This window comes from Amphiprion ocellaris, chromosome 3 (assembly GCF_022539595.1).
Source record: "Amphiprion ocellaris isolate individual 3 ecotype Okinawa chromosome 3, ASM2253959v1, whole genome shotgun sequence".
Classification (NCBI taxonomy): domain Eukaryota; kingdom Metazoa; phylum Chordata; class Actinopteri; family Pomacentridae; genus Amphiprion; species Amphiprion ocellaris.
The window spans coordinates 10,448,079-10,573,849 of record NC_072768.1 but is presented as its reverse complement, the minus strand read 5'-3'; the positions used below and the strand labels follow the sequence as shown (position 1 = coordinate 10,573,849).

At 37.8% G+C, this 125,771-nt stretch overlaps 1 long non-coding RNA gene across 1 annotated transcript; it reads left to right on the top strand.

Annotated features, from left to right (window-relative positions):
* Positions 1–24,579: 24,579 nt before the first annotated feature.
* On the top strand, positions 24,580–83,255 carry LOC111564867 (uncharacterized). The gene is made up of 3 exons (XR_004846903.2): positions 24,580–24,797; positions 25,921–25,973; positions 82,819–83,255. It is a non-coding gene; the product is annotated as an uncharacterized LOC111564867 (long non-coding RNA).
* Positions 83,256–125,771: the final 42,516 nt, after the last annotated feature.

Sequence of the window (125,771 nt, the reverse complement as noted above, 5' to 3'; positions counted from 1 at the left end):
TCAAAGAAAACCTTACCATAGTGTTTTTCACAGCCTCCTTTACATTATTTCATCATATGGCACGTTTTTACATGTTGAAAAATGACACTTTTCGACATACTATAGTATGGCATTTTTTTGGGGCCAAAATTCAGGATGATTTTTTTTTTCAAAGAGAATCTTACCATAGTGTCTTTCACGGCCTCTTTACATTATTTCATCATATGGCACGTTTTGATAACATGTTGAAAAATCACATTTTTTTTCGACATAGTATACTACGGCGTTTTTTTGCGCCAAAATTCATAATGATTTTTTTTTCCACAGAAAACCTTTCTGGAGTGTCTTTCACGGCCTACTTTACATTATTTCATCATATGGCACGTTTTTACAACATGTTGAAAAATCACATTTTTTTGTCGACATAGTATACTATGGCGTTTTTTTGCGCCAAAATTATTAATGATTTTTTTTTCTAAGAAAACCTTACCATAGTGTTTTTCACGGCCTCCTTTACATCATTTCATCATATGGCACATTTTTACAACATGTTGAAAAATCTCATTTTTTTTGACATTGTATACTACGGCGTGTTTTTGCGCCAAAATTCATGATGATTTTTTTCCAAAGAAACCTTTCTGGAGTGTTTTTCATGGCCTCCTTTACGGCCTTTTACGAGGAATAATAAAAGCTAGAACTATTGGAACGCTGTAATAATAAAGGGCACAGATGGTAAACTGGGAGTTGTTGATAAACTGGATAAATCATCACTCTACATGCCCGAGCCTCGAGGAAACCGTGTAGCCCATCAGCGGTCCGCCCGGTATTTGGTCTTCCAAGGTAAAAAAAAAATAGAAAATCAACAAACGAGAGTCAGTTTGTTGAAGGTAATAATTCCAGTTTGAAGTTTTTGGTAAAGGAATGGAAACAAAAAGAGGGAAAGCTGCTGTTACCTGATTGTGCTTTTCACAGAGGATCAGCGATTTAAATACTCTGAATCTCAACAGGCTTAATGAAGGGATGAGGAAACAGGATCAGAGGGGAGTTTATGTGGCTGGAGGAGTATTGCACGTCATGTCAGCGTCTTTGCTTCGGTTGTTTGAGGAGGAGGTGGAGGATGCTATACTATGACGTTTTTAGAGCGACATGCTACACTATGACGTTTTTAGGCCAAAGGCTATACTATGACGTTTTTAGACCAAAGGCTATACGCTGATGTTTTTTGGACGACATGCTATACTATGACGTTTTTAGATTGACATGCTATAGTATGATGTTTTTAGAGCAACATGCTATGACGTTTTTAGAGCGACATGCTATACTGTGACGTTTGTTGGGCGACACGCTATACAATGACATTTTTTGGGCAACATGCTATATTATGAAGTTTTTAGAGCGACATGCTATACTATGACAGTTGTAGAGCAACATGCTATACTATGACGTTTTTAGAGCGACATGCTATACCATGACGTTTTTTGGACCAAAGGATATACTATGTTTTTAGAGCGACATGCTATACTATGACGTTTTTTGGGTGACATGCTATACTATGACGTTTTTTGGTCCAAAAGCTATTCTATGACGTTTTTAGAGCGACATGCTATACTATGACATTTGTTGGGTGACACTCTATACTATAGGCTTTTTAAATTGACGTATTACTATGACGTAGTTTTTTTTGTTTTTTAGCAACATATTATAGGAATTTGAACAGTTTTAAAAATTACTATACTTTTACTTGTGCAATGAAATATTATTCTATGGCATTTTTTAGACGACATATACTCTGATGTTTTCTTGAATAACATACTATTTTTACAATATACTGCACTATGACATTTTTTGAACCACGTATCGTACATGACAATTTTAGGCAACATCCTATCATTTTGCACTTTTTGAACCACATAATAATCAGTTGGGTTTTTTTGCCGACATGCTATACTATGAACTACAGGCCATACTATGTTATTCTTGAAAAGTATACTATACTTTGACATTTTCTGAACTACATCCTATACTATGGCGTTATACACAGAGTGCTTTGGTTACATGCTGATTTATAATCTAGATTTTTTTTCTGTTTTGTTTTTTGAGGGGATTACCACAGACCTGACCGTGAACACCGTTGACACCCACCCGAGGGAGACGCTGCCTAAGATCTCAAGGCTGCTTGGTCGTGGTCTTTCTGGTCCTGCTCCAGAACGCCTTCATCAACTACGTCTTCTTTTGAAGAGGCCCTCAGATGCTGCAATCTCTGACCTTAAGGAGGAACTGCTACTTTCACTCTGTAAAGAGACAGCGGTTATTTTAAAGACCCAGCTCCTGTCGGCTTTGAAAGAAAGTTTAATACCCATCAAAACAGAACTACAGACAGTTAAATCTGAGCTGTCGGTCAGTATTTCAAACATCAAGTCCGACCCGGTTGTCCTAAAGCACGCTGTGGGTGAAACGGAAACTTCACTCTCCACATCACCGACGACATCGTCACACTCCAAAGCAGAGCACCTGTCTGCTGAACTTTTAAAAGTGGACTATAAATGTGAAGAATGTGAGCAGCAGCAGCCTGTAAGCAGCGGAACAGATGTGATCAGAAAGAAGTCATCTTCTTTTTTCTTTTCTTTCTGGTTGACTTGATGCTGTCAGATGCAGATGTTGGAGCTGATTCTAATCTTTCAGGATAAAAAGCTGCTTTTCCTTCACAGACTTTTCAGGAAATTATTCTCTCAGGTTTTCTCTGCTATTTATATTTTTATTATCTGTGATTATTTCATTATTTCTTTATTGTAAAAATAAAGTTTGAGGTATAAAGACTCATTTAGTTATTTTAATCCTGAAATCTTTGATGTAACAGAACTAAACTTCCATTTTCCTTCTTGTACTTCTGATAATAGAACTAAACGTATCTTCAACACGGATCATCTGCTTTTAATGAATCAGCAGCAACATCACAACAACAAATGAGACAATTTTCAACAAATTAATGAAACTGATGTCATTTAAAACTATCAGTCTGTTTTAGTGTCAAATTAAAGCTGATTACTGACAACTAGAATATTAACGTTACTGTTTTAATCACATTTAAGTTTCCTGAACGTTACATTAATGTCAACCAGCCACAGTTTTATGAACTTAATGAACCACATTACAGGAACCCAACACACTTCCGCTGTTTACATGAAACTCAACACATTAGCTTGATGCTACGTTAACTGAGCAGCTAGCTCGGTTAGCATCGCTAACATTAAAGCTAATATTTACTATGCTAACTTTCTTCTCTGGTCAACACACACTGAAACAAACTCCACCAACATCTGGAGTGCATGGCACACATTATATCTGACACTAAAGCTGCATATAAAGTGCATTAAAGCGGCACCGATACGAAAATAAACATTTACTTACGGAACTATCAGAGTCCTTTCAGTGTCTGATGGTAGAATCAGCCGAAGGTAGAAAACTGGTTAAAACAAGCCAACGGGCAGGAAAACTGTCTGTGGAAAATGTTCTGCTGCTGCACTGATAAATAAACCAACAGTTATTATATCAGAATTAATCCAAACAAGGAGAACAGAGTCTCTGCTTCCTCCTCCATAGGACCTGTCAATCATTCCAGACCGGACTGTCAATCAAGTAGTCCCGCCCCCTTGCTTCGCAAAACTTTAATGCTCTATAAAAAAATCAATATCGATTTATTTTAAGATCGGCCACCTGATCTCTCATTTTTACCATGAAAACTTACGAAAAAAAATGTATGTACAGTCTATGTACCGTACTCTGTTTGGCTCCACACTTGCTGATGACCACTTCCGGTCTCAGAAAATGAAAAAACGCACCTTTTTTCGTTTCTGTCTCTTACTGATTTTACTTGTTATTCTAAATATAAAACGAAAATCAAAGCATTTTTTTAAAAAATCGTATATCCCTTTATGATCATGAAAACGAAAAACGCCTTGTATTTCAATTTTAATTTTTGTATTTTAAAAGGAAAATCAAATAACCGTTCTGAAACGGGTATTGAAAAAAAAACGAGTGGTTCTCCTGTTTAATTTGATCTTCTAAAGTCTAACTGGTGTCTTTTCAAATGTTATGTCTTTAATTTGATTCTTCTTAAATGTTTAGTTTTGCTCTTTTCTCACCTTTTATTCTTTTCTAATGTCTTATTTGATTTCCAAATGTTTTGTCTTTTTAATGTTTAATTGTTTTTTCAAATGTTTTATCGGCTTGTTTGAGTTTTTTTTCTTTCCCAATACTTAATTTTTCGATTAAATCGTTAAGGTTTTTCTTTTTAAATATTTTACCACCTTTTAATGTTTAATTTTCTTTTTAAATGCTTCATTGTATTTTCTGTTTAATTCCTATTTGAAGTTTTATTGTCTTTAAGATGTAATTTTCTAATTAAACATTTAATTTTGTAATTAAATGTTTTGTCTTTTTAAAGGTTTAATAATCTAATTAAATGTTTTGTATTTTTTTAAATGTTTAATATTCTTCTTGTTTAATTGTATTTTTTAAAAATGGGTAATTCTGGAAAATATTTTATCTGTAATTTTGAATATTTGTATTTTAAAAATTTTGTTTAATTTCATAATTGCATGTATTGTATCTTGTTGAATTATCTCATTCGATATTTCATCTGATTAATAAAGTTAAAATTAAATTACATTAAATGATATGGACCGGCTCGTCCTCGTAGGGCTCCTCCTGTAGCCTTGAGGGAACCACAGGAACATTCAGTAGCTGTTGGAGTTCTTCCTGTCAGGCTCGTGGTAGAACGGCTCTGAAGAATCTTGTACTTGTCTTATCTGGAACAATCTAACAGCCTAAACTGTTAACAGCGGTGTAAAGAAGCAAACACACAGGCATAGATTAGGACTCAAACTAGATTTATTTTAGAAAACAAATCAGCTTAGAGGCATTTGTTCACACGTGGCTGAATAGGAGGCCATCCAATCAGATTCGAGGTCTTCACTCTGTAGGTTGGTTGTTTGGTGAGACTCTTGGACCTCCATCAGCTGACGTGGATGTTTGATGGTCTTCTTCTCTAGTGCCAGATGATTCATCCATGAATTCAGCAGCTACAGACTGAAATGAAGCTCATGCTGCAGTTATTGAATTCCTGTTCCAGATCAAATGTTCAGAGCTCACCTTAAATGCAGCCGTCTGCTGTCTGATAGTTTTTCTCATTGTAGTCTTCAATAAAGTCTTTTTCCTCATGTCAGGATGTGGTGAGACTCTTTCTCAGTCGCTGCAGACGTCCCTCATTGTGCAGCTTCAGAGAAGAAACAGAAAAACTGGTCACTGCTTCAGCATCACAAACGCTCTCCAGCACTGAGAGTGTTTTAGGAATTCATTCATTGTGTTGTGAACTTTGAAGGAGCAGAAACTTTACAGCTGCCAAAGATATGAGCTCCAATTCTGGATGTTTTAGGAAATGAAGTTCATCAAATGAACACTTGATTATTGCTGATAACTTATTAAATTACTGAAGAAATCCAACATAAAAACCTGTAAACTCTCAGGCAGCTTTTGTTAAAGTTTGTCTATAATTCTATCATCATGTTCTGGAACCAGGACTCTGCAGAAGTTCCTTCAAACAGATACTTGTGTGTTTCTATTTAAGGCCTCAGGTTTGAACGTACAGCAGAGGATTAGAAAGGAGTGATTTTAATATTTAAATCAGTTCAGTAAATGTTTGGCATGAAAATTATTAAAATTTTGATTTAGATAGATTTGTGTCAAATAATACTGTAGAGTCTCACTTAAATATATCCAAATGAGTTCAGCGTATTTACATTTTATAGAATATTTGATTTCTTAATCTCAATACTGTAGGGTCTGACCCTAAATATTATAATAATGATGTCAATTTAAATAATATTTTAGTGCAGAGTCATAAACTTTAATCAGCTAAACTTAGATAATAAATATCACTGCACAATCTTAACCTGAACATTCACATTATTGAGGTAAATTTACAGAAATCATGATATTCTAGGGTCTTAACTGGAATATTTCTAACATTAATATTTTTGTATTGTGCTGATAAACAACAATAACCCGACTTTCAGATAATATTTGTTGTCTGTGATTGAGACTAAATTCCTCCACATTTGAGAACATTCCCTGCAGCAGCTGTAGGAATAAATAAAAATAAAATCTGTTAATTTCCACATTATGCATACTAATTTATTCTTAATATCTCAGACTGAATGGTAGCTGGCAGTAAAAACAAACTCATCTGCTGGACTGAATTTCCCAAAATGGAAACATGGACAGAATTTAACACTCATGTATCCATGGCAACGCTAACATTTCTGCTTCTTACCAAAGTTCACAACACAAGTAAAGATTTTAATGTAAAACTTCAGGGATGACTGCTAACCATAAGTATTCTGATCAATATTTCATGATCAATATCAGGACAGATGTTACAACTCCAGCTGTTGCATTAGACTGCAGTTATTCACAGAGAAATTAAAACATCACATTCCTCATAAAAACTAGATGGGACTTTTATTAAATAAAGTGTTGGTGAATAAACAGTGTAAAAAGTGCAAAGCAGCTCCATTAAATCAGGAGATGTGAGACTTCCACAGCATGGATCACCATCTGCTGTGTTGATTCATAGCTGAATGTCAGAATGAACTGAGCTAGAAAAGCTGCTTTGAGCTGCAACATTACAGTCTGACAATCCAACACCATCACAGTTTTCATCTGGTTGTTTTGCTCCAACATGCTGTGAAGTTCAGTTTTTACCTGAATCAATACAGAGATTCTATTTTCAACCAAGACTGGAATAAAAATTAGAATGTTATGAGGTTATTAATGCAACTAAATCCTGTCAGATGGAAGGATTTACTTCTAAGTTCTAATTCAAGTTTCAGTTGGAGCTCATTGCATTCACAAAGAAAAACAGCGAAACCTTCATAGCAACATTTAATAAACCTAAAGCTTCCCTGTTGGCTCATTGGTGGAGTTTGTTACTGAGCATCTGAACCTTAAATCCAGTGAGACGACCATCTTCAGTCGAGGCCAGTCAGAGAACTTCAAGACCTTCCATCAGCTGGACCAGATGTGGCATCATCTCCCTCTGAACATCTGGATGACAGGAGAAAAGACAGAAATCAAACACAGATCACAGAAATACAATTTATTCACTTTCATCATTTTATAAAAGTAGCATGAACTTTATTAAAACTTGACAATATCAGTAATGAGGGTAAATGTTTTTGTCTCGTGTTGAAGCTAAATTTAAAGTCAATTTTAACGACAGTTTATCCTGAGAGGAGTGAGAATGGAGCTTTTCTTTCCTTTTTAGAATATTCCCTCAAAATATTCTGTTTATTATTGGCTTTAGAAGCATTTTTCCTTTACTTATTTATTTTTAGATACCTCAGACTGATACACTTTGCTGGTTTGCAGATAATTTCATGTACAATGACAATAAAGATCTTCTATTAAAACATATTTTGCTAAAACAAGAACTGAAAACCTTCTCAACCATCTCTCAGTCTGCAAAATTCCAACTGCAACCAAGAATTATCTGATGTAGTAATTATTATAATCTTTACTGAACTAGCCCTGGAATTAATAAAAATCTGTATATGGATATGATTTTCTCTGATGGGACCACTATGGAAGCCGTAGTAACAATAAGCCAATTCGGAATCTCGCCGCGCGCAAGGTATGCTGGTCCGGGTGAAAGGTCGGGATATCCCAGATCATAAACATGGCCGAGTGCAACGCAGATATTGATTATTTTGAGCGCTGTAAAGGCGATGCTTTAAAAGAATTTTGCAAGAAACGAGGATACAGTGTTATCGGGAAGCGAAAGAAAGAACTCGTGTCCCTTGCTTAGGCATTGTCATTTCAAAAGGCCCCAATAGTCTTAACAAAACAGCAGGAAAGGGAGGCGGTCAACCTTGATTATAAATCCCTGCTCGAGATCGATGTTGACGGGTGTCACCTGAGAATTCCAGATCCTTTAGAGCTCAGAGAAAGTTGGGAGAATGAGTCGACAGCAGCAAATAAATGGCCGCCCTGCATGTACATAGATACCAATAATTATCTGATTAGCAAGGACGAGACTTGCTAACGACTACAAAGTCGGCACGACGTTCTGGATCTTTTCTTTCAGTAGGAAATGTGACGAGTACATAAGGCGGGTCACATAGGTTCCTTTATTGCACTCGCGAATAGGGCAAAACTCTTCCATCCACTTCTTTAGCCCACGGGTACCGTTGTGGCAGTCCCGCACTGAACAATGGGACCTGGCATATTGCCTTAAAAAGACTTTAAGCAGTGTAAACACTTAATAGTCACTACAAATAGCAGGTCGTTCCACTGCGATAGTATGGCTTCATCGAGCTTTGTTGATAACGCAGTGTGGGATGAACTCTGACCCGGAAGCTATTGAGGGATAAACGCGCATGCGTACTGATAATTCCGATTTGGCTTATTAACTATCCTTTGAAGGGAAAGATTAGGTCTTCTTCAGGTGGATAAAAAAAATGCTCTCCGTTAAAAAAAAAAAATAAAAAATGCATACAATAAAGTAAATCTCTTCTGCACTGCACACATACTCCACTTTTGTATAACTCTGGATGTCAGAGTAAAGGCAGACAGATCCACCAATCAGCCACAACATTCTGACCACTGACAGCTGAAGAGAACAACATCCATCATCTTGTTCTAATGCAACGTTCTGCTGGGAAACCTTGACGTTCATGTGGATGTTTGACATGTACCACCACCTAAACACTGCAGGACAAACAACCCCCTAGTCTCCATGGCAACAGCAGTCCTTGATGCCAGCTGCCACCCTCAGCAGGACAAATTAAAACTACTCAGGAGTGGTCCGAGGAACACGACAGAGCTAAGCTGTTCACCTGGGTTCCACACTCCCCACATCCAGATCTGATTGAGCATCTGTGGGATGGTCCAGGATCAGCCTGGTCTAGGTAGGACCCACCCTGCAACCCACAGGATCCACAGAATCCACAGGACATCCCCAGAGGTTCTGATGAACCACTGGGTCAGAGGAGTTTTAGCAGCATAAAGGGACCAACACAGTATTAGTCAGGTGGTCAGAATGTTATACTGTTATATTGTCATGCTGATTATATGATCAGTAAATGTTACCATCAATTATAACGTCCACATTGATCAGGAAAAAAACAACTATCAGTTCATTCAGAAACTGTGGGGTTAAACCTAAAAACACAGACCTCAACATCAGTTTGTTTCAAAGCAGAACACCAGCTGGTTTTCACTAAAGAAGCTTTCAGAGCAACAATTAAATGACAGTTTTGTTCTCATTAAGTTCACAGTCAGCCAAAATAATGTACACACATCAGGAAAAGAAAAACTTTTATAAATATTTCATTTGTATAAGTACTTCTACACATATAGATACCTCTTTCTAAGTTTGATCAAATCACGATAACTCTGTGTCCTGTTGTACGATGTTTTCCCAACAGATGGCGCTACCCTCATGAATGGAGCATCAACAAGTGACGTCTGCAACACAACAGAAATGTCTGGAAGCCAGTGGCCACCACTTTGAGCACCTCTTGTAATTGTAGAGGCCAAAGATAACTTTTATTAATCTCGTGATGTCTGAATAAATTTGGTATTGAAATATTTATGCAAGTTTTTCTTTTCCTGATGTGTGTAAACATTATTTTGGCTGACTCTGTATAATGGGTTTCTGACAGGTCACAAGGCAACATCTTTTTATAATAATGACAAACATACCTGCATTCTACAGGAGTGATTTTCCTCATGTGCAGGTAAAGATGTGGGAGGAGCTTAGAGATGACAGGAGCAGGAGTCATCCTCACTAATTCAGCTTCCACCTAGAAACAGAAAGACCACAAACAAACACACTGATATACTCTCAAACGTTCAACCTCACAGCCTCAAAATATCTGTTTAGGAAGTGTTGTGTTTCTAAATTCTGCTGAAAGCATTGACAGACATTCTCTTACAAGGTTGTGTAAAAAGCAGCCTGTCCTCTGAGCTACTGAGAAATTTTCCTGAACAAAGTTTCTACGTGTAAATCAGCTCAACAAAAACTAAAGCCTCAGTCAGAGATAACAGGTATCACAAATTATAAACAACTTTCTTTATTAACTCAGACTTTCTGCTTCAACCTCACATAAAAAGGGGAGTTTAACTCATCAGGTGACTGAAAATGAACGGCTTGTGCAGTTCTAGATCCAAAAGTATAATGTTTCAACTCATGTTTTACTACAAATACATGCAATAATAAATAAATACAATGGCTGGTTGTTAGTTTATTCACTATTAATGTCACTTTATATACTGGATTGAACTTGAGCAGTGGAAGAGAAGGAATTTAATGAAATTATGGAGATTCGGAGAGGTAATGTTGCACAATGTTAAGAGTTAGGTAAAGTTGGCAAGATACTCACAGATTCGGACTTCCGGCAACAATAACTCATGAGATATACGTTGTAAAAACACAAACAATGCCTCTTTCAAATCGTTGTAAGCTAGACAATGTACTACAAGGCCAGTTTTATCAAAAGTCGCTGTCTTTCAAGCTGCAGAAATAACATTGATGTCTATGCGAAGCTGGCTGTGCAACGAGTGAACAGGGACCGTCTGCAAATAGCAAAACCGCTGCAACAGCGAAGAGAGACACTACACAAATATTTAATTACTTAACTTTTATACACTGTAGTGTCACCAAATTTACTGCAGCCATCATTTGTCTCCTGCTGGTCATACTACAACTCTTGGTTTGACACTAAAGGAGTAGGACTTCATTTTTCCACCTGAGAAATATTGTGAAAATCAGGAACATCCTGTCTCAGAGTGATGCAGAAAAACTAGTCCATGCATTTGTTACTTCTAGGCTTGACTACTGTAATTCCTTATTATCAGGTTGTCCCAATAGCTCTCTGAAACATCTACAGCTGATCCAAAACGCTGCAGCCAGAGTACTGACGGGAGTTAGCAAGAGAGATCATATTTCTCCTATATTGGTTTCTCTTCATTGGCTTCCTGTTAAATCTAGAATAGAATTCAAAATCCTTCTTCTGACATATAAAGCTCTTAACAACCAATCTCCATCATATCTTAAAGACCTGATAGTACCATATTATCCTAGCAGAACTCTTCGCTCTCAGACTGCAGGCTTACTTGTTGTTCCTAGAATCTCTAAAAGTAGAATGTGAGGCAGAGCCTTCAGTTATCAGGCGCCTCTCCTGTGGAACCAGCTCCCAGTTTGGGTTCGGGAGGCGGACACCCTCTCTATTTTTAAGACCAGGCTTAAAACCTTCCTTTTCGACAAAGCTTATAGTTAGGGCTGACTGGGGGACCCTGACGGGGTGAGCTGGTGTTTTCATTTGCACAACTGACTTCCCCTCTTGACGTCCCTTTAGTTTGCCCCTAGTTATGCTGCTATAGGCCTAGACTGCTGGGGAACCTCTCTTGATGCACTGAGCCCTTCTCTAACTACCTATGTATTTACTATATATACCATTATTGCATTACATTCACTCTGTTTCTTTCTGTGTCCTTTCTCCGAGTGTCCCTGGTCCCAGAGCTGGATGCTGGATGCTTCAGATGTGTGGCTGTGTTTTATGGTCCTTGTGTCCCACCCCCCCACCTCTCTATCTCTACCCCTCTATCTGTATCCCTCTATCTCTACCTCTACCCCTCTATCTCTACCTCCCTACCTCTTCTGTCCCTCTCAACCCGCCCGGCCAGCAGGCAGATGGGTCCCCCCACATTAGAGCTGGGTTCTGCTCGAGGTTTTTTTTCCCTGTTAAAAGGGTGTTTTCCTTGCCACTGTCGCTTTTTGGCTTGCTCTGGGGGTCAGGCATATGGGTTCTGTAAAGCGTCTCGAGACAATTTGACTGTAACTGGCGCTATATAAATAAAATTGAATTGAAGTGAATTGAACTAAATACAAAATCTAAATTTTAAGGAATTTTAATTTTTTTCTTATTATTTTATTAGTCATAAAATTCAATAACTTCACTCTTATGTACTGTAGTGTCACCAAAATCACTGGAGCCTTCAGTTGTCTCCTGTTGATCATACTACAACACTTGGTTTGACATTAAATTAAAAAAAAATAATTTTAAGGAATTTTTATTAGTAATAAAATTCAATAACTTCACTCTTATGCACTTTAGTGTCACCAAAATCACTGGAGCCATCAGTTGGCTTCTGCTGGTCATACTACAACACTTGGTGTGATATAAAAACCTTTTTTCATAATTTTAAGGAAATTTATTATTTTATTCTTATTTTATTAGTAATACAATTCAGTAACTTCACTCTTATGTACTGTAGTGTCACCAAAATCACTGGAGCCATCAGTTGCCTCCTGATTATCATATTACAATGCTTGGTTTGATATTAAATAAAAAATCTGAATTTTAAGGAATTTTTTTCTTATTTTCTTATTATTTTATTAGTAATAAAATTCAATAACTTCCCTCTTAAGTACTGCAGAAAGATTACACTCTATCAGTTGGCTCCTGTTGATCATACTACAACTCGTGGTTTGATATTCAACTATTTTTCATGATTTTAAGGATTTTTTAATTAGTAACGAAATTGTTGTTATATATCTCAAATATTTTTTGTTGTAACAGATAAAAGTGCTCATCCATTTTTTGGTAGATTGTGGAACATTAATAACCAAAAGTAACTGAATTTTATTTTATTTGGGTTGTTTATTGCCATGTGAAGTTGTACACACTACTTAGTGTGCATGCTTGTGTGTGAAGTTTAAGGATTATGAGTAAATTAGCTTTGATGGCTCTTCTTTTGATTGCGCACCTGTTTGTACAAATACATGATACTGAATAGTAATGGAACTTGGAATCCTCACCAAAGAGATGATCAGATAACACCAATATACCAAACTAAAGTGTTTAGACTGTCTCTTCAAGTACTGATGATTGGGAAGAAAGACAATAAGACGCCTTCTTACAAGGCTGCAGCGTTAACTGATTCATTTAAACCATAATGTTAAACAGCTAATAATATTTTCCAAGTTAAGGACTGTACGGACAATACTTGGAAGAAAAAACCTGAAGGTATGATCAGTAGGACCTTTTGATGGTTGGATGGAGTTTATTTTTTATGCAGTGTTTAAGAGTAAAGTGACTGAATTTTATTTACTACAAAAATTCTTTAAAATTCAGATTTTTTATTTAATATCAAACCAAGCATTGTAGTATGACAATCAGGAGCCAACTGATGGCTCCAGTGAATTTGATGACCCTACAGTATATAAGAGTGAAGTTATTGAATTGTATTACTAATAAAATAATATTAAAATAATAAAATTCATTAAAATTAGGAAAAAATGTTTTATATCAAACTAAGAGTTGTAGTATGACCCTCTTACCTAACTAAACAAGAGTGAAGTTATTGAATTTTATGACTAATAAAATAACAATAAAACAATGAAAATTCCTTAAAATTCAGATTTTGCATTTAGTGTCAAACCAAGAGTTGTAGTATGACCAGCAGGAGACAATTGATGGCTGCAGTAAATTTGGTGACACTACAGTGTATAAAAGTTAAGTAATTAAATATTTGTGTAGTGCCTCTCTTCGCTGTTGCAGCGGTTTTGCTATTTGCAGACGGTCCCTGTTCACTCGTTGCACAGCGAGCTGCGCATAGACATCAATGTTATTTCTGCAGCTTGAAAGACAGCGACTTTTGATAAAACTGGCCTTGTAGCACATTGTCTAGCTTACAACGATGGGAAAGAGGCATTGTTTATGTTTTTACAACGTATATCTCATGAGTTATTGATGCCAGAAGTCCGAATCTGTGAGTATTTGCCAACTTTACCTAACTAATGTTAAGTTAAGCGCGGTTTAATTCAAACCAGCTGAATGTTAAACTTCAGTGCAGCTAAACGGTTTTCAGTTAACCTTAAAGTAAAATAACTTTTTAAAAGCTGCTGCTGCAGCAACTAACTCAGCTGTTCAGTGGTAAGTTAGCCACCTGTGTTAATTAGCCCGCTAGCTAACGTGTCCGGACCAACTGCTCAAACACGACAAAACACAACTCTTCACAAGTCGCTGACTTAACGTACAACAAAACCACGCTACTGGTTAGAAGTATTTATCTTCTTACCGTGTTTTACTCCAAAAACAAGTAGTGATGGTCCTCTGATACCCGAGGATTCGACACATGCGCTGTAGCTCATGAAGCAAACGTATCGAGCCACTGTGCCGAGGCGTGGTTTGGTCACGTGACTCGTGACGTTTGAATCACTTCAGTGACGTTTGAAGCACTCAACTGCTTCGAATCACCTGATTGGTTCGGTTTGTTATGTGAATCACTCAGCGGGATCGAGTGTTCCGGGATAGGAGATCCCTAGTGTTGTTCATTTGAATTGTTTTTCGCAGAATAGATTGTTTTTTTTGCTGTTGTTTTTGCTTTGAGAGTTATAGATAGATAGATAGATAGATTTTATATATATATATATATATATATATATATATATATATATATATATATATATATATATATATATATATATATATATATATATATATATTCCCAACTCACCACCCCCATGCCACAACACCTGGCACAGAACCTTGTCAGGTGCTTAGCTGACAGACTACAAACCAAAGAAAAGAACAGTTCACTGACTGTTGCTACACTTGTGGCTCTGCAGTTCAAAACTTTTGGATTCACCAATCAGAGTGGCAGCCAGTGTGAAAGAACGTTTAATAACAGAATGCACAACAATTAACATAAAGAATACCAAGCAGCAGTCATCTACCTCACAAGCACCACCTCAGCCTCGTCCTCCACCACCAGCAGCACCTTCCACAGGTATTCTTTTTCTCTTCTGAATAGGGAATGACTGACATTTCTGGTGATGATGATGATGATCTTCAATATTTTTCAGTTCAACTGTGGAGCCTATTACACGAAGATGCAAGTAGAGCCTGGCAAATGCAAAGCGCCACAGCAAATGCAATTGTAGAAAGAACAGCAGACCCGCTGGCTTACTGGGCAACCCACAAAACTGTTTACCCAGACTTGTACAATGGAGCCAAACATTTCCTGTGTACCTCAGCCTCATCTGTGCCGTGTGAACAGGTTTTTTTTTTTCTAAGGCTGGGGAGATAGTGAGTAAAAGAAGGAACTGCTTGAGTCCCAAACAATGTTCCCTGTAATTTTTCCTGAGTCTGAGCAAACACACAAACTCCCTGAGCGTCCCTTGGACCACTGTGAGCAACATCAGACGTGTGCACTGTGGTCACACCAGCATCGCATCCATTCAAGTTACATGGTTTATTAAAAGAATCAAATTACAGCATTTACATTTCTGTTAAAACACTTTGTCAACAGGAGCCAGTTGAAGGCTGCAGTGATTTTAGTGACACTACAATGTATAAGAGTGAAGTTATTGAATATTTGTCTCTCTTTACTGTTGCAGTGGTTTTGCAAATTGCAGACGGACCCTGTTCACTCCATAGACACCAATGTTATTCCTGTAGCTTGAAAGACAGCTACTTTTGATAAAACTGGGCTTGTAGCACATTGTCTGCCTTGCAACAATGGGAAAGAGGCACCGTTTATGTTTTGACAACCTATATCTAACGAGTTATTGATGCTGGAAGTCTGAATCTGTGAATATCTTTCCAACTTTACTGAACTTGGGGCCACTACCACCTAAGGAGTGATATATTTAATTCTGAAAAAAGCATTTAGCCATACTTAAAGCTTTAAGTGCTTTATTAACACGGAACTAAAAATTTTGTATTGTTTTATTATCACAGGTTCTGTCTGAAAAGAGGTGGCATCATTTTAAACAGTGAAATCAAACTAATAAAATGTAATGACCAACCAGTGTGCAATACTGGATTCTACAAAAACATAAACAACTTTTTAAAAAAAAAAAAAATCTAAATCTTATCTTAACACAGTTAAGGTATTAACTTATTTTTGTGTGTATGCATGTATTTATTGATTTATTTAATACTGTTAACATATCAGAGTTCTGAATGAGTTTTTCTTAAGATAGGCAAAGGCCATTTATTGATTACATATAGGCTGGTAAATGTTTATTAAAAACTGAAAAGCATTAAAAAAAAAAAACAACTTAGGCATTTATTGAGTCACTAAAATACTGTAGAGTACAGACCACATCAGCATGATTATAAGCATCCTCTGGTAAATGAACAACCAGATACTGATGTCTCTCACCATATGGACTTCAGGAGATGACTGGGGGATGATAAACTGTGACCTACTGGTTGGGTTCTCTCTGTTCTCATGTTTCTTACATGTTTGTCCCCTGACAGCCGGGTCATAATGTTTTTTGAGCAACACACCATACTATGACGTTTCTACAATGATGGTTCTACTATGGAACCAGTTTAACATGTTCAGGTGTTCTTTGTGTGAAAACTCAGAGATTTCAGGGATCAGAAGGTGGTTTTCAACTTTCTTTGGTAACTTTCTGCTTCAACTTTAAATTAAATTTCCTTCACTAAGCCAGCCCTCTGGACTCCCAGTAAGCTGTGTTCCTATTGGCTGTCCAGGTGGCTGCTAGGTGTTATTAGGAACACCTGAGCAGCTCAGCGTCTTCCTGCTTTATTTAGCTGCAGACAAACATTTCCTCTGCTTCTCTTCACCACAGAACCGGGTTTGGTTCCTTGCTTTAGTTTGTTCTTTAGGCGTTGGCTTGCAGCTTCCAGCAGTAAAATCGTCTTTAATGTGTTTCTTGGTGTGTTTTAGGGCTTTGTACTGGATAGTTGTCTTGGTAAATGTGGTTCTTTAGCCACAGTTAGCACATGGTGCTAATGTGTGCAGTGATTAGTAGATTTGGTGCAGTTGAGTTGTGTCTTTATCTTGGCTGTAGTGAGTCTTTAGAGGTTTTTGGTCAGACACATTCTGAATTCTTGTTTGTGAACCAATGTTGGTTGTCCAGAAAGTAAGAGTTCCTGTCCTGATTCTCTGTTCTCAGAGGTTCTCTGGTAGGCTGCAGGAGACTTTAGCGTTTGGGTTGTACTAGTTTGGTTTTTGTATGGTTTCATTTGGACGACTATCTTGAGGCCCCTCCATGTGGTTTAGTGAGGTTTTTTGCAACAGTTCTACAAAGCAACCTGCAGCAGAAGAGACTCAGAGTTTTTAGGAAGTTCTGGAGACCAGACTTTAGAGCAGCAGAAACATTTGTCAGCAGTTTGAGCAGGAGAAGGTGAGCTTCAGAGTAGAAATGAGATGGAAACCTTCTTGACCCGTGTGGTGAGGTCCTGTACCAAGAGTTTGAGCAGGTTGTGAAGAATCTGTAGTTCTTTGGTCTGAAAGCACAAGAAGAGTCGACTCATTAAAGGTGAAAACAGGAGATATTGTTGGTTCTTCTGTCGCTCTGCAGTTTCCTTAGACTGAATATCAAGTTTATATTTTAAATGTTTCCCATGGGAGCCCAAGAAAACTTCAATAAACTCCCTCCATCCCCTGGACACAACATATTTTATTACCATGTTAAATGTTTTTTTTTTTGTTTTTTTTTAATGTTTTTGAGTTTTAATCACAGTTTTTTGTCTTTGCTTGTTTAGTTTTGTCATCTGTGTAAAATGCTAAACAAATAAAGTTGAATTGATAAACTGAATAATTGACTAACTCATGATTGTGACAACAGAAGTATTTTCATTGTGATTTAAGGGTTTATTTCATTTTTAAGGTTGGGGTTAAAATCTTGACAGAAAAAGAAGATTAAAGAAATAAACTATGTAACAAAAAGCAATTAAATCAAACAAAAAAATAATACAATAAAACTTTTTTAAAAATTTATTGTTCAAAGATTTAAGAAATTTAAGATGTAATTTTCTAATTAAACATTTAATTTTTTAATTAGATGTTTTGTCTTTTTAAAGGTTTAATAATCTAATTAAATGTTTTGCATTTTTTAAAATGTTTAATATCCTTGTTTAATTTTATTTTTTAAATGTTTAATTATGGAAAATATTTTATCTGTAATTTTTAATATTTGTATTTTAAAAATTTTCTTTAATTTCATAATGACATGTATTGTATGTTGTTGAATTATCTAATTCAATATTTTGTCTGTTTAATAGAGTTAAACATTAAATACAATTAAATTATATGTACATATACCACCTTTTAATGTTTAGTTTTCTTTTTAAATGCTTCATTGTATTTTCTGTTTAATTCCTATTTGAAGTTTTATTGTCTTTATGATGTAATTTTCTAATTAAACATTTAATTTTTTAATTAAATGTTTTGCATTTTTACAAATGTTTAACATTCTTCTTGTTGAATTGTATTTTTTAAATGTTTAATGATGGAAAATACTTTATCTGTAATTTCTAATATTTGTATTTTAAAAATTTTCTTTAATTTCATAATGACATGTATTGTATGTTGTTGAATTATCTAATTCAATATTTTGTCTGTTTAATAGAGTTAAACATTAAATACAATTAAATTATATGTACATATACCACCTTTTAATGTTTAGTTTTCTTTTTAAATGCTTCATTGTATTTTCTGTTTAATTCCTATTTGAAGTTTTATTGTCTTTATGATGTAATTTTCTAATTAAACATTTAATTTTTTAATTAAATGTTTTGCATTTTTACAAATGTTTAACATTCTTCTTGTTGAATTGTATTTTTTAAATGTTTAATGATGGAAAATACTTTATCTGTAATTTCTAATATTTGTATTTTAAAAATTTTGTTTAATTTCATAATGACATGTATTGTATGGTGTTGAATGATCTCATTCCATATTTTGTCTGTTTAATAGAGTTAAACATTAAATACAATTAAATTATATGTACATATACCACCTTTTAATGTTTAGTTTTCTTTTTAAATGCTTCATTGTATTTTCTGTTTAATTCCTATTTGAAGTTTTATTGTCTTTATGATGTAATTTTCTAATTAAACATTTAATTTTTTAATTAAATGTTTTGCATTTTTACAAATGTTTAACATTCTTCTTGTTGAATTGTATTTTTTAAATGTTTAATGATGGAAAATACTTTATCTGTAATTTCTAATATTTGTATTTTAAAAATTTTGTTTAATTTCATAATGACATGTATTGTATGGTGTTGAATGATCTCATTCCATATTTTGTCTGTTTAATATAATTTAATGTAATTTAATGTTTTACTCTATTAAACAGACAAAATATGGAATGAGATCATTCAACACCATACAATACATGTCATTATGAAATTAAACAAAATTTTTAAAATACAAATATTAGAAATTACAGATAAAGTATTTTCCATCATTAAACATTTAAAAAATACAATTCAACAAGAAGAATGTTAAACATTTGTAAAAATGCAAAACATTTAATCAGATTATTAAACCCTTAAAAAGACGAAACATGGGTGCCCATATAGCTCAACGGGTTAAGTGGGTGACCCATGTGCAGAGGCTGGTCCCCGACGCAGCGTCCCGGGTTCGAGTCCCGCTAGTGGTCCTTTAATTTGCTGCAAGTCTTCACCCGACTCTTCTCCCCCGTTTCCTATCTGTCTCTCACGACACCTATCCAATAAAAGGCCAAAAAAGACAAAACATTTAATTAAAAAATTAAATGTTTAATTAGAAAATTAAACATTAAAAGGTGGTAAAACATTTTTTAAAAAAAACCTTAAAGATTTAATCGAAGCATTAACAGACTGTCTGAAGGTTCAAACTAACAGAGAACTACTCAAGAACTTTTAAGATTTCAGTCCTCAGACTGTGTGAAGGTTCAAACTAACAGAGAAGTACTCAGGAACTTAGAAGATATCAGTCCTTGGACTGTCTGGAAGTTCAATCTAACAGAGAACTACTGTGGGACTTAGAAAATTTCAGCCCTCAGACTGTGTGAAAGCTCAGGTCCTGAGGACTCGGGAGGTCTGGAGGCTTTGAAAGTCTTGGAACTGAGGGTTCAACCCTCCAGCACAAAGGCTAAAGTCCAACCTCCTGAGAAAAACGATCGAGTCGAGACTCAAGTTAAAAAAAACTCGAAAATGGCAAAAAAAAATAGATGATAAATGCGCAAAAAAAAAAAAAAAAAAAAAGTACCGCGCGCAGATTAGAGGGAACAGTGGTCCCAAAACTGTTGATAAATTATTTCTCAATAAAACCTCATAACCAGTTACATAAGCACACCCTCTTTACTGACCTCTTTACCAATAAACCCCAAGACATACTTTGCCAAAATCCATAATAATCCATAAAATCTTTATTTGCACCAGCCCCATGTGAAAATGACATCAGTCTGTATTTGTAGAGCATCTCATGAATGTAGCAGCACCGTTTAAATGTTTCATAACGCAAAATATAAGCAAAGAGTATATAGGGATACAGACAAACATGGGAAATAAGAAACGTGCTCTTCAATAGTTATTGTCATTATTATTACTAGTAATATTATTTTTGTGTCCACTACAACCCATACAATCATCTAGTGTAGTCAAACAGGAATGTGTGCATGGCGAATCAAATCCAAAACAATCCATGAACCAACGACCACGTCTTGATTGCACTTCATATTATTGACCACTAGATGTCCTACTCGAGCACTGTGTGTCATTGAGGCCTCGAGTAATGAACCATGTTTTGAATGAAGTGTCGAAGCTTCAACAAAGCCTCGATCAGCCATCACTAAAAACAAGATCAACAACAGCCAGAGATGCTACCAGACGTGCCGACCATAGATACATAGACTAGATACGCTAGCGAGCTGTCTTCTATATTATCTATGGTCTGACGAATCACTGCTCTCTGGCTCTCAGTCAGTCTGACCAATCACTGCTCTCTGGCTCCGCCCTCTGAGAATCTTGTTGACGTTTGGCTCCACACTTGCCGATGACCACTTCCGGTCTCAGGAAATGGAAAAAATGACCTTTTTTCGTTTCTGTCTCTTACTGATTTAATTTTTTTGTTATTCTAAATATAAAATGAAAATCAAAGCATTTTTAAAATTTAGTATATCCCTTTTTGATCATGAAAAGGAAAAACGCCTTGTATTTCAATTTTAATTTTTGTATTTTAAAACGAAAATCAAATAACCACTCGTTTTTTGTTTTTCAATACCCGTTTCAGAACGGAATATCCAATTACCAGATAAATACACGGACTTCACAGGTATATTTGCTCTTGATATTGTTATTGGGGTCTGTATTTTCAATATGGTCTTTCTATAGTATTTTTTTTATTGTTTATATAAGGCAATATTTTTAGAAACAATGCAGCTATTAAGAGGTGTTACCGATTTGAATCATTTGGCATTTAAATGATAGTGCACAGGGGTGGTATTCACTTCTGTTGTATGCTGTAGACAGAATTAAAACTGTAAATGTAAATGCTACTGAAGTGGAGATTTCTGGTGCATGGAGATTTCTGGTTTCTAATCTTTAAAATTAGAAACTCATATTTAAGGGCAAAAATTATAAAATTACATACATAAAGAAAATTATTGTTTTCTTTTTTATGACACATTTTCTAAAATGTTATGTTTAAATGTGCAAATTAGGTACTACCTGAATAACGTGATGTAGTTCGCAGAAATGTCCACTAGACAAAATGTCAAATCAGCATCTAATGTGTGCTTTGGATTTTATTTCAGTTAGTCTGAAAGAACACTTTGTGGAAGCTAATTATCCAAAAATCTTAGAACTGATCAGAGCATAAAAAACAATGTGTCTGTAGGGTCTTTCCTTAAGAATGAAATATTGATAGCATAATGCGTGGAGGGGATGTTTTGTTTGGCATAACTCACATGAGAATATCCAAATATTAAATTATTAAGTAGATCTCTTTAATGTCTCAAAGGTTAAAAATAAAAACAAGGAAAATTAGGTTGTGGCCCCTTTAGCTTCTACATAGAATTGAAACAACTAAGAGAGATTTTAACCTAAAAAATAACAGTGATTAAATGTCTATTTTACAGTGAAGTGAGGAAACTGGCACTTTCAGATTGTAGAATTAAACAATAAACATTAACACAGTTAATGTTTTTTCTTCAAAAGGTAGCGCTGCACTAAAAATGCATGCATTTAATATACTATAGCAAATCTAATCACAGTACAGTTGCTTAGCTTTGTTCACCACAGACTTAAAAATCCACAACTTACAGAAAAACTCCACTTAAAGTCTTTAACATGAGCAAAGCGCTCCTCTACTTCTGACATCTGTTGGTAGAATGTTATCATTACATCTTAGTCAGTGAACCACAGCGGTCAGTTTTCCTCCTCTTTCTATCCTTGTTGAAAGTTTCATGTGTGAGGCAAATAGTGGCGAACACAGCAGCAGCACACAGTTTTGGCACGAGAGGGTGTTAGAAAGTGAATATTGGTTCGTCGGTCTGCAGGACCAAAGAGGTTTCAGGGGTCAGAGTGGAGGCAGTGCTTTCTTTGACCACTAGATGGGTCTATTGATCTTTCATATCTCTGGCTGGCTGAGCTGCTTATCTTCTTATCAGAGGATTGGTGGTGGATGGGATCAGCTCCGGGCTGCACAGTGGAGTAGTGGTTAGCACTTTCGCCTTGCAGCGAGAAGATCCCTGGTTCGCGTCCCGGCTTTCCCGGGATCTTTCTGCATGGAGGTTGTATGTTCTCCCCGTGCATGTGTGGGTTTTCTCCGGGTACTCCGGCTTCCTCCCACAGTCCAAAAATATGCTGAGGTTAATTGATCATTCTAAAGTGATTGTTTGTCTCTGTATGTAGCTCTGCGACAGACTGGCGAACTGTCTAGGGTGTCCCCTGCCTTCGCCCGAGTCAGCTGGGATAGACTCCAGCCCCCCCCCGCGACCCTAATGAGGATTAAGCGGTGTATAGATAATGGATGGATGGATGGGATCAGCTCTTCTGTCTGACCCATCCTACCTTAACCCAAACAACCACTCCACCAACCTGCCCTGACCTTAACCACCAATCACAGCAGAGCGTCCTGCATCCTCTGGTTGATACAATCTGGGCCTTAACAGGTGACCATGACTTTGAGGACATTCTGGCATGAGGCAAAGCATTGTTTTCCTTCCGTTTCAGATTACTAATTATTAATGAGGTGGAAATCCTTTATGAGAAGCAGTAAAACCAAACTTGTTTTCTTGTTGCTTGTTCAAGAAGACAAATGCAAAGTGAATGTTATTTTCAGTTGAAAAGGACAAGTGAAGTGCAAGAAAACTGAGGAGTGGTACAAAAGTCTCCACAAGTTTCTTCTTATGTTAGTTTTGATGACACTAGAAACTAAAACAAGACAAAATGTGCATCACTGAGAAAAAGTTACCTCAATCCCAACCATGTGTCTCAGTTTGAAAAAAAATCGAGTATGTTTGTTACAATAATGTCATGAAATATTTGTCACAACAGCTAACAGGTACTCAGTTTTGCAGTTTATCTGGAAAAACCACAAACATATTTACCTGACTGGTGCCATCACATAAATATAGTAGCCTAAGCCAGGACCTCTTTCATCACACTGTTGTGGTAGCCTGTGTTAACAAAGTCTGTAAACTTCTCCATGTCCATCCACTACAGGTGCCACCAGGAAGATGTTAAAAGGGAGCTTAACTGTTGCCAAGATCATGCTCAAGTAGAATTGCTGGCCTTCGCTCTATAATACAATATTTTAAAGTCTTGATCTTATTATGAGAAGTGCCCTTATGATATCAGTTGGTGGTATATTCTATTAGTTTTAACATTGGGGAATAAGTATTTGCTGTTCCAACACGACATCACTACAACACAGTGTATGTCATTAAACAACCACATACGATTTTATTGGAAATGATAATGGGCAGATGGAGAGTGGGGTCATACACCAGAAATTACGTCACACATCTCCAAAGCACAGAGTTATTGAGGTTGTTGATGCTGCTTGTAGAATGTTGTCCCACTCTTCCTGAAGGACTTGATGTAGTTGGTGATCATTTTGGGAGACAGGATCATGTTGTCGGTCATTCAGAGCATCATGAGGCAGCTTGTCTATGATATTGTGCTGTCGGAAACGATTTCTTAAACCACAAATAGAGCAGTGTTGGACATTTAAGGGCCTGACTGACATGCCAGCATCCAGCATGCCAACAACCACATATCCATATTGTCTCTGGCATAGCGTTATTTGAATGAATTTTAAAGTTGCCTTTTATAGTCAATAGTCAAAGGGATATCTATGTATCGGTCACATTATTTGATCATTGTCCTTTAAATCCACATTTGACTAGTGTGTGAATTAACTCAATGGTTGAGAATTTGTTACCAGTTAAACAGCTCAAAAACACCTCTCTAACCATAACAATCGAAATTTGATTTGACATATTTTTATTCAGTGTTAATTAATTTCATAGCCTTCAATTTTTTTTCTCCTGTGTACACTATTCAAACTATAAACTACAATCCATCAGCTGGTAAAATAATTCTTAGAATTACAGTTCACAATGAAATAAATTAAAATTGATTCAAACTAACTCGTGAATAGATTTCCAAATCACTTTTGATGACAATCTAGCTTTAACAGTTATTGTTATAGACATGATTCTGATTGGTTAGTTTGTAACTTCCGGTCGACACGGAAGTTGACTTGTGAACCGACCGGTGAACCGCGAGCAACTTTCGAGTGGAACTAACCGCTGATTCTTCAGTGACAAACTTAGCTTGGGCTACAAAAAAAGTGACTCTGTGACTTTTTAAAAAGTTGTCAGGACGTAAATGATAGGAAGACATTTTAGACGATAAGTGGCCAGACCTGTCAAACACCTGTATACAGGTGGAGGTTAGCAAACCGGAGCGTCCATTACAGCTCACAGCACGATGAGCGGTAAGTAAAGTATGATTTGACTAACCTTAACAAGGTGGCGCATTGACATAAAACCACGAATTCTTCATGTAAAAGCATAAATTGTTACCTAAGCTTGAAACGTATCAACTCGGAGCAGAGATATAACGTCATAGCTAGCTTAACTGAGCTAGTTAAAACGTAGTATGGAGAAACGCTAGCCAAACAATTGTTGCTGTTAGCGCAAAACTATCATACTATAAAACCTTTAAAACGTTTGGCTAGCATTAGTTCCTGAATTGGCCTCGTGTCCCCTGACTTCTACACAGTAAAACCCACTTGGTTTGTATAAATTGCTCGTTGAAAGTATCTGATATAAAGGCATTTTGTTTGCTCTTGTAATTCAATTTAATGCGGCATATCTGTTGATATCATGTCTGGCAAAATTATTTTCATAGCGTTTTTGCTGACGTAGTTACATAACATTGTTCTGTACATTAACCAACAGTAAGTTTAGGTTAACAGAAGCTCAATGCTCAACAGCTAAACAGAGCTACCTGCAGGGTGCTAAAGACTTTGTTCATGTAAAAGTCAGGAGACATGTCGCCCAAGAAAATACCACTAGCCAAACTTTTCTGAGGTTTTATAATGAGGTGTTATTGTATGTTGGACTACCAGCTTTTTGTCTAGCGTCCCGCAATAGTTTTAGCTGGCTCAATTAAGCAACGAAGATTTACTCGGATCACTCGGATTACTCGTTGATGTAATTACAGTTTGTGTTGGCCTGCGGATAACAATTATTTCCGCTGCTGATTAATCTGTACATTATTATCTGGACCAGTTGCTTGGTCAGAAAATAGTGAATAATATAGATCAGTGTTTCCCAAAGACTAAAATGATTTCCTAAAATGTGTTATCCCTTCCACAGCCTAAAGACATTTAGAAAGAAACCATAAAATATGCAGATTTATGAAGCTGGAATCAGAGATTTGGATGTTGTTTTCTTAAAAGAAACAACAACAAATTTTCACTGAAACAGAAAACTCCATCAATTTGATTCATCTCAATGTAGTTGCAGTGATGTAACTGGTAATTCATATTCAGCGCAAGAACTGAATTCATAAAATTACCATACCTGGAGTATAACACATTTGTTTCAAAACAGGCATCAAAGTGTCAGTTGGAGAAAGAGAGTCACCAAGAGCAGAAGAGGATAAGGTAAGTTGGAGCATTTTTTCAAACCCTTGTAGTTGTTGGTGCTAGAGGCCAGGACACTTTAACGGGTTTTACCCTGAATGCGATGCTTCAGAGTAACGCAATGTCCTGTTAACATTGTACTTGTCTATACTGTAGAGCCTTTCTCATTTGTTTCAGAAGAATTTCTTTTCTGTCCCAAGTGACTGGGTGTGGACTACCTTTTGATACCATGAACTTAAAATGATATTCGTAAAATGTGTCACTACGGCCAGGATTCAGCGGGACCATGAATTGGATAGATCATTATTTTGAAACCAAATACATCTGTTATGTTGCACTCTGTTGTTGCTGTCTGCACATGTTTGAGCAAAGGGATGGTGTAGATTATAAGAACTGTGATTGGGCAGCTTGAACAGCTGCTGTTTTCTCCTGTAGTTTGTGATGGAGTTAGAAATTGTTTATAGTAAAGAGGTTAATGACCTGCTTTTTAGAGACATACATGGTACTTCCCATGAGCTCTGTTCCTTTGCAGTGAATGAAAGACTGTAAACACAATTCATTTGGTTGAATGATTTGAGTTGTTCCATATTCAAGGCAAAACATACCCATAGCAAGTCATAGCATGTAAACACAGCTTCTTTCCAGTGAATACTTAAGGCACAGCCTGACAATGCACCCCATTGTGTTTGTGGTTGAATAACTGACTCTCGACAAGTGTAATTCTATCATTGTCTTTCCTCCTTCCAAGTGTTGTGCTAAGTGACAACTGTTTCCATTGGCTGGAGAGACCATTTACCCATCAAAGCTTTGTTGCTGGGATCTAAAATTGGAAGAACATATAATTTTTTTTAAGCCTGTTACATCCAAAATGGTAACAGGCATAGATGAATTCATGAAAACTGTTAATAGTAACTACTAATGAAGCTTCTGTGTCAACTGAAATTATGCTAGATCGACAGATTTATCACGTTAGTAATTTCTTTTTGCAAAAAGACGCAGAAACAAAAAATGGCTCCCTGATAAACATAATGGCAACTACTAGTTTAAGCAATGGAACAGGATTATGATGTCAAGAAGGGTTGCAGTTGATAGGTAATGAAGTCAATCTACATAATAAACAGAAATGAAAGAATTGCAGGTTTAGCAGGACATTTATTATTATACTACATTTATTTATTTATTTATTATTATTATTATTATTATTATTATTATTATTATTATTATTATTATTATTATTATTATTATTATTATTATTTTTACAGCTTTAGTGCACACCAGTGTGATGTTTCCTGTCTGAACGATTGCCTTTATGTTTATTCCATCAAAGTAGTGGCAACAATCATACTAGTTCAACCTTGTAACATTTATGCATCATTTTCATCATGGCACAAGTCCTCACTGCATGTAGTCGCAGCCTCCAACAATCAGAGGAGAAATCTGGTCTGGGATCTTGGTCTGACCTGATGTTTGGCCCAGATTATCTGGTAATGTGAAGCTTTTACTTATCTACACTTAAACCCTCTGAGCTGCTCACAGACTCATCTGGGCTGCCTCAGTAACATCAAGCACGTTTCATATTAATTGGGCTGATTACGATTATCATGTTGCCAAGCAAACATTGTAGCCTTTAACGCTAATGTTGGCTACAGATATTAAAACTTATAGCTAAAACCTAACCTGCATTTCTTGCTGAAGAGTAAACATCCCATGTTGACTAAATTTTCCAACCATTTTCTAATCCAGACCACTTCAGCTGTCTGCTTTGTTTTTTTTCTCAATGCAGACTATCAATAGGTTTGCAGCAACTTGTTGCATCACTGCCTTTTATTTGGTTTACATTATGTGAGGTGGTTCACTGCTAACTACCGATAACCTTAAAAATATCCTATAGTGTGTCATGTACCATTCTTTTCAAATCCTGTATTTTATGCATGTCTAAGATTAGAGAGAAGATAAGTTTTTCCTTATGTGTGTGATGGAAGAAATCTGTTAGGATTTTAGAATTTCTGTTGAATGCCATGCCTTCTGTGTATGTCTGAATGAAGCTGTAAAGAACATTAATGTAGAAGTGACCTATGTCTAAAAGACATAATGGTGCCACTTTAAACAGATTGATGAATCCAGCAATGTTGCCTGTTCCTTGTCTGAAAAGGGCTTAATAGTGACAGCAGTATGTAGAGACGTAATAAACAGACAGATTCCTGTGACGTGAAAATAAAGCGTTAGGTGTTAAGTGTTTATGATTAGAAAAACTGTAAGATTCTTGGCTTTCGTGACTAACATCAGTGCATTTTAATGCACCACAAAAAAATCTTTGTTACTCTATCAAGGATATAGCATACTTCTTACAGATGGTGGTTATAGCATTGATTTTTATGCATTTTATATTATTTTTAGTCATACAGGGCTCAGCTACAAGCAAGACAGGTTAAACATGAAGTTAATAGCAGTCATGCATATTCTAGTGTTTCTTTCCACATATGCATACCCATTCAGCTGGAAACCACAGATGACCTCCAGCTGACTCTTTAACAAGGCAGCATAGTCAACTCTAAAGCAAATCTGAGTTTGTATTTAAGAATATAAACCAGTGTGTTAATTAAATGAACCCCTCAATAGTAACTGATATTGTGCGCATACGGTTGGCCCCTTTTAACCGTGATTGCTGAGGAACTGTTTTTGTTATTTTATGGTCTGCCAGCACAACCTCTGGATCACATTAAAGTGAACTTTGCTGTTGACTCCATTGTCTCATGAAGTCAACCTTTGCACTTGAAAAAGCTGAATGATGCTAAAGTTAATGTTGCCTTAGAGGGAATCATCATATCATTTACATTGCATTCAGATTCAGGGTGTAACGCTGAACGATGATCAACGGAGCGGCATGATGTGCCATATTTCAGGGCCACTGAGCAGCTTGTCCAACTGACAGAGAGAGAGAGAGAGAGAGAGAGAAACCGAGGGGGGAAGTGGAAAGAGAGCGAGAGAAAGAAGAGGGAGAGGGGTGAAAGGGAGGTAAGCAGGGACAGAGAAGTGGGGATAAAACCATGTACACTGCACATGTTGCCCGCAGAACTCCAGAAAGGGCTTTGCTTTAAATGATTCAGAGCAAAGATTAAATATTTATTGAGGTGAAAGATTCATGTATGGCACATCTATGAACTCATTGCTGTGTGGCTACATTATATCATGCTCCAGTATTGAGTTAGGAGTTTATTTTTTTTCAGTGTTTGGTCGATTTGTGAGAGATTTTGACCATTCAGTTTTTTTTTTAAACTGAAGCCAAAGGACCAAACCTATACTCTTGAACAAATAAACAAAAAAACCCCACCAAAACTAATGTTGATTTTACAATAAAAGTCCACAAAAACTGGCTTCAAATGTACAAAATGTCACATGTTCATCTTTTTTTGATGCAGCTTTTTAAATGCAAAGTTTTAAACTGTAGCTGCATTTTTGATTAATCAGTCCAGCTGCAGATTTCAATAAAATGCCTCATTAAGAAAAATATTTGCTTAATATATGTCTCTAAGATTTAAATTTTTATGAAAGTTCTGTGTGATTTTTCAAAAGTTCGTTCAGGTAGTGTTGGAAGCAAGTGAAGTTTATTGTACATTCAAGTGCAGACAAATATTTCATGTCAGCCTTAGCACACAATGGTAATTTTTGTCATTGTTGTTGAATTGTTGACACACGGCTAATTTGCCCGATTGCTATAACCATTCGATTATTTGTCTTGCAAAAATGTAGAGCGAGAAATTTTTGGTTTCGTCTGCAGGTTGGATGCTGAGATGAACCACAGGTAACTGGAGGTTTGTCTCCGATATCCGCGGGGGTCCTGCTGCAGTCGGTGTGGGGAAACCAAATTGAATCCTTATGGCTCGGGGTCATGGCAACAGTTCAGATGTTTATTGATTAAACGTCAACTACCCAGGTGAATGTGATTCACAACTCACAGGGGCCTAAATCAACAATCCATCACCGGTAGAGCAACATTCAAACCTACACATCATCGCTGAGTGTTGAAATCTTTTATTGTAATTTAAATCTACTGCGTTGTAAGGCAGGTGAAGAGCTTTGTGCTGGAATATCTGAGTTGGCAATAATCTTGATGTTAGTTCTCCCAAGTTCTGAAAAGGCTCAGTGTTAAGTTGATACATGAATGAATATGTGGTAGGGCTGTTATTTTAATGAATGTTGTGGTATGTTTCATGAACCAATGGAGAGCAAACACGGCGGCCTAAAATCAAGCATCCTTGCATATTATAATGGTTTGCTGCTTTGGGTACAATTTCAGGCAATGAAGGCCCTCATCCGGGGGACTGAGGGGAGCAATTTGCTGGTAGGTGTAGTGGAATTGTAGTGGGGTATATTAATTTGGATTCCAGACCCTAAGGGTGACCCTTCACATGAGACAGAGCTCTGGCAGTCCTGGTCTTCATGCAAGCCATGAGCGTACAGTGACACATAACCTTGCCCTGTCACCACCCTCACCAATGTGTCAGCCAACATTACTGTGATTGACGTTGAGCCAGCACTCCAGTCCTGTGAGATCTGAGGCTCTGTATAACCTCGCCCTAGCTGCGTACCAGGGCTAGGACATTTGGGGCATGGTGCTGGATCATGATGCCATCTGTGTTTGTAGCTTGTACTTCTGTTGAACGAGGGCACAAGCTTTTGTAACCTTGTGTAAATGTGAGCTCTGTTTGTAGTGCTATCTCAGCCAAAATGTTTTTGTGAAGTATCGCGCCATTATATTTCGAAAGAAGTGCTTTTACAGAAGAGTAACATGTTAACAGAATACAGTAACTTAAAGAGGGGGAATCTTTATTGTCAAGAAATTAAACTGATCAAGATGTATAGAGCTATGTCATTATTTAAAACATCCTGTAAATGACACAAACAGTGCTAGTAAATGTTTACATTAGGAGTGAGTATGGAGTTTATTAGTATAGATTATTGCAGTGAAATCTGCTATTGAAGTGGTAATATAATGCAAAATATGTCAGTAATCATGCCATTTGTTTTTAATTGCTAATTGGTACTGAAGTCTCTCGCTGCTGAGTTCATATTCCGAGAGATTTTAGCAGCAGGACAAGTCAAATTTGGTTATGTTTTCTGACTTTATCAGGATTTGTATATGTCAGTTAATCAAGTAGATGTTACACTATACCTATACTGTGCTGTCATTTTTTTGTTCTTTGCCACCAGTGCACCATGGGAAGGGGGCATTGCCCTGGTCCCCTTAAATGCACATCTGGGTTTTTGTTGATTTCTTTATTTTATAGGTTTGAGGGTAAGATAATTCTTTTATCTATGTATTTTCTTATTAATTCATGTGTTTTTTTTGTGTGTTTTTCATTGTAGTGTCAAGGTTGAAGTTGGTATCTTTGTACCTTGATAAACACAGATGAAAGTGGTTTAATTACATTAAGCTGGCTAAATTCAAAATAAACCTTTCTTCTCGTGGCCTTTATTTAAAATCGGTCTTTTAAAAATTATCAGTAATTATGAATTATGTTGCCTGAAATGAAGCGTTTTAACGTGATAGACTTTCGAGCCATATAGCCCAGCCCTAGGCGATATGTTAATTAAGTTATGTTAATTAGCTATGTTAATATTCAGCTGGCCACTGGCATTCCAAAAACTGGCTATTGTGAATATATTGACAGAGGTGCGCAACACTATTTTAAGAATCCGATGGCATCAGATCCATGTTTCCCCTGCATTGATTTATTTGTAAAGCCTGCCAGAGTATTAACACTGACCGCCACACATTGATTTTCTATTTTTTTACCATTTAAAAAGGGGAAAATCTTACTTCATTGCAGAGCTGCAACCTGCTCTGTCTTTCCATCTCACAAACACATTAACAACAATCCTGTTTGTGAGCAACCCTTTCCTCTTTGTGCACCCTCTGAATTAAAACATACATGATAGCAATGATTGCTGTGGACTTTACCTAGCAGGACAGAATCAAAGTACAGAAATGGTTGGTATTATGAGCGACTCTGTACAAATTTGTCAAGCACAGATGCATTGAAGTTAACTCTGATAAGTTGTTCTATTGATGTTCTTAACACAATGCTGTCAGAGAACCAACTCTTCCATGAGCATGCAAAATACCATGTAACCTTTCCAGATCTGTGATTTTTAATTGTGGCATGGTCTTTACAAGTCTATTTACTTAGCCAGGCTTGTAGCTGATAACTAGGCTTTACTGTCCGGACAAATTCTGCAGTAATGTGGAGAGTACATCATGATGGTCCATGAATACGACTTCGTTTCTCTTTCTAGGGTGCCAAACATGGTACACAACATTTGAATAACTGTTGAAAAACTACAATGTGGGCCTACCTAGACACGGACTGTAATTAATTCAACTCTGCTATGTGCCTCACAACGGCTTTAGCTACGCGCTCCTTGCTCATTTCTCACATGCAACTCCATCTGCCAGTTACTATGAGCACCTGCTTTGAGTTAGAGTTTTACAAATTGTTTTTTTACTGAGTTGAATTCTCGAGGAGGCAGACCATTAATTTGAAAAAACAAACAAACAAAGCAATCTGCTGCTGATGAATTCAGCCAGTCCCTGATAGCTGCTAAATTTGTCCAGCCACCCTGGACAGCCACCCCTACTCTACTCTCCAAGCTAAGTCAATTATGTGTCCAGAGACAGCACAGGAATCCTAGTCATGAGGCATTGCAGCTACAAATCCAGTGACTTGCTAAAGTAGGTATTTGATGGTGTGGAATGTAATGGGATGCCAAGGAAGGCACTTGAATTATCAAATGAGGAATGCAAGTGACAAACTTCTCATTTGGCCCTGCTGGCCTCTTTCCACTACCCCTCTACTAGCATCTGTAGGAAAACTGTGCACCTTCAGCTCAAGTGACAGCAGTAGGTTTGCTGTCTGTCCCACTTGCATATTCTGAATGTGAACTCACTCGTGAAACTGTCCAACACAGCCATCAATGTAGTGGAAAAGGAGCTTCAAGAAATGCTCGAAGTCATTAAAGTCTAGAATAAGGTGCTCATTTTTTGCTGGGTAGACAGTTAATTGAGGAACATTTAAATCATACCTTCTGAGGTAATCTTTTATTACATCTCAAAAGCATATACCCTGAAGGAAACAGTGAGTTTGAAGGCTTCATGTACTGGCCATGTTGGAAAAACTCTCCTACTGAGATGGGACTATCGTGTACTGCTTTGATTCGTCAATGTCATTTCAAACTGCAGTTTTGAGCATCATTACCTTTGCTGTGTTGTTTCATATAATGGGCGTTTCCTTGTGACCAGGGGATTTTAATAATGTATTGCCAGCTGTGTTCAGGCAATGCATTCTCATTTTATGTCTTAGTTTATCAGCTAGAAATTTCCTGCCGTTAAATCTTTACTGACAATGGGGACAATGACATGCATTGAAATATTGATTATTGTAAAGAAGACTGTACTTCCTACATGCTAATGTGACAACAGTATGACATGAATACAATCTGCAAAGTGCCATGGAGCTGATGGATACACAGAAGAGTTAACAATGGCACTGCTGTATAATAATTGGTGGTAGGACGTGATAAAAAAAAATCTAATTAGAGGCTTTGTAATTAATCACATTTTTGTCAAATAGAAATATTTAACACAAAAAAGGAAAGTTTTTCAATTCAATTACATTTTGGTTGACGACTGAATCAATGAATAGACATATACGTGAACTTAAACATCAAAAATGTTTATGTTTCACTTATATTTGTCTGCATTTTTCATCTGTCTACACAGATTACTGCAAACTCAACGTGCAATTATCGCAATTATATTCAACATTTGAAGACTTTTTGTAAACTCAAGCACTTTCAGTGTCTTGAAAGGTGGTCTGTTGTGGGCTGGCTACGCCGTTTGCTGGTACCAGGACTGTTGTAGCTTCACAGAATCCGTCGGTTTCTTGCATCTCATTCATTGTCAATGTGAAATGCACAGCGTTGCATGCTGGTTGTGTGGCTGCGTGTTTTAAGCTACCTTCCGGTGTGTCGCCCAGAGCTAATTTGCATAAAGTATCATTTATGCATATACAGCGCGGGGAGCGAAGGTCTGAAGAAACTTCCGTTAAACGTCTAAACTAGCTGTCGTAGAACTAAAACGAGGACAGATTCAGCAGCTTATCTCTCGCCTCAAATGCTTTCAGAAATACTTCTTGCTGAACAGTTGTCGTAATAAAAGAGAAAATTTGTGACCAAGCCGCCATGTTGGTCCGATGCATCTACTGGACTATAGGTCTGAAGGGCTGAAGTGGCCCACTAGTGACCCACCTACCAAGCGGTTGATATTCAGATGCAACACGTTTCCATGCAGGAAAAAATGGCCCTTTGGACTCGTAGGTTTAGCTCTTGTGCTCGCAGCAATGTGTTTTGCATTGAGGTGATGCCGTTGGCTTGAAGTGCTGTGGTGACAAGTAAACTCTTTGTTGGAAAACTGGCACACAACCACACTTTTATCCAAGCTGCTATCGGGAAGACTTTTAAAAGAAAACTTTCCACCCAACAGGCTCAATGTGGTCTCGTCTTCCTTCACTGTTCATCAAGCTTTCTTGTGCACTGACATCACTCTGAGTCCTGTGTGTCTTCTTGGTAGCTGGCAAGACTTCAGGTGCATTACCACCACCTACAAGGCTGGAGTGTGCATCAGTGTTAATAGTGTGACAGAAATTAAGGAATTGAGGAAGGTGCGATGAAATGCGTTATTTTTTTTAACACGTTATTTTTTCTGTAATTAATTAATTGAAATTAAGTCCCAGCCCTAATGATGATAATAAAAAAATCAGTTGCCTTTTACTGACGATCTGGTAGTGTCAAACCTAGCTTATGCTACCAGAAGAAACTGGAATGTTGTATGTAGCTAATCTCTTTCAAACATCCACACTAAAATAACATAAATGAAGAAAGAAATACTTAAATAAAATATATTTTTGTCTGAAATGAGGCTTCCATGTGTGCCTGCTTTTGCTAGCACTTCCCTATTTTTTAGTGGCAAATTGGATATTTCAGAAGAAGCAGTTTTAAAAAATTTTTGGTTTTGCCAATTGTATTTGATTGTAGTGTTAACATTGGACACTGGTATTTATTATATTGTCAACTTTGTGTGAATGCGGTTTCCACATTATCAAGATATAGAATGTAAATGTTGCAAAGAATGAGCTTGTGCTGTAGAGGCTTCAAGGTAGGAGAGACAAGAATGAACACTCACCACTACAACTCCTCTGTGCACCTGAGCCCCAGAGCATGGAGATTTTCCTTACACTGGATAACTGTTTGGTATGGACATGCATATAACCTGGTTTAGAGCACTTATTTGAAAAATGCTAACTTCTTTGTGGAAAAGGCAAAGAAAAATCAGCAATTGAGTCCAGTACAAACTATATTCCTAAACATAGTAGCCACTACTTTACAGCTACTTTTCCCTCGAGACAGTGAAAATAATTGTCATTATTAGTGTGTGGTTGCCGTTTTCTAAATAATTCATAGTGCCTATATTTGTCATAATGAAGAGACATTTCTGATGAGACACTGGAAGTCAGTGACCTCTGAACGAACCACAGCAAAAAGCTGGAAAAGCAGTGTGGAGGAGGGGTACTGTAGAGCAAATATATTATCGTAATCGCTGCAGTCCAGGCGATCATAGTGACTGTAGTGACACAACTGATATAGCTCACGATAAAATAAAATTCCTTGTGATGTACTGAAATAACACTGAACTACCAAACAGAAAGTGATTTTCAACAAGAGGACAAAATGATCACTCATGAGGTTACTACACAATATTTTATGCATCTGTCAGTAATATCAGAAACAAAACATAGTGGCACTTATCTTTAATTGCAAAAGGTGTTTTCTACAATACAGTACAGAGCAGTACTGTATTAACCTTCTGTAGAGAATGCCATGACCTACTGATGAAGTACATCTTCTCTCTGTTGGGTGGTCATCCACAGGGAAAGAGAACAATTAGGCCAAAAAAGGAAATGGTCAACATCAGGAAATGGCACTTCTGTTTCCAACCATGCTACCCCTTTGCCACTTTCAAGAAGACAATAAAAGAAGACAGGCAAAACTGAGAGTCAAATCGAAGGTTAATTGGAGCCAGGAAAATGTCAACCAATTTTACCGATCACCCACAAGGGATATGCAGCCCTTGGTGAAAAAGATGCCAGAATATCTGCACGGCATATTAGCTTCCTTTCTATAATGGCCTCCTGAAGAGAGTGATGGTGACATCTTCTCAGCACTCTGTTCCCCCTCCAACCATTTGTTTGTGTGCAAAAGACAAAGTGAGAATGTGTGTGTGGTAAAGTATGTGCATATGTATGGAAGTGTTGTATGTTTAATGTCAAAATCAGTATTGTTATTGGAGATGCAAACTCCCTGGGAACCGACAGGTGTTAGCACCAGATCTCCAACACCTCTGTTGCCATGACATATCCATCCCTTCCGGTTAATTCTACCAGAATACATGGAGGTTTGACAACTGCAGCCTCTCAGTTTGGGCTTGGTATGCTGTGTAGTATAAATAAGACAAATATAATGGGGTAAATAAAGTGAACCTCTCCTAAAGCTGTTTTTGAAGAGCTTTCATTATGAAATCTTTTGAAAAGGCGTAAATACAGTTTCTTGTACATGTGTTTTTGAATGATTATTACAGAATCACACGAATAGAAATCTGAAGGAAAGAATTGATGAAAAAACTTTTAAAGCTTTGAGAGAGAGGATTATGTGATTTTAAGGTTAATCTCAGCCATAATGTCACATCAGTGCAACAACTCATAGAATAAATCATTCTGACGTCAAGTAAAATGAAGAGAATTACCACACATAACCCTTTATATTTGACATACATTTACATTTTTTGTAACTGAGACCAGTCTGATGTACAGTGTAATGTGGGATTGTAGTCCCATGAATATTTTGTGAATGTCATATCTGGACTCTTACTGTTAAATAACAACTCATTTGTATGATACCTTCTGTTTAAATTGTTCAGTTGGTCAAAAATAGGCAATATAAATCAAAATAGAAATCTGAAAAGCAAAAATTAACAGAGTTCGACTATATCAATTACCCAATATTATTGATTAAATTGATTGATTAATGCTAATGAATGTTTTTTGCATCCTTACTGAGCAGTGCTCTATAGCCGCTGAAGTAACTCATGCTATCACTAACATTAAATGATGCTGTCAAACCTTACAGTCTCTTTTGTGCCTTTGACAAAGGGCAGCTTAGCCTTGATTTTCCTCACAGAACTATAGAGACTAATGACAATAAAAAGGATTACTCTTGGTATGAGAAAAGGTGGTGTAGTCCAGTCTTAATTGGTGAGTTCCCTTGCTAAGTTGATCTAGTCTTGAGGCTGCCAGTCAGTGAACTGGTCAATTAATCTCTCCTCTCTCATAATGAGGTGGGGGATTTCAGATGGCTGGTCCTTCACACAAAGACAGACAATGTGCCCAGAGGATCTTCTGTCCCTGCACCAAGTGACCTGACAATTAAAAAATGTACCTCCCTACTTCCCCTACCCCACCAGGTGGCAAATTGGTCTGACCCAACATCATATCAAAAGGACAAACCATGACTTCAAATCAACTTCAGAGGCACAGAAGGGGCAAAGGGCAATATCCTCCATGAAATAAGATTGTTGTAGTAGGGCTTATGGCCCCATATTGGTCTGCCTTCCTCATTTTGAGGTAAATGAAAAGAGACTTGTTGGATCCTCCCTGCTGTGTTTCACAAAGGTTTACCCTCTCAGAGGCAAAAAATGTGTTGTAGCTTGACATTAATTTGATGATGCAGATGTGACAGTGGAAAAAGCTAAATGTTATGGGTTAAATGTGCTCGACCTTGCATTGTAGCAGCCTTTAAATCTATTTAGGGAGAAAGAGGATAATAGAAGAGCTGGTCAAAGATCAAAATCCTGATATTTAACCTTTACATACTTGCTATCTGTACTCTATGTGTTTGTCAGTGCTGAAAAAAGGCATTTCTTACACTCAATAAGGTACTGAGCTATGCTCATCAGTTCAGTGATAATGAATATTAACACTGCCTTTTATACATTTCTGCAACTTATTATTACATGCATATTGTCAGTGTGTCCATGGGTGGTTTTGAATGTTTCACACATCAGTATGCTACAACCAACCATTCTAAAATGCTTATCATAAAACACAACAAAGTTGTAAATCCAGGCTTGCACGCTACAAAACTGTAACAGTTATCCTGCTGTACTGCAATTAAGAGGGGGAGTGGTCTTTAGGAGTTGGCATATCCGATTGTTTGAAAAGTAAGATCCAAGGCAGAGATGACTCCCTCAGAGCAGCTGACCTCCAGTACTCTGATGTTAAAACTGTCTTTGCTTGCAGCAGCTTGACTGCATGATAACATTACTTTGACACAAAAAGTATGCCCCAGGAAATTATGATTATTTATTTTAAGAATAAAATTGTCTGAAGGTTGATTTAAAAAAATAAAACAAAAAGCAAAATAAAAAATTTGACTATGAATCGAGAAGAAAAAAAGATAATCTACCAGTAAACCAAAAATAAATTTTGAAATCTGCTGTATGCTTAAAAATATGGTCAATAGTAATGTGAAATTTACCTAATATGTAGATGGTGACCCAAAACATGCACGTCCCTTACAACCAGTTACCGTAAAGAAGTCCCAGTATCAAAATGTGCAATTACAGGACTGCAACCAGCAGTTGTTTTAAGAATTGTTTAACGGGTCTTTTTAACACTTGTGACTGGCTGAGACAAAAGTTAAGATTATTAACAGTTTCTGAGACGGCAGCTGTTTCTTTATACTTATAATCTTGCCAGTAAAACATGCCTTTGTTGTAAATGTTTGAGTGATACTCAGTTTTGCTTGGTTGGACTATGAGAAGGTACATTTTACCTCTTATTGAGTGTACTTGAGAGTACTGCTCAAGCTAAGCATAAAGATTGCTGATGGCATTGTTTAAGTTGACTTTTGAGTGTCATTTGCTACAATCCTCAGTGATCCATGACTTTACCAGGTGCTGCCATGCAGAATGTTGCAGATACCAGGAATTAATCCACTCACTGCTTCAACCTGGTTGTGTGACCCCTGACATTTTGACATTGTCTGCCAGACTTTGAACACCACAGAATTTGAAAGAGAAAATACTCGGAAGTCTCAGTTTTTACAGCCCATGTTTGGATTTCTAAAACTTGATATACATTTGGCGCACAATTGCTGTGCATACATGCATTAGTAATGCATTGTGTAGATTATGCATTATATGGATTTTGATACCTGTCATAATGCAAGTTATTGCAACACAAACTTGTGTTCTCATTGCCTTAACAATAAACAATAAACATGTAAAAAGGGAAAGATTTGCCACAAACACATTTCATGTCATGGAGTGTCCTGTCATATCCATTTTTAGCCAGTAGGTTGCTTTCACCACTTCCTTGATTCCTGCTGGTTTTGCACAGAGTTTGGATCCACTTGTGGGAATGGATTTATGCTTATGCAGCTTAATGTGGCATGAAGAAATATTTAAAATGGGCTTTGTTTGCAGTTGGAGAATTTAAATCTGAACTCTTTAAGAGGTAGTTGACAAATGTACATTGATGCGTGCTTGTACCCACTATGGTATTTAATAAATTCATGTATATCTTTTTGGTAAGATTTGCTTTAGTAAGAAAGAAAACTGGTTTTGTGAGTCCTGTGACAGTCATTTAGTCAGCAATCTGCATTATACAACAATATTTACCTACAGTATATTTTTCTCTCAGAAGTTCCATAGTCTCACATCAGGTGCCCCTTGGGATCCTACTACCTATATGGATCAGTTATCGGAAATACCTGTATTATGCTGAAATGAAAACATTTAAATGTAAAAACATAGTTGAGTATCGGAAAAAACAGTCCTTAGTAACACATGCAGGCTGTATATAAAATGTGGATGTAGCGATCACTTGGTCGACCTTTGGTTTAGTGACTGCTGTTTTTAAAGGCTCTTTTAAAACCAGATGCAATGAGCAACGGGCTCATTTGACTGAGAGTTGGAAGGCGCTACACACAGCGATACAACATGACCTGTCCAATTATAATGCAACACTAAAACATACTCTGCTTTGCTTTGCTATTTATTTTCCTCTAAAATAACATCTTGCTGTATTGAAGACACTTGAAATTAGAGATTGAGACCATGAACTCATTATGAAAAGGGTTACTGAGATAACAGATCATGTAGAAAGTAGTCAATTTCTCATAGACTTCCACACAGATGACTTCTTTTTGCACCTAGAGGAGTTGCCCCCTGCTGGCCATTAGAAAGAATACATGTTTAAGGCGCTTCCACATTGGCTTCACTTATTAGACCTGGAAGCTACGTCCATCGTTTATGTAATGTCTATGGTTACACAGTCTTCAGTTGCATCTTTTCCGTATCGATTGTATCCCGAGCAAGACTAAAGAAGTTGCCAGACAGATCTTTCCGTCATCAGTATTGGTGTATATCATAAAATAAGAATATTTCAGAATAGAAATGCCACACAAGGTTTAAGGATGATTTGGAAATAGTGTCTCCAGTTTGGCCATCCAGCAGCACTGACAAATTGATTTTAACGCTGGAAAATATTTTGCTCATTACATACTTTTCAAGCAGTTTAAAAACTGTTAGGTTATCCACATTAGGATCATTTGTCTATGTTTTGTGGTAATCCGTATCAGTATTGGCCTCAAAAATCCATTAGAGGTTTGCCTCTAATTGTGACCTGTACTATTAGGCGGCGACATGCAAAGTTATTGTATAAAAGGCAGCAAAGACAGATGGATGGCAGAGTGTGTTTCTCAGCCAGTAGGTGGTAGTGATATTACATCAGGGATGTATACTCCTTCAAAGTCTTTAAACAGGCTTTTAGGAGGGAATCCATCCCTTCTCACACTGTGGTGGAAGAGAATTTCTGTATTGCCCATCATGTTTCTGCTGTATATTACTTTTTTATGAGTGTTTCTTTGGGTTTCCTAACGATAGTAACGAAGTAAATCTATGGGTTTCTGCAACTGAGCAGGATTGCGCAGAGTTTAAATATTACATTTACTGAGAATCCTGCATATATTACCTTTAAAAAAAAAAAAAGCATGTTTTTTTCCCCCTGTGAACGGTGTATAGCCAATGACATATTTGCACCGAATATGTCTAAACATGAACTTGACCTTACTTATCTTCAATTTCTGGTGACTGGATTGTTCAAATAATAAAACTCCTATGAGGCATGATTTAATAGTGAGAGTAGCCTAAGTATGGGTCAAGATCAGAGTCAAGTTTTTTTGGCTCTGTCTTGTGGAGTACAGACTCCACCGAGAGTAATTATTTGTGGAGGGTTTAGGGCCCTGGGGGTGACGGAGTGGGCGGGAGGGGCAGAGGGTGCGCTGAAACGGAAAGCACGCCAGTCCCACTCACGGTTGATGCTCAGTGAATCTGAAAGGTCATGTCATGTTTTCTGGCAATTGACTCGATTGGTTTGGATTCTGCAACATAAGGCAGGGACAGTGGAGTGGTGTGTGTATGTGTGTGCGTGCACGCTTATTTGTGTGTACGTGTGTTTCTGCACATTTGCTACGAAATGTGCCCCTGGGTTATTTTTTGCATTGACCTTATTACCCTGCACAGTGACGAGCTTGCCACATAACTTGCTCCCTCTGACTCTTTAACACACAAACACATTCAGATGTGGATATTTTAATCGCTAATTGTTAAAACCTTTTCGATATTTGTGGAATATATTGGCCACATCTACAGTACTGCAAGGCTTTTGTAATTTAGAACATACCCTAAATTATCAACAATAAATTTTCAGGAAACCTTTAATACCGCCTTAACTATGACAAGACATTTTCATGAAATGCTTAAAAATCTAGATTTTAATATACATTTGGAAATAACCGTCGAATATGTAGATGTGAAAATAGTAAAATAAATTGTTGGCTTGTGTTCTTCTTTAAATAAACTAATAAGAAAGTGTTACACATTTAATTAAGGTTGATTGCAATCATCAAATACAGACAATTTACAACTAGAAGCTAGAACCGGCATATTGTATGTACTGTGGTACAGCCTTTATGGATTTATCCTCGGATATGGCGCCTGCCTTGCAGCCATTCTCTCAACTAATTTACCAGAACAATGTAATCTTAACCTCTCCCCTTTATTCATCATCTGGGTGGCTCAGTGCTAGCTATAAATAAAGAAACACCACCAGCATCAGACAGATTTCTATATATGGTGTGAAGTGGAGCAGCTGCATTAAAAGCTCTGCAGCACATTTTCTTAAGAAATGTCATTTGCAGTATTTAGTGATTCGTGTTATTGTATATTTTGGCTTACTGACACAAGCATGCAAAGGGTTTATGTGTCTAGTTATGACGAAAACATGATAATGAAACCACCAAAAAGGAGAGAGTCTGTCCTCTAGGCGTTAGCACACTACATGCAGTTTTACCAGTAAATCCTTTGCCAGTCTTCACTCTGCCATGCCTACGCGGTTGACTCCTGCACTCCAGCGGATTGGTGGCAGAGGTCCAGAATCACTTAGATCATTTTACCCGGGGCACAAAGGGGGCAGAGAGGAGCCACTGACCCTGCACTCGTCAGGCAGGGCTTTACGCCTCGCTGACTTCCCTAGTGTGACATTTCTCCTGTATTTGCCCCCTCCCAACGCCTCCCTATGTAACCACCATGGCCGTGCAGAAAAAAGATCATGTAGTAGTCTGTTGAGATATCAATCAAATGAACAGCATCTGGGGTCAATCTGCTGTCAGTGCTCCCTCTTTGCCGTCCCAGCTTTCATGTAAAGTGACAATAATGACAGAATGTCAGAAATGTTCCCAAATGTAGTCAGTAAATACAAGATGACACTTTGAAATCCTGCGTTCTTAAACAGAGATATCGTACCTGTCTTCCTCTCATCACTCATCACCAGACCTTAACACACTCTTTTTGCTTCCCTTAACCTAATGTTTGTGTGTGTCTGTGGGTGTGTGTGCATGGATTCAAGCCTGCTCCACACCACCAGTACAAACACACCCCCTGCTATGGGTCATACAATGGTCATGACATTATTAAGGGATCAATTGTGCCTTAAAACACTGCCTCTTCTCCATGGGGATATGTAGTAGAACAGATGGGGCTTATGCAGAGCGGCTTTAATATCTATTTAAAGTGCTTTAGAGACAATGATCTAATGAGACATTTACATTTTGTTCAGCTGGGTTAAGAAAGCACTAAGCATAAACATCCTTAAAATACTGTAGCCGATATACATGTGCAGAGCATTTAGAAAAAAAAGGAATTGACTTGAACATGCAGATTACTCTAGTATTCAATATACAAAGTGTTGTGACTAAATCAATGCTTAGAGTACAAGTGAGTAGAAAGAAATATCCTGCTGAATATGTGCTTGATTTATCTCACTGAGAAGTCAAACTCCAATGTGTTAACATGGCAGTCTGTATTTTTAAAATCCAGTTTTCAATAAAAAAAAAATTCTTTTTTTGTTGTTATTGTAAATAAACACATTTCAATTTTCAAGAATGATAAATATTGACCCATAATCGACAATTATCTACCATTAAATCTTAGAAATTAATTATTAGGAAGGCTGTCATATCAGTCACCCATGGATGGGGATGCATGTGACGGTCAAAGGCTGCTGTAGAAGTGAAAGGCCAGGACATTATGCCTGTCCATAAGCTGCTGTCAGGGGAGTTGCAAAGAAGGGTAGGAAGGTAAAAGCGAGGACAAGCTGTGCTGGGATCAACACGTGTCTGCAAAAGCCTGGAGGTTCCACAACAATCTGTTCCAGTTGGTTCACTCTTGTGCTGTGACCTCAATTTTTGACTGCTGTTGGAGCTTCCTCGCACTCTGGTTTGACACAAGAACAGTAGGCGGCTCTACACCCGCCCAGCCGAGCAGAGGGGGACATAGTGGAAGAGCTGCTCAAATATCAAACGATGCAGCTGAGGAGGAACATTGAATTAATATCCGCTCATCCTGGGCCGTGCGAGCATCTCCAACTTGGCAATCCTGTGAAATGACACTTTCAATTGGGGTCAATTGGACCCCTGCCTCTGGATTTCAGGCAGATTCTCTGCCTAGGGGTAATCAAGGGCCATAGATATAATTAGAGTAACTGCAGTTCAAGCAGTGTGACTGAACATTTGAGTAACACTAGGGGTCAGTGAAAGTCCATGCAATCATGTAGTGGAGAGACCCTTTCCAACATGTATATCATCACTTTAAGATTTAATCATAGAATAGAATATGTACTGTCTGACCAAAGGTGGCAGTTAATACAGTTACATTGCACTTTAGCAACAATCAGGGATTTCTTGCAATTTTATTTGTGATCCAACAACTATTTTTACTACAAAAGCATTTGCTTTTGAAGGGTCAACTTTCATACCACTATCAAGAGCATAACCAACAGCTCATCGTTTCTGGTTTTATGTCCTTCAGGTTTAAGATCTTTATCTCTTCTCCACTGCTCTTCCCTCATGTGGGAGGTGTGATTGCGGGTTCTCAGTGCTTTCCATTTTGCTGTCTTTCTCCACTCCCTCTCAGAGGCTAACCCAAACATCTCAGCAGCGGTGACACGGTGGTCTAGTAATTATCTAATTGTTCGAGCTATGTCTTTCTTTGATTTATGATCTTGTATCAGTGGCTGACCTGATTTATAATGAGGTTCCCCCACTTGTGAAAATATGAACCTGAATTATGTGGCACCAGTCCAATTATTTCTTTGTTTGGCTGAGGCTCCTGTCGACATTGACTGTGTGCATCACAAATAGCTGCCATTGAAGCTTTCACCTAATAACAATAATATGATCCATCATTTTAGATTGGCCCAATCACACCTCCCACCATGTTACCCTTTAGATCGATCATAGATGCACACTTATCCCTAAAGATTATAATCAGACGTTTCCCTATAATTGATTATTGGGAGTTTGATTGAAGATTGGAGTTTTCATCAGTGTTTATCAATTTCACACCTGGCAGGTACAGATTATGATATGATTGTCATTACTACAAACATGAGACTGGAAAACCACGAAAGCCGCAGCAGAGAAACAACAGGACTACACCTTCCATTAATCCAGTAGGCTTCCCATTATCAAGTTCAGGCCCCAGAGTCAAAAAACTGGGCACTAAGTGGAGCAAGTTGCTTGGCACAAGGACAAAGTTGACAGAAAACATAAGGCCCCCACACACTGTCTGGACAGCAGGAGGCTACGAGTACATGGCTTGAAGAATAGACCCAGCCACAAACACATCCACTATACAGATGAGCTGCCCCCTTCAAATTAGCACCGAGCACAGAGACTGCTGCTGGTGTCTGATGAAAAGATGCACGGCTGCCACTATTTGTGCCGCTAAGGCATTCATCAAATTAATTACTGGTGGATCCAAGCACCTCTCTGATACCTCTTTATTTTGAGTCCGGTAAATGGGGACTCAGACTAGTGCTGACAGAGAGGCCTAATACACCCAGTCTTTCGCTGCACATAATTAATTGAAATCTTTGCTAGTTTGACAAATTGGAATGATGAATCTATCTTCTATGAATAGCTTAAGAAAAAAATGCATAATCAGTCAAAACCATACTGTAGAAGCAACATCTTGCACTCTCTGTCTCACTCACTCACTCTCTCTTTTGCTCTCTGCAGCATTGTATGATCCATTAGGCAGAGAAAGCATGGCTTGTTGGGAAGACTTCCCTTCCTTTCACCACCTCGATTGATAACTTTGGCTTCTTACTTTAATAGAGCGGTCAAGGTGGAGAGTTCCTTTGTATAGTTCAATAGCATAGGGGAGAACATAAATCAAACTCCACTGTACTTCGCCACAAGAAACAAATGTACCATAGTTTCTAATCTTTCAAATCATTAAAAAAAATACACAGTCATCTGTCTCATCAATACAAATGAATAAACAAAATCACCAAGAAAGCAGCTATAACCACGTTTTATGATGATGTATAAAATGACTATGTAGAATGTGAAACAAGTTGGTAATGAACTCACGGGGAATTATTACCCGACTCTGGAGTTACCCTCAGCTTTATGTTCATTTTGAATAATCTCAGTGTGGTTTTTTGGCTTTGACATGTTGCTGTTTCATTAACACAAGGGTTGGGGTTTGGGTTAGTCGATGGTAGTCTTCAGACTATGACAAAATTATTGACTAGCTAGTGAACTTTGTGGAGTTTCTAAATGGCTAAAAAAACTGTGTATATCCTGCAGGAGTTGGTGGAGACCAAAATTGGGAGCTAAACATAAATAAATTTCACCAGGAGGACAGAAACGTGACTCCAGATAAATAATAATGTTACCTTGTGTCTTCTCGATAGGTGCATAGGCAACTCTATGCTAATATGTTAAAAAGTGCAGAACTCATTAATATATGTTGAAGTTTTGTTTCCAAGGCCTATTTCATGTTTAATGTTAGCAACATATTGTGGCTGTGGCCAATGAACCAAGCTTAAAGGTAATTTCTGTGTTAATGTGTCTATAAACGACTAGACCAACGTATATTTTTCTGACTTATGTACGTACATTATAATGAATGCTTCCCAAAACAGTCAAACTTAGAGAAATTCTTGATTTTATTCATTGCAACGGTGCAGTTCATTTTGTCATTGTAACTGGATAAACAAGGTAAACACTGGCTGATATGTCAGTGCAGAATAAAGAAGTAGGGAAACTAGCTAGCTAGCTACTCTGTTACTTATATATTTTTTATTTTCATTTTATTGTTTGTTTTGCTCATTTATAAATATGTATTTTAGTAGGCTTGTTGGACTATGGATAGCAGCACTGAGCTACCCCAAGAGAACCTTGAACATGGTTTCTGCCTGAGATTTTCATTGGCAGGGCTAGTGAAGAGTACCAAACTGAAATGATCCAGTGCCACTTCACAACATCATTAAACTACGTGTTTTGTTGTTCTTTGGGAGACTCCTTTTTGCAGAAATCACATAATATACATGTAAAAGTGTGATTAGGGTTAAGAAGCTGAAATGTGTCAAAATGTACTAATATACTCATCATACATGGACTTCACAACTAAACTAACATAACTACAGCAGTTACTATGGAGATCAGACTGCAATGCATGCTAATTCACTTTTAATTTAATGTTCAACTGCAACCTTTTAAATCCCCCTTATGTGGTGATTGTATATTTATATCACCAAAGTCAGAAACTACAAGCTAGCTCTTTAAGTGAGTTTTAAAACTCGAGGCTTATGTGGGGTATGTTATGATCTGGTAAGTCGTCAGTTTTTAAAAGTTAAACTTAGAAAAAAAAATCATTTTATGGGAACAAAAGTTCTTGTGTTCCACATTACCTCTGATACTGTAGCATAATTTTAGCCCGTGATACTTTCATTTACATTTAATATTTGCATGCTACAATTAGAAAAAGTTGGTCACCTTTTTTTTATTGTTCCCAGAACAAGCGGATGTGTTTTGAAGATTTCAAGGTTATGATAAGGATGTTTGTAGAAAGGACAACATGTGAAATGTAATAAAAAAAATATGCACAGCAGTAGCCTGTGAGCGTGTACATGTATGTGTCCGTGTGGGTGTGCGAAGATTGAGAATACACTGAATGTGAAGGTTGCCGCTGTGAAGGACATATCTTGTCTATGGTAAGTAGTCATCCTTAATAGGTTTGGTTTGGATGTGAAATATTGGTGTGCCAAGTAGGTATGTGACATTAGGGTTGTCTCTAGGGAAAACTGCAGACTGATCTCAGTTCAGCAAGTACTGAGACAGGATAGGGGGCTAAATAAAGGCTCAGATAGATGAAACCGTACCAAAACCTTATAACCTCAAGACAATCATTTTCCTCCACCTTGTATGACATCCATGTTCATCGCATGTACACTGTTGTTGTAAGAAAAGGATCTCTTGTATGAGTGTGTGTTTCTCAATTTTCTCACTTTAGTTTGAACTAATTTGTGGTTTTTAATTTCAGTGTAGTTTACTTGCGGCATCAAACACTGATGCTTGCTTTTGAGACCACTGCTGTTTTAAGTGAGATTATCTTTGGTTTAATGTGAATCATGTCAGTATTATTGTAAAAACTGAAGACACGGATGTAAAATTTAATGTTCATTTAATAAACCAAGGGTAGTCCTTGCCAGTCTGCCCTCAACTCCATAAATACTGGAATCAAAGAGACAATAGAACTCCAAAAGAACTCATACAGTAATCAGCTACTGCGCTATTGTTACTAAATTTGTATCACAATTATTACAGTAATGTAATGTGTAGATTTTAAGAGAAAAAAGAAAAGTTTGTAAAGACTACATTAAAGTGTGTGATGTTTAGATGTCCATTTAAGACACTCAGTACATGTGCAGTTTGTGTTTTTTCCCTCACAATCAAGCAGCCAATTAGATACAGGCAACCTTTAATCATCATAGTTACTTTCTAAAAAAAAGGTTTCAGGAAGCTTAGGGTTGTACTTGTTTTAAAAAAGTCTTAGCACTCTGAATGATGTGGTTCTTTGATTGAAATCCTTGCCATGGAGCGTGACATGAGCATTTCCTCTTCGTTCTCCTATTATCAGCCGAGCCTGTGGTGCACAACCTAATCCCTCTTCATCAAAGCACTGTGGGCAGCAGTCAGCGAGATGTGACCATCAATTAATCACCCACTATCCCCCTGACCAAGCTCAGTCCCTGCACAGATGTGAGGCCTCATTGGTTTTAAACACTCTCACTGGGAGATCTGCTGCAGACGTAAGACTGCCACAAACTGGCTTTGTCAAAGGCTTCTGTGGACAGTGAGGCTGTCTCCACTATGGGAGTCAGGCTGCTCTGAGGTCAGTGTGAGGGGCCATCAGATTAACCTCTGAACTGAGCCTTAACTACTTCCCTCTTATAGTCCTGCTTCAGTATCTTAACTTCATTTTTAATTGAAAGGAATGCTCTATTTCTGTTCTCTTTCATTGCCAGGATGCCTTCTCTGAAAGTTAAGACCAGCTAGTGAGCTCATTTAGTCAGTTTCACTCTCAGGATTTCACTGTTGGACCGATAAGCTGCTTTCTAAGAAGCTCATTGTCTTTTTGGAAATCTTCTGAATATTGGATAAACCAATTTCTCCAATGCCTTTATTCCAAACTCAGTCTCCCCTGCTCCAGCTGCCTAATTTCCAACACACAAGGAAGATAAAACACCAGCTTGCGCACATACCTTTCATTAAAACACAGGTAAATGTCATTACAAAGTGCAGTTTCATTCAGCTATGCTCCATGTACTTTAAACTCCAAAGGCACTATACTTTTTGCCACCTAGCCATATAATATTCCAAGTAAATTTAAGCATCACTAGACCAGTAGCTTAGAGCACTGCAGAACAGAAGGGTTGCAGAGTTCATAAATGAGTAAGAATCTCCAAATGAGTTTGCTGACCTCTTAAACTCCATGAAATTAATATAAGCAGACATCCTGCACGCTGCAGGCTACTTCAGAGCTGGGGAAGATCACTTAAGCTCTCTGAGTTGCATAAAACTTTTATAAGTTGACTTTCAAGACACATTGTAGCTGCTTATTGGTGACGACAGGGAGCAATATGAAGGCAAACAAACCTTTACTACCTTCACTTAACCCCTTGCACAGGTACAGGTGATATACTGGCATCAGAACATGTATCATCATCCATAGATGATGCACAGGGAGCTCATCTAAAAACATTTTTGATTGAATTTGTGCGGGTATAAGGTTGGACCAGTGAACACAGGTAAATTATCTGTGAGTACGTTTAGAATCTTCATTCTCAGCCTGTGAGATTGAGAGTCTCCATAGATATAATTAGCTTAACAAATAGCTGGCATATTTCATATTAAAGGTGTGCAATTCTGAGCTAACACTTTTTTTTGCAAAATTCTGTGAAAATCTCACAATCTGCTAATTGTCTGTCCTTTGTATTTGTTTGTGTCTGTGTTAGTGATTTTAATGATTAATTATTAGTCAGTTAATTCCTGGGAATATTTTAACCATTTAAAATATTAACCAATAAGGCAAAAGGGACATGCACGTCAGAAAATGTACTGTACATTAACTGCAGTTCCTGGTTCTGCCACCTCTCATTATTTAATGAGATGGAAGACTGTAGCTGGTTTGCTGTGTTTGTAGCAACCTGTGGAAGCGGTCGCTTCGGCTGTGGGCGTGTCCATGTTGTTTAGCACAAAGAATCATTGTAACGTTAATGTTAAATCCCAGTTACTAAATAAGTAGTTTTGAGAGTGTGAAGTTGTGTTGCATTTGAATTTTGATGTGACTGAGTGAGGTTGTTATTGGTGTTAGTGTGACTCAGAGCCTTGTGGGGATTTAGCTAGCAAATGGCCAGCATGACAGAAACTTTGGTAGTGATTAATGGCTTTTGTCCAGTGTTACCATGGCTGACAACTGTATTAAATTTGTATCCCTAGTCTGTAAGCAACCTAGCTTAATTTCAACAATATTATACCAGAATCAAGGCCCCAACATAAGACAAAACAGGGGTTAAGGTTGTCATCAAAATAAGCAGAAATCGACCAACAGAAGTACGCTTCCGGTGAGTCTTTTGAAATGGTCTTGACATGTTGACATCAGTTATCATTAGCTCATAGTGAAAGTGGCACATCGGCTTTAGCTTCTGCTCTGCATTTCATCGTGCTTAGTACCCAATACAGAATCCACATAGGGGGTCAGAATGAGGGGAGAAGGCAGGAAGAAAATAGACATGGAGTTTAAAAATATTCTTCTGGGTGCAGTGATGCATGTAATGTGTTTGAATGAAAAAAACATGCAGCCTGTTTGTGAGTCCTTTCTCCTACTGTATGCCTCTGCTGTGGTTCATATTTACAGAGGGCATTCACAAAACTCATATGCATAAAAGTGGCTGTTGTACATGTTTCAATGAATCACACAACAGCTTTTATGTGATAGATGTTATTTGAAGTCATGAAACCAGATAATTATAACCTAACTCGTTGCAGGTTATAGCCTTCAGCTCATTGTTTTGTTTTTTGTGTCCCAGAAATGTACTGTTTTGGTTTACTATCATTGCTCTCATCAGTATTTTCAGCGTATGAGCTCTAAAACCCTCTGTAGAGCCAGATATTTCCACCAGAAGTGGTTGAGACCAAAAACAGAGCTAAAATAAGAGGAGATATTACAAGAGCATTCCTCAGATGGACATAAATATGCCCATAATTATGAGAATGACATTCTGACAACAAGTTTGTATGCATTTCAACTTGAAAAGTTGATAAACTGTGTTGTGTTTGTAGCTTGGTAGTGCTGCTGCTAAATGTCTAAATTATTTGTAATTTCAGGTTTAAATTAATCATCCAATTCTTGAATATAATACTCTCAAAACAATGTTATGTATGTACACATAAGTAATGTTCTTTTAGACAAACTCCTGATTTGATCGACATTCAACGAAAGCTTTGGTAGTTAAGGAATAAAGAACTTCTTCCAATGAAGTTTTCTTGAAACATAAAAACTAAATATTGCATTTTTAGTCACATGATAGCATACACACAACATCACTGACAACTATTATTGTTTTGTGTCTGCAGTATGTGCCAGCATTTGTTTGTGAAGCATGTAGGGTCAGAAAAGGGAGCAGAATAAATCACTTCATATTGCGACTTTCTAACTGACCCAGTTTTTCTTGTGTCAAGGTATTTGATAAATAATTATTTTACATTTACAGTGTGCTTACCCCCAGAATTGGTCCTGCCTTAATGTGACTTCAACAAACAACTAATTACTGTCAGTTAACATGTACTCATAGTGCACACACAGATGTGTTGGAAATACTCTTTCCTAGCTAGCAGTTTTAACTAATGAATCCCAACCAATAAGAAATAAGGACAGGCCTTTTTTGTGCCCCCAAGTGGTATCAAAAGAAAACGATACACTTGATAGTATTATGCTCTTGGTGTATTTTTTTCCTTTGAACTACACCTTTGGAAATCACACATACCTTTCACCTGAAGATCCAAATGAAGTTTTTCAAATTACTTCTGTTAGCCCAGGAGGATATGTGTTAACTGTGTACATGTTAAACTACTGTAGCCTCCTTCACCATCATGAATGTTAATGCTGCTCTTATAAAAGGTGCTGTATTAAATCGCTAGTGTCCCAGAGTGTGAATCTCTAAGCAGCTGGTGGGATACTAATCTGAACATGCCTCTGGAAGTTAAGAGAGAATTGGCTGTTTAAATATGATCAAGCACAGTGATGCTGAGGGTATTTGCTGGAGGTTATCTCCTGTTCCCAGGTTAAGCAGCATGTTTTGAGGAAAATGGGCCAGCAAGATAAATGGGGACACTGAAATGTATTTAATGAGGATGGAACCAACTTCTCCCATAAGGATGTGCTCATGCTTAATGAGTTTTATCCCAAACCTTAAGAGTAGATTTACAGAAAGGATCTTGCCGAGTTGTGAATTTGTAAGAACTGGATTGTCAGATGTTTCGGGTAGGTTGGAGGAGAGCAAGATAAGTTAATACAGAATGCAGGAAAGTGGTGTAAAAAGAAGAAAATTGAAACTAGGACGATGTTAATTCAAGTTTAATCTGAATATTTTGACTTGCAGTGTAACAGTCTAGGATAAGGTCTCCATCTCAGCTTTTGCATTTGGAAATATTTGGTTTGCAAATGATCAACTTGAGAACATGTCTGTGGTCAAAACTGCAGAAACATGCTGCTTGAGGAAAGACAACTTATGACTATTTTTATTGAAAGACATATCTCTATCAAAATGGCATTCTATACTGATTGGTTTGGTTGTAACAGAGTTAGGATGATGCTCATTGGTCACATTACACATTTTGGAGGGGCAACTTAAACAGAAGACAGCTTGGCAGACAAAAAAATTGTGGCAGGCAGTCAAATATCCTGAAAGAAGTCATCAAAGTAGCAGAGATTTGAATCACTACTTCCCATCAGATCCCAAGTGGGATGCAAATAGTTGTGAGTTGGACCTTTAGCTTTGAGTAGCAGTTATAGACTTTGCATCCAGGCAGCTAGAGGCGCAGCTCTTCATGTGACCTTATGAGCTCAACTGAAGCTATGGAGAGAAATGTGTTTTCAGACTGTGGATTGTGATTATAGCCCAAAAGATCGTCATATGATCTTTTGACCAGATCGCTCAACTGTGCTTCATGCAATCCCAGACTGACTCCGTGGCCTGGTTGGACAGAAGCATCTGATCGGATTTTGGTTGTGAGATTGAATCATGTCTTTATAATGGGTTATTTAAAGTAAAATCAGATGTGATTGTGTAATCCATCCTTGCTTATGACCTGTATCAAGCCTTGGGTATATGATTTTCAAAACTTTTTTGTAAGATTGGGATACCTGTGATCCAAAAATCTGGATTATCCTGATAGCAGCAGAACGCCAGATTCAAGGTGGATTTCAGGAACAAAATTGGTCAGATAATACAGCATTTGCCTCATGTTGTACATTAACATTTATTTATATTTTTCAACTGATGTGTTTAACTGTTACAGAAAGAAACCTTTCACAAAAGCTAAGTGCCAAAAACAATATAGCCTGAACTGTTTTGTAACTGCAAATGATTCTTGAAACAATATCAACCAAAAAAAATTATGTTTAGTTTTAATTTACCTTCATCAACAATGGCTAATCATCAGCCATGATTGTGCCTCCTCAAAGCAAAGTGTATGAAGCTGGTAGCTCCCCAAATGAAGCACTCTGAACATACTTACTTTGTTTACTATTGGACATTGAGTTATAGATTTAAAACACGTGTTCCAAATATTCACAATGTATTTCTGAGTAATATGTTTGTTTATATTTAGTAGCTATGTGTCAGATGAAGAGATTGACTGTGTAAAAGAAAATGAAGCTGGAAAAGGATGTTTGCATTGTTTTTTTCTTTTTTATTGTGCTGTTTTCTGTCTCTTCAAACAATGCATTAAAATGACCCTTTTGCAAGGTGTTCTACCTGTTGTTTACATAACTAATACATTGTGATGTGTAGTTCCATTTAGATCTCTTTTAATCCGGATTTAGTAATGTTGAAAAGTTTGTATCTAGATCAGAGTGATCCAATCCAATGTTGCTTTGAAATACCGGCACAGAAGTAAGATGGATTAGCTGATCCTAGATGGCAAAACATGGGATTTATAAATCTGGATCATTGGGATCCAGATTAAACTTTTTCAGCAACTGGGCTCATGACATTGAAGGTAGTTCTTCGGCTTCTGGCTGTATGTATGCACTTCAGATGCATGGTATTGCATGAAAGATAAGCATTTAAATGTCTGAGCTGGCGGAAATGCTTGCACAATACTGTACTATTTATCAGTCAAACAGTACAGTACTGTAGCCCGTGACCCTGTGTTGCAGAGGCTTTCTGGAAATAATGAGGCGGAACCTTACATTATAATTACCATAAAGGCATTTTGTAAGGTAAATTATGCTTTGCATATGCTGTAACCTGTGTCTAGTGTCATATTTCAGCACCTCATGCCATCTACAGAGTGACAGGGGATAAGAATCTGTCATCTGCAGAGGTAACTAGAAGGTGACTAAATCAGATGTGCACTGGCCCAGAAGCAAGACTGTCACACTCTGATGAGCTACATGTGACTAAACCGTGCTAATAGCGTCAGGCTTTTAATACAATGTCTTCAATACAGATCAGAAAAAAATAGTGATGACATCATATAGGAATGATGTTCATATATATCAGTGAGGAATACAGCCAAACTCTGATTTATGCAACCTGAGCTGTATTCCAAAAATAACATAGTCCTTTACATTGCCAATAAAATAAAAGATAACATAGCTAAACTCACTGTGTCACACAAATGGCCTCATAACTGCAGTGTTAATGTACAGTAAGACCTTAACATTGAACAGGTTTTTCATCTAAAGCATTAATGCGTCCATATAAAGCTGTTGAGTACATGGCAGCTAAATTGCATTGCCTTAAGTTCTCACCTGGAGGACGTTCGGCACACTTGTCTCAAGTATCATGCATTTCATTCTTCTTCTCTCCAATCTTACCAGTGATAAGCATGTTTTCTGACTATCTAAAGTCCTTGTCATCATCTCGAATAACAGCACAGACCTTGCAAGTAGTGAGATGGCAAGAAACTACATGATCTTTATTCAAAGATAATTTTAAGTCTGCCTCTCCATTAAACACATTTGAATTGAATAAGTTGAATTCAACCTTGTCTGTGTCTCATTAAGGTTGTGGTACTGGTGTTGTATCGGCATAAGTACAAGGTTTTATGCTCTTAGATAACTCAGAAAGGCACAGTGGTAAAACATACAAACAAAATCACTTCAACCCCGCTCCCATGAATGCACAAATACTTTTCAAGGCTGGTTGGAGAAAATGAAACAAAAAAATGTGACATCTTGTCACATCTTTGGGTATATTACTGTTCTCTCTCTCATCGTATCACCTCTCCAGAAACCTGAAGAAATTAGCATTAGCAACAAAAACGACAGAAACATTGTCTGTACAACTGTTGAAGAGAATCTAAAAGCAAACTAGTGTAGAGCCTTTCCAGATCAGTTCATGTTTAGTTGTTCAGACTGCACAGTAACAAGCAGATGCATTACAATAGAGCAGTTATGATCGAAGTTCTGAACCGACGTGTCCTTAATAAATGTGATCATTAATATGCTCTTAAACAGTTTTAAGTGATATAATTATAATATATGGTCTAATCTGCATTATATAAGCGCAGCGCTGCTGGCAACCAACAATATGTAATCTTGTCGGAAACATTACACACTCACATTTAAGGGTTAAAGGTTGAGCCGGCGATTCTAATCCAATACACTTTGTGTCAAATTCAGTGAACATCTCATCACGGTCTGTTAGCTGTTCCTTCTACGAAAATCTGGTGTTCGTACACAGTCCTGCCTCTGTCAAGAGGAAATAAATAAAAGTGGTTTGGACCGATCCACACAACACTGTTCCACTAAATGGACAGTCTTTCGTCAGAATTTCAGACTCCACCTTTAATGACTAGTGCTTTTCTAGTTTAGAGAAAAAAGCAAAATCCTGACACTTTAAGGTATACATCATGTACACATAGCATTTACAATCTTTTTTTATTTTTTTCTATAAAAATATAGGTTTTATATAAGTAGAATTAAGTGCAAGATAAGCAATACAAACGTTATCTGGTCAGTAGCTTCTCCCGCGCTTTAGTTCCTTAGCTCAGTAGAGCTCTGTAGTAGAGTGATATAGTGCATGGTATGATGAGATTATTAGGCATGAGTGAAAAGGCGAGGTCGGAAACAGGGCACTGTATGCAATAATCTCAGTTACATGCACCATCAGTATGGAAAATGTGTGGGTTAGAAGCTCACCTAGTGTGTGGGATTGTGTGTGTGTGTGTGTTTGCAAGTCTGCGTGCACATGTCTGTGTTTGAGAGTGAAAGAGTGAGAGAAGGAGAGAGAGAGACACATACTGCTCAATGCTGCAATCTCCCCCGTGGGCTAATAGATTCGAGATGACATGCTCTCCGCTTCCATGCTGAATGTTCACTGAACTTTCTGGCAAAGGAGGCTGCCACTAAAGAGGGTTCAACCCGAGGTTAATATAAACAAACAGCAGAAAATGGAGAGCTAGGGATTATTAAATACAGGGATGACTGACAAATGCTTCATTGCTATTAGCCCCTGCCCTCTATATGTGCCCCTTGCCAAAAATACAGTGTTGCCCTGTTGTTGTCTTGATGACCCTTTGGATAAAATGTTCACTTTGCAGGTCAGTTAATCCCTATTCTTGACTGTGGAGTGACATAAATCATACTGTTGAAAAAAATGTGTAAATACCGTGGTGATAGTAGCTTGTAAAGTTTGTGCATTCTTTAACTTACATTCATTTTTGTAGTAATGTCTGATTCAACATAGTGTGGTTTGACATCTCACCAGAGTTCCAGTATGACTGGTTTCATAGCAGTTTTGCTAAAAATGTATCTTGAAAATACTGCAAGCTTTTTTTAGTTTCTTCTCCTTTTATAATATATTTGTGTGTTTAAAAAAATAAGGCATGTACAAGTGCATGGTGTTTAGATTTTGTGCTGCCTCCCAGTGGTTGTTTCCATGCATTGCTCGTATTGTCAGGCTGAGTGTGATGAGAAGGATGTAACCTTGGGTAATCTTTGGTTTTGTTGCAAGAGCTGCTCTATTTGTTTCTCTGTTTCACTTCTATTTCCATTTGCAGTCTTATATCACCAGTAAGACATTTCTAATTTTATGGTACAGCAGTAAAATGAATTCAAAAACATGTCAACATGATTGCTGGTATTTTTAAAGTTCTCCTGCACCCTCTGTTTCTAGTTATGGGAATGAATGGGTTAAGTGAGGGATGTGAGTTGTCCCTGCTGGGATACTGAAATTTATCACTGCCAGCACTAACGTGCAATTTTCGTGATGTTAGCCGTGCATTGTTAACAGTGATTGTCATCTAATTAAATTGTGGTTCGTCACAAGAGATGCTTTTAATGGTGAAATAAGCGCAGAGAGTCCACTGAAGCATTCCCAAGATCAATAAAGATGTTACAGTCTGGAGTATGAATTGTCTTAGGGTTACACAGGCCAGTTGAATTAATTAGTATTGCAGTCTAATATCCCCCACTCAAACTTTCTGACCAAGCAGCATTTGGTTGGCCGCTGGATATGTCTAGCCTCTGACTGCTACTTTATTATCTTTCTGGTTGCCTTATTAAGGAGATTAATCTGACGTATTTTTGTTTCTACATTTAAATCTACTGGGATATTACTAAAAATCTACCAGTTTGTTCTGTACTGAATTTTTAAGGCTTCCCTACTGTATTCTAGATTTTATTTATGTCCTCTTGTCCATTTTGGCCCAGTTTTTTTTTCTTGCAACAGCATAATAAATGTCCATCAACCAGTTCTGGGAAAAGCTTTCCTGTCTCGGCAGGGGGCCCCACTGACTGACTGATGTTTGCCCAATTTGTGATGCAGTGAATTCAATCAACAAGATCTGGCCAGGTAAAAGTGAATTGTTATTTTGACTTTTCTTTTATAAAAATGTTCTTGAGGCCAAATAAAAGTGCTCAGTACTGAAGAAAATATCTTTCTATCAGCATTCTTTAAACATGGTCTGAGAACACTTATCAGTTTGGATGGATGAGAGAGAGAGAGACAGAAGAGGAGAAACTGAGGGGTGGTGGTGTCAGTCCAAGCATACTATAGAAGCTTCCTGCTGAAGACGTGACTATGAGTGTGTGAACCCCGAGGTTCCTCACAGACTGAGCCTTGTGTCAGTATAGTGAGCCAGGGGCTCAACTCAGGGGCGTAGCTCCGGCCACCTAACTGGGAGTCAAATCAGAGGCGCTCAGTTGGCACCTCATGCCTGACTGGCCCATGACCCCAAGGGCTGAGACCCATGTCTGGGTCATGTACAGTCCTGTGACCCACTTACCAACTGATGGGAACATGACAGTTATGTTCTCATGAAGCAACATCAACTTCACCTTCAAATGTTAGTTCTGCTGTTTGAAGTGCTGTAACTTGTAGTCATTTCAGATTGGATGCATTTAATTAAATGTTTCACACAAAGATGTAATTTTAGTTGCGAACATATTTTCTCCTATGACAAAAATGAAAAATTAAAGTAAAACTTAAAACCAATCTATTTTTAATGCAAGACATGCTTGTATTCTTTCATCTGATATATTTTTATTTTTTTCTCAAATCCATTTTTGTTGTTTCACCAAAAAAAATCTAGTTTGTCCAAGTGGACAGCTTTCCACACATTATGCACATGTGTTCTTGTCTCCACATTGACTAAAATATCTTGTCTTTGGTCCTGGTGTGACCTCTGGTGAGACTATTAGGACACTAGTCATCCATTTTCCTTGAACTGAAGTGAATTGTAACAAGTTGTTAGTTTCACACACTCTGTCTTTCTCAGCTGCAGTAAAATTGAACAAAGTCTTTTCAAATACCTGCACACGCATACAGCATGTATTATATGTAGTTGTTCATGCCATATGCCATTTTTTTTTTTAAAGACATCCTTGCCAGTGTGTACCACTTGGCTTTGTTTACACTTCACTACAAGTACACATGTAGCATCAACTAATACAATGTTACCAAGCAACATGTGCCCTCTTGCATAATCCACCTACTCAGTCCCCGCTTCAGGTACATAAAAGTGAATGAAAAATTGTAGCTATGTACTACCTATGCAAAACATTCTTGTAGTGATTTTATGATTTGTAAAATATTATTATTATTATTATTATTATTATTATTATTATTATTATTATTATTAATAATAATAATAATAATAATAATAATAATAATAATAATAATAATAATAATAATAATAATAATAATAATAAACAGGCTTCAGTAGTGTTTGTTTTTTACTTTGTCTTTAATAACCCCTACGTCTTGTGCTGTTCTGCAACATAGAATGTGTACATTTTCTCAGAATGCCACGTGTTTCTATTATATTTTGCGTTTGTGCTTGAAAACCCTGTACTGGGATGATAATTTTAAACAGGAATTCTATTTGCATTGTGATGTGAGCCATATTCATCAGATCTGACATCTGATATCTCACGGGTATAGCGAAGCACACTGCTGGCTGCAAAGTGGTGGAGGGCCACTTGGAGCACATCACCTGCTTCCCTTGTCGTCACCCGCTTCCTTGCAGCTGTGATGCACCACAGGGCCTAGTCGCTGCTCCATGAGCCAACTCTAATGCACACCATCCCCCTGTTTGCCCTCTTAATGGCCTTTACACTCTGACACTTTAGGGTGTCACTCCTCTGCTCACCTATAGCATTGAAGTGCAATTACTTGTCTGCATAGACTAATGAATTATCCAATGCTCTTTTCATATATACTTATTTTTTTTAACAAAATGCAGCAGTGTTTAAAAAAAAAAATCTAAATACAAGTTGCCCCTTTAAACAAAATAAATAATACTTACATTTTTTGCACTTAAGGATTGAATTGTTTACTATTAATGTAAATATAACTACTAACAGCTGTCCAGCTCTGCTAACCTTTAAAAATCCACTTGCACAGATGAATAATGCTTCTTATGGGTGAAAAAAAAGAATTGCACTTTGTAGCTTAATTTGATAAGACAGAATGAAACTGTGGTCTCTCCTTGTGCGAGGGGGTCTATTAGCTCACCGACATGCTACACAGTATGTCATTTGAGTCTGTTACAGTGGCAAACTGCCTCGTTACCCTTGTGCCTTGTTGTGCAGCCTGACCAATTACTTTTGAACTTAAGAGGACGTGACATTTGTAGGTTTTGCACTCTGAAATGACTGCACATGTTAAAAGATGCATCATGCCTTTTCCCTTGCAAATAATTCATAGCACTCGCCTCCCAGGGTTTACTCTTTGAACTTAAAGGTACAAGCTTTAAATATGCTTGTTATAGCTGTGCTTTTAAAAATGTCACATTTGGGATTTTTTACAACAGGTTGACACATTATAGCGTTAAGTGAAATTAAGCGTACTTTAAATGCACAGTTGTAGGTGGTAAAAGCTAAATGAATATACATTTATCTTCAATGTGCATTGTTAAAATACCAAGCGGTAACAAAGGATCGCTGTGAATAAAGTCTTAAAACGTTAGTGTTTTTAAACACTTTACACACACTGAAGCAACTACTGCTGGTGAGAATGAGGAGAAGACACCACAGGGTGATGCAAATAGCTTTTCTGATCTGTCAACAGCCTGCATATTTTCAGCTTTCTTTAGATGGCTAACTGGTAATGGGTGATATGATGTACGACATGTCACGTTTGTGTTATTAGGTACACTGAAAGCCTCCAGTTTACACATATTTTATGCTTATTCAGCCATTTGAATTGTTGCCTTTCATATCCAAATTTCCTATGATAGATTGGTGAATATGCTGCAAGCTTCTGTGCATGAGCTGATCAAAGAATTTTTCTTCTTCTTTTGATAAAGATGAAGGTAAAGAACAACCAGGACATTCGGGGTAGATGTATTAGATGTGATTACTTTAAAACAAGCTTATGTGCAGTCTGTACATTAATAATGTTAACCTTTTATTTTTTTTTATTATGATGGTAAAAATCACAGCTCTGGACTAAAATCCCATTGAAGATCAGTGAACCTGTTACCCTTATGTTACATCTAAATAGGACTTGCAATTTGTTGATTTACTCCTAGTTTAAACATTTACAACAAACAAAGTAACGTTTAAGTTTTACTGTAGGTTGATGTATTAGAGAATCATTTATTTTTTCCACTTAAGTAACACTGGTCAATGCTTATTTCTGTGATACATATTGTGTTAATTTATATCATAATTAAAGGAAACTGATAAATAGTGAGCATTCTGTGATTTTGTGAATTTTCTGTCCTTTCTACCTGACTACAAGCTTATGTACCACTGACAATGTTGTTACAGCGACTCTTCCTCTGCAGCTGCTGGCTGTTGTGTTATAGCAGATTAAACACAAAGAAAATCAGGGATGGGAGGGTGGGAGGCTGGTTGTAAACCCAGTCCTATTCCCTAATTCCCTTGCTGAATACATGTGTTACCTCTACGGCAATTTGTCAAACACCACACTGCATGCTTGATGAATCAAGTGCCCCCTGGTGGTGATGTAATGGACCAAAAAAATAGATTTTGATTGTTCAAATTGGATGTACAACCAGCCAAGGGCACTCTGCGTCCATTTGAGCATTAATTTGCACAGGAAGAAACAACTTGTAAGGTCATTTGTACAAGCGTCTAATAATGTAGTGTTTTATATTGATGTTCTGTGTTTCTGACAGATGAAGAAAAAACACATTTTAATGTGTAAAATTTATTATAGAATTTACTAAGGCACAAAACACCAGAATATGTTAGGTTTCCATATAACACACACAATTCTATATATCTGGTTGTTTTAAACATAATCACAAAGATTCTGCACCTCCAGTGTCTTAAATTCAAACTGCTATGAAGTCTAAGCGTGGATGAGTAACCCTCGGCCTCTCTTGTGCGCAAACAAACACATGAAAGACGTCAACAAATAAACAAAGGACAAGAGTGAGTGTCCAGCCAGATGGTTTTTAGCCTTTGTGTTTCTGTGGGGAGGTCACCAAATGAAAGAGAGCCAGAGCAGGGCATTTAATCCCATCAGGACAACTGCATTCCCATAATGAGAAATTAATAACATGAGCATGCTTTCAGATTAAACAGAGCAGTTAGGACCATTAGATCATTTTCATTGCTGGCATTAGGGCAGCGGATCTGTTTTTTTACCCGTATAATCCCACAAAGTAGGTCAGTGTCTATTGAGTATTAGTGCTGTGGCTGTGATCCTGTTGTTTCAGCTCCAGGACATGGAATTAACCCCAGAGACAGCTAAACTGGATAGGGCAGAGGTTGCTGGAAGGGTACGTACCCCTGGACATGGGTGTAAACTGTGGATAGCACTTCTAAACCTCTAACAGGTCCTGACACTCTGCTCCGACTTATTCTCAGAGCTTGAGCAAGGTCTACTTCCCTCCAGCATTGACGAAGCAACTTGTTACTGTCCCCTCAACACATACAGCCCCTTTCTTTCTCACTTTACATGCTTGTCGGCTCCTCACTAGCTAAAAAAAAAAAAGCAGAGAATCACCTCACTTTGATAACAAATTCTGTCTTGTGAAAAAGAAAATAACATTTAAAGTGATTCAAATCTTGTTCTGTAAATCAGTTTGAAAATATAAATATCTTGCTGTTTGAGCACCAGTGTTGATTTTTTTATTGTGTTTTATTTTTGCAGAATCGCCCATGTAATATTCAAACTTCCATCACTTAGGAAAACAGCTCAGTGATCCCATCCACAGCTGCCCAACGAGTAATAATCAGTGAACAAGCAGAAGGCCCATTTAAGATCAGTGTCCTTAATAACCACACCCAAGACCTCACACCCAATGAGATGATGAGGGGGGAGTCGCAGATCAAGCCAGATTAGTGCAGCTTGCTTTGCTCTGGCGGTTGAAGCCCCCATGCCGCACACAGCCACACGCACGTGCACGTTCCCACAAACACATGCACACACCAGCAGCTTGTCACTGCTGCCCTCTTAATGTGAAAGCAAGTGTATTTTGACAGATAACAAATGAGTGGCAGGAGAACACAGTGCTACTCCTATTATATACTCTAGTGATGAATGTGAGAAATGACAGAGCGTGGAAATAAATATTTTTAAGAAGCTTTCACTCCACTGTAGGACAAACTGGCAAATAACATATTGAAAGACTGCGGGAGCACGTTTGTGGCTGATGTTGCACGGCTCAGTTGCTTCTGTGTTCGCTCATGCTAAAAATATATACACTGTATACATGTGATGTGGCATGCCTGAAAGTGTCCGCCGTATGCTGTTTGGATATTCGGGTCATTGGAAAGATGAGATTTTTTTTTAATGCATCAAATCCTGCAAAATCTTTGTTTACATTGCACTACAAGGATGCTACATAAAAGCGAGGCTTTTCTGTGGGACATTTTTCAGGTTTATAAAATAGCAGTCTACCTCTGACAATGGGTGACACCCATTTGGGCAGAGAATGCAATAAAGCAGCAAGGTTTGGGCTACTCTGTCCACCTCTTACTATCACAGAAGAACCTAAAGCCAGCGATGGTGCTTCTGAAGCAATCTATGATGCCATTAAAAGTGACAGCAGCTGCTCTGTCTGTCCTTGTGCACAGTATCAGTAATTCCCTCTGCCACTTCTTAAAGAGCCAGATCACTTTTACCTCCATTGACCCCCTTGCCCTTACATGCTACCTTTTGCAAGAGACAACATGATCGGCTGATTTTTATGAATGTTTCTCTGAATCGTGGAGATGAAGTGGCCGGCAGCCCAGTAAATCCACAAGATGATTTTGTCGTTCACTTAGCCCATTATATCTGGTGACAAATTCACACAGATAATGCCATGACCCCAAGTGCCATATTGCCATGAATGCGGCCAAAGTTGGCTGGGTTGAAACCCGAGTGAACCGTGCTGTGTTGTTAGTGTGACCTAAAAAGGGCAGTTTGGCACATTTACCTCAGTTTCCCCACACAGATTGGAGACAGAAGAGATGGAGAGAGAGTGCAGAGGAGACGAGTTTTTGAGGCGGGAGGAGAGAGAGAGTGAACTCAACAGAGTGTGAGAGCACGCACATGCATACAGTAAGGAAGATGCTGTCGGGAGGTGATTCCGGGACAAATGTAACAATGTTGCCTTTCAAAGCACATCACAAGCCCAACATCAGTGGCTGTGTTGTGTAAAGCTGAGCCCAAAATAATCTTTTAATTGTTCATTTGTACGCATGCCACATAATCACCTCTTTGTACTCTGAAGCTAATGGGTCACGCACAGTTTCCAAAGGTCTACTATAATAATGCGTTTGATAAAAGGGGAGCGCTCGTGTAAAAACAAAGTGATGAAAGTTGATCAGTGACATGATAACATGGACACACAAGTGTAGATATCTCTAAAATAGATCTATAGTTGTACATTAATGAGCTGAAACAAGACCTGCTTTTAAAATGTAAGACATAATTTAACATTCTGAGTAGCTAAATTATGAGACAGGAATAGGTAACCTGGTTCTTACCTCAAAGGACAGTGTGTAAGCACCAAAAAAGGTACCAATACAGCAACGTTAAATGTTTAGGATTCTTTCACCAATCTTGCCAGAAGTCAATTGTAATATGGGTACTTTGCAACACCTGTTTTTAAATATTGTTCTCCACTATGTATTGTTGCATCTAGATGCAGGGTCGCACATAAAACAGTTATTAGATTAGCGTTGATGACAACTTCCAGCTGTCATGTATTTGCTGTAAGTACTGTGCAAGGTTGCTTTTATCCCTTAATAGCTGTAATACGTTATCCTAAGTTGCCATCAAATATGCTCACATGGCCACTTAAATCATATAGACAGCTGGGCCCAAAGGGGCAGCTGACTATTGGTGATTTTTCTTTTTTGCATTCTTTTTTTGTTTTTGTACTTTATCTTCCCATCAAGAAGAGTACAAATAATCTCCTGGAGATGGTGCAGTAGCAATTGCTTAAAATTTGAAATTCCAAGGGTTGAGTCTGACAAATATGCAGACAAACAAGGTCTTTAGGATAAGCAGGTCTGTGTAGGTTTCGGATTTGTGTGTGAGTTAATTGCTCTGCTGTTTAAGCTCTCAGTTAGGTCAGTGACCTCAGTGCCAGATAATCTTACTCTGTGCTCTCTGAGATGTGCAGCAGGTGACTGCAGCAGCTAACCTTAAACTAACCTGTTCTTTAAGACAGGATAAAAATAATCACTTGTAAAATCTTGGATTGCTCATGTGGGCGTCAACAGATAATTTAGGATTCTTGTTTGGTGACACACATTTTAGAATGAATTTAGAATATGGAAGTGTCATTTCATACTAGCTCAACAAAAACTGTAATTATACATTATCTGTATGGGAAACTAAAGGAAAAGCTCTTGAGGGCGGCAGAGGGTAAAGAGGGTGTTGGGGGCATAAGGACAACCACATCACAAGGTTCATCCTGTAGAGGGCAGTGAAGATACATGGCTCAGTGTAAGTCTGATATCTGTCCTGTCCTCTTAAAGCTGTACATGTAATGCTCTCCAAGCATGCCTGCTGTAACAGAAACACAACACATATACAGTACTGACATGTAATAAATGAAAGCTTTACAGAGCCACTGATCTGCAGCATAAAACTGCCAGTGACAATCCTGCTACTTGGCTGGAAAATTTCTCTACCCCAGGTGAAAGTGGTGATTTTTTTATGAGGTATTTTTCATTCACTGGGGTAAAATTACAGTTGTACAAGCTAGTAAAAATGTGAAAGTTATTATGGAAGTTTTATTAGGAATAAAGCTACTCATGTTCGCCCCATTATTCATTAACTGTGTTCTACTGAGCTGTCCTGCTCCTGAGTGAAAATTATAAGATAACTAGCAAGTCTGGGCATCTTTTTTTTCCACATAAGAAACCAGATCTCTCACCATATTAAGTATCCAGCTTTTCAAGGATTACTCCAGTGATTTAGTATTTCTTTTTCTGACTCTGACTCCTGAATTTGTCTTTGATGAAATACTTAAACTACTGAATGATGCATTTATTTGAGTGAATCGTGTGTCATCTTCTCAATCTTTGTGTTAGAGAAATGTATCTATTTCTGCCTCTTTGACACCATTTCTCATATCAGACTTGTTGGACTTTCTGCGTTCTTGTGTTTTTGTGCAGTGCAACCATTATGTTAATTTATAGGATTCATTCAAGTTCACACAGTACCCACTTGCTAAGCTAAAACTGTGTGTCTCTGAAAGACTGAGGCCATTTTCAGTAGGGGAAATAATCAGGTAAGCATTGATCTTTTGGATCCTTACTGTTTGGGCTCCAAACACTTGAGTTGTTGAACGAGCAGTTTTTGCTTTAATTGTCACGTCATGTCTGCTTTTCTGAAAAGCAAAGAAATCAGCCAAAAAAAAAAAATACACATCAAATATTCAGGTTCAGATTTCAACCCAGGATATTGTTACATTGTGCCTTAATTGTTGTCCCAATGGACACACAACTCTTTATGTGAGCCTGGTTGACTGATGTAGATCTTTACCCAATGTACGCATTTGGGTCAGTTCAGGTCGATCTGAACAAAACATGCTTTAAAAAAATGTACTTTGTGCAACTACATTGAATTGTCATCCACTTTAGAATAATTCTTCCATAAAGAATTATTGTAATTTTAGTTACATTAATTTAAATGTAATGATTTCATCTCTCCATCAATCCATGAGAATTTCGACCAACAGTCTTTTCCTTCCATTTTAAACCGTATCCACCAAACTCAATACACTATATCTTGTTTTCCTGTGATTGCTGTAAATATATCCGATGGCACTGGACTCTGCACGTATGAAGACAAACAATTCTACCAGTTTTTGTTATCTGTGCACAGTGTTTGGTCACTTATGTCAGATGATTATTACATGCCAGTCTGAGACAGAAGGCCCTGCGATGAAATCCTCCTCAGTGCTTTAGACCATCAGAGTGCAGATTCTCATCCAACATAATGTAGAGGATTAGGTGTGTAATGCCTGTGATGGCACATCAGTGGCACATGGACCAAATTGGTTCTTGACCTGGCTGTTTTTGAAGAGGTATGTGAGACAAATGAAAACATAGTGGATATATAAATGGTGCACATAAACCTGCAGAATACAATGTTTACAGTATTTCATGGCACACTTGCTGCCCAGCAGCTACAGTGGTACACAGTCAACAGTTTATACCGTGTGTCCTTTATTTATGCTGTAATATTGTTATTTATCTCTGTGCCTTTGTCAGTTTTAACATGCATTTGAATCATGGATTGAGCTCTTTTTATGCACGTTTTTACACAGTGGGATCTCCTTCATCACTTCCTCCTCTATTAACCTGGACATCAGCGGTCTGGAAAAGGATGTCTTGTGTCACATTATGAGCAGTTGAAAGTAAAAGATAGGAGACAAGCATGGGTCATCGTGGCAATCTTCCAAACAGCTTTTAAACAGTGCTTCACAATTGATAAACAACCGCGCCTGTAATTAATATTGTACATTCATGGTAAAAGGCATTCTACATAATTACTCCACTGTCTCCTCCAGAAATATGCACATTCAGTGTTATTATAAAGCACACCAGTATATCATATTAAGTCATAAATAATGGTAGTAGAATTAATTAATTTTATACACACCCCTCCCCCCACCCGCGTGGTACTTTACATTTAACTATGTCAGCATTTATTGATGCACTCTTTAAACAATGACATTTTACATGGCTTTTAAAGAGAGCTGTTTTGTGAGGCGCTGATGGTGTTGGTAACACTTTTTTACACATAACATGAGGAATTTGCATATCCAACAGGTTTAAATTGCAGTGGTTTCTTTGAGACTTTCTTCATTCAAAACATCTCCTTAAATTAGGGTTATTAGACTGTTGTTTACAAAAAGCTGGAAAAAAAGACCGATAAAGTTTGCCCTCCTAATTGGGAAAGACGAGATTTGATCTGGTTGTTTAAACCTTGATTTAGGTAGTTATTCACAGCAGGGTGCCGTTTAATCGATGCACTAAGTGGTTTTATGCTGACTCTAAGCCTTAATCAGATAATTAACCCAGCAAGGAAAAGGTGTAAATTATCACTGATGTAAAAGTAGGATTCCAAAGTTTCACTGATACGCTTCAGCTGTCTGAATAAGCTCAATCATCCACAGTTACAGTGGTTTTAGAACAAAGTTCCCCTTTTGTGTTTGCTCTGGCAGGTTCTTTCCTTACACATTCTGATACTTCCATGTACTGTAGGTTTGTTGTTTAGCCAAAACACATACATGTGACTGATATGGACCCCTAAAGTATAGTTCCCTATACTTTTTATTGCTTTTTGTCCTCTATTTCTTACTGTTGTCAGGTTTCTGTAACACTAAAGTGTTACTCATTCACATTGCTTATTGAAGAAGTAATTGCAAACTGCTCATCAGCAAAAGTAATGTTTCATTACTCACCACTTCACTTTTGTGAGTCAGCCATCAGCTACCATAATCTATTCTATTTAGCTGTGTACAAATAGAAACTAAGATGTTCAGGTTTACAGACATTCCTGCAATCTGTAGCAACAGCAATACCAATTTTGCAGGCTTGGTGGCCACAAAATGATGCCCTCAGAAGTGCTGTTACATACTGTCTATATAATAACTAAACTAAATGACTCCTGAAGGTAATTGGATCTTTGGCTAATGTTAGCAAGCCGACATAGAATACATGTCACATTTAAATAAAACTGTTTTGGAATCCCCCAACACACAGCTAGCATGTGCAGGACCAGTTTGACCACCGAACATAGCTTTTTTCATTTCTGAGAAAAAAAGGGGCAGTAGTAAGACAAACATGAAAGTATTCCCTTCACCTCTTTTTCTCAAATACAGATTTTTGTAGTTGCCTTATTATCAGGGTCGACATTTTTGTGAGTCAGTAAAGTAAGTAGCTATTCAGTAACTTTTTGGCTTTGGACAACCAGACTATTTCCATGTCACTGTGAGCATTTTTATTGTTTTCTTTCATCGTCAGTTGCTGCTAACAATAATTTAAGTGTGTTTGATCTGTAAAACTGACCCATGTGGTCGTCTCCAATGAAACGGTAACAGTTTACGTTGCTGGTGTTGTTTGATAGATAAGAGAGTACTGTGCAAAAACAATTGGCCTCTATATATTGCCCACTGTTCTTAGCATGTGAGCACTGAGAGAGAAATGACACATAATTTTATCAGTTCTAATCTTTGTTAATAGAGAAAAGAGCAAAGGAGTCGTGAATGGGGTGTGATTATGCTGTTACACTGCTAAAAGTCAGGCAGACAATGCAGACCACCATCTGCACACTTTAAATAATGTCCTGCAGTGAGGTTACAACGACAAGAACTTACAGTGCATAACATGCTTTCAGTTATTACTGTCAAAGAGTTGAAAATTCTCTGTTCACTTAGACTAATTTGGTTATGTTTATAATGGCACAACAATGGTGCTCCAGAAATAGTCATGCTGTAAATGCAATGGACCACTGGCTTGACAACATATAAGAGTGTTAAAGGTAAATTAACATTTCAAACTAAACATAATGTACAAATTTATTACCTTAAATTGGGCTTTGCTGGGAGTTTTATAAAGCTGTATTCATACTTAACAACAAACTAGCACACACAATGCATTTAAAATGTATCGGTGCCCTTTGAAGCACAATTATCTATGATTTATTTCCCTGATACAAAACATTCAAGCCAGAAAACTATACTCAAACTGTCATCAGTGTATGTTCCGTTTGGATCGTGTTGACACTGCAATGCAAGGTTTATTTGCATGTATTTAATCATCGTTTGATTTAAAAGTGCACCATGTAGCGTATCTCCAACCAGACAGTAAACATACTAATGAACTCGTGTTATTCTGGGGTTAAGGTTGGATCTGTGACAGTAACAGGTCCTTAGATTTCTTAAATATTGTATCAGATTAATATGTCTAAATATGAGGACATTTGAGAATATATGACAGCATTTTTGTAGTTCCTATCCTCTTGTCGGGATTTCCTTTTTTTTGATAAATACGAGATGTTGTCTTTGATGGCTGCTCAACAAAGAGAGAGCTGTCTTCAGCTGTAACCTCTCTGCACCAGAATCTGGAACATGACACATGTCAGGCTGTGATAAATGGTGCAGAGTCTCAGTAATTTCACCAGGAATGCCCTTGAGATGCCCAAAACCCCAATCGCAAATGCTATTGTTGAATTAAACCATAAAAAGAAATCCTTCCCTGTTGACATGATAGGAACCATGCTGAAAATGGAGGACATTTTTTATTCTCTCTAGGATTTACTTGTAGTATTTTGGCTTATGTACGATGTAGTGTTTTGTATGTCTGCCTGCATGAAGGACAGCATTAGAAAATACATTATGCATGACACTAGATGTTTATTTACGTTTGTTATACAATGAAAATGCCAAGTATTGCAAATTAATACCAGATTTTTAAGTATTCAAAATTAAATCAATTGTTTTGCCAATTGATTTAAAACATTTTTTAAGCTGAAGTAACATAGGATATGTTTGGCTTTCCAGGCTTGACTTCAAAATAACATGAAGAGATTTGCCTTACCACCAAGAAGTATGCATTCACAAAATTAATCATTGTACTTGTGAAACTTTTGCATAATGCCTTTGCTAAGATGTAGTGCTCTGTTCTCAAACAACCCTAAAATGCAGAATGAATGATGTGTCACTTTTTTATTTCTGTTATATTACTGGAACATGAAGCTGGCTATGCAAAAACTGAAATAAACACATCATGTCTCAGACTACAAAAGACAGGATTACCTGATGCTTTTTATGTGTTCCAGTTTGTTAACCAGCCACTTGCATTTTCAGCAGCATTTAAGGCTGAGATGAACTAGTTTAATATCTAGATTTGTGAGACAGTTGTGGTTACCTACAAGAAACAATAATGCAGTCGTGACAAAACTCATCATGTCCAGTCCATTAGAAAGGCATTTGAGAGACTGGACACCATCGTAGTAGACAATGCTTCTTTGGCAACAGCTCAAGATTTCATAGTGAAGGAACTGCAGTTATCACCACTGAGACCACTACTGTTATATGTTTTACCTTGATAATATGTCAGTAATTTTAGGAAAATCCATTTCTACCAGAATATGGAACAGCCATGTTTAGAAAAATATAGCAAGCTGCGTCTGATGAAACAAAACTGCACGTTTCTGTCTGGACAAATACATGGTCATTTTTGGACAATCTTGCCTTTAAACAATGACTACAAAAGCTGCACACTATTAAGCATTACTAACTAATAATATAAGTGGAGAGTAGGCTGTTACAAATAGTTTCCACATCCCATTTCTGCGGAGGCTTTTCTATAAAAATAACACAAGAAAAAAAAAGACTTATTGTTACTGGTGTTCTTTCTCGGGCTCACTAAGCATTCTTGCGTGTGGTGAATTGCCCAGCAATTAATCCAAAAACTATGGCTAAACTACCCTCTGTGATATCCTTTCCATCCTATGACAAATAGAACTGTGGAATCTTAATTAGTAGGGAATGTGCTGCAGATGTATTAGAGTAGCGATGGGAAAACAGATGAGGCCATCACACCACACAGCAGGGAGCTGAGAAGCCCGGTCCCCCATCGCTGTGTCCTATTCATAATGCCACGAGTGTGCCACATGCCTCTGCTGTCATCTGCACAGTGCCACCGGGGCCCCCAGGGGCCGGGGAGGTCTTCACTATCTACCACTTGAGTTCCGCCTGTCAACCTTCACCATCACATTGACCCTTAAAAAAAAATGGTTTTGTATTATGTAAGAAACAAACTCCCACAAACGTTGAACAAAATAGTGAACTATAGTTTCATTCTAAAAAAGTTTCTTGTATTTTTTGAAGAGAAGAGTTAGTATAGACAATATTTTTACAGTTAACTGTAACTTTGAAGTGAATACACCTGAACTGGAGGGGCTAAGTCATGCAAGCATTTCTGCACAGCTTTGTCCCATGCCTTGGCACTTGGACTATTCTGTTTTTATTTATTTTATTTATTTCCATGTTGGACACCAAGGTTCCCATTTGAAAAATAGCCATAGTTTGACTATGTCTGCTCAGCTGGCTGCCTTCAATTTTATACCTGCAAAGTTTCAATCTAGGCCCTCCCTGCGTCCTTTAACATTGGGTGCCCAGCCAGCACCCTCCCCCACCTTCTTCTCCCCTTTTTCCAGGAATTCTGGCAGAGACTGCACTTGTGCTGTTATTTTCAACCTATGTATTCTGGAAATACTTCAAAGAAAAGCAAAAAGGCAGCAATTTTCTGCTTGAATATCCCTCTGACTAAATCCATTGATCATCCTTGGGGTTCCTGAGAGAGAGGGAGTGAGATGGAGAGGCATGTTTTATCCTCTAATAACTCCTACCTTCACCCCTTCCTGCCTCTCTGTTGTTGTGTTGTTGTTGGTCGCACTTCTGCTCTATTCCTTGGAGAGCTGCTGAGATTGAAGTTATTTTATGCTTCGGCTCCCCGGGCCCCAATTTGAAAACTCTTGTGTGTCAGTTTTCACACACTCCTGTCATATGGCAAGGAGCACTGCAGACTTTTGCCTTTTACTTTTTTTCCAAGAAGGCATCTTGTGGGGCATTCTGCTTTTTGCAACAAATAGGTCACATAAAGAGGACAAGTTTATGTCCGTTATCTCACATTATCCTGTGAGTGCAATATTTCTATATAAGAAGGCTTAATTTCTTCTGCTTAATGACGTTTTTGAGCAGGTTAGTTGTGAACAGTTACATGTCTGTACTTGCTTATATTACACATCTGTTCAATGTGTGTTTACACTTTAAACTATGGTACCTGATGAACAACTGTCGCACATTAACTATTTAAAAATGCTTATTCTTTAACTTGCAGGCAGGAATCATAAGATGTAGTGTCATGGAGGGTGACAGACAAAGGAAAGGAACAAAAAAAAATGCTGAAATGAAAAAAAAAATCTGGTGTTGCATTGTTTTGCTGTAAGTGTGTAATTTTAGCAATTCTAGTTGTCAGTGGAAAAAGCATTCTCCAGTCCATTACATCTTAAAACCAGGTTTGAAAATTTGCCTAAAATAAAATTTTCAATCACTGGTCCACATAATCCACTTAAATCAAATCTATATCTGTGGAAACTTGGAAAATGGTTGAAAACAGCTCATAAATGTAGAGAAAACTATGAAAACGGTGCGTTGTCAGAACCGTTAAAAATGAATGGAGTTGATTACTGTGCCAAGCTGTAAAATATGCAGTATCTCATATTATCTCAGTATATGAGACAAGGTAGAAGTGACCAAAATCCATTGAAAATATGGGCCATGTCTCCAACCCAAACTGCATCTGCTACCTGCTAGTTGTCAGCTCACTTTGATGCTGAGTTGGTTCCAATCTAACCACGAGATAATTAAGAGCAATAGGTTGGGTCCAATACTGTGCTTTGCTGGTCCACATAAAGTGGTGGAAAAAAGTTTTCGGACACCCCATACATTTGTAAAATATTGCATTAAGAATCACTCTTTGGTCTTCAAGTGCAGTTTCTTTTAATACAATCACAACCATAATACTAAACAAATCCTAAAACAGCCATTAAAAACTTAAAATTGATTGGTTCCTTAAAAATTAGAAATTTTGAGCATTGGGTCATTTTGGTAGAATTTAATTTTGTTAGTTTGTCTTGTAAACAATAAACAAACAAAAAAGTCATTTCTATTTGTTTATGTCTATCTAATGCAGCCACACCTGTTGAAACACAGAAAAGATTTTTTCCACAAATATTTCATGATAATATTTGAGACTGTGTAAAATTTTAAAGGTGTTCAAAAACTTTTTTCACCACTTTAGACACTATGGTCACCCGCAATTGTAGGAGGAAAATATGGATCTGGATCTGTCTGCACTCTTCACTAGCTCTTACCACACTCATCTTTATTACACAGAACGTTTTCAGTGACTCCCTGATTTTGAAAATGTTACAATGCTACGCTACGTGTATATGCCTATGCACGTTGGCTTTAAATTTACAATGTGAATTTGTAGAAAAAAAGAATTAAAATTAGACACTGTTTCATTACTAAATAGGTTTTCACATTCAAGGAATTTGACTTGGTGTTTTAGTGCATAAAATTCACAGTCCTAGTATTCAGTTACAGCATGCTCCTGGGTTAATCAGTGGTAACTAGTGTAACTAGTTCCGCAATCAGTGTATGCATTTTATCCATATTGCTGGATACTGTACTGCTACTCACATTGTCTGAAATTAGAATAGACATACCAGGAACTTGAATAGGTTTCGTGCTTGTTGTTTATTTTCTTCTGTTTCTTGCTTGTTTTCCTGTCCAGTCATTACATCGTGTCTACATGCTCGTGTTTTGTCTTGCCCATGTGGTCCACTGGTCAAGGTGATGGAGGGTGTTTGGGTCACAAGTAAGCTCTGTCTAATTTCGGCGCTCTGGCTCAGTCACCTTTCAGATGACTCTCTTCGCCTGCCAGTGTCCTCCATCTCTGGCAGACTCTATAAACTGCAGCTAATTGGAAGGTGATGATGGACAAGCCAGGGCCAATTTATTGCACTTTGAAGACAACCCATTCACTTTTCATCTGTGGCCTGTGTGAGTCCTACTGTTGGAGCATTGCTTTCAGTCCCTACTCAACACACATTTAACGTCTGGTGTCGCTACTGTGTGATGGGACATTGAAACAACCCATAAGGAAAACTGAATGAACTGAATACCATGCATTTTTATAAAAAGACTGATAAAGTGTTAAATTGGCCTAGCTGCTAACCTTGCCCTCTTTCACTGGTATGAGAGGTGTTTCTCCATGTTCAAGCAGGCTAATGTGAGTGTATCACGATAACCTGACATGAAATACAATCCACCCCTTCCTCTCTGGGCTGTTAGCGACATTTTGTGAAACTGCAATCAAATTAAAATTTATTTCCCAAATTGCAATTTTTTTTTCTATATACAGCTTGTTTGCCACAACCAAACATAAACTTGTGTTATTTTCACATCAAACCATGAGCAGACCAATATTATTCATGACACGGTATAAACTTTGTTTTCTGCTGCCTGATTGCCGAAGCCCAAGCCTTGACACTTGTGATGTACTCTGCCAAGAACATTAAGTATCCGAAAGTGATAAAGCTTCAATTTGCTAGACCATTAGACTAATTACTGCAATAATTAAGTAACTACTTGATTAGAACTAATGGGTACCTAATTATCCAGGAAGAAAGGATCAGGTGGTAATTTATAGAGTCAAGCTGATGTCTTCTGACTTAGCAATGCCGATTACCAAACATAAGGGACTGAAACTGGTGAGAACAAAAACAACAACAAAAAAAAAAAAACAAGGAGGGACAGAAAAAAAAGAGGAAATGCCATTTGAGTGTTTACCTAGCCCCTGTAGCTAAGGCAAACAGTTTGTTAGTATCACATCACATGAGTGAATTGTTGATGATTGTTAATGAAACAAGATACACATCAATACATTATGCAGGATGATTAGCCTACATCTATCTTCTAATTAATCCCTGAGCAGAGGTTGATCTCAATAGTATTGATACTGATTACAGCGATAAGGAAGTGTTATACTGCAATTGACACAAGTTATTTGGATGGATGGATGGATGGATGTTTTTTTTTTTCCAGTTATACATGAGCTTTGTTTTGTCTCTTTGTGTGTAGATAAGGGAGAAACTACACACTTTCAGCTGCATGCCTTGGAAAATGAATGGCTTCAACTTGATTTTAATCACATTTCTCAATGAACATCTCTCACAGACAGAGGAAGATGAATAGAGACAAATCTAAAATTTATAGAATTCTACAATTTGCATAAAGTGTATTATCTAAACATATAAGTGAAAGGTAAGGGTGTTTAAAAGGTCATTAAAAATTGAGGATATAGAATGCAGAATATGGACATTATCAATCAATCCATCAACCTGCTACTTACTTAACGTATAATTGTTATAAGACGGGCAGCAGTCAAGCCTAGTCTACATATAATATGCATGACTGTGAATGGAAGGAAAAGTGAAAGCTGACACTTTTTGATGTACAGTTCTTTTTTATATTAATGTTTGAATAATATGTGCCTGGAGGGTAGGCTATAAATTAAAAAAGGAGAATTGAGGTATAAATTTTTATGAGTCATCCTCATCTGTATCTATTATGTATTTAAAAATGAAAGAATCACTGTTATTTGGATTAAACAGACAATCCTACATTGCAGATGGATTGAAGGTTAGAGGTGCATTCAGGAATCTTCAGTTTCCCTCAGACAGCTTCACTGAGAATGCATTTAATGGAAACTAGTGTCATCCAAATGGAAATAAATTTGCCCAAGCTATTCAGCACTTTATTTGGAGCTAAAATGATCGGTCAGTGATCACTGTAAACTGAATATGTGTGAGTTTTAATGAGTATTTTTCTTACCAAACAGACTAAACAATTAGAAAGTTAATTAAACAATCAAATTAGTTGCAGACCTACATTCATTATCCTATGACATCGTACTGTTTATGTGGTTGCATTCATGAGTTTAGCTTGGATTCTTGATGATCTGTAGTCGACGTTTCACAACCGGTCCATTGAGGAAAACTCTCTTTTTACCAATGCTGTCATCACAGCTATGGGAATTGTCCATGGAGTGTACGATTACAAATGAAAGGACAGTGAAGGAGAAGGTGTGGGGTCTCCAGTTGACGGCTCCTTTGAGAGGCCCAATGAGGGTTTTTAACAAGATGAGCAGTGAGGCCAGATACCTAAGCTCTCTGTTCCTGCATATTCCTGTGAGAAGGTGTGTTTTTTTTTCTCAAGGCAGGATAAAAATAACATACTTTGTGTGACTTCTTTTTTGAAGATAGGTGCTCATATAACTGGAAACTGTGGTGTCAATTAATCAAGTTTTTTATGGCCTGTGCTCTACAAGACATCAAAGCTAACTGTCCTCAGTAGAGATTGCTGTTTGAAGCATAGGTAGACTCTGGACACTGGTATGTTCATTACTCTGTTCAAGCATCTAACATGCTGAAACTTTATTTTCATTTCACACTACAAATACCCAAAAGATTGACAGAGATGCAAGGTACACTCTGAGTATGTGAGGTCTTATTGTATCGGACTACTTGTAATAAAAAAACACTTTATAACGCCAGTCACTATCCAGTCCTCTCGCTGTCCTCCAATACCGCACTGAATTGATATGCAGTCTAATCATCTGCAAGGAGCTGATGTGATGTAAATGAAAGTAATTAGGGAAATGTCAAACACAATTAATAAAACAGGTTTAAGTTGTGAAAACACTTGTCAGCGGAATGAATGAAGATTTCGCCTCTTGTCTCCCCGACGCTGCCCTCCCTTTTTGCTGCTGTTCAATTAGGTCACAGATTGCTCCTAAGTTACTGCTCCCCTCTCACTTTCCCTTTTACCCTCTATCTCTTGTTCTCACAGCCTTTCCAATTCTATGCATGAAGACCTGTGAGAAAGGAGGGGGAGCCACCATCCTGTGGAAGGGAAATAAATTTGCCTGTCCATCCACCGCCTGGATGAAATTAATTGCAGACTCCTCATGCTGTCTGGGTACAACTGGGGCATTAACATAAGCAATTTGCGTCCAACTTCTTCTGCCGGCTGTTTAATAGAGCATCGGACCTGGCCGATAAGGCTTAAGGTCCCTGACGCATTAGCATTTTCATAATATCAAAATATTATAGCACCATGATTTGCTAAAGCCCATTCATTATTGATAAGAACAAAAGGTTTTCTAAATTACAAAAGGGGAGCATGACCTATAATTATGGCACGCAAATTAGGGTGTGCAGTAAAGTCAGTTACATTTTGAAGGAAAATAATGATGCTGGAGACCTTTCTCCTTCCCTCAGGATTGAAAAAAATAATAGATTCCCTCACAGCCTCACATGGGGTTGAGGAGCATGCTCGCAGGTTCATGAGGGACAATGTCTGCACAAGAAAGAGAGCAAGTGTCCCTGGCCCATGCACCACACTGCATGAATAAAACAGGCCATTAGGCAAGTTAGTTTTACTTAATGAACATATTCAAACAAGATATTTATGCAAATAAACATAAAAAAAAGTAATTCTCAACAATTTTGCTGAACAACAATGTCAATTAATGGTCTTAGGCAACACCAGAAAACTGAAATACAGATTCATATGTCAGCTCCCTATCTGGACAAGTTAAGAACTTAGTTGTGTTTGGACACCTGACGGACACCTGGTGTTGTTCTGTAAATGACACGAGACATTTCTGTGAATAATGATATTGCACCTCATATTTGGCCAGGAATTAACTCGTATAATGACTTTCCTTGCTATTCCTGATTTAACCTAAATGTATCAGCTAATTCTACTCATCTAATTTATTTGTGATATAAAATGCAGAGTGGTACATTCCATGTGTTGTCATGAGATAGATACTTAAATATGTATACTTATGAATACAGTTGTTGTATATTAGTAGTAGTTAATATAGAAGTAGAAGTAATATTAGTAATATTAGTTCCTGCATATACGATCATCTAAGCTAGTAGAAAAATTTGCAAACAGTTACACTACATGAACCCTAATAAAAATGTCAACAGATATTAGAATTGTTTGTAATCATTTCTCATACCAACCAATAAATAGACAAAGTTATCAGGCGTTTTTCAGTTTTTAGTGTTTTACAGTACTTAATATTTCATAGTGTCCACTAAAATATATTTACATGCTTTATTATTTTAAAAAAAGACAATATTTTTCTCCTAGTGTACATTGCTATAACACTTCTTCACACTGTTTTACTGAATCACTTTATTTTCATGTCTGTCTCTTTAGGGCCTCCCTCTTGAAATGCCCAGTCTGCTCTGATTGGTCAGCTTTCCCAATGAAAGAGAGGCAGTGTTGTATTGTAACCTCAGATCTATGAGAATGTGGATGCATTCCTACTAAACTGACTTTAGTGAGGAAATAATGGTGGACTGCCATTCTTTGTTTGAAGGTGTACTAAATTAGCCACTAGCCTGTTGTGTTGCATGATGATGTAAATATGTAACCAAAGCAAACCCTGAACTGTTTCAGGTGTTTCAGGCAGGTATAGAGCAATGTTTTTGTGTGAGAGAATAAAACCCTTTGGCTTGGATTTTAGGTTTTGTAATTTTGCTGACCCTTTAAATGTACTAAAACTACATAATAAACCAATGGAAAGAGAAAACTCCCATATAGAACAATATGAGCTCTTTAACATTATTCCCATCTGACAGTAGTACATATTTTACATTCTTCTCTATTTCATAATATTCCGTGTTGTATAGTTGTTGGTTTCACACAGTTTAGCATCTCAGTGTTCTTTTGGATTCAGCAGAACTCATTTATATTGAGCTCAGTGTTACACTAATACTGCAGAAAATAGTTTGGCACAGTTTGTAACAAGCAGACTGTTGTACCTCCTTGTCACAGCTTTCCTGCAAGTCCTGTCCGCCAAAATTGCGACGTTCCTTATCGGCTGTAGAATCCCTCTGCATACAAGGGCTGCCACTAACAGCTATTTTTCTGTTGATTAAGTAAATCGGCTGTTTGACGATTTGAGTTAAGTGCATTTCATTTTAACGAAATGTGTGCCATTGTACCAAACAAAATGTAAACAAAATTTACATAAAGAAATGTGTTCAAAATAATGGCAGAAATAATCATTTTTCCATGAGGAAGGCTTCATGTCCCAACAAGCCCAACACATATGAACACATGCACAGGCTTCATCAATTAAAACAGAATAAGCCCAGATTATGGATGTATGGATGGATTGGTAGATACTTTACTCACCTCCTTGGGGAAGTTCAGGAAGCCTAAGCATTTCTCAGAAACTCTTTCCCAAGGTAGCAAGCAGAGACCTTTAGGGCTTTTTTAGTGTATTTAGCAGCTACAAGGTTAATATTAAAAAGCTCACCCTACTGAGTTGTGGTTTCCCTCCAGGTGCTCTTGCTTTGCACTAGTGCTGCTGTGTTATGACATTGAATCTCTGCAAAGTGTACAAACAACTGATTGTTGTGTGATAAATTGAAATATTCCCATTTTTTTAAAGCCTTAAGTCTTTCGACACTTTTCCCTAATAGAGTAGAACTCTGCTGTAACCAAGTCAAATGCTGCTGCTGTCATTGTCTGCAGTTGGAAGCGCACCCAACCACCATTTGTGACTGGTGTCACAAATGACTGCATGATGCAATGGTTACACAGTAATGGCAAACATTGTTAGAAAGAATTGCACCCTTTTAGAGAAAAATTAAGAGATGATGCGTTGATTAAAAATATTGATGTTGACAGATTTTCAGCGATTACGTTGACTAATCGCAGCAGCCCTGCTGCAGGCTGGATGATTACCTCCAGGTTCACGGAGCAGTTTTAGGGCATCAGCCTTCGTGCTTCATTAACACAATTTATCCTCAGAACAACAGCTGGTTTGCATGTCTCCCGCCCTTCAACATCATAATCATAGATATGAGTCAACGTTCAATACTCAGAAAAGCTCTTAAATGACAATGTTTCCTCCTGTTTTCTTCTTTAGAACAAAGTACTTGACCACCACACATCAGATTGTTTGCTTTCTGTTTTGTTAGATTGCTCACCGCAGGTCTCCTGGATGTTAACTGGCTGTTGTCCAAGACAACAGTGTGACAACCTGTTTTATTTATCCATTGTAGAAACAAGCAGACACCTGACAAAATCTCTCTACATTGTGTCTAGAAACAATACCGAGTACATATCCATCACCACTTTGACATGCTACATGAACACATTTCAGACTTCCTCTTCTTTTAATGCCCTGAAAGAGATGTTACCACAGCCTCTTCAGTTTCCTCCAGATTATCCATCCTTAAAGAGGCCTTTACCCAAAATTACACTGCAATTCGCTTTCGGACACTGTTTCCAACTGACATCTTGTGTCATATGACTTGAATGTTGTACACTGATTTATCTTTTCACAAACGACGTGTGGTTTAGTGTTCCAGAGCGTTTCCAATAAGCAAAATCTGTTTCTCTGACAAAACTGATTCAGATTTCAGAATATACTCAAATCTACCTCAGAATTTAAAGCTGTTGATCTTGCCAATCATCAGAATGCAGACAGGCTTTCATAATGTATTTTCACACCAGACAGTGGGATTGTCACAATATTAAGACATATTGTATTAATATGTTAAGAGTGAAGTTAAGCTTTTATTTACTTAAAAGCGTTTATTTTCCTGTAATGATTTATTTTTCAGTACCTATAATAATATTAAGCATGAAACCTAGATGTAAAGTTAGCAAGCACCAGACAGGCTGCAACAAGCCAACTTTTTGTGTGCTACACACTGCTTTCAGTTTAACTCTCATATAAAATAATATGACCAGAGACATTTTATTTGGCTACCTTAGCTTCTCCTAATATTAGCAACTATTAGCTAATGTTAGCATTCATATTAGCACTACAGATGCCAACCATGGCCTGCCAAATACCAAATGCAGTTATGAATAATGACTGAAGTGTCCAGCACGCTTCAGTTTCTGGAGGTTTCACTGGTTTAGCACTACTGCACACGCAAACTGCTGCGCTGTTCCCAGGAATGCAAAAATAGAAGTCCCTTTTCCCCCAAGTGGACTTAGTTTCATAACTTTTTAATCAAAAAACGTGACATAAATACAAATACACTGATACAGTGTACACTCCAGCAGTACAAGTACACTTACACAGCCAGAAGCAGGAGATAATTGTGCACCTTTTGTCCATAGTTTGTTTTACCCAGATGACAGTAAGTGGAAATTTACCACAACATTGTAATAACAAAACACAATTCATCTGGTCTTGTTTTTCGACAGTCGCACAGTTCAATTTTAATATTTGATTGGCTAAATCAAAGCTTCTAATACGCTCTCTAGATGATTATTTTCATACTGGTGTTTTATGCCAGCATTATGCACAATATAACTGTTGTCAATTTCTTACAATATATGAAATATATGATGAATAATTTTATGAATAATGCACATTAATGAACATGAGTGTTAAAGTCCAAGATCTACACTTGCCAAATCACAGCAACATTGCTAATTTGTGCCTCTTGTCCCAGTGTGGTAACTATGACGATATGAGACTTTTCTGTATTTACCCTGTGATCACATGAAAAAAAAAAAAAAACCTGCAAAAGTCCCCAATGAACTCTAGAGTGTGGTCATTGCCCACTTCTACCTTTAGCTATCAGTGTGTAGCTAGGTGCTCATAGTAGCTATATAGAAATATAACCTGTGGGAAATATTCTTTTATCTCACTCATGCTTGCAAAGTGGACTCAAAGTTTTATTGTGTCCTATTGGGCCGGTCTAATCGCTGCCGCTGTGTCCCAGAGTAAGCCAAGCTCATTATCACTCATTAACCTTTAGCTGTGATGTCGCTCTGTCCTCCCCTTTCAGTCACACAGCATTTCAGATTATAAATATATTTTGCAGAAGAAACAATGACCATGTAGGGAGAATATATTGTGAATCCAGGCCTTTGTTAAAGGTGACTTATTCACCACTGTTCTTTTCCCTTCTCAATTTCTCTCCATCTAATCTGCCTCTGTCTATAACAATAAGAATTAATTAGCCTGCTTATTTTTCTCTGGTTGTAGAGAGGCTCCCCATCTGGATGGAAGACAGTCCTCTGTGTGCCTGATTAATGGTGTGGAGAGACAGTTGCCAGTTCTGAAGCCTTGCTGTCTGGCCCAGGTCAAAACTTCCAGAAGGCAACCTAATGTTAGTCCAACACACACACACATAACCACAGACACACACGCACACACCGTAAAAAAAAAAAAAAAAAAAAAAACCCTCAGAGATTAGAATTTTTCTCAGAAGGACCTGCCTAAGTTAGTTTCATATTGTTCCCCATATGAATAAGCATCAATATGTGATAGAGGGATATGAGATCTTCAATGAGGAAAAGAAAGGAAAGAGCATTTTGTGTACTATCTGAATTATCATGTAGTTGTAAGTCACCATTAAGTGTAGTTTATGAAAATGTTGGTAAGCAATCCATTCATCTACGGTACACAACTGCTTTTTGAGTTGGTTTGCTTAAATTCTGCCTGCCTGACTTTTAATTCACACTAACAATTTTTTAGACTATGGGTTTTAAAATGGAAATACACTGTGTCATAAATGTTTTTAATTTCTTACCCAAATACCGAGTCCAAAAGTCAGAAAAAGACACATTAGCCTTTAATTAAGCCAGATATTGCACAGAAATAATGCATTGCATCATTTAGTGTCCCTACTGACATTATTTATATGAAATCACACATATTAAAACAGCATGCTTGTTTTGCAAAATGTTCTACCCGCTCAATGCACAGTTTTTAAACACATTTTAAAAATTTTCAGTTGAAATACTTAAGATTTATATGGACAACACATTTTATATAACTCCTTTAGTGCCTGTAAATGCCTTTTTCTTTGTTGTGTTGAGCATTTTCCGAATGACTAACCTGGTTTTATGCCTAAAATATTTCCTCATTCCTGTCCGTACTCTGTGGAGCGATGCTCATGATTTTAGCCAGCCAGTTGCCTAGACCAGGGAAGGGAAGGTCAAAGCATCTCTGTTGCCACTGGAGCCTTGACTCATTTGTCACTAATGTGTCAAAGAGACGATGACATTTACAGCCTGGTGAAGTGACTGCCTCTCAGCCCATCAGGAACCCCTGAAGTAATAAATGTTTACCTTTAAGAAAGGGGTCTGTGGGTTCAATTTTTTTTTCTTTAGATGTGTGAAGGTTTGTTTGCACACTGGGTTATTTTTTTCCTCCACTTTTCACCTAACAGAATAATTTCAGAGGTGGCATTTTCACCTCTGTTACTTTAAATTTACCCTTACCTGAAATTGATGTTTATATCTGTGTTTAAAATTGTAGTATTTCTGCCTCGATATGCATGAAGTCTAATATTGACCTGTTATTGTGGCACGGTTTTATAGTTGACATTTATTAATTCTGAAGCTAGATATTGATTAGAAAAAAATTACAATAACATAAAAATAAATGCAGTACCTAACAAAGTAGCAATGAGATATAAGTATGATACATTAGTAAAAACAATGATAATTAAGATAAAATATAATTATATGAGTAATATACTCACAATTCTGACAATGCTGGCAATGCCTAACCAATATTAAAAGTTGTACAGTTTATGAAACTCTTTGTAATATAGTATGGTGTAGAAGAGTAATAAATTAGCATAAAAACACTGAGGCTGACGTAAACTTGTTGTGTAAAGTTAATGATGCAATAGGAAGAAATCTGGAAAGGGCACGCAGAAAAAATCATCCTTCCCCTCCAGCTTTTCCCTCTCCCCACTCTGTAAGTCCCTTCCCCCAGTCATAACGCGATATTTAAGCTGAAAGTCAACATTAATTTGGGGCGTCACGTAGGATTTCAACCTGTCGCCTTAGAGAAAGTTCTTAGTCTAACCTGTTGTGGGTTCCACATCTGCTCTCACTGCAGACTTTGTTGTTCTTTATACTGTCTCACCTGCTCTGGGTGAAAAACACTGATTGGCTAAAATGTCTTGTCAGAGGTTGCATTTTCTAAAACCTGAAAACGGAGCCACCAGCAGATGCAGAAGTCTAGTTTTCTCTCAGATTGCCTAAATTACAATATCATGAAAGGCTAGTTTGGATTTTTTGTTCAGCGTTACTAAAACAACACTGCCTACTCTAGCTTTAATGTGTCTGCAATCTGCTAGTAAACGTATTTAATCAATATCTAATATTTTTGTAAAGCCTTTATTTGACTGCACACAATTGGGGTGCATTATAACAAGATGATCGATGTTATTCACTTCACCTGTCAGTGGTCATAATGTTGAAGCTGATCGGTGTATATAGCTAAAGCTGTTGTAAAGAAATCAACCCAAGCATTAATTCACAAAGCAGCCACATTGCTGTGATCAAACACACTGAACAGTAATCTCACAAATGCTCAGACAGTAAAATCAAACTGGTCATGTGGTCAAATTTTATTTAAACTGATGAAAAGCTGGTTATCTTTCTCACCAAAACAATAATCAAAGACATAAGTAATTGCCTTAAGTGTTGTTCCAAATGAAGCTGACCACAAACTTTAACCAAGAATATACGGTTTTCATTGTGTTTATAAATTTTGTAACGATGTTAATCAAGTATGAGAAGGGAATAACTCACGTCTACATTAATCTATGGTGATAAAATTTGGATTTCATGAATGCTTGTAGCTCCAACTGTTTGTATACAGACAATAGCACACCAGCTAATACAATCCTTGAACTGGCCATGAATTGAGCTTGTACCAAATCAATGGAAAGCTGCAAAAATGTGAAAACAAGATGAAGAGAAAACCAATGTCTAGGCCTTGAGGGCCAAGATGCGCAGCATCACACCGCACTCTTATCTCTGGACGCCGCTTTCCCCTGAGAGGATTCTACACTCCAGCAAACAGCAGGATTCAAAGGTATATCAGGTGCATGACCTTAGGGTTAGTGAAATCTACAACCAAGCAGAATCATCTGAAAAAGTCGAACACAGAACTAGACATTATGTGGCCAGCATACAGTCATACACACACGTACGCATGCAACACACACACTGAACTTACTATTCTGTCTATTACATGTTCACTCATACAATACACAATCTTATGAACACAAGGTTCGACTTTTTCTGGGAGATACATGGATCTTTGTGCTTCTGTGCATTATGTAAGCAAGTTATTTTTACTTTCTGCCAAGTAATGGCCAGCGATGAGTTCATTGTAGATTAACTTTGATTTCATACTGATTGACTTTCCATTATGCTTTATAATATGCAGCATCTTCAGAAAAAAATACATTGATTATCATTCAGTTTTCCCCTCATTAACCTTTGGTTCATTGCTTAATGTGTCACAGGCCAAAGGCCATTGTAATCTCTCTCAATGGACACACTGTTCTTGATCAATAGGCTTCTTGCTCAGCAGCTCACATTGTTTTATTTTCCTGCTTGTGTTCCAGGGTAAGGTGTGAAAGGATCATTCCAAGTCTCAAAGGAGAGGCTTCTTTCAATATCCTCAAAGTAGCGGATCCCACCCACTCAATTGTTCTCTACATAATCATATAAAAAGATTCAGGAAGAGTTGTTTTTTATTGTTGTTGTGTTTTTCCTCTGCTGAACAATGCCCTTCCGCCACAGGGTCCCATAACAGCCCACCAGTCTGTGTTCAGCTCACCTCCACCCCTCATCCCACCCTTGCTATCTCGTTTTCCTCATCTGGCCCAGGCCCACTTCCACATCTACATCCCATTGTCTGAGTGAAGGCAGCACGCGCAGGGCTGCGGCCAGTCCAAACATACTCATCTCTTTCTCTGGACGACTGCCAGCATTCTTTGAAAAACGTAAACTTTGTTACTTTCCAAATCAATGTTACAGTTGTGTTTTGGTAATGGAACAAAGATTACATTCACTCTGCCTGTCAAAAACGGGTGCATGTATTTGCATGGCTTCTTCTACGTGTGTGTGTGTGTGTCATGTTGTGTGTTGGGATTCCTGCATGCACGCGTGTCGGAAAAACCAAATCCCAATCCATCATGCATTCCCCCAAGGTGGGCCAGCCAGTGTGTGTGTGTGTGTGTGTGTGTGTGTGTGTGTGTGTGTGTGTGTGTGTGTGTTTGTCACTGTCCCCTGTCAGGAAAGAGGGCTGGAGCGTGTTCTCCGGACAAACCCCTTTTGGCTGAGGAAGTGCTCCTCTATATTGGCCTCTTTGTGGCTCGCTAATCGAGCTTTCCTGTCAGCAGGCTGCACAGTCCCAGTGCAGGGTGCACTACGTGATACAGACCCACTCCGGTGCTCCAAGGGAAGTTCTGGGATCAGCAGATAACGGCACAGCTCCCTCATCTAACACGCAGAACAGTGTTACCGCTCTCTGTCTCTCTGTCCTTGCATGAATAAGGAAAACACCAATTTTAACCCTTAAAAAAATCTATTATTCTCAGCTGGTTGCTGGCAAACAGTCCCTCTTTGAAAACCCTGATAATGAGAAGGGAGCAGTTGTAACATTATTGTTCAAATTAGGAAAGAATTGAACACCTTTTATTACATATAACCTGAACATCTCTTGGTACAAAGCTAACTTAAGTGTGTACATTGCTTTCACTGGTGCATTTCATTGTCTGCCACTGCCAGTTTTGCAATTAAAACAGACCATTATCCCTCCCACCTGAATTTTGTGCTCCACAGTGGGCCATCATGCAAACTGTAGCCCTCTTATCAAGTAGAACGCATTCCAGTGATATCTGAGAAGAATGGTCATGAAGGACCCATGTTCTGGTATTCAAAACCAATTATAATATAATAATCTGGAGGTGTCACATCTGCTTGAATTTCCTGGTTATTTAAGCATTTACATGGGGATTTTCAAGGACACTAGGACATAGGAGATATAGACTGGAGACATCACAGAAATTCAGATTTTCTCACGTGCCATTGGCAGTCTACCTTTATTTAGATTATTTTTTATTGTTCCAATTTTAAGTAGGCTTAGAGAACTAAAGCGCAGTAACTGTTGCATGTTCATGTTCCATTTAAAACCAGTTACAGTACTTCCATATTGTATTTCTTTGTAAAATATAGACTGTAATTGTCACACACAATAGAAAATACATATGGAAGTATAAAAACTCAAAATTTGGAAGAGATACCTACCGTGCTAGTCTTGCAGTGCAAGTATATTTAGTTGTCATTTGTAGTTCTTCCAAGTCTTTTCACGAATCAGTTATTATTATTATTATTATTTTTAAAGATCTGGAGGCATTAAGAAAACTGGACATTCAAGTTCTCAGACACTTTTAGTAATTTTCCATCACTAACCACCAACAGCCTTGTGTTGTTGTTTTCACAGTTTTTTGCTGCCTAATGGAGTGCTGAGTCTTTTGGTGAAAATACACGAGTCATTTTTAGTAAAAGCCAGTGATTTGACAGTACAAACTAACACCTGACACATGTAGCTGTGTGACCGACCTGACGCACTACCAATCAAACTTGAGTTCGGTTCAGCTTTTCTCAGCTCTACAGTGAGGTGTCAGCCGATTACATGTTTTTGCTTTACCATTTTCACTTCCTTTATCTCTTCCTGCAGTCTGCGCCTCCATTCTATTTGAAAAAATGGAAGAAAGTGGCCATTAGCCCAGTGCTTTTTGTTTCTTTGTCTTTGACATGAACAGTCGGTGTCAACAAACACTTGAGCAAGTGACTCTCTGACCATGTAGCCTGCTACGCTTTGTAACTTTGTTGCTAGTGTGAACATAGGATTAAAACCTCTGCGCTAAGGGTACATCTGCAAGGAGAGTGATGAGTCGGACTGGAGAGCTCATAGTATGTCCTGTCCAATAAATTCCTGATAAGTGAAAAATGTAAAATTTCACTTGACACTCAGTGCTGCTGTAAATTTTAAGTAAAGTGACTGAAGTACTGACGAGCAAAGTGTGGGTTTACCTAATTTTTTATGTATTTTTTTTGCCAATATTTTGGATATAATTCATGAGAAAAAATATTATTTCAACAACAAAAGTAATACATCTTTGCAAAAAATTGCAAAATCCTACACATGTAGGATATTTTCTTTCTTTGGTAGAAAAATGTTACAGCAAATATTCTACACTTATGTGTTTGAAATAATGAATTGATTTCTTTGAACACAGCACATGAACTTAATTTAATTATACTGATTTTAAACTTAATTTAACTGACTGAGGAGAGGTAAAGCAAAAGAAAACACCTACAAGCCATGCATATGTTGACATACAACAGAGTTGACCAGATGCTTTACTAAATATGCAACAATATATAAAGCTTAGTCAAAAGAAAAGTCTGTGTTCCTATGAGCTAAGAATGGGTAATGACTTATTGCAGCACAGTATTTAGTTCCAGTTATTGTGAGTCGTGGTTCTGATGACATAGTGTATCTTTTGTTGTCTTTATGCTGTCACTTTTACAAAAAATAATCCTATTATGTTCAGCTGCTTTTCTTGAAGAGTTTTCATATGTCTTCCCAATGTCAAGTAAATGTCTGTTAAATGGTTGCCATAGTTACTTCATACTAGTTTGAGTTGTTTCATACAAAAGCCTAGTAACGTTATACCTAAATGTAGGGCAGATTATGATAATGTTAATCTGGACACAACAGGATTGCACCTGTTATATAGATATAAAGGTCATGGATTACAATAGCCTCATGTCAACTGCTTAACAAACTGAAATAACTCCAAGGTATGAGATGCAGTTTCCAGTATTTGTATCAAGAAATATCAAATGCACTTCCGAAACCAGTGAAATATTCTGACTTTTACTGGTGACATTTTCCAGCGGCATATGGCAGTAAGCTCATGGGAGAGTGCAGCTTTTTGATGAATACTTTGAATCAGAAGGACCAAAGGACAGCGCTGGGCATGTGTTGCCTTCTGTCTTTGCCTTGTGAAATGATAATGTGGCCTCAACATGATGCTGAAGGCAATGAGCTGCTGTTTTTAGCAGCAAGCTATAAAGGCAAAACACGCTGGAACCAATTACTATATGTGTATATATGAAGATGTATGTTGGTACATTTATATCTGTGCTTGTGTTTGACATCTGTCATTTCACTTTGTGTGTTTTCAGGGAATGTCAGCTTTTTATGTGATAGGTGGACTTGTTAGTGCCACTTGTGTATGTGCATAGACTATGTTGTTGGACCGGACCTGTTCATGTCCAATATTCTCACATTTTTATGAAGTTTCAATGTTAATATTCAGATTTCACCTGAAGGTTTCCACTTTATTTGAGATCCTCTATGTTGCCCAACATTGCTTTCAAGTAAATCTACCAGCTGCAGCTACTATTGACACAATATTTAGCCAAGAAGTTACATCAGGATTGTATTAAGAGATTTCCTGCTGCAAATATTACCCATTCTGTGAAACAACATTGAATCCTGACCAACTAAATATTATTCATGATGAGCTCCTGAATATATTCGGATTTAATTTCTCAGCATGCTTCACTTAACTTATTCAGATTATGAACATAGTTGAGCGTATTAGCAAACTCTTGCCAACTTTTAGGGCTGTCTTTCTGTCCACTTGGTGGTTAGCTCACTTCTTTCTTCACTGCCTCTTAAAGGATCTTAATAGTTCCATTAATTAGCAGCTTAAGATCCTTTTGGAGTACTTCAGGGAAACATTTCATTGGATTACTCTTTAAATCCTTATCTCTACTAAGTGTTATGGAGTCTATAAGGTGGTTGAGTGGACTGGCATTTTAGGTAAATTGTCAACTATCGCTGCTTTCCAAAGGAACTTGTGATTAGTGCATGAGAAGTCTTGTACATAAAGTATTTGCCGTTAGCATTAGCTATATGTTAGTGCTGGTGTCTAGAAGCCACCAAACCTGAACATTTAGCAAGTTAATGAGTGGGTAAGGTAATGTAGGAAATGCTAAGGCTTAATAAAAAGAGTCAGTCGAGAACACAAACATTTTCATTGTTTAGGATTTAAAATTATGAGGGTTACTCGGTAAATTTACTTACCATCCACTGAAGAATGAACTTCCTTCACCTCTACATTACATAAAAAACATCAACAGTCATGTTCGAAATTGTGAAGTCTGAGGTTTCAGAAAATTTCAACAACATGGGTCAAGAGATACCCGTTTTCCATTGAATATGGGTCACTTTTGACCCATGTTGTGCATCACAGGGTTAAGAGATCATAAATACTACAGGAGGAGGGAGTTTTTATAGACTCAATTCTTGAACATGGTAAACATGACCTCATTTGACGGAGCACATCGTCTCTATCTGTGTGCTAGCTTTGTTTACAGGTACTGTGCAGGTAGAATTTGTTGGGTTTTATTAGAACTTTGCTGAAAACGTCTGGTTACTGCAGCTGGAAAAAAGGTTTCTGAGAACAGTGAGAGTTAAACCCAAATAGTAAAGTTGTGTTCTTTAAGCAAACAGGCTAAATGATGAAATGCAACACTGAGCTAAAAAAAAAAAATAGCTGAATTGAGTCATGATTTGCAGTTAGTTTGTAACTACAAAATGTTGAAGTATTTTTCTTAATGGAGAAAACTAAACTAAATTATTTTTGGCTGTAAATTGTTTTTTTTTTTTTTGCTATGGTAAGACATGGACTCATCACTTCCTGTCTAACCTCATGCATGTGTTTGAACATAGTGTGATTTTTATTGTCACTGTATATTGTTATATTGACGAAGGATTGGTCAGTAACTCCACAGAGACACTGAACTACATATGTAGTAAATTTTAAAATATGCGACTGTACCACATGTCCATCGTTATGAGAAAATCCTCCTTATCACTCCAGTATACATCTGTTTGGCCGCGACCCTCTTGAGTCTCTAAGTCATGTGTGAAAAGTCAGTCGAGTAAGTTAGTATCACATGTTGGCAAGGCTCAAAGCTCAGCTAAATGTGTGTGTAACAAAAAGAAACACAGAGACATTTGCATTCTCCAGTTTCCATAAACAAAATCAAACTAAAAAGGGCAAAGCCAGGAATTAATTATCCATCTAAAGTAAATGTACTGGAAAATATAATTTATGGAACAATTATTTTTAAAAAATTGTGCACTTAAGTGAAAACCCCACAATAATTTAATTAATATCTCATTGGATTACTCTGTTTAATTCTTAGCCCTGCATATTGAGTGTGATGGACTGTACAAGGCTGTTGAGTGGAGTGGTGCTGCTGAGATACTGTACATTATATGATGAAGCATTTTACTCTGTGCTGGACGTATTGTAGTAAAATAAACACGTAGTTTTAAAGTTTAAGAGAAAGTTAGTGTTTAAAGCTTCAGTGTCTGCATATTAGCATACTGTTGCAGCTGACTGTGTGTTTGTGTCGCTTCAAATGGTTGCTTTGCTCAATGTATTTCCTTTACACAGTACTTCTTTTTTTTTGCCAAGGAGGGACTTACCCTTCTTCCTGTCACCCGTCCACTGGGAACACTGCTCTCTGTGCAGTCTCATTGGCATGCTAAAGAGCCCTGATATTTTTGTCTTACATTTAAAGAGGGAATTATGCTGAGCCATTGAGGGCTTATGTCCAGGGCATTTTAACTTTTTTTCATGGTTCTTGGAAGTCGTCCAAGTAGATTGAAAAGATGGGAAGGTTAGAGAATGGATAGAGAGGTTATTGACAGTGCTGAGGTTATTACTTTGAGGGACAAGCGGAAACAATGTGCTGACTGTTAGCCAAGGAGCGGCTCTGCTGTATTGCATGGGGGGCATAAGTGTCCTGAGTGGGCTTTTTTTTCCTGATGTTTCTTCCCTTTTCCCTAGAAAGCCGTTACAATGAAACCAAGTCTAAAGCAGCAATTTGTAAGTCAAGAGCCTGGCAAAATGGGTAGTATGGGGGGAAAAGGGAGTTGAAAGTGTATAGTGTGTAAAGTGAGAGCTGAGGGGGCTGTTTAGTGCAAGTGGATCTCTGGTCAGCTTTGCATGGCTCCCTGTAGCTTATCGTGTGGACACCGTATAAAAGCTCCATCTAAGCCATAGGTAGCTATCTATTTCATTTACTGTGATATAATTAGTGATATACTACATAAATGTTGCAATGTTTAGTGGAAATTAACAAATACCTAGCTTTTACAAGGCGTTTTTTCCCCATTGGCGTCAGTTAACCATCATCTGCAAAGTTATTTTCAGTAAAGAAATTAACCTCATTTTCTAATAGTATACAGAATTTTTAAAAAAAGGACTAGCAGTCATAATAAAGGAAATGAAATTTATTTTACTTGTAGTCCAAGCAATCTCCAGAGTTGAGAAATAAAAATAATATAGCCTTTGGAGTCTCTTTGTTCACATCAGTAAGTCTTTGAAAGAAAATTGGACGAGTAATGCTTGCATGTTTAACAAAAATCTCACGACATGCAGTAGAATCTGGCAACATTCTGCTTTGCTAACATTATATTTGCAGCTTAATTAAAATTATTTTTCAGCTGAAAATATAATTCTAGCTTGTGTAATTGGCAGATGGCGGTCACTGCTGAACAACTTCATCCTTGACACCAAAATTGTAGTGTTGTGTTGCCAATGGCACACCCCAACTGTGGCTCTCTTCCAACTTCAGCAGAGAGCATGTCACCAAAATGCCAAATGGGCACCGGTGATAAATACCCCTCTCTGTACCTCTGGAGAAAGTCATCTCACCAGCATGATGCTTCCAAAGTACATCCACATGGAAACATGGCCCCCTAATTTGACACTTTCACATTTAGCAACAGTCTGTCGTATAGCAGTATTCTAGTCCTACATGTGGATTTGGTGAACTTGAGAGATGGATGTAAAAATGTCTAGCTTGTTCCAACAACCTTGGATTTTCACTTACAATGGATGCCAGTGGCAAACCAGAGTCATGCCAGATCAATTTAAGAAAAGAATCAAAACCATAGATATTCCTTGAAACACCTCTCCAGCATAACTCACGTATTTGTTATTGATTGAGTCTCTGTACTGGTAGCGATAGGTGAACTGTTTATATATAATTTGCGAATTTGCCATCTTGTGTAAAGTCAGCGATACATTCACTGAAACACTTTAAATCTATTTTTTGCTGTAATGCTCATTCAATCGTGTTTGTCTGGCTGGAAACTGAAAATAAGCAGAGGTATCCTGTATTATAGTGTGATTCTGATCCCTCCACCTCCTCCCTACATGTGATGGCATCACCTGACTTCTTCCCTTGCTTCTTACAGACTACTATCACTAGAGGAAATTGTCACTTTAACATATGGCACTCAGCAACACTGTCTCACACCAAAATGTGAAATTAACTGTGTTGTTCCATAGTGCAAATAGTGCAGTTGTTGGATGACTTGCGAGTTTCTTGCTCTTTACGCTAAAAAAATGCATATGATGGAGTAGATGTGGTCTAAGCTGGAGTCAAGACCCATGTGGGAGCATTGATTTCTATTTTCACTTGTTTTTGTTTGTGCTACAAAACCACTTTGTTAAGTTGAGGCACCAAAACTTCTTGTTTACATTCAGGAAAAAAAATCATGGTTTCAGTTGTACAAACGCATAACACAATCCTTTGGTTTTCTGCGTTGCTAGGTTGGTGATTGCTGCCTCAAGCACCTCACAGTTTTACAATCTTTTTTTCGTAAAGATATTATGTTGTCGTGCTGTGGACCAACGTAGCTGTCACACATATCTTCTGAGACTTGCCTATACTCTAGATCATTTGCCAACATGTTTGATGCTGCTGTTCATCTTTGGATGACACTCTCCATTCATTTGATGTCATGTTTGCATCCACCTGAATAACATAAGCTAACTTTGGCAACTGTTTTTTTGCAGCGCAGGTAGCAAAAAGTATCTATGTGTGACATCGCTCTCTATTTACTATATAGTGAATTGCATTTGCTGTTCGCCATTTTATTTATGTATCTGAATTCAGTGTGCAAATTTATTCACTTTATAGCGACCTCATAGTGATGCATTTTACAGATGCCAATGTGACCACTACAAATTGACAGTAATTTGGAGCCTCACTACTCATAATTGAGTGTCTGTTATTGAGTGTATAGTGGTGAAATGTTTTTTTTTTTTTTCCACTGGTGAGAATGGTGAAACTGAACCCAAATTTGGCATTTTTTGTACTGCCAAACCAAAACAACATGCTGAAAGATGCTAAAATGCTTCATGGCTACGTTTGGAATTGCAGAGCTGGTAGTATTTATCTCTAGGTTTGTCACCATGATCAAACTTTTCACATTACATGCAGTCATTTTATTTATTGTTGAAATAATTGTCTGTGCAGCTTTAACTGAATTGCATTTAGCAACTACCTCTATAAGTTTATATAGTGTAAAATATGTACATTGTAAATAGTGCACATGCATATTAATGCTTAGAATTTTGCAGTACAAAGCGATCCTAAAAACATGACTCATGTGGCGTATAATTAAAATATGCTATAATAATGTTTCTTATTTCTCGAAGAACTACAGTAATATATCATTCATGTCTGAGAATATTGAATAAAAATCCTGCGTTCTTCAGTGCTTCCTGGTAAATTATAGAGTGACATGTTAACTGTTGCCTCTTAGGCAAGCATTTCTGATAGAGTCCCTGAAGTATCAAAACGATTATGAGAGCCATGGGCTGCCACTGGAAACAAACTCACTGACACGCTGATAAAATCCCTGCCCCGTGTTTATATGCCATTTTGCAAAGAAATCAGAAAAGGTAATCATGTATGGAAGCTGAGGTTAAGAAGCAATGTAACAGTCTATTAAGTTTAATATAGATATGTAGAATAAGCATATGCAGGAAGACATTAGCATAAATCTTGGTTACACACGAATGGTGCAGTGCACTCTATTCTCTCCCTGCAGTCAGGTCTAATGACAAATACTGTGAATGAGCCATGCCAGCCTGCCGACTGCTCACTTGAGCTCTCAATTAGCTTCTTCCCACTAAGTCTTCTCTGCCCGTCCGAGTTCTGGCATTATTCAGACTTCCTGAAATTAAATGTAACAAAAAGGATTCAGACAGTACTGTTTAATAATGTATGATAATGCTTTAAATCTTTTCAACAGTAGTGTTCATGTTAAAAATGTAAAGAGTTTCCTAAGCCGCAACTCAAAACATCAGGAGATTTTGGTTGTAGCCCAAAACTTTTCACGGCTGACAACTTACATTTTAAGCTGTTGGCAAAAGCTGTTATTCAGAGTGACTAATACTGACTCATCATATACAAGCTCAGTGTCTTGTTCAGGGATACTTAAGCAACACACGCAGCTCCTCTCTCTTTTCGCCACAGGTATGAATAAATTATAAAAGGGCAATATGTTAATTGTCTTTAACCTTAATGTTGTTGCTTGGCAAAAATCCTAACCGCAGTTTTTCCTCATCTGGGATACAGCTGAGCAAATTGAACAATGAACACCGAAGCACACAAAATGTCTTTGGCTGAAATGATGAAAAGTAACACGTTTTTAGATACAAGGTGTAAAATTGGAACTTTCAATCACAGTTTATGTCCTACATTGTAACTGTAGGAATTTCTAACTATGATGCTTTATTTAAAAAGTGATTTTAAAAAAATGTCACAATTTTGTTTAACCATTTTTAGGGATAACTATAGCATCCCTGTAGCTGAGAGATGTTTAATTACACTAAGCTTTGAATATTATAGAAATATTCATCCCAGTGAAAGGATGCCCTGTACTGTATAAGCACAGATGTGTGAGTGACGTACGTTTCTGTTAACCATGAAGGGCAATAATGCTAATGTGCAGCTATATTACGCTCCTTGGTTTCATGCCTCTCCACTGATTGACAGTTTGGTGCAGACATGACGAGAAATATGGCAGCAAAAATTGCAAGAAAAAACACCAAAAGCTGATTTTTCATTTCCATTCTTCAAAAATAAAATTCACTTTGACATTTTTGTACGAGGCAGGAAGTGCCTGTTTGTTTGCCCTCCAGGGTGCCTACAGTATGTTTTGGTGAGTAATAGCGAATCTAAATAAAACCACATTTGTTTATGAGAAATCCCACAGCGTATATTGGTGTTTATCATCCTGGTATATTCTGCCCCTTAACAGAGGAGCATCCTTATAGAAGAATATGAATTCCTTTACGCGATGAATCATCTTTTTTAAGTGTCAACGCTAGTAATCAGTGGTGAACTGCAATAAACATTATTATAACAGAGATATATCGCATGATAGAGACCACATATTCAATTGAGTTGGTGCTCGGTGTAGTGCCCTCAGGGGCTAATTGGATTGGTGTTTAGCAAGACCTGCAGATGAATCAAGGATTACCTTCATGCATAAAATTGTCTTTGTTTTTCTCTGTTGTCTTGTCTCTCCCTTCCTTCCTTGGCTGCCTTTTCCCACTGCCTCCCCCATCTGCACAGGCCATCGAAGGAGTCATGTAAGCATACCTTTGTCCCTGCATGGGAGGAAGAAGAAATGATCTGGTATTAAATTTCAATAACACGTTTTCCCAGGTCCTCCAGAGTACAAGCAATCAAGGGTTAAATTGGATCTGTAACGTATGCTCGGTGACCCACAAATCGCTTACCCATCAAACAGACTCATTACGAGCCGGCAAGCAGATGAGTGTTTGTGAGCCTTGCCTCTGAGCGGTGGGGATTGTGTGTATTACCGCTAACACGGCTGAGGTATTTAAATTTTGATTTTTTCGTAATGGGTTTTGACATGTTTCATTTCCTCTGGGGGAAGCGCTCGAGACCTCCGAAAGTAAATGTTGCTAAAAAGTCATCAAGGCAGAATATTAAAATGCCATCAAATAAGAATTTCACTAATGCGATGGGGCTTGGGCTTCAGGTACGCAGGGCTGGGGTCAGAGGGGCTTGGTTCTGGGAGAAACACTATTTGTTCCCCTTGGCTGCCTTCTTTCCCTCTTTAATAAATTATTAAACTACTTCAACCCCCTCCTTCTCCTTCCTTCTCCCCTCCTCTTCTCTGTCCGTCCACCTCTTGTGCCTCGCATAGCTTTGCATTTCCTTTTGAAATGAAAGGCCAGCAAGAGGGAGGAACTGTTAGAGCACCAAAATAGCACACCTTCGAGTAAAATGAGATTAGCTGAATATATCTACATTTTCACAGGGTCCAGCATTCATTCACTCCTGTTAGAATGTCATGCACTGGAAGGAAATAAAAAACCCCAGCAGTAATTCAAATTGTAGTTCTAAGTAACATGGTGTGGTACATTATGTAGATCTAATAGTTGAGATCAGTGTGTGTCAGGATAGCAGAAGGTTTCTGTTTTGACTGTTATCGCCGAGGTTTAAACCACTGCATCACTGGTGGTTTTTGTATTCCATGGGTACTCCTTTTGAAGCCATTACCAAGCTGACAACCCACCAGCTGTCACTAATTGCACACTAATGGGGTTTGGTGGTCTGATGGTTTGTCTGCGAGGGGCGTTCCACTTCTACACCGGAGGTCCTTCTGACTTGCCAAATCAAAGGGGACACATTTAAAAAAGCATGTCATGTTATTCTGTTATATTACCTCTCACTGCACCTCTATAATAACAACTAATTTACAGGGCAATATACTTGGAAACAAAGATTTCTTGTGTGTGTAATTAATCACAGATTATTTCACATTCACCTGACATTACCTTGTATTGTTTAAAAAAACGGCCAAGATTGCAGTGTTGGTGGCAACAGCCATTATCATGCATGATATTTTCTATTCCTTGTCATTGAAATCTTCACAGTAGACAAGGAGGGCTCGTGTCTGCCCTCTGCGTCAGCCAGCCCGCTAATAGATGTGAGAAGGTCATCTGGCATTAGTGGCAGAAGTACGTTAGCATTTGTGCTGAGCGTCTCTTGCCAGACTGTGTGCATGTTTGAAGGCGCTTGGACAAGCAGGCCCTTTCATGGTGATGAATGGCTTTTTTCAAGCGTTCTGCTCCCTAGTTATGAGAAGGGTGACCTGGTCATTGGACGACTTTATGAAGCTATAAAAAATGTATGTCAGTCTGCAGTCTCTAATGCCATCCCTAAACGGGAGAAGGGGGGCAGGGGTAGCTGGAATGGTAAAAAGGCCATTTACCGTCACTCTAAATAGCTCTCTGACTGCCCTTCTCCACTTATCTGACAATGTCCTTGTCGTCAAGACAATTTTTTATTCTCTTTTTTATTTTTTCCCATTTTTCATAGGTTATGTTTGATTCAGGCATAGGCAAGCCAGTATTTCTATCCAGCATTTTACAGTTCAGTGAGTCCGCTAACTTGCAATTAATGTGTTGATACAGTAATCTCAGGTGATGTGGTGTTATGAAACGTGTCCCTCAAAGTACACGATATGCACCCGATTAAATTTTGTCCTACTGACATTAAACAAAATGCTATGTAACTGTATTGTGCAATGCTGCATAATTGTTTCCGAATGTTTAGAACACTGCATAACCAGGTAGGAAACAGTATTGGAGCCCTGATCGGAGCTCTACATGAGCCATGATTTTTCTCCCAATCCACATGTGACATGGCTGGATGCCATTAATCACAAACGTCTCCTTTTTAATAAATATGCAAATTTATATTAGTCAAATGGTGTTACAGCTTTTGTGTCATTAATAAATAATGAGCCTCTTTGTTGGATATCTATGGTATTTAGATACAAGTTCTTTATGCTAGCAAACACTGATGTGCAAGCAAGTGCAGCATAGTTTTGCATGAATGGGTTGTGTTATACATTTGCAAGGACACCTGTTCTATAGAAGTTGTATAGAAGCTGTGCAGTAAACTCGTGCTTCATGGACATTCTGAATTTAACATTAGTTTATTGGTCACGGCTAGGCCAATAGATGATATGACTGTAGTGTGATTGTAAAAGTGGGAATAAAAGGATATTAATTGTGACCATTAAATAGTGTTCAGTGAATAACATTTATTTTCTGTTGCCTATATAAATGGAAAACGGAAACTAAATAAAGGCATATAGAATACAATACAATATCTTTGTCACTGTACATGTACAACAAAATTGTACGCAAACCTATTCAAGTGAAAAACATTAAAGTGCCTCAAGTCAGAATTACATAGGTATGTAAATGTAAAAAAAAAAAAAAAAAAGTGAAAATGCTTCTGAACTAACTATAAAAAGATGAATGTATAAAATGCATTATATAGTGATTTTTATGAGAAAACTGTTGATGCCCGTGGTTAGAGGAATGTGTTTGCAACTTTGTACCAGTTGTCAGAATGGGCTCATTATCCTGTACCTATTTTATTTCTTATGCAATTGCAAGCTCCTGTACCTCTTCCAATATAATTAAGTTTTGCATTATATAATAATATATTTATATCTGTATATACGGTTTACATTTATGTAGTTTACTTTTTCCACAATTCAACCCTAAACATAAACTTTCAGTCTAAGCAGTCCACCCACTGAAGTCTTAACATGGTTAAATATTTAAGTGGAGCCCTCTGATATCTAGAATATAACAGAATTTCCAGGAAGATTAAAAATAAAGGCATGTTTCCGTTATCAGCGTAGAAAGGCAAAAGTGAGATGTGGGGGGCTGAACTGCCTGACTCTGTCTCTTGGTGAGCAATCAATCATGGCTCTCTCTGCAGTCTCTCTGATCTGAAAACAGCTGTAATCTGTGGTCATTGTTGCTCGAGTAGATTGTTTGCCAAACTATTACCATAACTGTCAGCCCAAATCAGAGAAATAATCTCATGGCTCTGGACAGATGTGGTTCCTCTGCATTATTGATATGGTCATCTGAGAGAGAGGGGGAATTATAAAACATAGTTCTATTTACAAAGGGAGATTGGCTTGGTCCTTGAGAGTGAGTGAGTGGGACAGGCACCTCTAGAAAGTGAGATATAGCCAAGTTCAGGAGCAAAAAAACAAATTTCCTGGCTCTTTTAGGGTCAGCTCACCCCATGGGTCTACTTCCTCCCTGAAAATGAGTCACCAGAATACACAGTGGACGGATTTCTGAGAACTGCCTATACACATGCACCTGTATAGGGACATTAAAATATGTATATTTTTTTCTTTACTCGTGGCGTTTTTAAAGGGTTGCATGACCCTTGTGACAAGGCAAGGCATGTATTTACTCAAGCATTCATTGTTTAGCATAAATGTTTACCTCCATTTGGTTTCTGTATATAGGCGTTTTTGTCTAACTAAATGAAATTCAGGAGTGTGACAAAATGAAAAAAAAGACAGCCTTTAGCACAACATTGAATGTTTCCATTAGAGCACATGGTTGTGCCTTGTGGAAAGGTTGTGAACCTGAACAGCCAATGCATGTTTATTAAGCAGCCCAGCCAACTCAGTGAGACTGGCTAAGTTTCAGTCAGTTAGTGTGGCCAATGAAAAAATCCCACATCTTGAAATTACAATGCCTTAAGAGTGTAAATAGAAGGACGTGCGAGGTTGTTGGTGTCAGCAGTCAGACACAACATGCCCTAAGGTGGGTGGGTACTACCACAAGCAAGCAGAAGGAAAGAAAGTAAAACAAGGGTTTCACTTTCTATACGTACATCTTTGATAGTGGGAACATTTGTTATACATTGTTTAGCTCCAGCCAGGACCACTAGAATTGTTGTTGCTGTGATTTTAATCCACACAACAAGCAGCTCTGGATGAAAAAAAGAGCACAGACAAAGTAAAGTGAAACAATAACATGCTTGTAGAGCTTTGCGTAGTATCAGAGTATATTTCTGCGATGCCCAAATTACAAAATCATCCGTGTGCCACTTGCCAGACTTTCCTTTGTGGAAACATGTGGCCCTTGTTGGCAAAGGGCAAAAATTGGCAGGATCCCGAGAAAACGATTACAAGTACTGGCATATGGAAGAACAAATAGTTCCTCATTCGGTGCATCAGGTCTGTGCCATCTTCATGGGCTAAAAAAGAGACATGATGGATGTGTGGAAGAGCTCACTGGGCCCAGGCCAGGCACTGCTGATGTGCTGCATGAAAGTATAGTGTGACCCTTCTGTCTGCAGCAAAAGTCAGTTGAGATAAATCTTTATTAAGTTTTATGTGTCTACTTACTTTGTCTTTGAGTAGTAATAAACAAGCAGTGGTGTTTGTTAGATATTGGACGGTATCTAGAACCATTTTACAATTTAATTTGACCACTGCACAGTAGAGGTATCAACCACAAGTCAACTTCTAAAACCAGTAACTTGTGCTCGTTTTACGATTCATTTAGAAATCTCACAACAATCCTTCACCTCCTGCTACTAACTATGGTAAGATCATACAGGTGTGTAAATACATGTGATGCTGATACCAACTCATCACTTGTTGCAAGAAATGTATTTTAATGTGATTGTTGTGGTAATCCATTAAATGTGGATACTGCAATTCTAAAGAAAACATGTTGATATTTTGCTAGTTAGTTGTTGAGAGATATCCTACTTTGTATGGAGAAACATGAAAAAGATGGAAGTGGAGGTGCACAAGCTTTTAATCGCTTGGGCAAAACTACAATTATCGAACATAATGATGAGTGGCAACACCTTTTTGAGGATCTGTACTTGCTCTGTGGACATACAAAGATGGACTATAATTAGATTTTGATTCCTACTTGTAGTCGACTGCTGTTTTGTTAAACCTGGGTAGTTGTAATGTCCTATCATACGGACACTTCATATCATTACAGATGTAATCCTAAGAGCTTCAGCAGAGGGCAACTGGACTTGTCTTTTTTGAAGATGTTTCACCTCTTATCCAGGAGGCTCCTTTTGTTCCTTGAGGAAGGGAGGACCAGTAACCTTCTACTGAAGCTCTTATGCTGTAGTCGCTCTGAACGTTTAATATATATGGACCCATTGCAGAGCAGATGTGACGCAAAATGTAGCTTGTTAGTGGCTATACCTGCAGTGCATGTGAGGTGTTGGTTTATGGCAAAGCAGGATAGCGAGCTTTCATTTTAGGATTGTTGTGTCTTCAGTTTCTGGAGCCAGCACATCTCTGTGAAACTTGGTTTTTCACCAAGTTTGAGTAATATGGCTAAGTTGACATAGACGACAGTAGACTCTGTAGGGGATAAAGCTACTAAGCAGCCATCAGCTGGTACTGGCAAATAAATGCCAATGAGGTGATCAAGACTCTGAAGAGGAATCCCTGTTTGATACAAAGCAGTAATTTCCTGTGTACTGGTAATTTAATTAAAACAATATAGACACCTTTTGACCCAAAAGGGCTACATGCAGTACATGTGAAAATGTAATGAAATTACTTTTTTTTTTTAAATGTATGCAATGCATATGCACTACTTATGTTTTTTTCACTGGCCAGTTGTAGCCCTTAGAATTACCGTGACTTAGATGACCAATAGCCTACACAGATATCAGAGAGAAAAAAACCCAGAAACAGTCAACCGTGTTTTCTGCTTTGCATTTTATCATGGACTCAATCAGCGTTGCTCTGGGACTGACTGACAAAGCCTAACATTATGTTTAACTTTTTTTTTTTTTAATTAAAAGGTAAACTTTTAAACATTATTTATCACCTGTCTGTGCATGGTAACTACATTATGCCACAGATTTTGGTTAAAATTAGGCAACTAAAAGGCTTGATTAATTGAGTTTTGCAAAAGGTTTGCAGTTGTGGTTAAGTCAGAAAGAATATTTTATATGTCTGTACCCGGAGGTCAATTCAAGACACGTGAGAATCATGAGAATCAGACACACTACATGCTTTTCCAGCCCCCCTTGGCATTTACATACTTAGTTTCCACTTTGGCACACTACTATCTTCCCTCTACATTGGATATGTAAGTCATGTCTTAGAGGAACACACTGCCGGAATACTGTAGTTTACATTCAGATGTGTGTCTCAGAATTAGGTTTGTGTTTACATTCTGCCATATGGGACTATACATACATGTTCTATACGTTAATAATTCATGCAAGATTAGGGAAGTAAATATATATTTAAATGTGTGTCATGACCGGCAAGTCTGTCCTCAGTGCATAGTAAAATTGTCCTTATTATCCGTGTTGATGTTCTGTATTTCTCCTTGGCTGTAACAATATAGGCACCAGTCAGTGACAGAGGTACTGCGACCTCCTTCGATCCATAAATTACACCTGTTAGTTGACTCCCCCGTCATTTGTGAGTATACTCGGGCTTAAAGGTTAACAAAAGAGAAACAGGGCAAGCTCTGCTGCCGCTACAACAGATCAATGTCAAGTAAATAACCTTTTCTACCTTATTTCCTGACTCGTATTGATCTGTCTCTCCTTTCCCCGTCTCCCCTCTGCTCTCTGTTCCTTCACATGCCATCTCACTCTCCCCTTCGTGTCTTTTCCACCCTTCCATATTTTAAGACTTTTAATATTCTTTTTTACGGCAGACAGCAGCATTTTTCCAGCTTTGTCTTTGTCCAAACATTCTTTTGTGTTCATACAGCACACAAAGAAAAGGGCTTTTGAACTGCAGTTTTTTTTCTCCCTATGGCCTTGCTTTAAGTCTTGGTAAAGAGTATTTTCAGAGTGACTGTCTTTGTTCTTTTTAACCAGATTGGTTCATAAACATTTCAAGAGGCCTCTTCAAAAATCAAAATCAATTTTTACACAAAATTCATGCAAATTAATATTTTAACATACTGTATGCATGTGTTAACATGTCCATTTCTAGATATTTAATTTGTCACTGGACATTTTACTTCCATAAATAATACCATAATAATGGTTATGAATGGGCTACAAGTATAGCCATAGTCGGTATCTGAATTTATCATTGCTTTAAGTCAAAATGTCAATGTATGATAATTTTACAACCTTAATGCTTGTCAATATATTATTTGTTCCCAAAAATGTAAGATTTAAGACATTGCCTCATATGCACTTTAGTGTTGAAATAATGAGTCAGATCATCTGTTGATTAAATGAATTAATAAACTAAGTTTGATAATAAAGGAATGCAAGAGAAATAGCTGATTAGCAGTTTCTTAAATCTGAGGATCTGTTGCTTTAAGTGTAAATTTAATACCTTGATTTTTGATGATTTTTGATTGTTGGAACCAAATATTATTGAACCAATGCCATTATTAGGGCACCGTTCTTATTTGAGCAAGCAGCAGCTGAGTCAGGAGTGGTGTGTGGTTTAGGGATTAGCAAGACTAGAAGTCTAAAACCTCCCTAGCAGCCCGCGATGTTCATTACACCTAACAACACAAAGGCGTTGGACTTAACAACGGACTGGCAATTTTGCTGTTCTTAACGCTAAGCTTAGCTAAAGAGAAAAGGTCATTGGGTCATTAAAATGAAATGGGTTTGTCCTCTCGGGAGCATATTTTAGCTCAGGAAGCAGCTTCTGCTCTTAATTTTCATCTCAAAGTGCACCAGAAATCTGTATTCACATGATGCAATAAAATATATTTTTTTTTCCTGCAGTACTCACCAAAAATGTGTGATTGATGCTCTTGGGACCATGAACACTTTTCACTGCAATATTTCAAGTACATGTTGTTATGTCAGGCTTTACAGTCACTAGCAGTTCAACTTTTTTCCCCATTGAAACAGGCTTCCAGCATGTAATGACTTTTCACAGTATTTGCATTAGTGAAGACAATTATAAATAAATATGTGACAGTTAAATGTGATTAAAGAATCATTTTTTTGTTATGGCTAATTAAATTATTTTGTAAATGGCATACTGTTAATGTCACAGAAAACAGACACTGACATGTACAAATGTGTTTTCACCCTGTAGTGATACAATTTACCAGACCCTAACCCTCTGCTACAGGAGAGTGAATCATCTCAACACGACTGAATTGTTTTGGAGACAGGCCTTTTCTTTAATTTATGAACACAGCAGCTTGGAATCCTTACTGCCACTTGTCTGCGGGTTAACCCTCTGTGACATTATGTCCTCAGATGTACTTGTAAACACAAATGTGTACATGTATGCCCCATCGATTTTTTTTTTTTTTCAACGCACAACAACAGGAGACAGAATGCTGGGAGACTGAGGTTGAACTGCAGTGTACGTGTTCATGCACTTCTGCTGCAGAAGCTCTTGATTGCCTTTTAGGAACAAAAACCCAAAACCTTTATGGGTGATCATTCCGGAGTCCAGTCTTGGAGAAAATGCCGCCGCCCGTCATATCTACTTTTTAGGAATTAGAACAGGAGATGGATTCAGTCTTTACAATTGAAGATTTTCGGATTTATTACGATTAGTTGCAATGATTGTCAACTATGATTACAAAAAAAATAAAACTCAGTAGTTGCTTGGAAGCTTGAGTACAAAAAGAGCAATAATAACGAGCACCTGCTGGTGTCACACAAGTGGTGGTGTTGAGTTGTATGAGTTACTTCAGTAACGTGATATGATCCTTGTGACATAATATATCACTAAGACCACCAATGTTGCCATTCTTTACAGTGAAACACAAGCTGGCACTGGTTGTTAGTGAGATGAAGTTTTCAGGTTTAGTCTGAAATACTTTAGATCCACTATCAAAACATTAGCCTGAATGAGAATCCACGTTCCAAGGTATCTAGATTAGATTTTTATTTTAATTATATAAGGAACACTTGGCCTACTTATTAACAGGTCTATCTCCTCTATGTGAGTGTGGATAGAAAGACCCTTAAAGTAAACGACTCATGTTATCTCTGAATCAGCAAATGTAGTACTGATGACTTTCAGCATGTGGATGTTCTAATGGAAAAGTTACCAAGTTTGTTTATTTTTTTAAATTTATCACGAATGCTCTACATTAAACTACATTATTTGATCAATAATGTTTGAGTAACTTCCCTGTGCAAGAAAAAAATTCTAATAATTTGTCAACACAACAGTAATAATTTTGGAAACAGGACTTTATTTATTGATGCTCATTTTGCAGTGTTTCATACACTTGGTGAAGTAGTTTTGTTGTTCACCAGTTTCAGCTGAAGAACCTTTCTGCTAAGTGAAACCAGGCCCTCGGGTTTAAAAAAAAAAAAAATTGAAAAAGAAAAAGAACTTCTCTGTGGTCCAAGGTCAGTGACCTGCTCTGTAGCTGTCTCTATTCCACCTCAGGGCACCTGCTAATGTCAGCCCTCTTTTAGATTCCCCAAATCGTGGCTTGCCACTGGTTATTTTCAGCTGCGATAAGTGATCCCAGTGACCCCAGAGGTCTGACACACTGCTTTTTTTTTAGCTAGAAGTCAAATGCCATAGCATTGCCTCCGGATCAAAGCCTTCAAAGTCAAACTCTACTTAGGCATCCATTGAAATAAGAGCTCCAAGCTCAGTTAAGTGTGCAGAGCCAGACCAAGCTCATGGCTTGACTTTCACTCACACTACATCCAAGTGGTGGGCCAACGTATGCACATGTTCATGCACACACACAACATCCGTTTTTTTTTCTTCTCATTTTTCAAATGGTCAGGCACTGTCAGACTATAGACCGCCTATGTGCACACAGTTCAGCTCTGTGTCAGCCAGTATAGTTCCTAAAGATGCTTTCAATCATGCTGATAAGGGCGAGAGTTCTTTTTTCATAACAGTTTTGAAAATATGACACAGTTGTTTGTAAATTATTGAAGGAGACGGGCGATAGTACTCTGTTCCTTCCATTCTCTCACCCAATCCTGGTCGTGTCCACTTCCTTTTCCTGTTCCCGACATTGCTGCGCAACCCCTCCCCCACCTGACAGGATGCCGAGTCTGGCCTCTCAACAGATAATGTGACGTACACGTGTGCTAGCGGAAGACGAGGCCATGAGCTACAAAGGTCCACACTGGGTCCCGGATTATGATAACATCAGGAAACTCAGAAAGGAAGAGGTGTCTGCAGGAAGCTGGCAGGACCACGAAGGCCTCGCAGAGAATCACACTTATCTTTCTGAGAAGCCTGAGTGTCAGCTTCACTCGAACATGATGATCACGGTGAATGGGTGACACTGGATTTTCCCAGTAATCATCACAGAACTGTGTACGGTAACATGCAGTGTTTGGTTTCTGGACATCAGTGCCTCTGTCTCGCCTCTGGTCCTTTTATTGTTTTATTTTTTTTAACTCAAAGTCTTTATGAATCACTGACACAAAGTGAACAAAGTGGAGACAACATAAAGTGAGGCTCTTTATGGGTAGTAATACTGAGGAAAATTCTGTCCTTAAAAGCATATTCTCAGTGGAGGCAGCTCAAAATAAATGTTAAGGTTGGAAAGTCCAGATGGTCTTTTAGAGCGTATTCCCCCACCATAAGCACTCTTGATTTATGAGATTCTCTAATGGTATCTCTGTTCTGATCTGGCTTTCTTTCACCCTGCTCTCCTCTGAAGCTTTAAACTCATCAGGTTCTCTCAGCCCTGTCGTTAATCCTGAAGTACAAAGGAAGGTATGGCTGTAGAAAATTAGGGATTTTTCCTCCGCCCTTTTTTCTTCTGTGCTGAAACTCCCCTGCTGTCTGATGAATGATAAACTGATGAGCAGACTTAATCCAGGAGAACTGCCCCCTGCCGCTTCACTTTACATTCCCCAAACATATGTAGTCCTCGGTGGAAATGTGCCATGAAATTGGGAGCTGGTTGGTGAAGAATTCCTCACATGACACTGCAGTGACTGAGCGTGTACAACTGACCCCCATGCCTGCAAGTGACATTTGTAGTTTTTGTTATTGAGCGAGAGTGAGTCGGCAACTGAAGCATTAATTATCTTTTTTTTACGGTTGTGTCCAGGCACTCACATCACTCAGTTAAGGATGGAGAACATTTGTCATCTTGCTTCGACACTGGAAAAATTGACACTGCCTTGATGCACAAGACACGCATGTTTATGCACATTATAGTGCTATGATTGAACTGAAACCACCTTCTTTATTCTATATTCTCAGCCAAATTCCATTTGTTGTCTGAACTCACTACACATGTGTGATTCCAAAATAATTTTGTATTTACATTTTGAAGCATTGCATGACAAAAAGTTGGCATAAATGGCAACATTTAAATAATAGAGAAATAAACCCTGATGTATTGGACATTTTACTTACATGACTGATTAGCTATTTCCACTTCTTTCGTTGTTTTCATTTCAGCATGAACGATGGCCAGTATTAGCAGTCAGGAAAGAATAATTACAACTTTCCTGCTTAAAAACAATTCCTGAAAACTTCAATTTTTCTTTTGTTAATGGCCAACGTTTGTTTCTTCAGCTCTGACTTGTTGATTTTTCTTTTTCTTTTTAGGCAGTCTGCTTTGGTTTCCATCTTCTTCTAAACTGTTTATTGCAGTCGTGTAAGGTAAGTTTGTTATTGCCTCTCCTACAACTTGCATATGCCATGAGAACAGAGCACAAACATCACTGTCATATAATCCAGGCAGCAATTAAAGTACAAAATATTTTAAAATACTAGTATATGTAATTTGTAGGTCATAAGTTTGCTGTGTTACATCCTGAACACACCAGGATTTTTAAAGAATATGTACTACATCAACTCTGTTAAGTTTATTGAGAATTTGGGTAGAACGTTATAATGTTCAGTTTTTGTTTCATTTATTTTGTAGATGCATTTTAAAGTTTTTAGTTTGTGATCGAACCTTAATGCATCATACAATGAGTTTTTTCTGTTACTTCGCATGCACTCACTGTATAAACAGGACTGACAAAACAATTGAAACAGCAGTCATACATCAAATGCTATATATGGAGCTTCCACAGTCTCTAAACCTGTGTCATTGTTATTTCAGAGGGAACAAAAAACTGTTCACACTTATCTTCAGGCTTGCATGTTCACAGTACAGACAGCTTCTAAAGCATGGCATCAGTTAGTATTTCAGTGTTCCTGTGGTCTCAGCACCAGCATGGAACTTTAGCCCCTGGCTGTACAGATGACAGTTTATTATGATCTCTCTGACAGGGCTTGCACCCTGGGGGACTGGCTCATACTCTCATGAACAACCACACTCATACTGACTATGCCATTCCTGCACCGCCTGCCATTCATGCATGATTTTCTCCCTCACATTCCCTTGCTCACTCTTCATTTGATTTCCCCCTCAAAGAAGAAACATTGTTCAAGTTTGGTTCCTCTGTCTTTCTCTCGATGCAATCTTTCTAGACAAGAACACTCACACAAAGAAATATATGCAATTTAATTTGTTCCTTGTTCTTGTTTTATAGTTTCAGAAGCATAAAGATTCTCGGGAATAATGAACTCACTATTAAGCAACTTTTTGTGCTGTTGAGAAATGTATTTGTGTGCATATTTTTCTGTCCACTAAGCTCTACACAACGATTCAAGACAAGTGAAGAATGACAAAGAGTTTCTCGAGCCAAAATTAATGCATTGACTTGACCTCGAGGGGTCAAGGTGTTGAGGGGTAAAAAGAACATTACTGCTGCTCATGCACCACCTTTTTTTCTTTTCTCCTGTTTAACTTTTAACATGAGTTGGGCTGCACAATTAATCCAATATTAATGTCACGATTTTTGGCTTTTCCCACTTAAATGAGCATGATCGACTGGGATATTGACGTTTTCACACTCTGATCATAGAAAACTCAGCTGCATATCGAATCAAGTGCTTTCTCAACTAACCGCCAGCCACCAGGGAGTGATGGAGATGTTTTGGCTTCACTTTTGGGGAGTCGCCATGCTGCTCAACATGCACTCCTGCAGTTGCAGACCGTGCCAAAATTTTCTGAATATTGTGCGTGCATTTTTAAATTGAAGAGTAAAAGGCAGATTTATGATTCTGCGTTGGAGTCTGGTTGCATTGAAGGATTATGGGAATTCAACTAACGCAGAGACAACGGAGACATGCTGGTGTGTGGTCCTCCAACAAGCCAACGGTGCGTCACCCCTCAATGAGCATTGTGCATAGGTTGAATGCCGATTGGTTGAAAAGTTGGATAGAGTAAAGGATCCTTCCGGTGTGATGAACAATGCAGGCGTTTATAAGCACTGCTTGTAACTTCTGATGCAGCAGGACTCTGTTTCACTCGGCTACACAACACTCTACTGTGACTTTTGTCTTTTCTGCAAAAGAGGCCAAAGGAATAGGACCAACAACTGCACGAACATGAGTAGCCCACATATACAGTTGTTCCACACATTTTTGACACTGCTTCCAATGGGTAGATAAACATCTGCAAGGTTCTGTGCAGCACTAGTCTGCCTCACTTTACAAAGGATGCGATATAAACCTGCCACTAACCACTCATTTCAGTGTGTCCTCTTCTTTCACTATCTGCCTGATACCATTTTTCTTTCTACAGGAAACAACACCAAGTTCTGTACAGCAACCTACTACACTGAACATTTTAGGTTTTGCAGAGGATTTGGATCATGCAGCAAGGCAGCCCTGCTAGTTTTTTGGTAGATTATCTATTTTAATGACAGTGATAGTTTTCTTACTTCTACAAATGTTTGACCAAAACATTTCCACCCATCCACTATTTTAAGTGGACACTGAAGCTGCATACTTTGCTTACCTCCACCCACAACAACAGTGATTGATTTAAAGAAATACAAACAAGCCAGACCATTTTTTTCTCTATAGCAAAATGATAATGTGATATACAGCCAGACTATCCTGTACTAAAGAATGGGCTAGCAAAGCAAGACTAGCATAGCACTTAATGCCTGTCATCGACCAATATGTTTATTGTTTTAGATCCAATGCCGATTAGTAGTAATCAAACAGACTGATAAGCATTATTTGAAACTGATATACATTAGATGTAATATATTAACAACATGTGAAAGAAGGGAAACTTGTCAGTCCTAATTAGACTACTTCATAAATGCCGAATACTGTAGCTGAATATGTTCCATAGCACTAGCTGTGATTAGCATCGGAGTCTCGTCTGTTTACAGGAAGATTTAAGAATGTTTGTCTTCTTTTCTCCAGCAATTACTGTTTTTCTGTTTTTTTAAAACTTTTGCTGGTCTCCATTCATTCTTATTGCCCACTAAAGTCTATATCTTGAGACATGATTTGTTGTTGTTTTGTGGCCACTGTTTCGAGGCTTCCTCCTAACTTTGCTACCAGCTTAACCAAGCCCTGTTGCTCCTCTCTACAAACATGCTCCTCTGTGCCCGTCGGTACCACAGGTGCTTTCACTTTCGACTGACCATTACTGATGACGTGTAACCGATCAGTTAGAACAGGCCACAGAGTGATTACAGACAGAGGGAGGCAGAACACTGTAGCACATTTAATTTATTTTTTTAGAAATTGGTTTATAAAATTAATGATATCGATAATCGGATAGTCGATAAATGATCAACCCCTAACCATGTGGGTATGTTTCAGCCTTAGTCCAGTAGACAAGAAAGAGCAGATGGGCAAAACAACAATCAAATGTCTGGAGCAGAAGGTGACGAGCTAGTTTATACTTTGACATATTCAGGAAGCCCCAGTTCTGAGACAGATTTTTGAAACTATTGTGGTACTCCTGAAGATAAAGATTGTCCTAAGCTGAGTAATTTACTGAGGTATTTAGATACTATATCAACCTTTTAACCAGAGAAAAGAAACCAAGCACCTCAGCACAAAATTCCATTCGACTCAACTTGGACCTGAAGCCAGCATTAGAGCTAATCATTTAGGAGGAGGGAAATGATTTAGTTCCAGCCCTGCAACAATTTACAGCCATTTTCTAGCAACAGATGAAGGGCGTGAATGTGGATATGAATGAGTGCAATTTGGTTTGATGACCTCCTAACAAGTGCCCAATCCTTCACAGTGAAACAGCAACACTGAATTCATAATTTCTTTTAGAGATAAATAGTTTGATCACTACATTTTGGTGTGTTCTGTAATTTATACAGTATATACAGTCCCAGACATAGAAGAACTGTTAGTCTGTCTAGACTGCTCTTCATTTCATTAGTACATTTCTGCTAAAAACATGGTTGTTCTACTTGAGATAGTGCTTAAAGGGTACGATAAATCAGACCATGTGATAACCATATCTCGGATTGTTAAGCCACAGGACTGTGTAGCATTTGGAGATTTCTGACATTAGTAAAGCAGACAGCGTGGCAGCCACTAATGTTTGTTCATCAGTGCCAAAGCTATAAGACCTGTTTAAAGTCAACCAGAAGCTAACATCATTTTACAACAACACGTCTGATATTTATTTTAAAGGTATAACTCAAAGCTGCCATTTCAAAATGTGTTTTTTTTCCCAAATAGTTGTATGTTCTGCTGAAGTTAAGACGGTGTAAACTTTGGCAATTTCACAATTTGACCTGAAAGAGATTCTTGGTGTCACGATTCAGTTTGATCAATTCATGATTCAGAAAGATTTTTTTTTGTTTGTTTGTTTTACTTGTGTGCTAAACCATTGACTCATTTGCCCAGTGTGCCTCAAATGAAACACTGTTGTTTCATTTAGGTTGTTCTGTTAAAGTGAAGTTAAATGCTTTAACTGGGAAGCCTCTTACTTTTTATGTAGGCTGAATTATTTTGTCTCACCCAACACAGTGAAAATTGGTTGTTTAGTGCTCACAAATTACTTCACATTCATCTTGCAAAGCTGCCTATTAAGTCATTAAATTTAAAATGTGCCCAAATATTTACCTTTTTTGTGGATGAACTATAATATAACTCTAACATGAACCCTTTATGCTGTTGAGGAGCTTCTCTCTGCCCTCACAAAGAAGAGAATTGCAGTTCTTCTATTTGCACCCATGAAGACCATCTATATCTTGACCATTTCTGTGTTTAGGGGATACACAATGATATTGACAAATTAAAGTTTTAAAATGAACATTAACGTGCAGACAGCAACTCTCATGTTAAAAATTTAGTTTTTTTCTTAACGATTATTTTTGGGACTTTTTAAAAAAAACAAAAACAAAACAACTTTATTATATCTACAGCTGAAAAGAGAGGGAAAATTGGGTGGGAGAAAAAGGGGGAAACTTGCGGCAAATTCATGTCATGGATTAGAATCAAGCCCGGGTCACTGAGGTAAAGCTAGCCCTGATACATGAGGCACCCAGTCAATTAGGAGAGCTATTGGGACTCCCCAAGTTTATTGTTTTGTTTGCAAGCTTCATAGAGTTGTGCTTGTGAGTAAAAGCCATTTCCCAGTATATTCATCTGGAAAGCATATTATATGTCTGTACATACCAGTGGGCTACCATGATAACAGTCGGTATAATAATACGTTGTGTTCACTACAGAAGAGACCTGGTGTTCACTGCACTTACGTGGAAAAAATCTGCTCATACATGAGCATCCACAATTGACTGTCAAAAAAGAGTTGGATGGTTTCCATATTGCAGATATTGACAAAAATCCAATGTTATGCATCCTTTCTGTTTCTTGAGTTACTACCATGGTATACTTCTATAATGTGTAAGCTTGTAAACAGAAACAATAGGAAGCATCAGTACTTACAGAACTTTGCAATGTTATGTTGTCAGATGCAGAGGCATGAATAAAATAGCAGCCAGATCAGGATTCAGAATGACTGAGCGTAATAACTGTTTACTAATACTGCTGACAGAAGACTTAAAAGATAATACTTCTGCCATAAAATTGTTATGCCCCCCATGCTGACTATTTCTGAATAAACCCTTATTACTCATAATATTTTAAACCACCGTTTATTGCATTATAGATGGGATTATTTTACTGCACTGTGTCTCTAACACAGTTTGTAGTGGCCATGTTCTGCATGACTGAAGTTCACATCAGTCTTTGCTGACCACGCTGTCACATTGTGTTACTCACAAAAAGATTTTAGACTACAGTGGCTGTCAACAAGGGACAGTGTTGGATTTTTTTCTTGTAGAAAACAGTAGAAAGGACGTGTTGTTGTTTGTGTGTGATAGCAGAGAGAAGTTAGCTTGTTTTATTACTAAAAGGAAAGGAAGGAAATGGATCATTTAACAAAAACCAACAGCTCCTTCAAGTCTTATGTGGAAATTAAAATGCACTCAGGCATCTGTCTTGAGAAGTGCTGGTAAATTAAATTTTAGTGTTGTGTATATGACACAGTATTTTACAAATACTCAGACTTGTCATGCAGCCATTTGCAGAAGTACAAATTCTGTCTTTTTATTTTAAAAACCATTGGTTCAATGACATAAAAAGCCAAAGTATGAACGGCTCCTGTATGGTTAAGATGTACAATATTTTATGAATAATGTTACCTTTCTACAGCAGGCATATGTAGATGGGTCCTCATCAGAAAAAACGTTTTCCACTTCGCCCATTAGTTGTACCCCACAGGTGCAGTGTACAACACAAGGAACCCGTAACGGTGCTAAATTGCACTTTTATTTAGCGAGCAGACTCTAGTGCTCTGTCACCTTTTGCTCCCCTATCTCTCTAACATCCTTTGGGGTTTTGTTCACCTCTCATACTTTGCTGTCATTGTCTTGATGTTTTTGTCAGCTTGAGCCTGGAGGGCATCGGAGCAGCAGGTTTGTCCTGAGCCTCTCAGTCCTGCGATTTTCATTACAACGCTATCGGACTTGCTGTTTCAGGCAGGGAGACACACAGACTAGCATGAAGGCAGAAACGGTTGTAAAAGTCAGGACTGGTAACCTTGTCCGCCCATGGTCATGGGTCATTTGGCAAGTGCACGCTGGAATTTGCCTCAGTAGGAAACCCCTTTCCAAGGCTAGTAGAGTGAATGAGAGGAGCTGGGCAGGGAGAAACAGACAGAGGTGAAACAGACAGACAAAGCAGACTGTCAACACAGTCATACAAAGGAAACTGTCTGAAAGGCTTGTATGTTTTTAAGATTTGGATGGTGTGGCAATGTATCTCAGTCTGACAGAACTACACCAGTTGCTGCATCTGTATGCCGTAAGATTTATGTTATTATTTTTAACTAAAACTGTGGTTTGTATGTGGAATAGAAATTGAAACCACCTTGAAAGTGAAATATTTGTCTAATATTAGGATAATTAGTCGATCAACGACTATTGATCATCACTTTTCAAGAAAAAATGCCCTAAATTCTGGCTTCATTTTCTCAAATTTGAGTATTTGCAGTCTGTTCTTAACTTGTATCATTTCAAATTCAACATTTATGGGATTTGGACTATTGATGAGCAATTTTAAGATAAGCTAAGCATATTTTTCTTAATTTTCTCACTTCTTACTCCCAAAAAGATCAATACAATATGAACATAATTAGTTATACCTCATTACTGTGTTATTGTTTTGCTTTTACTGATGCTCAAATACTGTTTTACTTAATGCTGAGCTGCCTTTAAAAGTGTATTTTTAATTTTCATCCCAAATTTATCGACACAATGAACAAAACGGCAAGAATAGGAATCACCAATACTGCATCGTCACTTTGTCCTGCTCTCTGATCATCTGAAGCTAAAATTTATAAGATGTATTACAGACAAGATACTGCAAAGTTATGTAACATCTTCAGCTCAAGCTGGAGCTTGAAGAAAGACAATAGCTTTTTGTATTTACTCTCATTTCCTTCCCTAATTGAGTCACAGACTAAAGTGAAGCAATACAAAGGCTTTTTTGTCAGCTACAAGAAACACCTATCCAAACACATTGTGCAAGGGCATGCTGGAGCAATTAATAACCCTGTGAGGCCAGCCAGTCGTAGACTTGTTCAAGTGTAGTCAGCTTCAGCCAGTGGGTCACCCTAGCCTGGAATGCCTAATAAATATTGCAATAATGAGGACTATAATTGCAGAGGTATTTTTGTTATTTTACATTTCTGCGTAGAAAGTTCCTCATGTTCATGTCTGGAAGTGGTTAAGTATGGAACTGTACATGCATATATGATTATTTAATTAAAAATGATGTCTCCTTTATGGCCAGAAATAAGCAGCAGGTATTAGAGGGGTTTATATTATGTTACATTAACCTTGCCTCCAAAAAATATAATGTTCCAAATTCCCCAGTGTCAACAACTAATGTAAGTGAAAGAAGAATCCCACTCAGTTATTCAGTCCCATATGAGCATACTTAAAGACTTCTCCTCTGACACGCTCTTGAGGAATGGCAGTTCTCTTGGCAGGTAGCTTGATTAACTGCCACAGTCCTGAATGTGTTATGAAATGATACAGTTTTCCTTTCCACAGAGATGATCTGTTGGTTCTGTAGGTGTTAGTTATTTCCCTATGTTTTCTACTGCTTCCACCCATTAACACGTAACACTTAGGAGATCGCCCGGTAAATGATCGACTCACATGACAGTTATGGGTCTCTGGCTGTAGATGACGGGGTGCTTTAAAGGGGCAGTAAATTATTTTGAAAGTAAAAGCAAAGCCGGGTGGGTGCAGGGAGTAAGCATGCCATTAACATTCTCTCTATTAGGATATACACACCACACATTTCATTTAGCTGACATTTGTGTAGGCTTCTACAATTAAGGTAATATGAGGCTTTTCACTACGGATTGCAACTCGTGCTTGTACACTAGCAGCAGCTATTTGAGGGCTTGAAAACAAGGTTTAAAACGGTTAATTGGAGCAGTGAGGGTTTTATTGAGAAGCTGTCTTTTGTTGCATGCTTTCCCAACCCTTTGACCCACAGGCATACACCTGGTATTGGGTCAGGTTACAGCCAGGCTCCAAGGCTTGCAGGTCAAGACCCAGTGCTTCACAGACCTCTAATCCCTTGCATGGCAACATATTTGACTGAAGGGCTAGAACTACGGACTCCCAGACTTCATTCTTGAAGAAGTACAGCACTGTCTCTTTTGCCTCGGCTGCCCCTTTTTCACGTCTTTTCTTCCACTCCCTCGACAAAGTGATGATTTAACACTTAAAGGCTGTTGAAGAGGTTTTGTGGAGCATTAACCTGCTGTGATTTATGAGCTTGTTGAATTATGAGGAGTACATTTTGTCTTTACATCAGTTTGTGCGTGTGTGTGTGTGGGTAGGAGAGGAAAAGAAAAGGAGAGAGTTGGTCAGTGTTGCCTTTTTTCCATATCTGAAGTCCTGATGCAGAGATAAATTTTAATTCTTCAACATGAAGGTGTAACGCTCAAGACTTAGGAATTAGCTTAAGAGACAATACTCTGACACTGACTGCGATATCAAATGTTTTAATTAAGTTTTGGGCAACTTCTGTTTTAATTCCTGTTCAGTGAAGTGCTGGAGTACGGTGCAATATTTTCTGGCTGCCAGGAAAGGTGAACGAAAGGCTACTGAGCCGGAGCAACAGCCGAAATGCACTCCTACCAAGTTAGCACTTTGACCTAAGGGTGCATACTAATTACACCGACGATTATTCTCCCAGGCAGTGCAGTGATAAGCACACCAGGGGGAGCAGTTATACTGTTATTCTGATGCCGAATCAGAGTGGAAGAAACAGCTTGGAGTTCCCATCTTAGATGCTTTCACAAGCAATAGAATAGATATTTCTTGCATGATTACATAAATAAGCACATTTCTATTGGAGACCTGTTTCACAGTCTGCCCAATTGCCCTGCCTCAAGTGGCCCCCGCTGCTCCCGGTTCAGAGGATTTCAGAGCATAATCCCGCCTGACTCTGGAACAACATGCTCGTTCACACACACTCTCCCAGCCTGTACTATTATGAAAATGTGCTCTGCGTTTATGGCTACAATCAAAAATAATAGAGACAAAATAGTTGTGGGGTGCACACAATGTCAGGACGTTTATTTGCCTTTTCTCTGCTTTTTTTCCCTCCTTTTTAAATTCTGTTCTTGTGTACAAAATGATTATTAAGCTGCCGCACTGTACACGATGCTTTTTTCTGCTATAGATTTACTCACAACTCTAGTTGTTCTATGAAGCATTTTGGTTTCCACTTTGCCCGCTCTTGTATACCCTTGTGTTGTTTATTGCAGTCAGATTACTCAGCGCTTCTGTGCTGCCTGTCAGAAACAGAAAGAAGCATAATGAGTTAAGCTACTGTGTGTTCACCTCCCTGCATCAGCAGTCTTTAACAGTTTCAATAACACAAGTCAGTGTGCAGAGCTGATTTGTGTGTGACAAGAACAGCAACCACAATGACAACAACAATAACAAGACAAACCACAACATCCACAACAAAACATTTATTCACACAGTGGTAATACGTCATGACAAGTGACAAGCAGTTATGCCAGTGGTTAGAGATACAATATCTCACTATATTTACTTAACCTTACACATACAATGCCACACAATACGCAGTTATGTGATGACTTGATGTTTTTTTTTTTTGTTTTTTTTTTTAAACAAGCTCAGCACGGCATATGTACCTGATATAAAAGCAATGAGTCATTTCATTTATTCCTCATTTATAATCTCAATTTAGTCTATTTATTATAGCATGTTACATTAGATTTCTGTTATAAAAATGGTTTCATTTCAGACACTTTTAATTTGTTGTGTCACTTTATGGTCATAAATGCATATTTAACTGCTGCTGACAAGCGGAAAATTAAATAATGCCACAGAAAGTTTGAAGTCCTGTACACGGTCGGCACAAACATTACTGTTAATGTGAGTTTTGCACGTTTTAGAGGCATCCAACTCACAACAGGAAAAAATAATCTTTGCACTGAAGCCACCAGATGCAATAACCTAGTCAAATGAGAGTCAAATACTTGCAACAATTACACCACTGATAATTAACAAAGAAGTAAGCCAAAGTCACATATTTTACATTATTCACTCAGTATTTTTAATTCATGTTTTTGTATGGTATTACATGGAGTCAGTGGTTATCTTATTATATGGGTTTTGTTAACAAAAAAGCAGATAGGATGCAGAAGTTAAAGTTTTCTTTTGCACCAAGGCACACTTAAAAGATGAAAAAAAGGCAACTTAAGAAAAAACGTGTGTTTGTGTGCCTTTGTGCTAAAGCTGCTGTTTTTGTGTGTGTGGGACTGCTGTTGAGGGGGAAGGAGTAGGGGAGGAGGGGAGGAGGGGTGAGGCCCTCTCCTCTCCTCTTTTTTCAAGATCAGGTAAATGGCTCTATTACCACACTTCTTTAAGTTGGTTATTGCTCCATATAACTGACATACGGCGCAGCCTCCATTTTTGTCCCAGACAGTTATGGGGCTGTGGTGATCATGTGAGGAATTTCTCTGGTGCCCTTGGTTTAATAGGATGTGTGTCTTACATCTCTGATAAATACACCCATTTGAGAAAAGTAGCCGGGAATGCTAGCAGCTCTATACCATTTTATCCCGGTTCCCTTTTAGCGCACAATATAACAACCTGCACGGAGATCTCGGTACAAGTGTTTTAGGACGTGACAGCCCAACTACCAATTGGACCTCTGGCAGATGCTTTATCGGACTCGGTTATCGGGGGAAAGATAGCATTCTAACATCACTTTTAAGGCAGAAATGCTGAGAGGCTGTAACAAGCCACAGACATGCTGGCCTTTTTTTTTTTTTTTTTAATAGTGATTGCTGAACTCTGACTCTCAGATTCCTGCTCCTCACCCCTGTCTTCCTGTCTTTGCACAGCAGAGGACTCTGCAGCGAGTCTCATTGCCATTCCTCTGCTCTTGGCCTTTCTCTTCCTGCGGGATTTACCCGGAGTTGTGTTGCAGTGAAACAACTGTTTATTAAGTTTCCACTCTGTTAATTTTCCACTTTGTTGTGCTTCTCTAAACCTCACACACTCGGGCTTACAACGTCAGTCTCTCCCCCCTCTAGACTCAATGGTATGAAATGCATTATGGGTATTAAGAGGGTTTAGAGTTGAAAGCTGTCTGCTATAGTGCTGCATATGTTAATGTGATTATGAATACATATTTTTAGAATAACCTTGTTACTGACCTGGTGGTTTCTGAAATGGAAATGAAGTATATGTCTTGAACTTTTCTCATCTCTGCGTGTGTTTTTTGTTTTTTTTTCTGTTTCGCTTGCTGGACACGGTTTTGATTGCTCGAAAAATGTTGACAGCATGCGACCCCATGGAGTAGGAATAAATGATGGAGATGTTGGGTATTTTTCCTCATCTGAAAGCAGAAAATTTCATAGTGAATATGCGTGTTTACCCTAGAAGATCAGTGTACTAAATGCATTTATGTGAGCATCGGTTATACAATATTTAGCCATGTTCAACTTAGAGGACTGTCCACTAAAACCAACCTGAGTGTGCAGTTCAAATGTAGGTACAATCACATGATTTGACATGCTAACTGATTTAAAATGTGTTCAAAACACATTCACATGACTGTATTATAGATTAGAAGCGCAACATTAACATGATGAAATATGTAAAGACAAAAGGAGAATACGCTTCTTCAGTTTAGTATTAAATGGAGACAAATACAATGATTAAAAATAATATGAACCATATTTCTATCATACACTCTTTGCTAAAATGCTTACATTTTTTGTTGTTTTCTGTCTCTTTTTATGTTTATTGTTACCGCATATGCAGTTTCAATACATACAAACATGCCAAAAAAAAAGAAAAGAGAAAAAAAAAACCTCTGATTTGAAAAAGCCTGTGAACATTTCTAAGGATGGAGGTGGGGCACAGAGCCATTTACACTTCTAATTTAAGGCTTCTTTATTCCCAAATGTTAAATACTAATGATTGGCCCCCATTTTGAGCTCAGCCCCCACTGGAGGCCTGTTCAGAATCTCCACTGAGGCATTTGTGTGTGTCTACCCTGCTCCTTTCTTCTACTTTTAGCCACACAGGCTCAACTTCACAGGACAGTCGACAGCCCGTGGACAGCAGATGAAAAACTAAGGCAGCATATCCTGCGCCTGTTAAGTCCTCAACTAATTAGCAAAAATGGTGTCCTTTCTTTTCTTTTTAAGCATTTAGTCTCGGGGGGTGGCAGAGAGAGAATAAGACAGAGAGGAGGAGACGGAGGAAGGGGGGAGATAGCGAGTGAGGGAGAAAGCAGAGATGGGGCAACAGTGAGAGCGAGGCTGGAGAGCGAGGGAGTGACTGGGAAGGAGGAGAGGCATCTGAGCTCTCAGCTGGGCTGTTTTCAAAACACACTGTTGAAAGCCTCTCGGTTAATTCATGGCTTTTGTTTTTAGACCTTTTGTGTTTGCCAGTTTGACCATATAACATCATACATCTGGTCTATAGATTTTTTGGGGGCTTTCTCGCTCAGGGACCCATAGAGTCCCCCTGGGCTCAAATTCGAGTGGTCGTGTAACATAAAAGCACCTCAAGTGTGGGCTGAGGGAGAGACGCAGAGAGCCAGAAATGGGGATGGATGGCAGGGATGCATTTTGAATGTCAAAGGATAAGAGTACAAAATCGTTTTACTCTTCCCTGCTCTGGTTTGTGTTGTCTTACCTGGTGAGGTATTGTGTGTGACTTTTTAGAAAAGCCACACACTGTTTGTACACTTATACACTATAGACAAAAGTGAGAGTGGTGTTTTAAATCGTATCTTTAACTTCAGCTGCTCTGAAAAAAGGAATACAAAAAGACAATCTACTTAATTTTTAAAAAATAAATCTTTTGCAGATTCTATACCAATGTCAATATTTAAACAAGACCTACAGTATTTAATCAGTTCATGCAAATATAAATGTGTTGTATCTGTTTGTGCATTATACTACAAAATAAATCATCTGTTTCTCCTTAAATGATATTATTCCAGTTAACAGTGTTAATTTGCTCCACAAACAGACCTTCACAATTCAATGTGATAATAATTGAAACCATATTTCCAATAAAGCTTTTTAAAAAGTACATCATTGTGGCATTTTTTCTGGTAAAGGAGAACGTGGAAAAAAAAATGAGTTCTTTCTCGTAAAAAGATTTGGTTGGTTTGTGTAAAATGTGAGACTTCGTTTCCCATAAGCCCGAGAGCTTTGGTCAGTGTTGTAGCCTGTCGTTTCTCGGCGTCTCTCTCCTGTAAAGGTGATGGTTGCCAGATCTTCACAATTTGGATAAGGTGAAGTGGTATGATTCTCTGAAGTATCAAAAAGTAACTAATATATTTAACTTCATTGTTGAAGTCAGCACTGACTTTATCCATATTAAATCCTGCTCTTTTTCCTGAGGTCAGCTTTTAGCAGCCTAACCCTCAGCCTGCCTTAACCTTAAATTTTTTTTATAAACACAAATATTCTGAGGGAAGAAAAATAGAATTTATTTATTTTTTGCTCTGAGGACTGTCTTCAATGAGAACATGAACTGAGATTCTGAAAAATCATTGTTTTGTTTGATGGTAAAACACAGAACTCTCGTCAGAGCTCATCTGGCTGAAGACGCTAATGTTAGCTTCAGGCTGACAGGTTACGCTGCTTCACAACTCCAGAATTTAGACGTCTTGATTCTGATTTCTTAAGCTGAGAGGCTTTTCTTTAAGGTTAAAGCTGTCAGCTTACTGACTGACCCGTTTGAAAATGATATAACATAATAACTTAGGCTAGTTAATTCAGAGGTGTGTTCTTCACTTGTCTGTTACACATATTTCTGACAGAACAGATTTTCTTCTGATTTTAATCATACTCACATCCACACAGTGTCATATTAGTAGATCAGGTGAAAGTGGTTTTTGCACATCATGCTACACCTTAAGTGTATTTTTCCATTTCACATGCTTTATGTGCGTAACTACGGTACATTAATTGCGTGTAAGCACTACCAAAAGGTGTCTAGTGAACATTGTCTGAACACACGAGTGTGGACACAATTTCTTCAAGTTAAAAAAACTTGGTGCTGAGGGTTAAAATGCTATAAATCCTACATTACTGCATATAAACATGGCAAATTTCCTCTTCAAAATAGCAGAGAACCTTTTCATTATCGTGATATAATAATAAAAATAATATAATATAGATGTAATTGTATAATTATAGTAAGATGTAGCTTGTGAAGTGTTGGTGTCAATGTGTCGTTATAATCAAATATAATCAAACCAGTCCAGGTTGAACATTGCATCCATACGTGGTGAACATAAGTAGATTAGATGGACAGATTACAGACATATACAGTAGTTTCTAATATTTCTAAGTATTCACAGTGGTGATGACTTTATTCAGCCTTTTGATGATCACAAGAAACTCAACTGAATTTTCCAGTTCATGTTACATAATTTAGCAGAAATGCTCGTCATTATAATATGCATTTGATCAGCCAGCACAGTGTGTTGCCGGAGTCCTACTGCTTTGGCATCTCCACCGTGCCAATCACTGATGTCCAAAGACATTATCTTCAGTGTAGTGCTACTTAATGTCAATATCTTTGTGTTTTATGAAAGAGGGAAGACTGCAACATGTACGATGGAGGATGCAGATGGGAGTAAGTCCCGTATACGCAGCTTGTCATTGCATAACTTGGGGCAACTCATTTCTAGAGTGCTAGAATGGTAATTAAAACACTGTGGTCAGTATAGCCATTAATATTTAATGTGATTGACAAACAGACTTTGGCTGACATGAGGCATTTATATTTGTCTGCTTTTTTCAGGCACTTCTTTATTATATAGTGCCAAGTCTGATATAGCAGGAATGAGTGAAGTCCCACAGTCGTAATTATGACTTCGATGTTGACATAAACTGTATTTACAAATGGGAAGCCGGTGATTATAGAAACTTTTGCATGACATGAGCGTGGCATTAGATGAATACTACAAAGGTTTAAGAGGAGGCAAGAAAACATAGTAACAAAGTCAATGTTTGTTATGAGCATTAAGAGTTCGCACTGATGACTTAAAGAGTTCCAAACAGATTATTCAACCACAGAACTGCATTTCTTAAAAGTTAGTTGGTCAAAATTATTGTTGCAGTTACAAAATCTTTAAATAAAACCATTTTTCTAGAGTTTTAAAATACACTTATCATACAGGATTTTTGTTGTATTGTGCTAGAAAACAGCCATGGACCTAAACATGCTGTGGATTAGCATGTCTTCTGTAGTGTGTCAGTATTCTGCTTGCCTTGTTTCTACTCTGGTAGCTACTCAGTTCTCTCCTTTTATTTTTCCACTCTTCACCTGGTTAGAATTTAACATATAAACAGTTGCTTTAATTCCTAGCAAAGCGACAGCAGTGTGTGATTACATGTTCCCCTTTGAAAAGCTAGGAGGCCACTAGGAACAGTATATTGTGAAAAATCTGTGGCAGTAATGAGCAAGATTTGTACTGAAACACATAAGACAACTGGAACAGCACTTTAACTTGACCTTGTTTTACTGCAGCTGTAACAACCTATTGTTGTCGTGGCCTTATGCTTTGCACCTAACCAGAAACCGCTTGTAATAACAATCGAGATGACTCATAATGAGCTTTAGCAAACTGACTCATATTTTATGTGTGTGTGTGTGTGTGTGTGTGTGCATGACTACTTGTCAATGTGTTTGTGAACATGTGTATAGAGGATGTTTTTTGAAAGCATGTGAAGCTTTGTTGTTCTAATTTAGTTAAATGAAGTGAAAATTGTAAAGATTCACTTTATAAAAGATCCTTCCACAAACAAAAAAGACAACAGGCTGCTACAGAGTTAGTGAACACGAGTCTATGCTGCTTTGTTCAGTTAGATTCAGTTAAATAGCTGGTGTTGATTAAAGTATCTGTTCACATGGATGTGTTTTATCTTATTGCTCAGTAAGAGCTGGAACTTTGCATGTTATGGTCTTCGTATTGCCTGGAGCAAAGTATATGAGGGTCAAGGGACTACACCCAATAAATCAATATCAGATATAATAGGTGAACAAAAAAGCATTTTAAAAATGGTGTCTGCGTGATACATGGACTGTATAGACATGCACACATGGGGATGTGTACACCTATGAAGATACAAAAAGATCACTACCCCCACCTCGACAATGAGAGGAGAGGATAGAAGAAACCCCAAACATGTACTCGGGTTATAAATTAGGAGCTGTCAGTATTACAATGTATATTAATAGTCACACCTCTTTTTAATGAGTTTGGCATTGGCAGCTGAGAGGAAATACAAGTCATCATAGCACAGCTCATGCACACCCCGATGAAAGAACCTATAATAAATCTTGTGAGAGCAGGGCTCACCATAAATATGTATCGCATAAGGCATCTGTTTTACATTCTGCATATAAATCAGGCAGAGTGCTGAATAGCAATGAATCAGGCGCTCGACGCTTGATTTGATAACAAATCGACTCTGAACTTGGGAGGGGAGAATTTAAAGCCTTCAACAAAAGTGGGGAGTGGTGGGGTCAGTTAAGACCTGTGAG